General features: G+C 41.1%; 2 protein-coding genes and 2 long non-coding RNA genes across 9 annotated transcripts; 2 read left to right on the forward strand and 2 right to left on the reverse strand.

The window, feature by feature from the left end:
- The first annotated feature begins 18,705 nt into the window (after window positions 1-18,705).
- Window positions 18,706-25,492, forward strand: aktip (akt interacting protein). Its single transcript, XM_088992987.1, has 10 exons — window positions 18,706-18,840; window positions 19,752-19,926; window positions 21,354-21,553; window positions 21,643-21,707; window positions 21,805-21,905; window positions 22,693-22,781; window positions 22,844-22,942; window positions 23,058-23,165; window positions 23,238-23,298; window positions 24,545-25,492. Exons 2-10 carry the CDS (start codon window positions 19,879-19,881, stop codon window positions 24,650-24,652), a joined length of 879 nt encoding a protein of 292 aa, XP_088849113.1. The 5' UTR covers window positions 18,706-18,840; window positions 19,752-19,878; the 3' UTR covers window positions 24,653-25,492.
- A 1,968-nt stretch (window positions 25,493-27,460) lies between these two features.
- chd9 (chromodomain helicase DNA binding protein 9) lies at window positions 27,461-103,848 on the forward strand. Of its 6 annotated transcripts, none has more exons than XM_088992989.1 (39): window positions 27,461-27,873; window positions 31,888-33,475; window positions 51,939-52,369; window positions 63,459-63,561; window positions 64,981-65,127; window positions 67,077-67,145; window positions 67,254-67,309; window positions 69,232-69,349; window positions 69,560-69,646; window positions 70,180-70,317; window positions 71,057-71,178; window positions 73,179-73,422; window positions 74,597-74,773; window positions 75,791-75,934; window positions 77,580-77,835; window positions 77,900-78,110; window positions 78,440-78,635; window positions 79,435-79,638; window positions 81,686-81,871; window positions 81,958-82,068; window positions 83,349-83,548; window positions 84,054-84,253; window positions 84,334-84,493; window positions 86,764-86,853; window positions 87,414-87,517; window positions 87,666-87,783; window positions 87,891-87,948; window positions 88,676-88,724; window positions 88,826-89,093; window positions 90,306-90,511; window positions 90,590-91,435; window positions 92,022-92,191; window positions 92,259-92,483; window positions 94,576-94,753; window positions 94,813-94,952; window positions 96,855-97,082; window positions 97,873-98,022; window positions 99,046-99,150; window positions 100,323-103,848. In XM_088992989.1, the coding sequence occupies exons 2-39, from the start codon at window positions 31,988-31,990 to the stop codon at window positions 101,187-101,189; spliced, it is 8,850 nt and encodes a 2,949-aa protein (XP_088849115.1). In that variant the 5' UTR covers window positions 27,461-27,873; window positions 31,888-31,987; the 3' UTR covers window positions 101,190-103,848. The 6 variants fall into 6 exon arrangements, with proteins under 6 accessions (XP_088849115.1, XP_088849116.1, XP_088849117.1 ...); XM_088992990.1 differs by having other exon boundaries at window positions 92,259-92,432; window positions 94,573-94,753; XM_088992991.1 differs by having other exon boundaries at window positions 92,259-92,432.
- Window positions 33,333-40,589, reverse strand: LOC148900922 (uncharacterized). Its single transcript, XR_016114548.1, has 3 exons — window positions 40,520-40,589; window positions 38,056-38,168; window positions 33,333-33,452 (listed from the first exon to the last, which is right to left on the reverse strand). It is a non-coding gene; the product is annotated as an uncharacterized LOC148900922 (long non-coding RNA).
- Window positions 47,465-48,732, reverse strand: LOC148900923 (uncharacterized). The gene is made up of 2 exons (XR_016114547.1): window positions 48,343-48,732; window positions 47,465-47,852 (listed from the first exon to the last, which is right to left on the reverse strand). It is a non-coding gene; the product is annotated as an uncharacterized LOC148900923 (long non-coding RNA).
- Window positions 103,849-144,179: the final 40,331 nt, after the last annotated feature.

Here is a 144,179-nt window from a genome sequence, read left to right on the forward strand (position 1 = left end):
CATCCCCCAAAAGTAATCTAATTACAATAATAATGCCTTTTATTGCCGTCATGCAGTCAAGTCCACTTTTTGTTACTTTGCAAATATACTTAAATGATGTCAATGGGCGTGTTGTTAGTAATTTTAATAAGCTACTTTTGTTTCTTATTGCTCTGCACATGTTTTCAGTTGCTCTGATTTTTAATACTTGTCGATGTGCTTTGTTGTGTGAAGCTCATTGAGTTGACTTTTGTATGAAATGTGCTTTTGCGTTGAACTAAAAGCCTGCTAAAGCTGTTTTGGTGACACAGAAGTAAAAAGCAGATTATTGTCATCCAGACCCACATCCCATTTCTGTCAAATGATAAATGACAAGTAATATATAGTTGCCCAATTCTGTGCCTTGGGGGTCAGCCATGGAAGCCTCCAACCATGGCGCATCTGCAGCTCCTTGGAAAAATCATCCCAAATGAGTTGCATCTGGCAAAATGGTGAGTGCCTTGTACGTACTTTGATCACAAGGCATTGCGGTGTACCCCGCTAACATCATGTACTCACTTCCATTGTATGTATGGAGAGTACGTTCTGTAACCCAAGAAGCCTCTTTTTCGGAAAACCACATATGTTCAGCGTGGATGAAAAGTCAACTCCGTGATGTTCGTCCAACAATGTGCCCTTTTGATTATGGCTTTTCAGACACGAGCAATTTCACCATTGAAAAAAAAACAGAGTCTGTAAAAACGTGCCGCAACTTGTGTAAGACGTCATGTGAACGTCTCGCAAAGGAAAAGAGCCATCACGTAAAATTAAGCCCCTTAGTTTTGTCCCCCTCTGTCCTCACTCGAAAAACTAAAAAGTTTGGTGTTATCCAAAGAGGAGCACCATAACAGGAAGCCCAGTTAAGCCCTATTTAGGAGCCTTCGCGCTGCGACGATCTCATTGAAAGTGTTGGGTGAAAATTGCCCGGATTAATGTGTTAATCCACCTCTTTAAAATGCTAATGTCCATTTTATGCCCATTAAATCTAAGTGTGCGTTTTCTTTGATGCGTGCAATTTCTATCAATTAAACACAGAGGAATGAAACAGGCAGCAGGGAGATTAGTCGCTTTGCTTCAAGCGTGAATTTCTCCATTTGGTTTCATATTTATCTTGAATGGCAAGAGAGGGGTGTGTGAGATGTTTGGAATGGATTTAGGAAATACAGAAGGAGAAATGTGGCGATACCAAGAATTATGGAAGTCCCTCATGCCTTTCACAACAACAAACAGTAGCATTTGCTCATGTCTAATTTTACTTCCCAACATTTTGTTTCATGTCGGATTTTGCGAAGGACTCCATTTTCTTGGGATGATAATTATGCAGGCCTTCATTTCATGCAGACTTTCAATAACGTCCAAATGAACGCTGTAAATGTAACAATAGTGAATGGATACCATAAAAGCATCAATGCATTCCGCTCATATAGCTTAGCTCAAAACTAGTTTAAAGGTAAATTTTGCCACATGATTTTAATTATTTGCCAGCCATCTCCTCGAAATGAGAAAGCAATACCGTTATTGGAACAAAAACAGTGAATGGGTGAATTTTCCAGCTAAAATACGAAAATAGCTTTCAAAAAATATATGCAGTGTGAATATCTCAAAATGGACATGTGATCATTTCGACAGAAACTAATAAAAAAAAAGCAGGATGGGATTTTGCAGCCAGAGTACGACTTTTGGCGAACCACTTTAGTGATCATTGCAGATGCGGTTAAAAAATAGCATGATTAGATTGGATTGGAATAGCCTTTAGTAGGCTTGCAGTGGAGAAATTCACATTTCACAGCAGCCAAGTTATAAAATGAAGACAAAAAGGAAGGAAGAAGTAAAAAAAACAAAATACAGAGCTGCTGTAAAGGCAACCACTCTCGCGATGCCATCTTGAAGTCAAAAGAAAGAAAAAAATAAAATAATATGACAACAAAAAGACAGTCATTCAATCTTAAGCACTTTCTGCACCCTATTTGTTGTATGAAGCAGTTTGAGATGAAAGAGGAGAGGATCAAAGCGTCCTTTTCACCAGTGGATCAGGGACATCATGGTGGAACGTGCACGAAAAGAGATTGTCTCACATCTCCAGTCCCACGTAAATCCGCTTCAATTTCAAGCGGCGACAGTTCCACATTTTATTTCATTCAGGACCAGATCTCACAGTACCAAGTATTTGCTTTATCATGTCAAAAAATGTACAGCAGATCACTAACGGCAAATAACTGATTTGAATTATTCAGGATCAAACCTAAAAGTGTGGCTAAACCTGCATGGGGAAAATTTCTCACGCCATAAATTGTGCGATGACTTGCGATGCCCCTGCCATTGCGTGGAGGCTTTTTGCAGTAGGAATGGAGCTGGTCCAATCGCTGAGGGCTCTGCGGTTGACCAGAAAATGCTTCCAGATTTGTCACACACATGCATGCAGAAAATCATTGTTCGGCGCTAAAATGCTTCCAGTAAACTTGCATCTATCATGCAAGTGCTATTTTTGAGGTACGGCGCTCGCAACGATTTATGGAGGCCTTTCAACGCCACGCGCGACTAACCCTCCATCACGAGCAAAAATTCGGCCCGCCGTAAAAGTAAAATACACTCTTGCAAACCCAGCGAAAATGTATAAAGTCATATTTTATTCACGCCAGCTCCGTGTGACAACTTGCAGTTGTGCCACTGAGAAGGGTCGAGGAAATCTGGGAATCTATTACTATTGATTATTCAAAATCAAGGTGAAATGGCTTGAACCAAAGGACTCCTGGCTTGCCAAGAAACCATCATAAATTGGTAAACATTTATGATGCAACTAAAGACCGGCAAAGCAAACTCCTGTCCACCGTGAGCATATGGGAGAGATGATTTATGATGAACTGCACCTAATTTTCTGTGACATATTATATATTTGCCTCAGTAATCATGAGCCCCATTTCATTGAGTGAATTAGGTGCTCATGGCTTGGTGCGATCACAGACCTGGAAAATGAGTGTTCACAGGCTGCTAATGGCCGGCAGATGAGGCAGACAATCATCTTTAATGTTCAGGAGCAACACAGAGCAGCTTGATATAAAACCATGATCGGTTATTATCATACTATTATTCTACGAGTCTACTCACAGCTTACGGGGGCATTTTGCAAGGCAAACGGTTGATTATACTAGGAAACAATTTGAACCCTCCAAAAAAAGTCTCTGCAGTTTATTCTATTTGGACTCATCACCAGCTTTTTTGTGCAGTTACAATTAAATGTTGAGAGAAGTGTATATCTCCCAATGGGGTACTCCTATCAAGAGCTGTAAAACGGACAACGAACTTTAGAAGATTTGTCAGGGTAGCCATGACCAAGAGGTGAAGATTACGATCTTCAGCCTTCTCAAAAACTCAGACCACATGAGGTTTCTTCAGCATTGCAATATTCTTCTTGGTCAGGAACTGTCACATGCACAAGGGATTTGATGGCACGTTGTGATGGTGAAATCTTTCCCTAGATAGCATGGTGAAACTCATAGCTAGTACAATGTATTCCCACCTCTATATAGAGACAGACGGACCGACAGATGGACCGACAGACGGACCGACAGACGGACCGACAGACGGACCGACAGACGGATCGACAGACGGATCGACAGACGGACCGACAGTGTGACTGACGGTGCTACTGACGGACTGACTGACGGACTGACTGACGGACCGGTGGACGGACCGTCGGACCGTCGGAGCGACTGACGGACCGACTGACGGACCCACTGACGGACCGACGGATGGACCGATGAACGGACCGACGGACCGACGGACCAACTGACTGACTGACCGACCGACTGACTGACTGACCGACAGACAGATAGCTATACAGTATAGAACCTTCCACAATGACCGGGCAACCATTTGCCATTGTGCAATTTGTCATAGGGAAACGAAGAATAAAAGACAACCTGACAGAAGAATTTGGAGGGAGTCAAGTGGTGCTGTTGGTTTGGACCTTCCCAACACATTTTTTGGAAGGGAGCAGCAACTCAAACACATACTAAATCTATCACCAAAAAAGTAATTTGTGTTATGCTTGCTTTTGTTTAAACCACACACACATGCAACGTTGTATTTTTCCCTTCCAAGAGTCATTCAGCTGCTCTTCCCTGTCTTTCCAGCGGTCTAACCGGTGTTACAGATCATGATCCTTAGCGAAAGTGTTGTTCTGGAAGTTGGGTCTTTTCTGCACCATCTATTCTAACTCCAATTCAACAGCCTCCTTCCCCCCTCCCCCTCCATCCTTAACACCACAAGCTGTCAGCGGTGTCACAACATGACGGTCTGCGACACCACTGAAATCTGGCATCGCTTTGTCACCCTGATACACTTAAGCATTGGTTGCACTGTGCTCGGGCTCGGCAAAGACATGCTGTCAAGTGAGGAAAGGCCATTATCTGCAATAGACACAAAAGTACAGGGGATCCCTGCAGACAGTGAGATGATTAAGGGCTAAGTGTCATTCTACCCGTATTGCCGGCTTTTTTGAAGAAAAAAAATAACACTATATCTTACTGTCCTTTTTACTGCGGAGCCTGTGACTTATCAGCCTTGTCGACCACACCTGGCCTTTTAACCATCACCACTCCAAACAATGAAAGGATATGTGGACAGTCACAATGGAGCACCGGTGTCAAAGTCAAGGCCCGAGGGCCAAATCTCACCCACCGCATCATTTTATTCGTCCCGCGAAAGCAAATTAAGCAGATCAAGTGCCATGATGCTTGCTAAAGTCCGAACCAAAATTTCAAATTGTTTTATATACTGTTAATCACAATAACAGCCATTATTCTTGACTTCAGATTTGAAAACTTGTTATCCTTTAATTTTTTGAGCACTCTCTATGTAATATGTGGAGGCGATGAAACATTCTAATGGTTTCCCCAAATTCATAACGAGAGGAACGGCAATATGGCCTGCGGCAATTTTTTTTTGGGACATCCTTGCAATAGAGGATCAGAGATAGTGTGATAGACACCAGTCCAGTCCTTATTGTATGTCAGTGTGAAAGTTCAAGCAATTGATTGGAGACCAATCCAGGGTTTCTTTGGTGCCCAAAGTTACTCGTAATAGATGCCAGTGTCTCCTGTGGCCCTTAAAATGGAAGTATAGATGGGTGCTAGCGCACAGGTACTCAAGTATTTTGATTTCTGCTCAGTGAGTTCAGGTCAAAATGGATTTCGATATTTATGACCGACAAGACCAGGGCCTATTTCAGGGTGTATTTCACCCTCGACCAACTGGCAAACTGGTAGAAAATGGATGGATGGAAAAGCCAATCCCAGTTTGGTATATTATCAAAATTTCTTGTGATTTCAAATGGAGTCCATTTTCCCCCCGATCTACCGAATGTTTATCCAACTAAAAACGCTACAAGAGTTTCGCCTTGGGGACTTTCAGTGGCAGCTAAGCGAGAGTTTGGATTTGCATTCTGCCTGCCCCAGATTTTTTCACAGCCAGTGTTGCGCCCTCAGTGGGAATTCCATCAACAGCAATTCGCCTTCCAGAATTTCTAGGATAGCATGTGTCCCCCAAATGGCAGCCCAAAGACTGGCATCAGTATTCATATGGACAGACAGACAATCAGTCTACAGTTTTATCACTCAGCGTTTGTAAGAATCAGATCTGAGACACAACGGTGTCAACAAAAGATCTCATTTCCAGCCTCTCGACTACAAGTGGTTCTCTTACAAGTGACACTGTGGGTATCAATGGTGCTCCGAATAATGAAAAGCAATTATGTAGCTAAACAAAGCCGGGGCGGTAATGGGCTTTTGTTTTATTTTTACTTTCAAAATGGAAATAGATTTTGTGGTTGTGTGTGTGCGCACGTTGTTTTTTTTTCTTCCCTCGCCTCCTCATCTGTGGGTCACACGTAGGACAATCTCCTCATCACATCCGTCGACCTACAGTATTATTGGGTCGGAGGTTGCAAGTCGCATGAATTAGATGGCAAAGTCTGCATTGAAAGCTCAGCTGCAAGGCAATCTTGCCCAAACAGAAAAAATGGGAAACAGAAGCCAGCTCCTTAGATTGTCTCTATTAATTATTCAAGTGTTGGAATCTCTATCCAATGACCCCCATCAAATGAGCGCACATTATTTAGCAGGCAACCACACATGAGCACGATGACAACGACTGAGAGATCACAGACGCCACAGGAACCTCAGCACATAATGCGAATCCACGGACTCTGTGTATTAAAATTACATTTTTAAAATTTTATTAATTGTACCAATTTTCAGGTTAAGATGATTTTTTTAATAACAAAGGTTGAAGGGATTGATTTATTTAACATGTATTACCATGACAATTCTTAGTGTCATCCACTTTAAAAATGCTGCTTGTCAAAGGAAGATGTGTGCATTTCATTTTTGATTACATTTATATATCTGTCGGGAAAATACATATGCACTTAAATATATATTTTATGTAATGTATAAATTAATACAGTGTTTTATATAATTGCTACAGTGTCACATAATAATCTTCTGTCGTATGAATGAACTATATTTGTAAATATAAAAATTACCCTTGTGAAGAAATGTTTTTATTTGACTACAGAAAGTGACAAGCATCAGGCTTCTGAATGAATGAATCAGTGTAAAATGATGATTGTGAAGTTGACATGTATTTGCCTGGCATGTAATATCAGGTCATGGAATATTGAGGTATTCTTTTAATAACTGTACCGGCCTTTTGTGAGTATATTTTGGCATGAATAAAATGATTATGAACCAATGAGTCAAATTTTATGAATCAGAATTTTAAACTTCCCTTTTTAGAGACATTTAGAGTGACTGCTCAACTCTTTATTAGTTTGTTTTTTTACGATAATATCTGTACTTTACTTCACATAATAATAATAATAATAATAATAATAATAATAATAATAATAATAATAATAATAATTTAGATGTAAGAGTTTTTTTGTTGTTGTTGTTTTAAAGTCGCGGTGGCATTGCGTCCCAAGCAAACCGCGACGGAAAAGGTTGATAAAATCATGTTAATCGGCAACCGTATTCGTCTTTTTGCCGTTGTTTTGGTGATCAAATTTGCGAGCTCTTAACAATTTCCAAACAAAGCCATGAACTTGTTGACATGAGCAGGGACACGTGTGTGATTGACATGTTCGTTCGCTGGCCCTGTGATTTCAAACTTTAAACGCATCCGGCCGCTCACTCAGGACTGTGTGCTAATTTGCCCGAACGAGGGGAAAACGGAGGGTAAACTCACAGGTGTGTTGCATGCAGATCATCGGTCAAGACTGGGCACATCATTGGAGACCTCACGTGGCGGTTGCGGTTCTCATGGTGCCGTGTGGCCGCGTTTGTTGCCTGGTTTGGCCATGGAAGCAGGGAACTGAAAAAGACTTTAAATGCACTGCTCAGATAGGATTGTGAGTTCTGGTCGGAGAACGTCAGCGTCAAGAGTGGAAACACGCTGCCATCTGATGTAAGGTTGAAGAATTGCACTTCCACTGGATTTCCAAATGTGACAAAAAAATGTTTCTAAAACATTGGAAATGAAGGGGTCATATTTTGTTTGATGATGTAATATCACCACTAGGTGGAAGACATTTTGAATTTGCACTTAAACTGTGATCGGAGCATTCTCATCAAATGGTAAGTATAGTTTTTGCTTTTGTGAATGTTGCTGTGCCGTTGACCATTTTGTGTTTGGGAGTCTTCTGAAACTGAAACTTTCTGAGGTCATTTTAAAGTAGTTTTGGGACACTTTAAGTCATTTTTATTGGTGTTTTGCATTTGACTAAAAATATCAGCCTGCGTGTTTTGGGTATTTTAGATGCTATAAAATGTTTTTCTGATGTCAGTTAGGAAACAAAAAAATGATGTCGGTTGTCTTTTAAGTAAACTTAAGTTGGTGAAAAATGTACAAAATTATTACACTTAACAGTGGTTTCTCGTTTGACAGTTTTGTGCTGTCCTTGAAAGGTATCTCGTAGTATCAAGGCTCACCTGTGAGAGGCAGTGTAGTGCCACCCGGCACACTGAACCGCCAGAAAATACGAAGAGCAGTACAATTTGCAAATTCACGATTGTTTTATTTTATTTTGAATATATTTTTTAACCTGTCCTCACCGAAGACGTTGATTATTTTCTACATTTCTTTACTGGCCCAAAAATATTTCTTTGTTTGTGCATATGATATATTTATTTTAGTTCTAAGCTCAAATTTGGTGTCACTTGGAATTGGAGAAAGGAATCAATTCGCTCAACCTTTCCACTTATGTTACAGTTTTCCAAATGAATGAATTATTCAGTAGTGGTGGCTAGGCAACAAAAGGCATGGCCGCTTAATGTGCTGCCTAAATAGCAGTAAAGATCCGGGCCTCGCCTCTCGCCGCGGATAAGGTACCACTGTTCTGCTTGTGCTAAGTGTGTCTCGTTTAATTTAATTCAATAATCCTGATAAATGAAATAAATCCCTTCAGGGACACCCGGCAAGATAATATAAAATGAGTTTGGCAGCGGGAAAAAAATTAGGACATTACGGTTGATTGAGCGTTGACAAAAAGCTGGAATATTACAGCGATATTCTTTATGTTTGTAATTTTCGCAATAATGAAATGAAGGCATCCGGGCGGAAAGCAATCAGAGCCGAAAATGGATGACAGCGATTTGGTGGCTTAGTAAAGGAGGATACATTAGCATTTTTGTGCACTCCCAATGCAAATTGTTTCACTTAAACTTTTTAAATACCAGTTTGTGTCGTGACTTAATTTTAATAAGCGCCCGGGCGATAAGAAAGCGCCAACTTGACTGGCAGATCGGGGTTGTAACACTTTTATTCACAAATTGAAGTAGAGCGTGGTTTTCTCAGTTTACGCTGAATTGAGATTATTTGACTCTGTAATGAAAAATATCCGTATCAAAACATTCATTTGAATTTAATAGGGATGCGCTTGTAATTAAATGTGCTTCTCTGCATAAATGGAATTGGTCTTTACTCGAGGCTGCGGCTGCTTGATAATCTTTTACTTACAACCGAAGCCTTTCTGCTCAGAATGGGAGAGATTTAATTAACAAGCTATTAAATATGGTTCATACTTTCGGGGGCTACATTAAACACTGCTTGTGTTTGATGCTGATATGGATTTTTCAAGACGCTAAAACACATACAATGACAGAGGTGCATGTGTACTGTCAGTTTTGGAGTTGATAGATCAACTGATTCTATTGAGGCGCACTTGTTGTCCCCACAGATTTCGAATGAAAAATCGAAAATGATCGTCAAGCTAGCTAGACTCAACTAAATGTGTTAGGTGTACACAACACAATAAAATAAATTGAATATACAAAGCTTCCTGGTCCTTCTTAAGAAATGTTAATGCCTGCATTACGTTGAAATTTCAGTCCAAATCTGCATATGGTTAGGGTAACAATTGTTAATGTGAAACATAAGCGTCTTGTTTCGGCATGGTTAACACATCTTAGTTCTAGACATTGAGACATAAGCACTTTTCTAAAATAAATACATAAATAAATAAATAAATCAAAATCAATAGGCGAATAAATACATTGTTTCCTTTCGACTTTTCCCTTTAGGGGACGCCACAAATAAATAAATAAATAAATAAATAAATAAATAGATAAATAAATTGTTTCGTTTCGACTTTTCCCTTTAGGGGTCGCCACAAACAAATAAATAAATACATACATAAATAAATACATAAATACATGAATGAATGAAATAGACAAACACTTGAATAAATAAAAAATAGACAAGTCTTCATTCCTTCCGGCTTTTCCCTTAAGGCACAGGTGTCAAAGTCAAGGCCCGTGGGCCAAATCCAGCCCGCCACATCAATTTTTTTCGGCCCGCGAAAGCAAATCAAACGTATGAAATTCCATGATGCTTGCTAAATTCTCAACCAAAATTTCATATTTTTGTATATAAACCACAATAACAGTCATTATTCTTGACTTCAGATTTGATAACTAGTTATTCATTCATTTGTTGTGTGCTCTATATGTAATATGTGGATCGGATTAAACATTCTAATGGCTTCCCCAAAATCATAACGGCCCTCGGGAGGAAACCATACCTACAATGTGGCCCACGGCAAAAAATGACTTTGACACCCCTGCCTTAAGGGGTCGCCACAAATAAATAAATAAATATCGGGAAAAAAAATCATTAAATAAATAGGCAAATGAATGAATGAATGAATGAATGAATGAATGAATAGACAAAAACCACATAAATAAATAAATACCATTTTATTATTTGCCTTTTTATGACAATTTCATTGTTATAACAGGGCCATCCGTCTTGTTTGCAATTTCTTACTCAAAATAACTTTTTTTTTTCTTCAAACGAGTATAACTTTAACACCACATCCTTTTTCTCCGTAGATGACAACCTAAGTTTTTTGTCTGTTTAGATCCTGTCAAGCATAACTGAATAATGTCTTGGGAATTTCACACACCACGTTGAAGAGTCATAATTAACTTCAGCAATGTATATAGAACGAGACTTGAAATTAGTGAAAAATCATTTCACTGTCTGCACTCTCAAATGCTGAAGGCGTGTCCGTCTTGTGCGCTGAACCTCACTCCGCTTAACTGTTAACTATCAATTACATGTCTCCACTGCAGACAGCCATGTATACACGCAGGAGGAAAACTATGGCTAACATCTTGTAAAATCACCTTCATAATAATGATAATAATATATAATAATAATAATACATATGATTTAGGAGGCCTGCTTTCAAAATACAACAGCTATGGTGGCGTATGACCATGAAATAAGCACACAAGCCAACGTCAAGTCATTAGTGTGGCTATAATGTGTTAAGTCGACAGCTGCCACAAGTGTGTCATGGGGCGCGGTTCAAGCTATGCTTTTCGGGTGAAACCACCAAAGCCGGATACACTCTGAGCCCTTCATAGATACTGTATGTATGAAATTATAAATAAAGTTAAAGGACAACCGACACCTCCGGACAAGTTGCGTCAATAATTTGTAAAATCACTTCAAATAACTTCTACTGAGCGTATTTTACAAAGATTCCACCGCATGCAGCGATATTTTACGTTTTAAGACTCGCACAGAATATTCAGGAAGTCTTGTTTTCGAGTTTATGACGATGCCTGACGTGACGTCACGTCTGGAACGCCCCTGACCGAAAAAGCGACACACAATGCATTTTGGGTACTTTGTTTGGTCTGAAAACGTGTTGATCCTTGTTGATGGCGAAATTAGAAGGAAAACACATAAATAATGCGATGGTGAATATTTGTGTGTTGCACCAAGACTACTATTTGATACTAGTTGATACAAATTGGGCACCATCTTGTGCATTTTCCGAGACGCTACATTGGAGTCCAGACGCCTCAAAATGATCCGTAAGGACTTCTTTAATCGATTGCAAATATTTATGCTTTCCTCTTCAGACCTATTTGAATCATATTCATAACTGGATGAGTAACAAGAAAGCATCTTCTCCGAATCTGAAGCCATTGTTTTGATTCTAGAGCAAGGCACGACGTCTTGGCGTGACGTCACAAACAAGGGGGCGGGATCTTCTGAAATTCACCATCCCAAGGTCATTTTGAAGTAGTTTTGGGACACTTCAAGTCATTTTTATTGGTGTTTTGCATTGACTAAAAATATCAGCCTGCGTTTTTTGGGTATTTTAGATGCTATAAAACGTTTTTCTGATGTCAGTGAGGAAACAAAAAAATGGTGTCGGTTGTCCTTTAAGTATTACTGTAAAACAACAATACCATGTATATTTTTACATTTACACCGCTGTGACTCCTGCGATTCATATTTTGGATTGCGTTTCACTTATGAAAACAACCCGTGCACTGTATGACAGTTCATTGCCATTTTCTCAGTCTGTGGTGAGACTACGTTGATTCTTTCATTATGATCCCCCTTCATTTTGAGTTGTAGTTTAGGGATAGGCACCTAAATATCACTCTCTGACTAAATGTTATTGCGGTGCTCTTTTGCAAACACGAGTTTATATCCACCCTCACAGACGCTGCCTCAAATTGATTGAGCCGTCCTTGAACATCTGTTGTTCCGCCAAGTCTCAAAGGTAATCCCGCTAATGGCCCTCTAAGCTATCCACATAAACACATACATAAATAAAAATGTTTCCGAAGAGACCACCCCCGTCATTGACTCGCCGGTAATCAATCCTGTAGTCACATCTGTTGATGAAGGTTCATGAAGTAGAGAACAAGATATATATGACGATCAATGTTTGGCACTGGAGGGGCAGCGATTGACAGCCACAGCTAAAGTTGGAGTTTGAATTTACACAGCGAGTCTGTCGGTACGGAGGCTGGTTTAAAAAAAGTGAGCGTGGAATGCCGCAGACACAGGAGGGAAATTATGGGGCTTCGAAGTCGCTGGCGTGAAGGAAGGATATGGTATCATTTAACGTGAGAGAAGACAAAATATCACTGTGGTAGGATGAGTGACACCTCGAGGCAAGCGTTCGTTGCAGTGTTGTTGGAACTTGATTAAAAAAAAGCTGAACCACGTTTTTCGAGAGAAAAAAAAAGAATAATATACGGTCACAATGTATGCATATTATTTTATTGGTGTGGAAGATTGCTATTGATCACATAACATGCAGATATGAATGATGTGTGGATCAATACAGAAATATCAATGCCTTGGCCACCTGATTTGTATGCTGGACCCCCCCCCCAAAAAAAAAAATGTATACATAATAATAATACATTTCATTTATAAGCGCCTTTCAAAACTCTCAAGGACACATTACAGTCACAGGATAGGTTTTTCTGTGGGTGAGCAGCGGCAGCCACACACGCCAGCGTTCACTCACCCCGGAAGTAACTCAAATAGATCGAAAGCTAGCTAGCCAGCTAGCTAATAGATAGCTAATATAAACGAATTTGTATGTATTCCATTGTATTTGTTTGGACTGCTGCCCTCATTTCAAGCTCATATAACTCCAGAACCATATAATTTAGGAATCAATAAATAATAATAATAACAAATAATAATAATAATAATAATAATACATTTTATTTCTCTGTGCCTTTAAAAACACTCAAGGACAGAACATATATTAGATGCCCTTTGTATATACATATACAACATTTAGCTAATAGTAGATGTGCACATTCCGCCATGACGTCCCTCATCCACTGCTGAAAAGGATGCTTTGATCCTCTCCTCTTTCATCTAGAACTGCATCATGTCACAAAGAGGGTACAGCAAGTGCTGAAGAATGAATGACTGTCTGTGTCTTTGTTTTGTCATGTTATTGTTATGTAGTTTTTTTGTTTAATTGACTTCAAGATGGCGCCGCGAGAGTGGCTGCCTTTCCACGAGCTTTCTACTTCTTTCTTTCCTTTCCTCTTCCTTTCATAACTTTCCTGCTGTGAAATGTACATTTGTCCACTGCGAGACGAATAAAGGTGCATCCAATCCAATGTATATCTGAAAAAAATATCTATCTATCTATCTATCTATCTATCTATCTATCTATCTATCTATCTATCTATCTATCTATCTATCTATCTATCTATCTATCTATCTATCTATCTATCTATCTATCTATCTATCTATCTATCTATCTATCTATCTATCTATCTATCTATCTATCTATCTATCTATACACTGTATGTGTGCGGGCGTTGTATTGAACAAAAAACATGCATATAATTAATGAAGGAAACATTACCATTTAAAAAAAGGAACACCAACACACAAATTAGAGATGTGATTTAATGTGACATGTTTTCCCTCAAAAATAGGTGGATGTAAGAGACTGAGAGTGCTCTTTATATTGGATTGCTCCCGATGCCGCACAATATTCATAAATCTAAATTCAGATCTGCTCTTCTTTTATTAGTTTGGGTGTTATTTAAAAAAACTATTGCTTCATCTTAATAGAATATATTTCCACGGCCCCGCTGGATGTGTTTAGGAGCTGATATTCAAATTCAATAACATGGCCTATATACTTTGTGCATGGCACTAATACATGCCAATGTGTGATGCAAATGCAGACAGGGCTTAGTGCAGATGTTCTGGAAGGCAGTAATAATGCCATCAATGTCCTTCACGAGTACGGGGGCGCAGAGAGGGGACCGTGCTCGAACGAAGCCGAGGTGACCTACACTGTACCGCGAGAAGGATGAAAGGATGGAGCAAAACCGAAGAGAGGGAGCATATCTGATTTCTGTGTATTCATACTTTCACAAGAAAAAGCCCCGAGGAATGAACACACATGGGCTGTGGATCTCAGAGTAACTCATGAGAAATAAATGAACGTATTGTTGTTGTTTTTTTCTTTAGTGTATGTATTTTGTCAACTTTCCAGTCGGATGGCATATGAAACAGCTATGCCACCAAAGTCAAAATTATACAATATGTCAGGATGTCAAGTCAAAGTCAGCTTTATTGTCAAATATGCTAATATGCATGACATACAGCACAGATGAAATTACTGTCCTCTCGGACCCAGCATGCAAGGCACTTATAATGACTTTAACAAACATAATAAACATGAAAACGCCAATTTGCCGGGAGAGGGGAGCCGCTGCGTGTTCACGCGCCGCCATCTTGGGGGGAAAAAAAATAAAAAAATAACAAATATGACAACACAAAGACACAGAGTCATTCATTCTTCAGGACTTGCTGTACCCTCTTTGTGATGATATGAAGCAGTTCTAGTTGAAAGAGGAGAGGATCAAAGCATCCATGTCAGCAGTGGATCAGGGACGTCATGGATATATACATCCTGACATACAATACAATGTACAGTAAAGTCTCGTTATATCGATATCGGTTATATCGATAGTACCGCTTATTACGATACTATTTCTATGCACGCAAGGAGAAAATTACATGCGCACAGGGTCGGATATATCGATAGTCCCGGTTATATCGATATTTTTCGGACTCCCGAGAATATCGATATAACGAGACTTTACTGTATGTGTGTGTGCGTGTGTGTGCGGGTGTGCGTGTTTGTTTGTTTGTATACCTCAACACAAAGATGGGAAATTTAAATACTACTGGAGTGGGAGTCCGAACCAGAGGTATTGCTAACGTGATCTTAAAAATATAATACTAATACTATTACTACTACGACTACTACTAATAATAATGATAATAATAATAATAATAATAATATTTTTTTTTTTTATTATTATTATTATTAGTAGTAGTAGTATTACAATGATGATGATGACAACAAGAACAACAATAATAAGGAAATCCTAATAATAATAAGAAGAAGAAAAAGGAGAAGAAAAAGAGAAGAAGATAATAATTATTGCAAAATACTTGTTTCTTCCATTTTTTCAGTTTTTTTTCTTTCCCATTTCCCATAATTTTTCATTGAAAATGTCATTTGAATGTTCATCATTTTTTTCTTTTTTTTGTGAAAACTAATCAATAGGCCATTCAGAGTGGTGTCGCTCACACCTGCAATATGCTGAGAGACTATCTAACTACTTTATATTGCAATGTCGATATTTTGTTCCACCATTAGCACACAATGCAACAGATCATTTGAGGAAGATTGCCAGCGCCATCATGGATATCTGTGGGAGAACAATATGACATGTCAGGATATTGCTAGCTGTTCAATGCAGTAGCACTAAACAAGCGCTGATAGCCTATGCTAGCTCGAACGTCACAAAATCAAAATCTGATGCTTGTGTATCCATCAACGTCAATCAATATCTCGTCCTATTGCCAAGTGTTAACATGAGTTCAAGATATGAAGGATGCAAATGACAACAAAGGGTACGAGTCTTCGACGGATAACCGTGAAGCTAACGTTCCAATTCATCGCCCCGTGCCTCACCTCTTGGCCTTTTCGGGGTTAAAACTTGGTGTTCCCGCTGTTGTTCCAATTTTTATCAAGGAACCTGCTCCAGCAAAAGGTTGCAGCTTAGGAAGCTTAGCAGCGGCGATGAATGACCTTTACTTTTATGATGAATATTTCAATTTCATCATTATTATGATGAAATGAAATCTATGCATATGATCAGAACAATGGATTTCTTTTTCATTAGTTGTGTAAAATGCCATTCAGGTGAATGAATGGAAGGGAGGTCGCGAGTGCCTGACAGATTTCCCACCCTCTTCTGCCGTGATCTGAAAATAGGAATTAATATGCACTCCACATCCCGTTCTCCATTTGTTGGCATAGGTATTTCGCCGGCAACTTTATCAAAGGTAACATTATCGAGAGCTTTGCTGAGAGCATCTTCCATCTTGCTCGCACGCGAGTGTGCCCAACACTTGTCACTGTCAATCACAGGGTGATAAGATGCACATGATTCTCTCATTTGGTTTAATAAAATCCCTGGGTTTATTTGAAGTGCAGTCATTATAGCAAATAATTGCTGCATTGAGGTTTTAGCCTGGCCGTAGCCTCGGGGATCAGAGAAGACTATTGCTATATGAACGATCTGCCGGCTGGGTGGATTTTAACCCTTGCTCCCCAGTTGTTCATATTGCTAAAATGAATATTACATTTGAATGGAGACCTGGCTTTCTTTATTCAAACTAACATTGTTATTACGCATTATCCCAATATGGAGCCATCCGTTTTCCACTCATTGTCTGCGCTTAGGTGGCTTCCGTGGGGGACGACCAGCTGTCATTTAAACCAAATTGTGGATGTGAATGGGCGGCCTAAAACTCTCGGAGGAAAAAGGCAGACACGAATGAACATATTTCATCTCCAGTTTAAATATGCCGCTGGCCGTCCGGATTGAAGTAATGACTGAAAAATGCAGACAATTAGATAAAAGGGTGGCCGTTGTTGGCAGGGAGAGGGAAATGTTTGGGCGTTTCTCAGATCAATCGCTGGGATTCTCTCATACCAATGTTTTCAGCCTATATGGAAAAAAATAAAGGAAATGGCCTCATTGTTCCAAAATGTATGAAGAGGAGTGCACATTGTGTGCTTCTTTAGTTGTTCAACTTCAAACAAAGTTGATGGTTGAATAGTAGATGAAAAAAAGAATAAAAAAATAACTGCTGCGTCTCACACATTCAATTAGTTAATCCAATCTCTATGCAGTCATTACGTACATTAATATATTTGTTTGACCAAAACAAGGTCACAAGTTGATGAGCTAAAGGTACCTCATTAGAAAAGCAGCGGTGTGTGCATTTGTTAGCGTCGCACAGTTGATCCCAATGTCGAAGAGAGGCGCAGGCGTCATCAACTTATTTGTTTGGAGGTCGCCTTTGATTTGTATGTGTCAAAAAACAAAAAAAAACTCAAGTGACCTTGCCTCCTCCTCTATGCTGCTCAAATAAGCAAGCAGGACACTAATTAGCTTTGTCAGTCAAGTGTACATGGGACAATATACAATCAAATAACAAATAATGAGGTCAATAATTTCTATTTACTCTCAAACTCGGACAATGTCATTCCCCCTCTCGATTAATACAACCGGCCATGCGTTAAATTAGTTTTTTTTTTTCCTTCTCATCGAGAGAAATATAATTAGGCATGATTGTTGAAATCAATCCATCAACCAAGGAAGTGTGGTCAAAAACGAAAAGAAATGCAAGACGCAGATGGCGTGGATGCGCTTCAGCCCCGAGGGACAGTTGCAGTGCACTGCACCGAAACATTCATTTTAAAGCAAGAATGTTATGTGGGGTATCCTCGAGGTCTTAGAAAACTTTTGCTCTGTAATTTTGCTACCAAACTTCTATTTCTTTGGTGTGCCAAATCAAGCTGAGTGATTAATTGATGTTATTGATTGATTCAAATGTATTTGTTGAGACACATTTTTTAGCCTCTTTCACAGTTCATAGTGATGTTCACCGCTGACACACACAAACAAAATGTAAAAGGCGGGTGCCAGCTTACAAAAGTCATTTTGCCAACTTTGCTTTGCATATTTTGTGGATTTATTTAGTGATTCTTCAAGCAACTGTTTTAAAAAAAGGCTCGAGGAAGATGAATAAAAAGATACAATTTTCACATTGTATAGGGCAAGAAAGGAGCCTAGTCGGAGGCAATTATGTAGTCAATTGCGTTTGGATCTTGAATAAGTTCCCTGGTCCAAAATCAATATTCACTGAAATATAGACTTTGAGTTTTCTGATGTCCATCCAATAGTTGCCCCGTGTATTGAGCATCAGCAGTACATTAAAAAATATGGGGGGGGGGGGGTCAAATTGGTTGCCATCCTGCTGAAGAGCTTATTTATTTAATTCTCTGCACTTTTCACCATTGTGTCCAGCACAAGTCATTATTCTGTGTGCTGAACTGAATTGAATGCAACAGAAGTAAAATATCCACTTTGTTCGGTAATTTGATGCTTAGCACTGCAATCAGCTCTTGAAGCAGACACGTGGATGTATTTGTTTTACTTAATTTTTCCTGCCGCTTTACATATGCAAAACGAGCATGACAAAGGTTTTTTTTTTAATACTGTAATGTATCGATGGTAATTTTGTGCTTTTATGGGGCTTAAGTATAATTCACGTTTTAAAAACAACTGACAAATGTTATGGATTTTGTTGGGTTGCTTTTTCAGACTTTATCCACAAGTCGTCGCTGTGATCTCACAAAATTCCCTCTTCCGGTCCGCTTTTCCCACGTGACAAGACTTCAACCAATCAAATAACAAACTTTTTAATGACCAATGACAAAGCACACTCACGAATAGAAACGCCCACACCATCTCGTTAGCTTGAGCTACAGCTGTCAAGTATTTGGCTATAAACCCTTCTAGGCTAGCTAGTTTAGCCGTGTTTATACCAGTGGCAATGGCGATCAGCTGAGTATTTCAGCACACACGAGTCGAGGTAAACGTTGTTTATTTAGATTATTGCGCGTCTAAACGACAACCACAGCGAGTATTTGGGTCAAATTCGTGTAGTATACAAGTTGTCATCGACGCTGAATATACTTATGCTAATGCTAAAGGTTGGGTTAGTGGAGAACCGTGTGAGGTTGCATCAGATTGTTTTACTTTTAAGGGTCGTTTTGGGCAAGTATATATATTATATAGTCTCTTGGAAAATGCTAGAAAATGTGTAAACGAACAACGTCGGTAGCGTAAGTTAACCATTCAAACTAAGCTAATGACTGTATAAACTCGGCTTGTCGGCTAATAACTTGGACAACGTTACATACGGAGAAATATTTCTAATGTAGACAGCTCGCTGTTGTATCGGTGAAGTGGTACAGGTGTGCTGAAAGGAGCTAAACAGTCAGCATGTGAAGTTCATCAGTAAAGGGGCAGCTAGATTTTTCTCCGCGTTGAATTAAAACCGTTATACGTTTTAAGTGATAAATCGAATAGCACACCACTAAACTAAACAAAATTGTCATACAGCACTGTGGTAATGTTGATATCGTGTCACTCTACTCCAAAAATACTTGGTGTGAAATTTTGGCCTGTGCGAAAGCAAAACAAACTACTCTGTTGTACATGGAGAATGCTATACCTCGTACCTGTCATGATCAGGCTTCTGCAGAGGTGACTGATCATTTGAATCATGTTTCAAGGAGTAACAAATCCAAAACATGCATCACAGCAGCTCTCGATGAGCGGGGATTGAGTGTACTTGTACTTGTGCCTCTCACTGTCTCTCTGATACAAAAATCCAGGAGCATCAATATTTGATTTCTGAGCAATAACTATCACTATTCAGATCAAATACCTGAACTTCTATGATTTTACCAATGTACCCGTTTTCATTTTGTGTTTTAGGCACTATTTTCATCCTTTTCTCACCTACATAAATTGCTCTCTGATGACTTGGCCGGCGTCTGTCATGTGACCTACTTAAAGAAAACCAGGGGTGATATCAGTACCAATCTCAGCTTCTACATGAGTTATGAACCTAAACCCCTTCTGGAGCATGTCTGCCAATACGAGTCGTAAGGTAATGTAAAAGTGGTGGTGTACGTTTATGTGAAACTTGGGCTACAGTGAGCTAAAATTTATTATTCAGGATTATCAACCCTATTAAAGTGGAAATGTGTGGTTTTATGGTGTCACATGAACGCATTTTGCTGTACAAACAAGGGCAGGCTTAGCTTGTCATGGAGCTGTGACTTTGTCATCAAGCTGTCATTTTTGCAGTCAAAAGATTGTGCTCGCGACTCAAGTCACAGCCATAATTCTCACACAAGCATATACAGTGATACCTTGGTTTATGAACTTAATTGGTTCTCAGACAGTGTGTAAGGTCAAAAATTAATTTCCCATAGGAAACCATTACAATTTGAATAATCCGTTCCCAGGTCCCCATAAAACATAATTTTTTACTTTCTAATTTTCAAAGTCTTAAAACTACACAAAATATACCTTATTTTATGTATAATAAATGTGCTATGGTATTATAATTACATAATCGGTACTGTATAATTAAGTGGTTTTATTTACCTTTGTGATGGTTGTTGATGGCTTGATGGAATGGAGTGGCCGGTTTCCTCAGCATTAAACACTTGCTGAGGAACGTAACCTTCTTTCACCATCTTGAGGAAGGATCCCTTGTGGATGTTTTCTCTGTGATAATTGTATCTAGTTCCTCATCAATTGTGTTCTGTTTAGTTGGGTTGATAGCTTTTTGCATCAAGTGTACAGATGGCTTGTGCGGATTGTTTGTGGAGCCTGATTGATGGGATATTTTAACCTTGCAGTCTACACTCTGCCTTTGAACTATCAAAGTTATAACTCTCTCTGTCGTCTGCCTGTCTCTTTAGTGTTTAAACCACCTCCCCTCACTGCTGCGTTCTTGACCAATCACGTGGCTTTAACCGAAGAATGGGGGAGGGAATAGAGGACAAAAAAAAGTCGGCAGCCATTTTCTTTTTGGAGAACGGCTTCACTCTCTATCTGTAAACCCCACCCCACCTCACTGCTGCATTCTTGACCAATCACGTGGCTTTAACCGAAGACTGGGGGCGGGGAATAGAGGAGAAAAACAGTCGGCTGCCATTTGGTTGACAGAATGGGCTCGTTCGCGAACGACACATCGCTCATTGAGGCAGCTCTGTGTATGAAAAAAGTTTGTCTGCCAAGGTAAAGTTCGTATGCCAAGATAAAATTTTCATAAATTTAACGTTCGTAAACCGAAAGGTTCGTAAGCCAAGGGGTTCGTAAACCGAGGTATCACTGTATTTAGCTTTCAAATTAAATTTGAAATTTAAATTTAAGGCACGTATCACCTTCATAGGTGAACATTTGACTTATGACCTGTCATGGTTTAATACTGTACCATGATTCAGTGTTATTTGTTGCTATAATATTTGCACATTTTGTACAAAGTGTTTTATCTCATGTTAAGTCTGTCATGTTCTGTTCCAGAAACCTGAAAGCGAGGGACAAGGCGAGCAGAAAAGCAGCCCATCCCGTCTGCCCTTTGGCAAGAAACAGCTTCCAGCCATCCCCAAGAATGCGGCTGCCGCCACCAAGCCAATGGCTTTGGGAAGCCCCGCCCACTCCACAAATGGCCCCCACGCACCTTACGGCCCCTTTTATTTAGAATATTCCCTGTTGGCAGAATTGTAAGTTGCCATGGCAGCGCGTGAGGAATGATTTTTTATTTTTATTTTATGTGCGTTTTGAATTGATTTGCCTGTCATGTGACCTGCAGCACGCTTGTGATTAAGCAGAAACTCCCTGGAATTTATGTACAGCCCTCTTATAAGTCAGCACTAAGTAAGTGTGCACAAAAAGCATGGATTAAAAAAATGATGGGCACTTTAAATAAAATTGTTATTGCTGGTATATTTTAACAGTTGTGTTCTTTGTTCAGTGTGGTTTGGTGTCATATTCATCAGACATGGCTTATACCAAGATGGAGTCTTCAAATTCACTGTGTATATCCCAGATAACTATCCAGACGGCGATTGTCCGGTGAGTAATGTTTTTTTTTTTAATGGTCTGCAGCAATGAAGGCTGTTTTTATGATTCACCTCTCAGATTGTAACAAACTGTCAAACGAGTCGAGTTAGCAGAGCGTTAAAAAAAAAAAAACTACCTTTGATAAGTTTCTTCATCCATCATTATTACCCCTCAATGACGCTGATCCTCTTTTTGGTGCTATTAATAAGTCACACAAACGCACACCTTGTTCGTGTTTTTCGATGATCTCCTTCTGCTCAACCGTAATTTTCTTTTTTGTCCTCTTTGGCTGAACACTAACCTGTGGTGGGGTCTTTTTCGGTCCCAAGAAAGGAAACGTATCCACTCGATAACAAACCACGTCAGCACTGACTGCACTCAAAGAAAGTGGGTGTGGAAAACTAGTCCGCCAGCCATTATGGCGGTCCATGTGTTTCCCGAAAACTAGTTCGTATGCCAAGATTATATTCTCGCGAATTTAATGTACGTAAAGCGAAAAGTTCGTAAGCTAAAGCGTATATAAAGACATCACTGTATGTATATACACTGTATATATATTTTTTTATTTTTGTTTTAATGTCATCGTGAATCAAGTCAGACCAGTTCTTGCATAGCTGTGTTTGAGTATTAATAATTATTTAATAGCAGATGTATATCCTCGACCTAGATTTTCTGATCTATGGTGGTCTACTTCACACAATTTGAACCTTGGGCCACATTGCAGGAACTCCCTCTGCAATTGGCTCACTGTGAGTTCTGTATTTTTTGTGTGAAATCTTCGGTTGTTGTGTTTTTACAGAAATTAGTCTTTGACATGCCAGTCTTCCATCCACTTGTCGACCCAGTTTCTGGCGAGCTTGATGTCAAAAGAGCTTTCACCAAATGGAGGTGAACACATATGCAAATTAATGCATGAAAGGTCGGTGTATGTAACTTGCTTTGTTGTTTAGGCGGAATCACAACCACATCTGGCAAGTCCTCATGTATGCACGTACTGTTTTCTACAAGATAAACACCTCAGAACCCCTCAACCCAGAAGCTGCTGTACTGTGAGTGTCCACCCTTGAACCATCCATCCATTTTCATACAATGTCTTCCTAATTTGGACCAAGGGTGATCTGGAGCCTTTTTCAACAAAGTTTTCATAGCCATCTTCCACATCAGGTACGAAAAGGATGTGCAGTTGTTCAAGAGTAAAGTGGTGGACAGTGTGAAACTATGCAACAGTCGTCTGTTTGACCAGCCCAAGATAGATGATCCCTACGCAATAAGGTTGGTAGGTCATCTTCCTTCATTAGATGTTTTAACGTGAGAGAAATCATGTTGCCTGTCAATGTGTTTCAGCTTTTCTCCATGGAACCCAGCTGTTCACGAGGAAGCGAAAGAGCGAATGTTCACGTATAAAGTACGTTGCATATGCCGTCCTAGGATACCTTCACACCAGATGACTTAAAACAAATAAAGTGAACAGTCACACCACCACATTTAAACTTTTTTTTTTCCCATTCACTGCCGGACGATGTCCAAAAATGCGTCCGCTCCAGTGCCAGGGTTTTTGTCATTTTCACTCAAACTGCAGGACCCAAATAATACAGTGATACCTCGGTTTACGAACGCTTTAGCTAACGAACCTTTGGCCTTACGAACGTTAAATTCGCGATAATATAATCTTGGCATACGAACTATTTTTCGGGAAACACACAAAGCGCCACAATGAGTGATGTCGTTCGCGAACGAGCCGGTCCTTGGAGCTCCTAACAAGGCGCTTGAAATGGCAGCCGAATTTTTTTTGCCCGCTATTCCCCGCCCCCCAGTCTTCGGTTATAGCTGCACGTGATTGGTTAAGGTCCGTGGTAGAAGAGGGAGGGGACACAGACAGCAGTGAGCGGGTGGAGAGGTTACAGAAACACACACACACACGAAAGGGAGACGACAGAGCTTGAAACAAAAAACACAAACGTGAAAAAACGACCATCACAATGGTAAATAAACTACTTTATTATATAGTACAGATTATTTCTTTAGTTACAATACCATAGCACATTTATTATACATAAAATAAGATATATTATGTGTAGTTTTAAGGCTTATTTAGTTGAAAATTATGTTTTATGAGGACCTGGGAATGGATTATTCTCATTTTAATGGTTTCCAATGGAAAATTCATGTTTGGAATACACACTTTTCACCTTACACAAACTTACTAGGAACCAATTAAGTTCATAAGCCAATGTATCACTGTATTGAGTTTTAGGACTACATAAACATTCAATGCAGCGTAAGAAACCTTTGACTCTCTTCTTTCAAAATAAGAGTTAATTTCCAAGTTATATGGGTCTGGAGTTATCTGAGCTTGAAATGGGGCGGCTGTACAAAATACAATTCATGCATATTGATTTATATAGCTGAAGCTGTATCAAAGCGCTAACATGGACAAAAGGCAAATGGTACCCCCCTGTGGAAGTGAAAAACATTGCCAGAGGTCTAACCAGCGCTTTATCTGCGCCCCCGCAAGAAAAACCAAAATCTGAATAAATTCAAGAATGGCAGCAAATGTATTCATTTTTCTTAACATGTAGTATTTCAGTGTTTTCACATTAATGCGTCTTTCTGTTTTTGTGTGCTGCATTAATGCAATTCATTTGTCATAGAGACGACCTGAGGACCACTATAAAGGCACACAGGCCTCTGGCCTGTCCTGGGTCAAACCCGGGTCGACGCAGCCCTTCAGCAAAGACGACAGTCCTCCTCGGAGTTGAACCCACGCTTGTAACGCCACTCACCCGCAGCGGCCGGCCGCGCCATATTTGTAAGCCGGATCCTCGAATTAGGACATTATGAATATTGCTCAGCTTTAAAAGCATCGCCCACCAACAGCTTTAGCATACGCAAACCAAGTTTATAAGGCAAAGATGACAAATGGATGTCTCCAATGTAGAATATATTAATTCTTGCAGATGTTTTAGGATCCAGATGTATATGCTGGCAGTGCTCGATGATACCATAGCGTTCCAAAAGTCCAAAAAGAGTGGAGTGGCTGGCATGTCGGCTCAGGACTGCTTTTGTTTTTTTTTGATCATGCAAGGAATGTCAATCACAGCTGGGGAAAGAACAGACTTACTATCTGTCAATCATTGTTATTTTATTTTATTTCTGCAGATCGGTTTTTAAATGTTTTGATCAATCATGAGACGTGTCTTTTTTTGATCTGCTTTTTAAAGGTTTGTTGTGTAAATAAGAGGTTTGATTTAAAGACAAAAAAATAACTTGGGTTTGTTTTTTCTTTCCCATCCGAATGAATTATTACAGCTTCATGAAATACCTCCAAAGCTTCATGTTTGTTTTTCCTCTTCATTGTCTCTCCAACATGTTTCCAGGATGTTATCTAAAATTTATCGTTCTAATTTTATTTAATTAAACTTCAACATCTGAGTGTACATGCTTGGTGCTATACAAAAAATTAAGAGCGGAGAAAGTACTTTTTTTTTCCCCCCAATCGAAGACATTTTTTGTTCCTTTCGAACCCATTTGCTATACTGCATAATATGGCAAGCTTGGTCAATGCTTTTTTTGTAACAATAAAAATTGTTGGTTCGTTATGCATGTTTTGTTTTTTTTTTTTTCTCTTTTTATTGCTTTATCCAGCAATGTTACCAGATAATGTAAATTCACAAGAGAAGGTAAATCAATCCATCCATCCATCCATCTTTTTTTTGGTGCCATTAATTAGCATATGCCAACCAAAATGTTTGACAAATTATTTAAATACTTCTACCCATTCGAACGTTTTTAAACTGGCCATCTTCATCCGACAGAATGAAATGCAACCTTTTCATTATTTGAGGCCCAGCTATTTCACAAGAAATGATTTTTTTGGGGGGAGGTAATGGGAAGGTTTGGCATTGGGTACAATGGTAAGGTTTGTTTTACTTATACATCTTCAAATTAAAGTTTATTTTATTGGTCAAACTTGTTCCCAGCTTTGATAGCGGCCATTTAAACAGATTGATTTATAATTCTGAACATTTAGTAGAGCATTTTTTATGGGAACTTAATTTTTATGTTGAGATTTATTAAATAGTCTATGAACCGACAATAAAAGAACATTGTTTTGGTGATTTTACAATAGCTCACTTATTTTTCTCATTGTAAATACAGTATATGTCTGATATATTGACTTATTTCATAATTGCTACCCCCTTCGGGTCCCTTGCACCCACTCCAATTACAGTATTATTTTTGAAGTAATGTCACATAAGGGTGTGTAACGCACTTCGACGTAGTTCAGAAATTATGTTGTCGCTTAAAGGACAACCGACGCATCCGGACAAGTTGTGTCCATAATTTGTAAAATCACTTCTACTGAGCGTATTTTACAAAGATTCCACGGCATATAGCTATATTTTACGCTTTAAGACTCATGCTGAATATTCAGAAAGTCTTGTTTTGAGTTGATGACGATGCCTGACGTGACGTCACGTCTGGAACGCCCCTGGCCGAGAAAGCGACACACAATGCATTTTGGGTAGATTGTTTGGTCTGAAAACATCGTGTTGATGGCGAAATTAGAAGGAAAACATAAATAATGCGATGGTGAATCGTTGTGTGTTGCACCAAGACTACTATTTGATATTCGCTGACACAAATTCCCAGCAGACAAATCAGCCCATTTCCAACGGAGCTTGGGCGCCATCTTCTGCATTTTCTGGGTGCTACATTGCTGTCATTGACAAATTGATATGGGAGGACTCCTTTAACCGATTGCAAACATTTATGCTTTCCTCTTCAGAACTATTTGAATCATATTCTTCAAAGTACTCTTTCCATCACACTACTGGCACTTGTTAATACATTGCCCAGTAAAACTGTATTAAAAAGTTTTAGCACAGTACTGTAATCCCTTGATACTTTGCGGTTCGATTATTGCAGTTTTGACGCATCACAGTTTTCTAGGAAAAAAAAACAAATACAAATACCGAAATACTCAGAGGTTTTGTACATGGCTGGAGCTTGATTGGTTCCCAGCGCTGACATCACCCAATGACAGCTCGGGATCTACAGCCATGTCGATTGACTGTGCATCTTCTCAGCCCCGCCCAGCACCCCCTCCATCTTATCACGTGGTAAGTCTTTGATCAGTCTTATCAAGCGGTTGCTTAGATCAGTGTCATGTTTACGTGGCCATTTAGTGTGTGTGAATGCGTGTGTTTGTTTTTGTGTGTGTGTGTCTGTGTGTGTGTTAGAGAGAGAGAGAGAAACCTATCTCTACTTCGCGGAATTTTGTCTTTCCTGTGTTGTGCTGGTCCCCACTAACTACAACAAACAAGGAAAATAATGTAGTACATCGCCCTGGGTGTAGTTCACGGTCTGGCCACTCGATGTCCGTATCGTTCCACGTTGGTGGAACACTGGTGCGCCTGACATGTTCGCACGGGAGGACTGACTTGTCGTCCATGTGCCAAAGTAAAAGCTCTCCGGATTGGCTTATTTGGCTTCTAACGCGGCCATCTTATGCGGCGTGTCACGACACTAAAACACACGAGGACTTTGGCCCGGTGGTACCGTGGTCAAAACAACCGCTCTCCAAGTGTGGTTGACGCCGTGGCGACTCGTTCTCTCGCACCGGGTGAACGAGTTTGTTGTCTTATTATTTGTTTTACTTTATTATAATAATATATCTTTTACACGATACTTCTCCGGGGTGAAATTGCAGCGAACACCCGGACGTCCAATCAGGGAGGAGGTCACTAGTATGCAAATGTGCCCTTATCGGCAGTCACGTCAGCAGCGGCGGCAGCAACACAGAAGCAGCCAGCCAGCAACACCCGCGGAGGTGGTGGCCGGGCTTGGTTTCGGGCTTAGTTTGGCGGCGACGGAGCATCGGCTGTGCCGAGGTTGCCCGGAGAAGAACCAACTTCACCGAGAATACGCACGCATGTGTCCTCCGCAATTCGCGTCGCTTCTACCGGTTTCATTTCGGGTAAGTCACCGCCAACACTCCCAGACACTCGTTTCGCTTGATGCGCTTGTGTGGCTTCCCTTCGTAGAGGAAGCTGTCAAACGCCCCGTTTCTTCGCACTTGTTCCACGCACTTCTCGAAGAATATTAGCAGGACTTTTGGCGCAGTTTCCTACCCGAAGTGGATCTGGTTGCCCGGGTCCTGATCTGACAGCGACCGGTGCCGCTCGGTGGGTCGGTCGTGAGCTTAACAGTTCGCAATTAAAACTGAAACTCAGCCCCGGAAATAACACCCGGTGTGGTGGTCGTTATCTCGGACACCATCGACGTCGACCACCCCCCAACCTCTCCACCTCCATTGACACCCCCCACCTTTTGGCTCGTTGTTGGTGAAACTTACTGACTGTCGTTGCCATAGTTTGTGCATATTTTCCTTTGACGAAGTTTGCATACTTTGACAATTTTAGCATTGTATGACCCAACGGTGCCTTTGGGGTGAAGGGGCTGCTCCTACACGACATGAATTTACTTCAAGATATTTGCTCGAAGTGACACGAAGGAATGTGCAAATTAACTTTTCTTCGTTTAAGGAAAAGAGACGACTCAATTGGGGAGTTTATGTGTGCCTTCCTGTGTTTGTTGATATTATTGGCTCGCGCTGTTGGGGTGCTGCAAACAGCTGGAAGTCGACGCATGTGATGTTCCCTTCGCCCGAAGGCAAGAAGCAAGAGTGAGAGGGCGCATGTAATGGTCTAGGATGATGTGGATCCGCTGTTAATTGATTGAAGGAAAACGTGTTAGGTTTGGCTTGTTTTTGTGTGATTTCCCACGCCCCTACCTTAATTATCAATTCGTTTTTGACCCTACTTACAATGGTGCCATCAACAAGTATCAAGAAGGTGTTGATTGTTGTTGGCTCTTTTTCAGAGACATCCTACAAAATGTTCAATTCAGACTACCCTGCATTCACGTAGAACACAGCAAAGTGGGATATTAAAACACATGGAGTTTATCCACCAACGGTTATTTTTTTGCATGCAGAACCCAGCAAATCGGGCTATTACTCTGTGTATATGTTCATGTGTTACACATGACAAATGTGTTCATGTGTTTTCAAACAGTCATATCCTAAAATTAGATTTTTAACAAAAGATCTGGAACATATCCGACTGGTACAGTTTACACACAGCCCAGCATATCATAATATTTGCAGTTTTATTCAATGGGTCAGCGTCCGATGTGCAGGCAATTACATAAAATCAGATACATGAAATACTGAACAAAATTGGTACATCTGGGCCTGAACGTTTGATTTGGTATTCTACACAGAGCCCAGTGAAGAGGGATATTTGCACTTCCACATAGCAACACATCATCCCGTGATTAGTCACCTGGTGACATCCAGCCTCTTGTCATTTAATTCACATGCAAATCTTGCATTTTTTTCCCCCTGTGCCCTTTAAACCTAATCCGGAAACAGTGGGAAATAGGTGGAACACCCTAGTCTGCGGAATATAGCCTTGCGCACAGGTATGTTCCCTCCTCGAGAGCTTCTCTGATTCCCACGTCGGGTTTACTTCCAACCCTGCCTCTACCTGAACTTTTGTTTGAAAAAATAAACATAAATATCAGAATGGGCGGCCCGGTAGTCAAGTGCTTAGCACACCGGCTTCACAGTGCAGAGGTCACCGGTTCGCGTCCCGGTCCGGCCTCCCTGTGTGGAGTTTGCAATTATAGTTGACCTTCTTGCCACTGCGTCTTATTTATCCACCCATCCATTTTCAAATCAGCTTTATCCTCAACTGCGTTCAGGCAGAAAGCATGGGACACCCTGAACCTGCTGCCAGCCAATCCCAGGACACACATAAACAAACAACCATCCACACTCACACTCACACCTAGGGACAATTTAGAATGCCACATTAACCTGCCATGCTTGTTTTTGGAATGTGTGAGGAAGTGCCCAGAGAAAACCCACACTGGCACGGCGAAAACATGCAAACTCGACACATGGAGGCCGGAGCCAGAAGCGAACCCCGTACCTCTACATTGTGAGGTTGACATGCTAACCACTGGAACTATTGGGCCGCTGTATTTCATTAATTGACTTAAAATATCCAAGACCAGATATTGTTTTTCATAATTTATTATAGGATGGATTTTCTTTTAGTTTTTTTACATTGGACTGTAGAAGAGGATGCGTTTTGCTAGATTGACATTTATTGCTTGTATAATATTACTATAGCAGTATGTCTGCCCACCCACTCTAAATTCAGGTTCTCCAAACTGTTGAACTCTTGTGAGTTTTTGACCCGCACAGAGCGCTCAATTATTTTCTTTCATATCTTGCAAGTTGCAAAATTTTAAGTATTTTCTGGCAAAATAAAGGCACACTTTAAAGCATTGATTTTTTTTTTCATTTTATCAAGCCAATTGTAACAATCCCCCAGTTTGCAGGCAGTAGTCCGTCCGTTGCCTCAATTCACTGCAGCAAAGGGGAATTACATGGCAAATTACTAAATGGCACCAAAGTGAGTAACCAAAATTAATGATGCGATTTAAATGGCTAAGTATTGGAGGTATTGTTTAATAACTTGTGCCATGTGATACAGAGCTTTGAAGTCCAATCAATCATGCAGTTGAGGGTAAACATCTCCTCTTACCAAGAGCCAGTTGTTATAGGCTCCAGCTCACCTGCAACCTCTGGAAGACAAGCACAACAGAAAATAGATGAATCAATGGAAGGATGGATGGCTGCATGAGTCTCCGTGTTGTAGGTTTGGTTTTTGTTCCTGCAACTTTATTTATATACCGTACAGTATCTTGCATACTGTATAACTTTCGGTCTTACATCCAACTGAATTCCCACCAGAAATTCTTGAAAATACCTGAATTTCATCTTATGTTCCTGAGATCACCTCCTCGAATATGCCAAATAACCTGTCGGCACGACAACGGAGCATTCTCTGGCCTCTGTCATCTTCCGCTGGTCTGTGGTCGACAAGCACACGCCCTCAAAAGACCTTGTCTGCCTCTGTTCTTGGGCTGTTGAAATTCTGCTGTCAACGCCTCCTTGTGCATCCTGCCCTGTAGCTCTGTTGGCTGTCGAGTTTAGAAAAGGTTGTGGGGTAGGGGGCGGAGGCAGGATTGAGAGGAGGGAGAGTTGTGGTGAGGGGAGACTGGGAGGCGGGAGGCTGCATACAAGGGGGTTGCACGAAGAGGCACCTGCTGCCGGTGGCTGGCAGTTGGCTCCCGCCAGCTGCTTTCACTGCACACATGAAAAGCCTGATGATAGATAATTGACAGCACAGAGTTCCTGACCTAGCTATTACGTGGTTTTAGAGCGCTTCTTTTCAACGCCGCATGGAAGGCCATTATGAAAACCTACTAGTCTACTAGCGTGTTTCACTGGAGGACAGGAAGATCAAAATAGATGGAGTTGGTGGTGGAGGGCAGTCACATGAGAATGTCTGTGTGGCTCAATTCATAGTTTTTTGTTTCTGAATCCATCCATCCACAGACACACAGTTAAACCTCCCACAGGTGTGGCGTTCTTGTTCATCAGATTGCATACTTATGAAGACATATATTACAAAAATCTCTGCTGGTTCTTTCAAAGGGTTTAAGATTATGCAAACTGATCCCAGGATTAATTGATACAGACTTTCAATATCAAAAAAGTAAGACGTTCCAAAGTAGCTTTGGACATTTTTCATTGACTGCAACCCAAACTTTGGGGAAAAATGTATCCAAATTATACTTCAAGGGGTTAATAAAGGGTAAAATGTCACAATTGCTCGTAGGAAGCTCCATTGGAACATTTTGAAGTAGAGTTAACTGTAAATGGGAATGTGAGTTGTTATTTGCGGATGTGTGCCGTCTGACTGACTGCTGATGAATTCAGTACTGAGTGTATGATCCCTCTTGCCTAAAATCAAATAATTACACGCAAATCCAGCCTAGAAATGGCCATCCACAAAACACCTTTTTTTCCAACCTTTATTTTTGATCTAATGTGTCTTTCTTGTTTTCACAGACTCATGATGTGATGCCATAGCTCTTTGAACACTGGTGCATCGTAACCAATGTGGATCCACTGAACTCCAGGAGGTTCCGTCACCTGTCAGAGCTCTGACATGGATTTTTTTGATGACCCAAACCTTTTCGGTGGCGGTCTGGAAGGAGTGGATGTTGACGGCTTCCCCTCAGGTCCCTCGTTTGTGGATGAGCTCAATCTCAGCACGGACTTTGAGCCCATCCAAGTGGAGCCTCTCGCTCCTGGGAAAAATCAAGACATGATGCTACAGGTGTCTTCCACATCCAACCACCAAGCCATGCCCTCTTACAGTCAGCAGATGGGGCACTATGTTGGAATTAAGGCACAGAATTCTGCCGTGCAGCCATTTTCCAGTCCTGGGGCTACAGGTGGTGTTACGGCAGACCAACAGGGCCAGTACCACAATGGCCCTGTCACCCAAGTACCTCAATCCAATGGGTTGTTCTTCAACAGCAGCAGCCCGATGTGGGGGAATCAGGACCAGAATGGAAACATGTATCATCCTTTGTCTCAGCATCAGCAACTGTACAGCCAGCAAATGCATGTCGGACAGCAACGGATGCATCATCCGCAGCATTACCGAATGCGTCAGCAGCAACAGCAGCAAAGGCAAAGTCACCCGCAACAGCTGTTTAACCAGAGCCAGCATCAACAAATGAACATGCAGGGCATGCCTTTGGAGCAACGGCACCATCACGGCTTTCCCTTTAACCAGGGAAATCAACCTCGGAGCCAGCAACAGATTCCACAGAGTCCACAGCAGGCCCAGCACCAGCTAACTGCGGTGGGAGCAAGGTTTCATCCAGCGTCTGTGCCAAGTCAAAATGACCATCTGCAAAGATCTTGCTTGCAGCAGCAACCAAAACGCAGCTTCCCTTGCAGATTAGGAATGGCCGAAAATAACCCACCAATGGATTCGTCATCTTTGGTTCACTCTCTGCCCACGTACTCTGTTAGTTCTGTCACCACTTACCAACCGGCTGAATACCCTTCCTACCCTGGAGAGCCAGAAATGGACTGTCTAAGTCATCCATCTTTGTCCTCGGTGTCGGCGGCGGCTCGGCCCGCTGCCACTGCCACTCCCCTTGTGGGAACTCTACCCGACCTCCCTGGGGCAGCTTGTCAGTTTCCATCCGCATCCGTTATGGGTGAGCAGCATGCTCAGACCTCAGTTAACCAGGCAGGGGAATGTCAATTTCGAGCTTTACGCTGTCGCAGTGAAACGCAACGAGACAATAAGTTGTCCGAAATATTTGGGGAATCGATGAGCTGCTACGCGAGTGTGGACCACCAGTTGTCCTCTGAGCATCCTCCACGTTGCGGCGCTGAGACAGGGGCCATCCACGCGAACGGATACCCATCACTAGGGGACAGCCTTCTGGCATCGGAGCATCATGTTGGAGATTTGGCAGGGTTGGAGCCCCCCGATCTCTTGCCTGACTTTTTGCCCCAGCTAGAGGCAGCGCTCAGCCAACCTGATCAATCTAATGGTTCTTGGGCGGATTCCAACTCTGCTTGGGGGCACGAGCACAGGACACAAACACCTGTTGGACAAAAGGAAGAAGAGGTAATGTAATTTTTATTTATTTTTGATGTCATACATTTGAAAAGTTATTCAGGATGGTCTTGTTGTTTGTAGTTAACAGGTAATGGTCTCTTTGAATTAATTCTGTTTCAGCTCTGTGATTATCAGGTCAATATTGTCCATATTTGAGCCCACGGATGGGAAACGCTCGTCATTAAGGGTTGTGCATGTTTCCCTTCCCTCACCACACCTGATTTAAATGATCTGGATTATTCACAGGCTTCTACACATCTAACGAATGAGCAATCATTCTTTCATTCCTTTCATCACTTTGCTGCTGTGAAATGTAAATTTCTCCACTGTGAGACTAATAAAGGCATCCAATCCAATCCAATCAATGCAATCAGGTGTAGAGAAGGGGAAACATCTCAATCATTTTGGATAATGGAATGTCTGACTCCCTAATATTGGTCTGACGTCTGGGTTAATTTGCATTCGTCTGAGACCAGAACACACATACCATCTTTTCAATATGCTACCGTTTTGTATCACCTGCCCCACGGCAGCATGAATCGATATAGGCTCACTCCAACTGTGAACCCAGCAGTTAGTTGGATTATGTACAAAAGAGTTGCCTGTTATGTTTGGCTACGCTGATCTTTTGTGAACCGATTTCTATAAATGGACTGGGTAGTGGGCATTGGCACCAAGATAGTATAGACATCTTTCTGTACCAAAAGTAACTTTTGATGTCCTATACCTTGAATGGTACTCATTAACATTTTATGAACAATCCATTAAACTTCTGCGATGCTACTACTTGATGGTAGCATGTGACTATCACCTGCAAATGCTCATTTATGGCGTGGTTTGACGAACCTCGGTTTCAAAAGCAGTACACAGTATTACATAAAGTCCCCCCCTCTATTTTCTTGAGATGGCCTCTGAGAAGATAAATGTCATGAAATGGCATTTTCTCCACTTTGTTCAATTCGAAGGACATTCTTATATTTCGCAGGGTCGAGTGGATATCAGTCCGACTAGCTGTCTCATGTTTAACTCGCTTTGCTCAGATAAAATGCACTGATGTCTAGTGGGGAATTGTCTCGTTTTGGGTAGAAGAGAACGCCTGTAGCAGATGATGATGAAAACGACTGTCCGTCCAACCGGGCTTGTCTATCTTTCCTTTACACCGACAGCAGGTCAGACCTGATTAGGCTAAGAGTGGAGTGTCTTCAGGACTTAGCTGTAAGCATACTTAGGGCTATATCAAGATGTGGGTCAGGGCAAGCCAGGAGCACACTCGGGCGGAGTGTGGGGGGAGGTCGCATGCTGTTGTGGTAGCTGCGAGTGCAGGCACACGCATGAGTGAGGCAAGGCTGTCGGAGGAAGAAGAGGATGGTGGGGCAGGGGGGGGGGGGTGGTGGCTGAAGGAGAGCACTCCGGGGAGAGGGAATGGGGGGTGGTGAGGAGAGCAGTAGCTCATGGAAAAAGATGGACAGCTTAGGAAAGAAAAGGAGGGAATGAGACAGCAAAGAAGAGCATGAGTGGGAGAAAATAAATGAGAGGTGGGGTGGGAGAGTGATGGGTGATTGCCTGAGCTGGCTGTAACAGGCTTCAGGCAGATCCCGGATCTTTACTTGGCAAGTTACCAAGCAGCATCCACAGAGACTCTTGGCAGTGACACATGTAGATGCAAAATCAGGCGAAGTTTGAGCACACTTGTGAATTTTGACACACGGGTGTGATCTTTACAAAAAAAACTAAAAACCTAAACAAACCCAAAATGTCAATGAAAATGCTCAAAATATTTTCACTTAGGCTGGATTTACAGTATTGGGTGTCGAGCTTACAAACCGTATACAAACAACATTTTTGAACAGTGCTATAATATGAATTAGAGTAATTAATTATTGCCTTACTATTGTATTGGGCCTATAGGTTAGTGAAATTCTATGAAATATTCTGATGTCGTACACATTTGGGTTATACTGCAACTATAGGAACAAAACATCGTGGACGATTACCTGTAGTGTGAGAAACTACTTTCCCTGCACATATATTTTCAGAGTGTGTTAATGTCAAGATGGAAAATAGCACCCAAATAAAAGGCCTTCTTCGTGCTTTGCATGACAGTTTATCTTTACATGACCACATGTTGCAGGACCCCTCCCCCCTCCACTCCATTTGTAAACAAACACAATAGGGGTGAAATAGGCTTAGCTTGTTCACAAAATGACCCGTAAAGTCACTCTAATGCACTTAAAAGTAGTGAAAAACAATAAATAAATAAATAAATAAACAGAAGGGAAAAGTTTGGCACTGGTGACCATCAGAATCAGAAAACCTTTATTCGTCCCACAATCGGGAAATTTGCATATCATATTGTGTTTCGTTTTTATATGAAGTCTCCCAACAGGTGACAAAATTGAACATTCTAGTTATTTTGAATACTACATTTTTATAGTAGGAAAATCACAATTAAAGTTTGTTTTTAATCAGGACATATTTTATTTTATTATTTCCATTGTCCCCTTTAAGGTCAAGTTCGCATGGACACTGCTTAGCCTTAAAGTATTTGGCCCTTAGACCAGATAGGAATTGTGTATGTAGAACACACAATGAATTTGTCTACGGTATAACACGCTGCCCTAGTATCATCAAAAAATGGAGACAAATGGAGAAAATACAGTTGTATTTGGGTTACTGTTTAGAGAGTTAATGGCTTGGCATGGATCGGTAGCGCCTGCCAGAGGGGAGTGGCTGGAAAAGGTAGTGGGCAGGGTGCTGAGGGTCCAGTATGATTTTTCCACCCCCTTGTTTAGTTTCTTGCAGTGTGCAAGTTCTTGAGAGTGGGTAGGGCGGTGCCAATGATTTTTTCCGCCATCCTAACTGTCCGTTGAAGTCAGATTTTGTCCATTTTTGTAGCGGCTCCGAACAAAACAGTGATGGAAGAACACAGGATGGATTCCATGACAGAACACAAAGCAAGGTCAACGCCAGACATCAGCGGTGTAATGGCTCCATATTTCCTTCCATTTTGGATATTGTTTGTTCGGCCATGATGTATCTATGAGTCAATCACAATCTGTGGTCTTTGCTGTGAGTCCAAGTGTGACCTCTTTTCAACCACAACTAGCCAACGCCGGCGTCTTTGTCCTTTATCGAGACCGTTTTGACTGGACCCTTTGTCAGGCCCCCGTGTCGACGCTCGGCGGCTGACTGTGCTAAACATGTGCACTGATTTGTGAAGAGCCTGCTGATGGTGGCGTGTTTGCTGAGCAGGCGAGGTTTCGGGGGGTTAGCGGCCCATTCTCCACTCCCCCGCAGTGAATCTGCCTAATTAGGATTGATCACCAAATGCTGCAACAGTCAGCTCGCAGGTGTGACGACACCCTCGAGTTCAAGACAGTCATTGAACTGGGGCTCTGGAATGAGAGCGTACGTGATAAAAAAATGTTATCTCACTTGGAAAAAAATAAAGTTCTGTGCATTTTCCACTGAGATGAGATCAATTTGAAATAGGCTTGAAATGAGTCCCCAAGTAATTTAGGTACCTCGGTTCAAATAAATGCTCGAGGTATTTGTATTTTGTTTTTTTTACCGTCCCCGGCACTCGATTATTTACAAGCACACTGTTAACAAGAAATGAAGCTAATTGCAGCAAAACGCGTTCATGGTATGCATGACAATCACACGCCACCAAAACAGCGATAAGTAATGATTGACATGACCGGTGTTTTGGGCATTTATATTGGCGTTACAAACTGTTGTTAATTTCAATCAGAATCAGAATCATCTTTATTGCCAAGTATGTAGGACACACAAGGAATTTGTTTCCGGTAGAACACGCTGCACTAGTATCGTTGTCAAAAAAACTGCTAAGTGGCACTATACAGTTCCATTTCAAAAACACTCCGAGATTGATCAATAACCATTGGCCCAAAAGAATGACTTCCTATGTACAGTATATAAAGTAAAAAAAAAAGGTTGAAATGAAAACCCGTTTGTCGTTCATTATGAATTGGAAATGTATTCTGGATTTTTTTTTGTCTTCAGTTCTGTCCCCAAGCAAAAACTATTTTTATCCAAATATCTGATTATTCAATAGAATTATATGAGGCTATCCGAATTCCAAAATACTCGAAAGCTGCAGGCCTAATATCAAATAATTCGTTCTCTAGTCCTATGCTATTAATCCTGTTATCAATTCTACATGTTTTGGGTGACATTTTTACACTAATTTTTGCCATAAAAAGTAAAATTAAACACTATCGGTGTAACAAATCATCAGGTGTAGTAAATGTCATACTTTGGAGTAATTGTTGCACAGAAGTCAAAAGTTAAATCTCTCTCTCACACACACACACAGATGCAAAACACTCATCACAAGTGACAGGCATTTGGCGCTGAGCCAATTGGCAGAATTCATATTGAAGCTATAGCTGTCATTGCACTGCAATGTCATATTTATTACACAGTCAGTCAGCCTTTTTGTGTTTTTGTGATTTTTATTTAAAATGATTTGGATTAGTTATACAATTAGTCAAACCCAATGGATAGAAAACAGGAAAGTAAAAAATTGTAAACGAATAAATAATCTCTGAAGGCTCTGTGGTTACCTTGTTAGGATGTCCACCGCATGGTGCAAAAGTCTCGGATTCCTTCCTATTGTACAGTATGCATGTTCTTCCTGTGCCTGTGTGGGTTTTCTCCGGGTATTCATGTTTCCTCCCTAAATTCCAAAAACATGCATGGCAGGTTAAAGGAACACTATAAATTGCTTATAGGTGTGCATGCCCTGTGACTGGCTGGCAACTACTTCAAGGTGTGCCTCGTCTACTGCCTGAGCACACCTGCGATAGGCTCCAGCACGCCCGCGACCATTGCGAGGAGCGGTTTAGAAAATTGACGGATGAATAAACAATCCTCATCGCCTTCAGTTTAAAGAAATGTTTGAAGAATTTGAGCATAGGAGAGAAACTATAACAAAAGAATCAATCTCATTTTTCTCAATCAATATCAATACTAATTCATTATCAATATTAGGATCGAGCTGAATGCAGATGACTTATTTCTGGATAATTGGGTGCTGCCACTCGTCCTCCCCCACCATGCTTTTGCTGTGGGTGACTGAGGCCAAGCTCGTGGGCTCCTGTCTGCGTCACGCTAGCTTCGCCGCCTGCTGACCTCACAGAGGTTTATATAACTCCGAGGCAACGAATGATCGGAGCGGACGAGCATGGGGTGGGGGTTGGTGGGTGTGGGGGGGGGGGGGGTGATTGGCCCTGAAAGGCGACACCCAGCGCCGGCTTAATACAACACGACATGCAGATTCTACACACAGCTGCCGTGCAGCCCTGTGGAAACCTGCTGCTTCTGTAACAACCCCCACGTGATAAACCTTCCCCTCCCTCGTCGTGTCAAGTTGTCTGCCTATTTGCACTCGGCACATCAGCTCCTCTGGTGGAAGGCCCGACAGATAAGAAAAAGGGCAGGCGGCGGGGGTGGAGGGGATGGGAGATGAGCGAGGGACAGCAGTAAACAGGATGTTCGACAGTTGAGGCGGAAGAGGCGGGACGATTCGGGGAGGAGGGAAGGCTGTACTTGACAGAGTGCATGGAACATGTGAGAAGCCGCAACTACTGCACCGCAGGTTTGAATTTCAAGTTTTCTCCTTTTGTCACGTCTGTCCTGATGTTTGCTTTTATTCTGTGGGGAGTAAAGGCCAGTGAGCATCTATTTTGAGCTGAAGTGGTTGGAGCCCGGCATAAATATGGAATACTGTGTGGAGCAGGAATGCAATCACTGACGCAAGGCAATGTTCCTAAACTTGGTTTGACCTGTCGTTTGCCGGCGAAAGAATACCACAGTGTCCTTCTCCCTCTGGACATCTAATCATGTGTTTGAGGAAAACCCCTTTTACATAATGCAAAGTTGTATCACAAGAAAAGTTGGTGACTAGCAGTGAGTAGCTGCCCTCTGCCCTTGTGTTTACAGCAGAAATCTTTTTCCTATCAAGGACGATATCACACTCGGCCCACAGGTCATATATCCCACACTGAAAATGTATCGTACAGGAGTTCCACGTTTTTTGAAGAAATTCGGTACTGAGGCGAGCAAAGTAACCCAAATTTAGATGTAATTTGGAATGTTCCATAGCCTATCACTGAACTATGCTAATGTTGGAGTTAAGTCAAAATGACCTTTATGTAAAACTCTTTGAATGTACTCATGAATATTACCATATTTTCATGACTATACAGTTTACCGTATTAAGAGGTACGGGTGTCAGTTTTAGGTGCTATTCCTGTATTTAATACATGAAGAAGATAAACTGCATAGTAAAATACATGCTAGTTTAAACAAATATACAGTAGAATTTACACTATCATATGTGTTTTAAAATGCAACTGGAACAAAACAGAGTTGGGAGCTACTTTATTTAAATATTTAACAAAGTACTCAAGTTACTTCTGAATCAGCGGTTCTTAATCTTGTTGGAGGCACCAGACCCTGCCAGTTTCATATGCTCATTCATCAAACCCTTCTTTCAATGACTGTGCCCACTAACTGCAGACTTGACTGAGGGGTGGACCTCTGCGGCGGGGGATCCACCTAACGCCTCAGACCAACTCCCGAACCGTAGGGTTTCCCTAGGGTTCAATCGAACCCAGTTTAAGAACTACAGTTCTAGATCAATCATAAACCCCTCGTCAGAGTCACTCTTGTTGCTGTGTGGCGATTCAGAAATGATGATATTTGTCCCAGCATCCACAATCCGATCACAAATTGTGGCCTTGTCAATCTGTTTTTGTGATCGACCTATATCATCTCTTCCATGCTGCTCACCAATCTGTTTATGTCGATGTCCAGCAGTTGGAGTCAATCTTACCGGAATTATGGCGAAATACTAGTTAATTTGCTGGACGTGTTTTTTTTCACAGCGGCCATGAGATGGGCATGCATGGAGTCACAAATCAGCAGGGGTGATAAGACGTGAGGAAAAAAAATCATTCGGTCTCTTGATGTACACCTCACTTTCCTTTATATGTACGTGTCTGCATAAGGAAACATAGTGCTCACCTTAGTCACACAGTAACATTTAAGTATCTTCTCTGTTGAGCTGCTCAGGGCTGTGGAAAAACAAATGAAATACTCAGAAAAATTGACTACTGGGAATTATCTGCCTTCAAGCTACCCGGGTGACATATTCTTGACCGTTCGAGAAATTTTCCACTTGACATTTCCATTCCATATCCAACTGTGGACTGTAACTCTTAACAGTGCCTTGGTTCCATCAACCTCAGTTAAAGTGCTGTCTGACTTTTTGGATCCCTTCTTGCAGACTTTTTACGGTGCGGTGTTAAACAAGAAAGCTAACGATCGTCTTTTCCGGACTCCTTGCCATGTTCTTTTCAAAAAGCTAAGTCTGTTGACAAATGCTGTGACCTCTTGGCCCAACCATTCACCACAACGCCAGTGACCTTGGCTAGTCTGGTATATGAGTGGTGGAACAGCAAGCCTTAATTCTGTGGCAGGCCATTTTGGTTTTTTTTGGCATAAAATCAGACTCTGGCGGCCGCCTGAAGCCAGCACCCAATGTGTGGCACAAATTAGAATTTCACTTCTTACCCAACCAGCATGTAGGTGGGGCCCTAATGCAAGAGCCTATATGTTGTTTTTGTTAACAGTGGTTTTTGAACTCTGCGATGGGTGTCACCCAGTCTCTTATTGTTTTGTCATGATCACAAATTTTCACTAAGATGAGTAAGGTCTGCAATTCTCTAGCAGTTTTCTTAGACTCCTTTGTGACCTCCTGGGTAAGTCGTTGCTATGTGCCCTTTTGGGGTAATTTTTGTTGGCCAGCTGTTGACCACTTTTGTTTTCTCCTTTCATGGGTAATGGGTTTCACTGTGGGCTGTGAGAGTCCTAAAGCTTTCGGAATGGCTTTGTAACCCTTTCAAGACTGGTATGTCAATTACTTGAATATCTATGGATTGCAACATGTTTTTTTCCAATCGTTTGGATGACTTCACTTTGTCAGTTTGTATTGAAGTAATTTCTTGATTGAGCTGGTTTGGAGGAACCTGTCTGAGCTTTGTCCTATAATATTTTAGTGATGACCTTAAACTTTCAATTTGGGAAAGTATTTTAAAAACTACAAACAACCATTCACGCGCACATTCACACCTTGGGACAATTTGGAGTTGTCAATCAGCTTGCCGCAGGAAACCGGAGTACCCGGAGAAAACCCACACGAGCCCGGGGGAGAACATGCAAGCTCCATACAAGGAGGCCGGACCGGGTCTTGAACTCACCGCCTTTGCACTGTGAAGCTGGCGTGCTAACCACTCGACTCCCGGACCACCACTATTAAATTCATTCATTCATTCATTCATTCATTCATTCATTCATTTTAGAAATGTGTTTCCAGAATCTCTTAGCCACTTTGATGAAACAATACAATACATATTGATTTATATATCGTTTTAACAACAGCTGAAGCGGTAACAAAGTGCTTAAAATGGGCAGCTATCATACACAGGTACAAAGTAGTCACAAAGATAGTATTAAGCACCTGGGAGGCAGGACAGGAGCGTCGCCACAAACACTGGTGCGTTTTCCGCCATTTGAACTCTTTCTTGAGCTTCTGACACCAGCTATCTTGGACCAATCGCAAATATTTTAGAGAGAAGAAAGAATACCAGGCATACTTGCCACCTTTGCCTTTCACAAAGAAGGTAGTGACACAACCATGTGATGTATATAAAATTATCTAGATAGTAAAAATTACTTTGAACACAACGGGCTTTGTGAAAACGTCTTTGCCTCTGTTGGTGATAAAGGTTTTAATATTGATGATGATATTGACTAAATGGAAATATTTTCATCTTTTGATCATGTTTGTTGGTTCAAGTCTGTCTCCGATAGCTTCAGGGGAGTTGACACCTGCCTCAAATTTTTTTTGGGAAATGAGAGAGAATTTCCTGTTGGAACATGTAAATCTTCCTGGAACGTGTTCATTATGTCTGGCTGCCTCTTTATATGCGTCCCCCTCCACCCGTTTTAAAGTTACACTCCCCACTCCTTTGGCTGTGCTGTAATAAACAGAAGTGTTGTAAACTTGAATGAATAACTCCCAACCTCAATATCCACCGTCTCTGTCTGCTTTTGGCATCCTAATGCGATGTTTCCGCCAGAGAGTACAGTTATGTTTGCTTTTATGCGGAACCTTTCGGAACAGGCATGCGTTTTCGGCCTTGAGGAATAGTGGCTTAATTAAAGTCAACTCACAACCGGACTAACATTGTCTTTCGACACATGACGTCAAACAATGTACATTCAGCCAATGAAATGATATAGATTAACTCATTTACTGCCATTCACAAATTTAGTCGTGAATTTAAAATATGACGTAGAGCGACATCCTCGAATTTGTTCGGGTTTTGTTTTTTCATGCTTGAGTGCCAATAAAGCGCTGATCATTTCGTGCGATAGGCTGGCAACCAATTCAGGGTGTCCTCCGCCTCGTGAGGAATAAGCGGTATGGAAAATGGATGGATGGATGAAACCTGCAGCATCAAAGTTTTTTTTCTTTCTTTTTTGTGCTTTTAGTTTGCATTTTATGCTTAGGAGGTACATACTTCAATAGGTTTTTCTGAAAAGAGGAATGTGACAAAAAGATGCCCACCTTGAATTGGGCTCCGATACACACATTTATCTCACCCATTTTTTTTGCAATGTGAAATTCCTGACTATGCTTCTCACAGCCCACCCCTAGTGTTCAAATTGATGATGACACTGTGAGCAGTTCCAACCGGTTCTACCAAAACACTGAACACTGAGCACACACAGCTAATGTTGTGGTGGGGTGAACATTGTGTCATACATTCTGAAAATAAAACTTGAGGTATGGGCTTTAAAGTAGGTGTGAAGCTGAGGAGGATCAGCTCTATTGAAAACAAAAAGACCTCTGCAAACTTTGTCATCTCCCAACAGCTCTAAATGGCTGGTGGGTAGTCGGGCATTATGTAAATTTGCTTGCACAGAGAGGTTTATTGTGGTTGGCACAAGCGGCATCTGCACAAACTGGCACTGTACAAGTCTGGCTTTGGCATGAGGCCACCAGGCCAGTGTTCAAACTGAGCCCGTTGAATGTGACATTGCAAAGAGCATGTACTGCAAGCGTACACTCTTCTGCTTCACCCGTGCCGTGATTCCATCTGGGCGGTCACAACGGAGTAGGCGAGATAGCAGAGGGGGTCCAGTGCCTTGATAGTGCGGTGATGGGCTTTGAGCAGATTCTCCAGAGAGGGTAGGAGGGATGGGGGTGCATTGTTAGCCTCAGGTGTTACACTGTAGCTTGTGGATTGGGGTAAAAGATAATTAACTCATTTGCTGCCAGATGTGCAAAAAGTGTCCACTCTAGTGCATGGGATTTTGTCATTGTCACTGGAATTCCAGGACCCACAGACTATTGAGTTTTAGGACTTCATAAACATTCAGTACAGCGTTAAAAACCTTAGACTCCTTTGGTTCATCAGAAAAAGAAGTTAATTCCCAAATTATATGGGTCTGGAGTTATATGAGCTTGAAATGAAGGAAGCTGTCCAAAATACAATTCAATACGTACGTACATTGGTTTATATAGCGCTTTCACAACAGCTGAAGATGGGACAAAAAGCGCTAATATGGGAAAAAGGAAAATGCAGCCTCCTTGCGGAAGTGGAAAAAACATCGCCAGAGGTCTGGCCAAGAGCTTTATCGGCACCCAAGCAAAAAAAAATCCCCCATTTCGGAAATGGCACTCTATGTCATATTTTCAATCCCGAATTAATTTGTGAATGGTAGTGAATTAGTTCATTTGTGCTTTAATGAAAAAAATGCATATATTCGCATACAATGAAAAAAACAATGTGAAGTATTGCATTTTAATCCAATATAATTTTTTGGCTGCAGCAAAAGCAACCATTTAAAAAGTTTGAAGGGTTATTATAAAAACACAAATTGCATTTGTTATTGCTGTAGTTCTATCCAAAGAGCCTAAAAAAATTGTTTAAATGTACCAGGAGCACAGAAACGTGGCCACCCCTGCTGTGGTCGCTCATTTTCAGCTCCTCTGTTAATTTTTTTAATGGATCTGCTCACTGTGGAGGACAGAAAAGAAGGCAAAGAATGGAGTGTCAAGAGACTGTCACCTGTGCAGCCACCCACCCACTCGCCTGCTCTTCCTTAGAGAGCAAATAGTCCCCTCCCCTTCCTGTAACCCCCATCTGCGTTTCAAGTGAGTCGCTTTCCCTCTTGAACAGAGCTTACAGGCCTATTAACATTTGAGTTGCCGCATAGCCGGGACGCATGTGACTAGCAAATTAACAATGTTGTCGTTTTCAATACATGGTGGCAATGGGTAATTCCGTATGTCCACCAATACGCTTGTTTGCTGAATTTCATATTTTTGGATTAGGTTTGGGGCGGCCCGGTATTCAAGTGGTTAGTACGCTGTCGTCATAGTGTGGCGGTTTTGAGTTCATGACCCGGTCTGCCCCTTCTGTGTCGGGTTTGCATGTTCTCCCTGCCCCGCAGTGGTTTTTCTCCGGGTCCTCCGGTTTCCAGCCCCATTCCAAAAGCAGGTATGGCAGCCTGATTGAACACTAAATCCGTGGTCCCCAACCTTTTTTGCGCCACGGACCGGTTTAATGTCAGACAATATTTTCACGGACAGGCGGATGAATACAACAAAATAAAATGATACGACAGGCAAGGAAACTGTTTTTTTTTCTTTCTTTTAAATATAATAATAAACGTGAATCCATTGTGTATTTTTATACAACTTTATTAGCAGAGTCCTGGAAACATCGCGCCAACAACATCGTCTCTGCCCCTTAACGCTCTATGGTCACCATGGTAATGTTTAAAGGACAACCGACGTCTCTCGACAAGTTGTGTCCATAGTTTGTAAAATGGCTTCAAATTACTTCTACTGAGCGTATTTTACAAAGATTCCACCGCATATAGCTATATTTTACTTTTTAAGACTCGCGCTGAATATTCCGGAAGTCTTGTTTTTGTGGGTTGTGGATCCATTCCTTTGCAGTTGTGGGTCTTTTGTGGCTGGGAAGTACCACTTGAACTCTTTTAAAAGCAAAGACAGGTGCTCGTGCATCAGCTGAGGGAATCAAGGCTCGGACTTAGTCTCTTCCAAAAACCCCGCCAATGTTTGAAACATGTCAAAAACACTGCTATTCGCGCGCCGTCCCCACAAATCTAGTTTGGCTTTAAATGCAGCTACTTTATCAGCCAATTTGAAGACAGTTGTCGTTTTCCCCTGAAGTCACAGATTGAGTTTTACGTCGGATGTAATCTGGTAATTTTTCATTTTTCAAAATAAAACATAGTTCGGACTCAGATAATAAATAAAATGGAAATTATGGAAATTATTTATTCTCTATGCGCGGCCCAGTACCAAATGACCCACGGACCGGTACCGGTCAGCGATCCGAGGGTTGGGGACCTCTGCTCTAAATGGTCCCTAGTTGTGAGTTACTTTTTATCCATCCATCCAGTATAAATTTGTTTCTCGATAATAGTTAGCCATATGCCTGCTGTGTTTCCCCGCCTACTCATTAATTTACCTATTTGCATATTTTTTGGGTCCTGTGACATTATTTGCTGTTAAACTTGCCTATTTGCTGTTTTTGTGCTCTTTGTGATATGTTCCATGCTGCCACCAGATGGTAGTAAAGTTGTTTGAGTAACAGCTTAAGCTCCATCTAGTGGCCTTGTGATGCCTAAAGAACCAAAGGTTGTGTTAGGAAATTTCCAAATTCTGCTTCGAATATGATTGTGGTGGAATTGTTTATGCTTTGCGACCTGTGGCACTCTCAATGTGTGCACTAGGCAGGATGCTCTAACGGCTGACATGTGTTATCAGAGGGTACATTTGTGCTAGGACAAAACTTGGAGTCACAGCTGTCAGTAAGAATGCCAACCCAGTCCAAGTCTGAACTACAAAGCACAACCCAGTAGTTGAATCTGCCGCCCGCTGTAGCTCCTGTTGCAGTTACATACATTTCTGACCGCGCACATCCTCATAACAGTGGTCGTCTTTCACATAGTGTCTTTCCTTTTACATTTAGACAGAAAACACTTTAGGTTTGCTTTGCTGTCACATTTTGTTAAATATGGAATGTTTGGATGTTTTCACAATTTTAGTATCAAGCTGATCACTGTGAGTCTGGGACTTTAGGAATCCTAAATAACCTATATTGATTATTTATTTATTTATTTATTATTGTTATGTATAAATAGAATGTCACATGATCAACCCCAGCATACAGGTGGGCTGTGCTTAATCGGTAGCTGAGCACTTAAGCACTGTGAGGTCATTTTCAATAGACAGGATGTGGCAAAATGGCCTCCCCCAGAGATGGATAAAAAACTGTGGATTATGTTGCTTGATTCATATACAGTAAAGTCTGGTTATATCGATATCGGATATATCGATAGTCCCGGTTATATCGATACTATTTCTATGCACGCACGGAGAAAATTACATGCAAACAGGGTCGGATATATCGATAGTCCCGGTTATATCGATATTTTTTCGGACTCCCTTGAATATCGATATAACGAGACTTTACTGTATCTCAAAGGCAGAATGATTCAAAATGTTGTGTTTAGACTAGTAGATGCGCATAGAGCAGATACTGGAAAGGAACATTTCGATGTGACTTAGACTTTAAACCATACTGTATTGTCTGGTTTTGTTGTAGTTTGTTTATTTATGTATTTATTTTTTGGATGACATAAAGTTCATTCGAACTAGATACTGTATAATTGGCTCACTTGCATTGGGAATTGTAACTTGCACCAAAGCACTGGTAATCAAAGCTTGTTTTCTATTGGAAAGCATACAGAGACAATTTCTCACCCTTTCAAACTTCTCTTACAAAGAGGCTTGAAATCTATCAAGACGGAGTGTTGACAGAGAAATGGAAGTCTTTGTTTAAAAATAAGACGGCATTCCAGTTAGTCTCAAGTACTTTTATTGACTTTTCAGCATTCATCAAACACCAACATTTATTATTCAAACTCGGATGCTGTTCTGGCTAACATGACAATCAATGGCTGTTTTGTTCATAGCTACCAGTCCACTGCACTTACCACATGACTTGCGTTTGAGCCACCCATAACAGAGATTTAAATCCTCACTGTCTGTGGCTATAGCTAGACCGTGTCTCTGTATTGTACTGTACCTGGCTTTGGGCCAGCCATGTGTCATTCCTGGTGCCATGAGCCAGCTTTTGCACATGTTCGTCTGCGATGGGAGGGAGCTGTGTCAAGGCCAGTGCCTCAAGTCTCCCAAATTGTTTTCCTAATGTTTCCTGAAATAAATCAGCACATCATTGGCTGTATCCTACGGGAAAAAAAGGCCAAAAAATGATGAAGGAAGTTAATCCAGTACTGCAAGGGTTAAGTTGTGAAAGTTAATGTAATAACTGCTAGCACCATCTGCTGGCCTACTTCCTTTAGAAAGGGAGGGAGGTGAGCAAGAGCGGGGTGAGAGAGAGAGAGAGAGAGAGAGAGAGAGAGAGAGAGAGAGAGAGAGAGAGAGAGAGAGAGAGAGAGAGAGAGAGAGAGAGAGAGAGAGAGAGAGAGAGAGAGAGAGAGAGAGAGAGAGAGAGAGAGAGAGAGAGAGAGAGAGAGAGAGAGAGAGAGAGAGAGAGAGAGAGAGAGAATACGAGCCTAGGTTTTAACGACATCTCTAATATTCATGCTGATGCATTTTGCTGCTTTGTGCTTTCATTTTCCTGCCGGAGCTTGCCGTGTGCGGGCCACAGCCGACGCGGAGGCGCACAGAAAAATAATTAGCAAAAAAAAGCTCTTCTAAGAAGGAGTTCACCTACCTTATCCCAGGATGAAGAGGAAAAGAGGGAACGAGGAATCAATGACCCGGCGGTAGGGAAACTCTGAGAGGTGAGAGAAAGGGGCAGCCAGCGCTTCTTGGACTGCCACGCACCTCCTCTGCCTCGGCTCCCTCATCACCCCGTGAAGAGACCAACGTGGGTGAGGGAGGGAGTAAAGAGGGAAAGCGGAGGGGTGAGAGAGCTCCCATGCAGTCCTCTTGAGCCCTGCCCGCTGGGGGAGGAGGAGGAGACAAGCCACTCCGGCGTTCACGCACCGCCTGAGGAAGAAGACGAGTGGACTGCCGACGCCGTCGCCGGAGGAGGAGGTGGTGGAGGAGGGCAGGCAAACCAGTGGGGAGGGGGAAGGGGAAGGGGGAGGGGGTGTCAGACACTCACCAGTCCAGGAAGGAGACTGGAAAAAGTGTATTTATTCCGGAGAAGGATCGTCGGCGAGAAAACCCGGCGAAAGGGCAAAGGGGCTTTTGTTCGCCGGTCACACAGAAAGAGAGAGAGATTGAGAGATTGAGAGGGGGCGAGCAAGTGAGGGAGGGAGTTTGTAGGGGGGAGGTAAAGAGGAAGAGAAAAAAATGTCTACAGTGAAGAGGCCAAGAGGAAGGGTAAGTGAGCTCTGGGAGGGAGGGGTTGGCGTGAGGGGAGGGGCGGAGCCGGCAGGAACTGAACAACCTACTCGACTCATGCTGCACTGCCGCCATCTTGAACTCATTGCTGCCTTTTTTTTCTCTTCCCCTTCCTCACCCTCCCTTCCCTTTCCCTGCCATATTCTCATGCTTTGCTCATATAGGACCAATGACAATACATTTTTCTCTACCCCTTCTCCGCCCTAAACTGCTCGCCAAAATGTCTTCCTCATTTAATTCACGTGTTTGCTTCACCGGCGTGATGTAGCCACCCCACATCTGTCTCGCTACCTGTTTTACATTTCTACGGGGTAATCATAGCCTCCAGTACCTGAAACCTGTAATTTCAGTTATATATAGATCCATAGTTACAAACAGCACCGGTTTTTTTTTGCTTTTGCTGCATTTTACACATACTGTATGCGCTCACACACGGCCGTTTGTTTTTATATCTCAACCCCACTCACTCTGTGCTCTGGTGTTCTTCCACTCCGAGGCATTACTTTCAGCCCTTCCCCCCTTCTAACCATTCAATGAGAACATTCCAGCGTGATCCGGTAAAAATTCGACCTAATGGTCTCGGCGGCGTTGCACACGTGACTGGTCATAATGCAGCCTTTGTGTGTGCTTGTTTTTGTTGGCCTGTCTCCAGTGCACGTAGGTACACATGTTGCTGGTAAAGTTGTAGCAGGGGGTAGTTTTCGCAACAACCTAGTCAAACGGGACGGGCGTTTTTCTGGTTTAAGTGTCACGTACAGACCTGCTACGGCGACATGTAAAGGGCTTAACCGGCAACATAACCTGATTTTGTCAGTGCACGCAAACATCTTGTCGTTGTAATAATAAAGCCATAAATTCCGTATTTTTTTAGATGGAAAACATTTCTCGGACATATAAAACAATGTCAAAAACAGTGAGCACAGCGCCGAGTGAGTGTGCTTTCAGCCATGTGACAATGTGTTAATTTTTAACAGCTTCTAATATCACAAAGTCTTCTATTTGCTTTGCAGAAGAACACATTTTCAGTGCTTCAATATGTTTCGGATATCCAAAACATTTCACTGTTATCATCTCAATCCACAATCCCCAAAAATGCTTTTTAATTCTTATTTGAAAAAAATATATACCGTATATATATTTTAGTGTATGAATCGCTGTAAAGTACGATAAAGCAATTGAAGCAATGCTTGAAGATGACAGAAGTGATACTGTTTGGTCCCAGTGTCCCATGTACTGTACATCTCATCCTATAGACTTGGGTCCCCTGGCTCCTTATCTAAAGTCAACAGTCTTAAACTTGGGTCTTAAACTGGTCAGTGACTTGAAACTTGCCCGACATATCGGTGCTGTTGTCAAATCCAGCTTCTTCCATCTTCGGCAGCTGGCGAAAATAAAACTTTTCTGATGAGCACCATGAAGTAGTAATTCATTCCTTTGTCACATCTCGGCTTGATGACTGTAATGTACTTTACTTTGGAGTCAGCCAATCTTTCATGAAGCGTCTCCAGCTGGTCCAGAATGCTGCTGCTCGGCTCTTGACTGGTACTCGTAAGAGGGAGCAATTTAGGGTAAAAATGTGCACTATATACACTAGAGTATACTTCGCAATGTCAACTTTGTTTTGACTACTTTTTCATCAGGTTCGTACAAGGTGTAACTGGCCTATTGACCAAATTTAGTCAGGACAACGTATGTTTCCTTGCTTACTCGAGAAAATGGGTGAATGGCTGATTTTTGTTGCTCCTGAGTCACAAAGGAGTACAGTATAAATACCTTCTAAATTTGTCTTTAGTTTGCCGATGTGGAGTGGAAGAATAACAGAACTCATACATGGCCACTGGTCATGGCAGGTTGCCCTTTTGTGGATCTATCCTCTATGTCGTGACATTGTCACACAATCCATCATTTACATACGATCATGTATCGCCTGGCTATGATTATTTACGGCCTCAAAGCCCAATGCTACACTTAATTAGTCTACCTTTCTTCCCAGTCTGACTTCAATCTAGCTGACTTTTCACGTGGCACACGCTTTCAAGGTTCCTCCCCGTCCGTCTGCTCTAGATTAATTGGAGTAATGTTGGCTTTTCTCAAGCTGAAGGTCTTCCAGGGGCCATTTGAGCAAAAGAATTTAAGACTGTTTGGGGTGTTTGTTTATCTGAATGAATGGTTGGACTGTAGCTCTGTTTAATGGTATGTTCAACTGAAGATCATAAGTTTGATAACATTCTTCCTGCAAGATTGTATGTTTTCTGAACTACTGCCATGGATGTAAAATTAATGCTCAGAAACATCAAATATTAAACCTACATAGTTAATGATAATGAGAATTTGAAAATCCAGGCTTTGGGAAAAAGCATGGAAACTAGTAGTTGGTATATGTGTGTGTGTGTGTGTGTGTGTGTATATATATATATATATATATATATATATATATATATATATATATATATATATATATATATATATATATATATATATATATATATATATATATATATATATATATATATATATATATATATATATATATATATATATGTGTGTGTGTGTGTGTGTGTGTGTGTGTGTGTATATATATATATATATATATATATATATAGGGCCAGAGCTACCAGCAAATTTTAGTTAGCTGACGAAACCTCTTGGATAAGAAGCGAAACGTCCGACACCTTTAAAGAAGCCATATTACAAAGAATACTAAAGTATCTTCCGTGACTTCTGTTGGCCGGTTTGCGATGGGCACAGCCCCACTTACCCTTGAAACCTGTGGACTGAAATAAGGAAAATGTTCAATCTTCGCCTTCTGAAATTCATGAATGACAGTTTAAAAATAGGGTGATCCTGTGATTGCGTGTCAGCGAATGTTTCAGCGGCATACTTGTGAGCTGCAGGACATTTTGGAAATGGAGACATTAACTTTGGCTGATTTCTTTTTCCTATTTTGTTTATTTAAAGCCTCGAAAGAACACCAATGGTCCTGCGAGCCACGTTCGGGCCCTCAGTCCCGTGATGAAGAGCAGCTCATCGTCCTCCTCCTCTTCTTCATCGTCATCGTCCTCCTCATCGTCATCCTCCTCCTCGTCCTCGTCTAGCTCACCCTCGGAAAAGAGGACGCCGCGGCGGACGCACAACCAGCTGGATGTGACGCCTTTGGACAAACAGGAAAAGGCCAATCGGATCATATCGGAGGCGATTGCTAAAGCCCGACAGCGCGGCGAGAAGAACATCCCGAGGATCATGAGCCCCGGAAGCTTCCCTGGCTCGTCTTCTCAGCACAAGCGGCGCCAGGAGCATAAAGGAAATGGGAAAGCGCGGTCCAAATTTAAAGCCTCGAGGAAGGCCTGCATCGTCCCTTCTTCCACATCCAAGCAGAAACCCAAGATCGGGTATGTGCTCCTCATCTTTTACTTCCGTGTCTCTCTAGTCAGGTTGCAAAATCTTCTTTTTAGCTGCTGTTGTCAAGTTCGAAAGTTAAAACCATCACCATGACATAGCTTTGTGCGAGTGAGTGTGTGTTTGCGTGGTATGCAACGAAAAATGATTGGTCCAAAGTCAGCCTCTTCTATAATCTCTGGTTTCAAGTTTAGAAATTAGAATTACACATTTAATTAGATGCCTAAAATGGGCCCAAGGAAGCATTATTTTTCAGATCTTCAGTAGATGTAGATCAGTCTACATTCAATGCCTGCAGATACTCTCGCTGTAATACACAGTTTCTTTAGCTGGTATGTAGTGGTGACGGTTATGTCAATTTTGGACTTATCTGGTCCTCAAATGGATTTTGTAAAAGCTTCAGAGTGATCCAGATACTCTCTGGGCGAGGGATTCTTTGGAAACACCCTATCATTTTTTTCGTAATGTTTGGGTAGGCTTTTACCCGAATTATCATTTTTCTTCATGGCTCTGGCTGATATTTGAGAAGGTCGACCACTTCTCAGGGTTGTAGAGATTCTCTTTCCATTTATGTACAATCCGCCTCACGGTGGAACGATGAATCTTGATTTTTTTAGGTAACTTTCAAGCTTTCCCCAGACGAATGTCTTGACATGACCTTCTTCCTGAGGTCCTTTGAGATTCCGCTTCCTCTTGGGATGACTGAACTGTCTGGGGAAGACTAAAATGATTTGGTTTCATCGATGTTTAATTCAGTGATCCAGAATTTCTTTGGCTAAACTTCTCTCATTTCATTGATCCATTTCCATGGTTAATTTAACCCATTTGTTCCACCTGATTCTACTTCACTGCTTGTTTGTAACATTGCAGTTTAGGCTTCGCTTACTTTACACACATTACCCAACGACTCTTTGTTTAATGCCATTCACAAATTTATTCGGGAATTGAAAATATGACGTGGAGCGCCATTCCCGAATTTGTTTTGTTTTTTCTTGCGGGGGTGCTGATAAAGCGGTGGTAAGACCTGTGTTTTTTTGGGGGGCAGAATTTCCCTTTTTCCCCCGTTAGCGCTTTGTTCCAGCTTCAGCTGTTGCTAAAGCGCACTATAAACCATAAAGTATGTATTGCGTTGTATTTTGGACAGTCGCCCTCATTTAAATCTCATATAACAACAGGCCCATATAATTTAGGAATTAACTTTTTATTTCTGATGAAAGAAGAGAGTCTAAGGTTTCTTATGCTGCTTTGACTGTTTATGTAGTCTTAAAACTCAATATTTTGTGGGTCCTGAAATTCGAGTGACAGTGACAAAAACACTGGCGCTGGAGTAGACTAGTGGAGTAATGACTATGTTCATATCACAGATCAAATTCACAGCAATGAATACAAATGGCAGTGGTAGTTTTTTTTTGCTAAAAGGTAGCTCAATGCCGATAGATCGAACACAAACCTTCCCATTAATAATGGTACAGCTTGTACCATATACGGAGATTTACATTTGAGATGAGATTTTTTGCAGGTGCTCTTCCAGAGATGGTTTACGGCAGCTCAAAGTTCAGACTTTTATGGCGTGCCGTGACAATAAACTGGGAACGGGCTATCAGAAACGAGAAAGGTGCAAACAAAAGCCGCATTCACAAGTGACACAGCTCCGGCTTGCAGATACAAGTGTCATTCGCCTTCCCATTTCACCATAGCACAGTTATGGAGGTGCTGTCCACAGCCAGTGGTGATGTTCAGGCTGAGGCAGCACGTGAATGAATGAATGTGGTAATGATGCCAAATTTTCTCCTAGCACAAGCAATTTATGTCGCGCCCGCTTGGGTTGATTACTCAAAGCGTGAATGCATTTCAAGGGTCATCGAGTTTCATCTTGATCGCCCGCATACTAATTTGGTGGCACCACTGGAGCAACGTTTTCTTTGAAATTTCAACACAAGCATCGTTCGAAAAATATCGCAAGATGAGATGAGGCTTTACTGCTTTCCCTCCAACAACAACCTGCACTGGAGTCGACGAACAGACTTTTTAATGAAATGCATACCCAATGGGTCTAATATCTCTCTTTCAAAAGATATCACCATGAGCTGTCCTTGTTGCAGGGTAATGAGCTGCGTAACCTATTTTTTTTCTGTCAGTGTAACCATCCATGGCCTACATTAGGAAAGAATACAGCCTCCGAATGGAGCTCTCTGTTCCAGGGCAACTTGTGTAACAGTCATTATTACATCATAGGATTGTACCCATTTTTTTCCTTTTCTGTTTTAAGAATAATCAGAAAACCTTAATACATTTAATTTATAAGCGCCTTTCCAAACTGTCAAGGTCACTTTACAGTCTCAGGATAAGTTTTGCAGTGGGTGAGCAGCGGCAGCCACACGTGCCAGCGTTCACTCGACCCGGAATTAACTCAAATAGATAGAAACTGGCTAGCTAGCTAAAATATTACTCATACTACTACTACTACTACTACTACTACTACTACTAATAATAATAATAATACATTTCATTTATAAGTGCCTTTCAAAACTCAAGGTCACTTTACAGTCATGGGATGAGTTAGATAGCGAGCTTGATAGCTAGCTCGCGAGATAGCTATATAGCTATTAGATAGCTAGCTTGACAGCTATATAGCTAATAGATAGCAAATAAATAAATATAGAGGCAAATAAATCAATTCATATGTGCTTGACAATGCGGATGAAACACAAAAGGTGCCTTTTTTCCCCTCAAGCAAAGCTGGTCTTGCGAAGAACCACTGGATGTCAAAAGATGAAAGCTGGCCTCCATTGTCGTCTTTTTCTTTCTTTAATTTATTTTTATTCGTATCGCAATGGATACATTTACAATTTACAATAGCAAAGTGATGAAACAGAGAAAGTAGAAAAAAAAACGTGTAGAAGCTGCTGTAAAGACCACTACCCTCGTGGAGCCATCTTGAAATCATAGTCACATAATGACAAAATTATACAAAATAACATAACATGTACGATACAGACACTCATTCAATCTTGACCACTTTTCAGCATACTCTTCGTTTAAAGCAGCTGTTGATAAAAAAGGAGAGGATGAAGTGTCCTTCCACCAGTGGATCAGGGATGTCATGCTAAAAATGTGCACACGTCAGCTATGAGCTCAGTTATGAAAGCAAACAAGAAGCTGCATTTGTAGGAAGCGAGACCCTGTGTTGTGGTGACTTAAGCCATCGTGATGGTCTGGTTAAAATTTTATCGACTCGTGAATGCCTCACGCTGTGAGCTGATGGCAAGTTCAGATGTACAAGTTCCTGGTGGGAGTGTGTGAAATGTTGCATTCATGGCACACAGACTTTGTGTTGCTGATTGGTAACACACGCAACTGACTTACCTGGTAAAATCTGAACACTTAAAGTGTCCCTGCTTGGAAACAGCGCATTACACAGCAACCATTTTGTTGCCGGTTGATTTGAGAAGAGCTGCAATCGCATGTGAGATTTAATTTCAGATTTGCTTTGGATATGAGTCATTTGTGTTGAAATAAGACAACGGAAGGAAAGGCGCTTGAAGCATAATACATTTTCTAATGTTTTCTGAAAAGGTTAAGGTCTTGTTGTCGTTGCGAATGCTTTGAAGCTTTGATTGAGGGACGGCATCATGCTTGCCCGTCAAGACTCACTGCTCTTCCAGTTGGCTATCGGTAATGAAGAAAGCCGGCAAGAATCATGACAAGCAGCCCTTGAGGCAGAGTCCTGCTCATTGGCACGCGCCATCCAGGCTAGCCCCATAATGTATTAAAGGTTTTCAATGGAGGGTGTGCTCTGCCTCCCCTCCAGCTGGCAGCATCGGCCACTCTTGATAATTACGAAGGTCGCATGCGCTCACACTTGGCATTTCAAATGTTTTTCTTATCACAACCTTAATTCATTCACTGCTATGCTTGTGCAAAAATGTGTCCACTGCAGTGCCAGGGTTTTTGTCATTGTCACTCGAATTCCAGGACCCACAGAATATTGAGTTTTGGGACTACATAAACATTCAATGCAGCGTAAGAAACCCTAGACTCTCTTATTTCATCAGAAAAAAACAGTTAATTCCTAAATTAAATGGGTCTATAGTTATATGAGCTTTAAATGAGGGCGGCTATCCAAAATACAATGAAATATATTCATATTGATTTCTATAGCGATTTAACAACAGCTGACGCTGGAACAAAGCGCTAACATTGAAAAAAAAGGGAAATGCTGCCCCCTCGTGTAAGGGAAAAAACATTGCCAGAGGTCTGACCGCTGCTTCATCGAGACCCCTGCAAGAAAAACCAAAAACCGAAAAAAATTGGGAATGAGTTATATGTGCTTGAAATGAGGGAAACTGTCCAAAATAATTATAATAATGATAATCATGACAATCATGATAATAATGATCTTCTTCTTTTCCTTCCGGCTTTTCCCTTCAAGGGGTCGCCACAGCAAATCAATGTCCTCTATCTTTAGAGGTTTGATCCGCATGTTTGTCTTGGCCAAGCTTTTACGTCGGATGCCCTTCCTGACACAATCCTCTGTATTTATCCGGGCTTGGGACCGGCACAATAAGACTTATGTCCCTTTGTGGCTACAGAACAAGCAACTCACTCAGTAAAAGGCTCCCAAACACAAAATGGTCATCGGCACAGCAACGTTCAAAAAAGCAAAAACTATACTCACCATTTGATGACAATGATAATAATGATAATAATTCACATGCATATTGGTTTATATAGCGCTTAAACAACAGCTGAAGCTGGAACAAAGCGCTAACATGAAAAAAAAGGGAAATGCTGCCCCCTTGTGGAAGGGAAAACATTCCAGGAGGCCGTGGCCAGGGTTTTATCGGCATCCAAACAAGAGAAAAAAAAAAAAACAAAACCGAACAAATTCGGGAATTGCACTCGACGTCACATTTTGAATTGCCGAATAAATTTGTGAATGGCAGTGTAGATTGCATGCCACTTCCATGATAACATATTTATGTATGTATTTATTTATTTTTTTAAAGAAATGCCAAATCAGTTTTAATCTAACAAAGATTTCATGATTTACTCAAGACCACAATCTATTTATTTTGCGGCCATCGCCATCTCTGCTCTCTGCAGGCTGGAACTTGATTTTTCATGCACCCAACCGGCTGTAAAATAACTGCGTATAATTAGCAGATGAGAGCATTGTGCTCCCGCCTCTCTCCTTAATGTTATTATACTCCCACCCCCATCTCACCCCTCCCCGGATTATAAATATGCTTCTTCCATCATTCTCGGAGCCGTTGAAATGTTTCCTGAGTGCCGGTCTGTTTCCCTAATATGCTGATCCTTCAAAGCGCTCAGAGTAGTGGGAAAAAACACAAAATGGTGCATGTGAGTTCAATTACGTGATAGAAAATGGAGGTTCAAATATATCTTATATTCCACAGCATAGTGTACCACAGTATTGCTACCTCATCTTCCTGCACGGATGAATCTAACTCTGCTCCGGTAAATCAAATGCTTAAAAAATATTTTCTCTTATAATTCTTTGCAGGGTGTGTGCACGGCTGGGGTTTTTTTTTTTTTTTTTCATATTTGCGTGCATGTGACAGAGCGCCGTATCCATTTTTCATCTTGAAAGGCGGAGCCAACCTTATTGTTGTATGACAAAACAATGCATGGCTGTTTTTCTTGCTGTTTGAAGCGCTGTACGTTTGGCTTCTGTGGCTTCAAGACCTGCTTAATCAGTTCCATACGAATGATAATTCTTTATAATAAGCCTTTTAACAGCCTCTTGGAATAGATTGACTATCTACACACCCAACAAAAATGATTTTCCAGATGAAAACTAAAAAAAACAAGACTTCCTAAATATTTAGCGTGAGTCTTAAAACATAAAATATAGCTATATGCGGTGGAATCTTTGTAAAATACGCTCAGTCGAAGTCATTTGAAGCGATTTTACAAATTATGGACACAACTTGTCTGGAGGCGTCGGTTGTCCTGTAAGTCAATTAATGAATTCATTTGTTACTTGCTGTCTCATCGACAGCGCCTTATTTCAATAGGAGAGTTGCCACAACAATGGTCTGTGTGGAACAATGTTCCGTAGCTGACATCATGTTGTCAAATAAACAATGCTCCTGCTGGTAGCCGCTATGTTGCACACTCCATTTTCCCTCCCTAGTTTTCAAGACACAATTACAAGTGTCCTTTGGTTTGTAAGGCTACGTACGGACATGCAGAGATTGGAAGCTTGAGAATTAGTCGTCACATGGCACAAAAAGGTACGCTCGGTTGCGGCCGTATATACTGTTTGACTATTTTGCAAATATTGACAGTGAATCCTCATTTATCACAAGAGATTCATTCACACACAATACAATACATATTGATGTATATGGCGCTTTAACAACAGTTGAAGCCATAACAAAGCGCTTAACATGTCTTAACTATCAGAGGCAGAAAAATAAAGCAGTCACAAAGATAAGTAGAATGATCATCGGGTAACTGAAAAATGGTCACATTAATACGTCTGTGTAAGCAGGCACTGTGTCGCATTTTACACAGGAAGTGATGTCACTGCCGGGACTGCAAAACTGGCTCTCATTGTCAAAGAAGTACAGATGACGGCTTGAGAAACCTTTTCATCGAAGGTCACGTTAATAGTATGGTTTTTCTTTCTTTTTTGGCTCAGTGACCATGCGATTGGGTTGCTGATGTCAAAATAGCTGAAAATATGTGACGGGGAGTCCATATAAAAAATTATTCATTCATTCCTTTATTCACTCACTCACTCACTCACTCACTCACTCACTCACTCACTCACTCACTCACTCACTAATATATTTATGTACAGTAAAGTCTCGTTATATCGATATCGGTTATATCGATAGTACTGCTTATTACGATACTATTTCTATGAACGCAAGGAGAAAATTTACATGCCGCGGGATCAGATATATCGATAGTCCGGTTATATCGATATTTTTTCCGACTCCCGAGAATATCGATGTAACGAGACTTTACTGTATTTATCTTTGATTATTCCAAATCGATGAAAATCATGTTTTATTCATTAAATTCAATTGCTTCTTTAGATTTCTGCTCTTTTTAATTTTGGGGTGTATTCACACATATGGTGGTCCTCTTTAATAGGATCAGGCTTTATTTCCCACAGTGGCCAGGCCTTTTATGCAGGTGTGATAATACACCAAAAAATTGACACACTTCCTGGAATGGTCTTGATTTACTCGATGCAAATCGCCGCAGTTGTAAATAAATAACATTGCCAATCTGCATATACAACAGGATAAATGAGCCTTTTGGGGATGAACGAGTCACCATAGCCAGACATCGTGGAGGAAAAAAATGAGCCCATAATGAATATCTGATCCTACGTTTTCTGTTTCGCCATGCAGCTTCCAGCATGTTGTTGGTCAGAGCATGCAGCGCTCACACTCTTACGGGTTACAGCCCGCATTCACAGATACAGTTCCAAAACATTGCACTGCAAAACTAACAGTGAATGAGCTACAGTCAAAAATGATTTTGCTGCTCCGATACCACAAATATGCAGAGCTGCTTTATACATGTCATCGTGTTTATTCTGCTGAGCCAGTGCCCGGCGGCAACACTCTTATTCCACCAGAAACATTTTGATGAGTCGGATTCTCTATGTTTGTGGGTGTCAAAGCTGGGAGGCTTTATATCACCCTGACATGGCACATTTCTCAAGGCTTGCTGTTCGGGGCTCAAAGCCAGGCAGGCACTGTGTTACAGCATTTTACACAGGAAGTGATGTCACAGCCGGGACTGCAAAACTGTGGCTCTCAAGGGCATGTTGCATGGCAACCATAACGTGTCATTGTCAGAAGGTTGTGAAATGTAATATCATGATGAGGGGGAAGGGAATGGAATGGAAGGGGAGGGCCTAACAGAAGGAGGAGGCAGCTCTTTATAGCAGTGCACCGCTGCACAAATAGGCTTTTCCCTCACACTTTCTAAAACCCGATAATACTTCCAGCGTCCACATTCAAGAGCCACTACAATCTGAGTGAATCCCACGACCCTGGTTTGCCAGCTGACGCTGCAAAATCCGATAAAAAAGTCACGGTGTTCCTGCCCGCTCTCCCTCAACTGTCTGAAGAATTTAGGTTTTGCTTTGTTTTTAAAAACAGCATTATCAAGCAACAAAAAGAACAGGCTCCTGTTTTTTTTCTGGTCTATCGGTCTTTTGTTTTAGTTGAAGTGCAGTCACACAGTGCAATTCACCCACAACGTCCACCCCCACCACTCACATATGCGCATGCACACTGACACACCAGACTGGGGGATGCTTGCTATTGCAATGTTACTCAAGCCTATTTATTTATTTATCTGCCCATCTGTCCGTTCATGTATTGATTTATGTATTTATGTATTTATTTGTTTCTTTAAATCTCATCCTGTGACTGTAAAGTGACCTTGAGAGTTTTGAAATGCGCTTATAAATGAAATGTATTATTATTATTTGTCTGTCTGTCTGTCTGTCTCTCTGTCTGTCTGTCTGTCGAGCAACCTAGCTCTCTGGCTAGCTATTTGTGTTTAGTTGATATATGTATTCATTATACAGTAAAGTCTCGTTATATCGATATTCAAGGGAGGCCGAAAAAATATCGATATAACCGGGACTATCGATATATCCGACCCTGTTTGCATGTAATTTTCTCCGTGCGTGCATAGAAATAGTATCGATATAACCGGGACTATCGATATATCCGATATCGATATAACGAGACTTTACTGTATTATTATTATTATATTATTATTAGTATTAGTAGTAGTCTTAGTAATAGTAGTAGTTGTAGCAGTAGTAGTATTCTTATTATTAGTAGTAGTGTATTTTTTTAACCTTTCACTTCTCCTGCTTTGTTCCCACTGTCCAATGATTATGTTACTGGCCATACTTAATCCTTATGCTCACTTTTGCCCCAAGAATCTTTGTATATACAGTGTGAGGATGCTAATGACCTCACATTCATGCAGCTCACTATACGACGCACATTCTGTATTTATTGTTGTGATGTGCTTAGCAGTGAGGGCAGAGACACACATATTTGCTGCCAAGTCTTTATTGTTCCTTGGTCATCAACGAAAGCCAGTTATGGGTGTCATCCTTAAGATTTCGTGACAAATTAATGAGAGAAGCTACCAGCAAGCGTGGGAATCCTTTTGTCTCCCCCTTACAGCCTCCCCCCCCACCTCCTTCCTCTTTCGAGGAAGTCTACAGACATTGCAGTTTTCCTTCTCAATGAGCCCTCTGGGACAACACTGCATCAACACCTTCATTTTTGCTTACCTATTCCCAGCCTCACTTAGTGGGATCTTTCTGCCATTTATGTCACACACATGGACATACAATTAGCAGATGGGCGAGGTGGCATACGAAGTCCAATATATTGCGACCTATATTTGCATTTTAATGCCTTGCGCTTATTTTTATTTTCTGCTTGGGTGGCCGTACTTACAGTATGTATAGTATGAAGACACCTAATTATGCAGTGACTCCATTTTTATACAAAACTCTCATGTATGCTTATCATGTTGCTAATGTGTGGGAAGTCCTAAGCAGTCATTCCTTCGGTGGCTACGCAGTACAAACTTGGGAATTTTCTACCGTACCCATGCGCAATTACCGTAAAAAAACGCCACGCAGAGCATCCGATAGATCTGTCTTCCCTGCGCAGAACAGCTCCGCATCGTTATTTAAATCCCCATGTGTTTTGTCTTGTATGCAAATCTAGCTGCTGTTAAAAGTTGAAACGCAAATCAATGAGGGTTTTTGTTGACGAGCAGGAAGTACGTGCTTAGATGTATGTTAGATGTATGTCAGCTGTCAAAGTTGAGGGAATGTATTAATCCATCAGCATTATGAAACCAGATTTTATTTTAATTATTAATTCAAATTTGACAGGATTGCCAGCAACACCCTTCTCTATCGTGTTTTCAATACATTTTCGTTTTTAACTTACAAGCGCTTTCAGTTGAGCAAACATTTTCAAGGCAGGGCGATGTGGTTGTTTTTAAATACACTGTCTTCTAGTTCTTCTATGCTTTCACTGTAACATTCAACTGGGAGTGGCTAGACACAGTGTTTAGCCTCTTTTTTTGTGTGCTGCTTATCGTAAAAGTAGTAGAGTCCATGGCCACCATAATACGGTAGAGCCGGAGAATTATGGAAACAATGTTCATTAAAATGATTATTAATTTATTTTAAACATATATTTTATTCAACTAGCCAATGTAAACTATTTAAAAACGACAAACAAATCCTCATGCCCATTCTTTTCACGCACCTTGAACACTTTGTCAAGTACAGGTACAAAATGACCCGCTTTTTCATTCTGCTCCAGCCCATACATTTGCTGCATCCACATTTATTTATTTCTTTGCTGCATTGCATTGTTGCACACGTTCAAATCGCGTCTAATTTATTTTAGCTTCTTTTGTTGTTTTATTTTTACTTTCACAAGTTTTCGGACTTTCCGGGCTCACCTTGAATCTCATGTTTTGTATTTTTTTGCCACATGATGTGAAAAGGGATGGTGTCCTACCTGCATGCATCGAGCGACTTCAAATATACTTTTTTTCTTATTTTTACAAAAGCTAGATTGATGGCTTTTCAGTTATTTTCCAGTGTCTAAGGCGCACCAGAGTATAAGGTCCACACCCAAGGATAGGTGTCTTTTCAAACTTTGTCCATATATAAGATGCACCGGAGTATAAGGCGCTACAGTAGAGGCTGGGGTTACGCACGACTTCTTGTACAGGGTGAAATGGAGTCTGTGGCTGCTGACAGTAATTGCGAGACCTATTGTGGCTCAATATTACTTCACATATAAGGCGTACAAGGCGCAGAGTCATCTTTTGAAGAAAATGAAGACTTTTGGGTGCGCCTTATACACTGGGAAATTTAGTACAAACTACTGTCGTTTGCTACCAAGAGACGTTTCAGGTCGTTTGCTACCTCGTGAACAAAATATAACCAGTCCGCTTATCAGTCGTCACTCTGATCTTTTTCTGCCTCTGAACTCAATCAAGGATTGTTGTTTTTTTTCCCTCCTTCAGGAAAATCGTCATCAAGATTGGAAAGAAGAAGAAGCGAAAGCCAGACTCTTCCGAGGAAGAGTCAGATGAAGACCCTCCGCCTCGACACTCTTCAAGAGACTCGGTAAGAAAAAGGAGTGTAGACGGGTCATTTTTTTTCCCCCAAATCCATAGTGGACATACATACATGGCACAGATAGCAACTAAGTACTTTGAAGGTAAATGGAGTGGTAATAAAAGGGAGTGATTTGGCATTGTTTAATCCGGTCTCCTTTTAGTTTGCTTACCCATCATGCCTCCTGCTCTGGCTTTTAAAAAAATTGTGACAAAAATGTTGTCTGGTTGTTTGGGTTTAAACACCATTTTCGATTCCAGCTATGCAACATCTGAAATGTGTGTCTCATCCAAGCATTTCCATTGAGTGGTCTGTAAAACCAGAGAAACATCCACTTGCTTGATGCATTTCACAGCATAAACAACAATGCCTCGCACCCTCAACAGCATTTAAAAAATTGTAAACTGTCATTATTGCAAGACTTAATTCTGAAAATCCAGTTGGATTCAGTTCCCTTTACGTGTGTGGTTGCACATTCCGGTGGCTGAATACATTTTATACCAAATTAGCTCAAGAATAAAAATGATTCAAATTCATCTGTTGAGTTTTGAAACATGAGATGGTGTCATCTTCCTTTCATGACTTCCTCCTTAACAAAACACATATTATACACAATGCACGCAACACATTAAAAAAACACTGTTCACATAATTGTCCAAAATAATCAACTTTATGTATTTTATGAATGGACAACACTGCCATTTTGTCACAGTCTGTGAGATTATTGACTTCTGGTCAGTTTAGTTGGAGTTGTGAAGCATTATCCTTTCCAGGCAGGATTTTTATTGTTTCACCAACCTAATTAACTTTGTCTCAGTGGCATTTGTTTTTAATTAACAATATATCATTATGAGCAGGGTCTCGTGTGTTGATGCTGCGAGCAGTCACCCACGCGTATGTTACTAATAAATATCATGGCCAGGAAGAAAATGAACACAAATATATAATCTTTGCCACATTTATTGTTTAGTCATCGTGACTTCAGAATCGTTAGAAGTCACAACGACATATACTTAGAAGGGCCATTGTGATTAAAAAAAAACATGTGTTGTTACTCGGTCTATTTTTGATTACAGTGAACGGTTAAATCTCTAAACTCTGGGATGCTGTCGCCTTCTGAGTATAAAAAGCCAAAGCAAAAGTCCTATGAATGCTAACATGCTAACTGTTAGCATGTTAATTTATAGCAAGGTGGCAGCATGAGGAGAGAAAGTAGTAAGATCCAATTGGGTTTAACATCATTCCCAGGTATTACTCAGGTAGAATACTCAGGTATTCTTTCAAAATAAAGAAGAAAAAACATGGAGCTAACCAATGGAAAATTTTATCTCTTAATCTATTTATCTAGCTAGCTATCTAGCCAGGTAGCCAACTATCTATTTATTTATTTATTTATTTATTTGTTTATTCTTACATCTTGCTTTTCAGAAGAGACGCTCTAATCGTCAAGTGAAGAGGAAGAAGTATGCAGAGGAACTGGAGGCCAGGCTGTCAGATGAGGATGGCAAGGTGATCGTCAAAGCCAAGAAGGCCAACACGGTAGCATCTAAACAGCCTGCAGTGCAGCTCTTTGTGGTGAGTATTTGCCACTTGTGTCACTGTGTAGTCATTTTCACCTTTGGAACCGTTATACAAGGGTTAAAATAATTTACTCTCATGTATAAGGAGACGAAAATAAATTCCTAACTAGTTAATGTTGTGTACGTAAAGATTGCTGGTGTAAACTGTGCAAGCAGTGTTTTACAGTACGTTGACTTTCATAATAAAATTACACAATACGTAATAATACTCCAGTCTATAACATTGAAGTGTTTGGGGAAGTTCAGTCCAGAATTTTGTTGACAAGAAAATGTTCTATGCAATCCTGCTAGGCAAAAGAAGACATTGTTATTAATACTGCGATTGGGGAATAAGCAGTAAAATCCAGCTATTTTTGCACATCTTGGGGGGCGGCCATGTTGCCACCTGTTGTCGACTGAAAATGACATCACAGTTGCTCAGGGTTCAGGTCACAACCAATTGTTTTTCACCTTCAGAAAATAGCTGAGCCGTAATTGGTCATTATCTGACCCTGAATAATTGCAAGATTATCAGAGGAGAGACAAAATGGCCGCTCCATTCGATGCTTAAAAATAGCTGGATTTAGCTGCTTAATTCATATTCCACAATCATAATATTAATCAGAAGGTCATATATATATACATTATTATAAAGACAATTTAAAGGACAACAGACATCACTTTTTTGTTTCCTAACTGACATCAGAATCATCTTTATTGCCAAGTATGTAGAACACACAAGGAATTTGTTTCAGAAAATAAGAAAAACGTTTTATAGCATCTAAAATACCCAAAGTACGCAGTAGATTTGTAGTCTAATGCAAAACACAAATAAAAATGACTTAAAGTGTCCAAAACCTGCAAAAAAATTGAGCTGCGAATTGGGCATTTTCAGAAAGTCCCGCCCCCAGGTCGTGACGTCACGCCAAGTCGTTTTGCCTTGCTCGAGAATCAAAACGATGTCTTCAGATTCGGAGAATATGCTTTCTTGTTACACATCCAGTTATGAATATGATTCAAATAGTTCTGAAGAGGAAAGCATTGCATGTTTGCAATCGATTAAAGAATTTATTCTGTGTCATTTTGAGGCAATAGGGGGGGGGCAAATGTCGCACCCAACAAAACAGGCAGGAGATGGCGACAAAGCTCCGTGTGTAATAATAATACATGGGCTCCGTGTGTAATAATAATACATGGGCTCAATGGGCTCAAAATGTTTGTCACAACACACAAGGATTCACCATCGCATTATTTATGTGTTTTCCTTCTAATTTCGCCATCAACACGGATCAACACGAAGTTTTCAGACCAAACAAAGTACCGCAAAATGCATTGAGGTGATGCAAGGTATGTCCTTTCTCGCTCAGGGGCGTTCCTTCAGTGACGTAGGGTGAGGACTCGTCATCAACTCAAAAACAAGACTTCCGGAATATTCAGCGCGAGTCTTCAAACGTAAAATCAAGCTATATGTGGTGGAATCTTTGTAAAATACGCTCAGTAGAAGTCATTTGAAGCGATTTTACAAATTATAGACACAACTTGTCCGGAGACGTCGGTTGTCCTTTAAGGGTTGACTTCCCCTTTAACTATCGTGTGTGTCGTGTAAAAAATAAGTTACTCTCTGTAGAAGACTCGATGAAGCCCAAGTAAAACAATTCACACATTGATGGCATAAAGTTTATTAGGAAGGATCGAGGAGAGGGAATTGTTGAAAGTGAGTGAATGTGATAGTGAAATAAATTCTTTAGGGAGTAACTACTTTTAATAAGAGCTCAATTCCAAGGCAAAATGTTACAACCCCCATAAATTATTAATGGGCCCAAAATCACAATTTCACCCAAGGGGTTTTCTTTTAAACGACCTGTGTGAATTATGGTCACCACCAAGCGCAGATTTCGAATATTAAAATAACTCGTCTGAGCACTGACCGTTGTTGTTTTTTTTTTTCTTCTCATCTGCATGAAGGAAAATCCAAGTGAAGAAGACGCCGCTGTCGTTGACAAAATTATGTCCTCTCGCGTCAACAAGAAAGAGGTACCGCTCCGTTCTTTCCCTCTTGATCTGCGGTGATGTGTATGAAACCTGTCATCCGTGTGGTTAAATTGAGGCTTTATTTTTTTTCTTTCCTTATAACCCGTGTAGGTTTCTCCAGGTGTGCTGGTTGAAGTGGAAGAATTTTTTGTCAAGTACAAAAACTAGTAAGTTCTTCCAGTGATTATTTTTGTGTTCACTTTTTGTTCATTTTCAGAATCAGAATCATCTTTATTGCCAAGTATGTAGAACACACAAGGAATTTGTTTCCCGTAGAACACGCAGCACTAGTATCGTCGTCAAAAAAAAAACTGCTAAGTGGCACTATACAGTTCCATTTTGGCTACTGTTGAAAGAGTTCAAAGAATTAATGGCTTGGGGGAAGAAGCTGTTTAAATGTCTGCTGGATTTGGTGCGCATGGATCGGTAGCGCCTGCCTGAGGGGAGTAGCTGGAAAAGGTGGTGGGCAGGGTGCGGAGGGTCCAGTAGGATTTTCCGCGCCCTAGTTTGGATTCTTGCAGTGTGCAAGTCCTCGAGAGTGGGTAGGGCGGTACCAATGATTTTTTTCCGCCGTCCGAACTGTCCGTTTTGTGTTCATTTTTGAAAAAATGTCCATTTTATTTATGATTTATTTTTTGTTTCTTGCCAAATTTAGTTGAAAGTATGGAATGCACAGTATGTTGACTTTAAAACAGTATCAAGACAGCTCACAATGTACCCAAAAAATCCTCAACAAGAAAAGTCTGATTTGAAATTAGTTTTATTTCAAAATAAATGTTGTTCCTTTAAGTGTGGATGCTTAATTCATTCACTGCCATTCCCGAATGTATTCAGAAACTGAAACTATGCGGTGGAGCGCCATTCCCGAATTTGTTTGGGTTTTGATTTTTCTTGCTTGGATGACTATAAAGCGCTGGCCAGACCTCTGTCACTGTTTTCCCTTCCACGAGGGGGCACCATTTATGTTAGCGCTTTGTTCTAGCTTCCACTGTTGTTAAAGCGCTATCTAAAACATTATGCAAGTATCGCATTGTATTATGAACAGCCGCTCTCATTTCAAACTCATATAACTCCAGACCCATATAATTTAGGAATTCTGATGAATGAAGAGAGTCTATGGCCGGGGTCGGGAACCTTTTTGACTAAGAGAGCCATAAAAGTAAAACATTTAGAAATGCTTTCCAGTGAGAGGCACGCACACACGCACACACATGCACGCAAACACGCACGCACGTGATTTCAACAGAATGTCAGATTATTTAAAATAACTTTGTGATAATACTCACCATTAATATGAATATTTTTTTCCGTTCCTTATGATTGGTAAAAAAAATCGGGCCAAACGATCGGAATGAAAGTCAACTTGCGGAGTCCATAGGTGAAGCTACTGTTTGTTAGCCTGCACACTGCTCATTAGCTTGCACGCTTTCTTTCTGCGGTCTCTCATAGAAGTATTTTGATGCTAACATTAGCATGGGGCTTGTGAAAGTGCCACTGATATTCAACTGTTTCATTCATGGGATTGTTTCATTGCAAATTAGAATCACGGCAGAACTTTTTCTCTCCACAAAGGCGAATCCTTTCGTCCATTTAACCTGAAATGTGCGATACTCGTCTTTTTTTTTTTACTCGTCAGGCTTATTTAAAAGGTGGGGTTTACCTGTTTTGGCATTAACGGCCATAGGTCAGTATCATCCAATCAAAATTGCGCTTTGCGCCAACTGACGCCCAAGCAGGAAAGGAACAGCGAAAAAGCGAGAATATGTATTTAGTTTTATAGGTGAGCCAGATGCAAACATCAAAAGAGCCATATATGGCTCACGAGCCATAGATTCCCAACACCTAGTCTAAGGTTTCTTACATTCAATGCAGCATTGAATGTTTATGTAGTCCTAAAACTCAATATTTTGTGGTTATTGGAATTCGAGTGACAATGACAAAAACCCTGGCACTGAAGTAGACACATTTTTGCATGTCTGACAGTGAATGAGTTAATGTTATGAAACCAATAATCAGAATAATGTTGGTCATACTCTTTCGTTACTAATTAGGATTGCTGCCGTGTGTGTTTGTCTGTGTGTGTGCGTAGCTCCTATCTCCACTGCGAGTGGGCCACGGAGGGCCAACTGGAAAAGGACAAGAGGATCCAGCAGAAGATCAAACGTTTCAAGATTAAACAGGCGCAGCGGGCACTCTTCTTCGCCGACGTAAGGCCGACGTACACTTCAAACGCGGGTGTATGCATGTGTGTGTTATCTCTTGCGTGCTTACAAATATGCTGTGAAGCAAATGTGTGTAGGTTCAGAGGCATCTTCGCTTGCTTTGTGTGCGGACACATCTGTGTATGCCTGTTGACTCCAGATGGCGAGTAGGCGAGAGTTGATTCGCTCCCTTTGTCTCCCTCTTGTGATTCCCAGATGGAAGAAGAGCTTTACAACCCGGATTATGTCGAGGTGGACCGTGTGCTCGAAGTGTCTTATTGCGAGGAAAAGGACACGGGAGAGGTAAAGGGAGTCCTTTCATTTAATTCTTGTCATGTGGATTGTGGTGAAAGTGATTCTTTACATGTCACATTTCCTTGGAGAATGGACAGTTGTGACCAATCATTACTATCATATATTATTTATTATTATAATTATTATCATTATTTTTTTCCAAACTGAAGCTGATAAATATTTGAACTAGTGTATCAATCAATCTTTGTTACTTATGATAAAATGTCACTTTCATAAACACCAACGTCATCTTCTACTAAGCGGTACGGAAAATGATCTATTTAGCTGTATTTCCACATAGCCTCCCTGATTTGGTCATGCTAATCGTGAAAGGAAATAGTTATATAATTTACTCGTGTTTGGTAATCATATCTGCTAGTTCTGTCTTTGACATTTTTGTGACTTTTTTTTTTTACCCCTACTGAATGAAGCACACCGTCTTTTATGCCTGACAAGTAGCCCAAGGCCACGCTAACGGGCTCTCCGGCAGGCCTTTTGTTGGCGCTATGAAAGCACTCACTTACCCGCGTGTCCGCCGGCAGGAAGTGATCTACTACCTGGTGAAGTGGTGCTCGCTGCCGTACGAGGACAGCACCTGGGAGTTGAAGGACGATGTGGATCAGAGCAAAATAGAAGAGTTCGAACAACTGCAGACAGCTAAACCGGACTCGCGCAGAGTGGTGAGTGGAGTGCAATACACAGCTCATAGTATTTTTTTAATCAATTACAGGGGAAATAAATTTGGTCCTGGGCTTTTACTTGTATATCTTAAAATATTACTTTCCTTTTCAATATGATGATTGCACACATTTGTCAAATCCACTTATATTACCATATTTTCCGGTGTATAAGGCGCACCGGAGTATAAAGTGAACCCCCAATGAATATTGTATTTTCTTTTTCCATTACTTTTTCCATATATGAGGCACACTGGACTATTAGGAGCACCTTCAATGAATGAAAAAAAAAATCCAAATATATAAATTTACAGTTAATTTAAGTTTTCAGTTAAGTTAAGTTTAATTTAAGTTACAGTAACATTTAAGTTTTTCCCAATATAAGGCACACCACATTATAAGGTGCTACAGTAGAGGCTTGAGTTACGCACTACTTCTTCTACAGGGAGAAAAGGAGTCCATGGCTGCTCACAGTAGTTGCGAGACCTGTTGTAGCTTAATGTTACTTCACATATAAGGCGCACCTGCGTATAAGGCGCAGGGTCATCTTTTGAAGACAAAAAAGGTGTTTGCGTGCACCTTATACACCAGAAAATATGGTAATCACTAACAATCCATTTAGTACAGGTTTCAATAAATGTATATATATTTTTACATTTATTCCCCTCTGACATGATACTAAATCTACTGTCTTCAAGCTGCTTTATGCTGAACCATAATAATAACAATACGTCCCCTGTAGGAGCGACCCCCAGCCAACCTGTGGAAGAAGAGGGAGCAATCACGCCAATACAGAAATGGCAACAGCCTCAGGGATTACCAGCTGGAGGGGGTCAACTGGTTACTGTTCAACTGGTACAACAGGTCAGTTTCAAGCATCAGACTGTTTACGTGCTTTCAGATGCTGATTTTTTTGGTTCGCACTGAGGATTTTCACTACTGCAAAAAAAACAAAACATAATTGTGGTGCAAAGATTCTGTTCATCATCTTGTAGTTTTCTGCTACATAATCATTCTTGGACAATCTTTCAGCACAGCGTAATGGAACTCTTTTACAACGTGCACAAATTAAAATTTAGAAATCATCTTCAGAGGTGGTTTATGTGCTTTGTTGGGGACATTCCATTCAGTTTAAACTGCTGAAGAAAAATCTGGAAAAAATAAAGAATAATGATAATTAACAAGAATTTAATCTTATCAATTTACAAAGATTTAGCTACATGAAATACCCAATATTTTTTTTCCTACTCTGGAGTGTCCCAACCAATATCACACATCTGGACCAGGAACATTTGATTCAGCTTGCTTTTGCAAATTTTCAAACCAAATGAACCACAACAAACTGCTAAATAAACACGCCTATGAATATTGGAACAGACACAGTATATAATAAAAACATTTGGTTTAAACATCAGTCCATATTTTTTCCTTGAATTGAGTATTGCCTTCAGGCAGCTTCATGAAAATGTAAATGGCCCCTGACAGGAAAAAAGGTTGACGTACTTATGCCAGTGAGTATAGATTCAGACGTCTGATAATAAATATGAAATTACATTTTCTGTCAGCTGTTGTCCCTGCTCTCATTTAAGAGCTGTAGCATTTCCTCATTTCCGAAACGTACCATTTTCTGTTTTCACCCACCGTCGAAAAGCGAGGCCGGCCTAATACACCTGGAATACACACTCCATTATGCATGTGATACATTTGAGCGCGCAGGAGTATTGCATGCCCACGCGGAGCGATTTGTCAGCAGCGGAAGACTGCTTGAACAACCGGTGGGAATAACGGTGTGTTCGCCCCATCCTCTGGAGAGCTGTAGAAATGTTACACAAAGGAGCTTGTGATTATGCTTTTCTCTTTAGTCTTTTAATATCATTTTCTTTGTTGTTATTTTTAACTCTTGATGTGTTTTAATTTGTGTTTGAGGCAGTGCAATAATTCGACACTCACTTCTTTAAACAGAGCCGTTTTTATTCTTGGCATGAGCATGTTTCCTTTAACTGATTCACTGCCAGACATGTGCAAAAATGTGTCCACTCCAGTGCCAGGGTTTTTGTCATTGTCACTCAAATTCCAGGACCCAGAATATTGATTACATAAACATTCAATGCAGCGTGAGAATCCTTAGACTCTCTTCTTTCATCAGAACAAAAAGAGTTAATTGAGCTTGAAATGAGGGCGGCTGTCCAAAATGCAATGCAAAACACATATTGGTTTATATAGCATTTTAACAACAGCTGAAGCCGAACAAAGTGCCGACATGGAAAAAACGGAAACACTGCCCCAATGTGGAAGGGAAAAACATTGCCGGAGGCCATGGCCATCGCTTTATCGGCACCCAAACAACAATAAACAAAACCGATCAAATTTGGGAAAGGCGCTCTACATCATATTTTCAATTTCAGAATAAATTCAGGAATGGCAGTGAACGAGTTAATTATTCATAACTGGTGTTCAGTCAGTTTACTAATCTTGTGTTATTTTAAATAGGATCATCAGTGTGTTGACATACAGAAACCTGAGCAGGACAAATACAGGGCAAAATATTATAATATACTATTTAATTGGTTCATAATTCGAATGAGAATTGATAAAAAGGATAACATGCGAACAGTCGGTATGCTAACTTCTAGCCAGACAAAAAGTAAGATTGAAAAGGCATTTCAGATTTTGTATCATTCCATCCAGTGAAGTACTATTTTGAATGACAATTGAAATTATGCTCACAAAGCTAACTTTGAGCACAATAGCTCTAAGACAGAGCCATAAAAAGTTATGTGATCTAGTCAGTATTTGTAGCGACAGTTGGATAGTTGGTATCTTAACAAAATTGCAAGTCTTTAATTTCTCGTCATCATCTTTAGGCGTAACTGCATTTTAGCCGACGAGATGGGCCTGGGTAAGACCATCCAGTCCATCACCTTCCTGGAGGAGATCTACCGTGTGGGTATCAAGGCACCTTTCCTCATCATCGCCCCGCTGTCTACCATCGCCAACTGGGAGCGCGAGTTCCGCACGTGGACGCACATGAATGTCATTGTGTACCATGGCAGTGTTGTCAGCAGGCAAATGCTACAGCAGTACGAGATGTACTTTAGGGACTCGCAGGTAATCATGAACATTGTTTAAAACTGTTTCTTAGGTAGCCGTATGGTTATCTGGTTTTCCAGCACTTTTTCAGTGTAATGTAATACAAAAAAACATTTATGTTCAGTTCACGACTGTGATTTGAAGACTAAAGTGTCCAGCAATGCGAATGTTTCTTTACGTTTCGAATGTGGAACTGTCGCAGCTTGGAATTGAAGTGGATTTACGTGGGACAGGAGATGTGAGACAATCTCTTGGTCAATTGATGCTACAGCTTCGTCTTTGCTTTCTAAACTTAGCTTGTAGCAGACGTGCATGACATCCCTGATCCACTAGTGAAAATGAGGCTTTCATCTAAAACTGGTTTTGAAGAAAGTGCTAAATATATAAGACTGTGCCGTCGCATTGTTATTTTGTTTTGTTTTTGACTAAAATGGCGCCACAAGAGTATTTAGTTTTTGCTGCTGAAAAATGTACATTTCTCCAATGTGACACGAATAATACAATACAATACAATACAATACAATAAAATACAACACCTTCCCTTTGACTAGTCCAATGTTGAGAAATATATAAATGGGGCCGATACGACCAGTCAGACTTTAGTTCGCTGACGAAGCCTCTTGGATAGGAGGCGAAACGTCCGAAACCTTCACTTTTGTACAGATGACGGCTGAAGAAACCTTCTCATCGATGGACCACTCCTGTACGACTGAGAGCTTACACAGACGTAATGTTGAGAAAGGTGATTATGCCTCTCGTGTACCTCCGACTGACACTTATCCAGCATTTGAGCTGTGACATTGTCGGTCATGTGATGGCTTAGCATTCTGAAAAATCGACAAAGCTGTTGAGACGCAGAGCAAAGCCGCCACCTCACCATGATGTCAGCGCATGCTCTGAGGTGGGGGTAGCACTTTTTCAGCGCCTCTCGGTCTTGTCTGTTTTGCGAAAGAGGCTGATGTATAATCAAGTGGGCCTCCAGAGGTCCGTTGTCAAGGCGATGGTAACAAATGCAGAGGCGAAGCGAATCGATGCTTACTCGTACGTGCTGAAAAATAAGCAATCCTGTGGGTGGGAGTAGGATAGGTGCAGGGTTACGTCTCTCCTGTGGCGAAATACAATTGCAAACTGTCAAATTAGCTTTTAACTAAAAGGGTGGACCGCTCTTGTCTTCTTTTGTTGTTATTTAAAGGGCCGAGTGATACGAGGCGCCTACAAGTTCCAGGCGGTCATCACCACGTTTGAAATGATCCTGGGGGGCTGTCCTGAGCTCAACGCCATTGAGTGGCGTTGTGTCATCATTGATGAGGCGCACCGCCTCAAGAACAAGAACTGCAAGTTGCTGGAAGGCTTTAAGCTCATGAGCCTGGTAGGCCTTACTTTCAAAGTAACTTTCTTTGTTGCTAGCTACATGCTACAGTGGGCCCTCAAGGTGATCCAGATCCTCTCCTCAAGTACAAATTCTGGGAACGTAGTGTGACTCCGCCACCTCACTTCAACTTTCAAATACTTAGCGACAATAAAGAAAAACAGATAAAGATTTTATTTTTAAAAAAATCAGTCCGCCATTTTCACATGCCCGATAAAAAAGAATGACAATGGATGTTTACAAAATTGACAGTTTCCTGGACACTGTTACTGCTTTCCTATTAGCTAGGTCTCTGCACCATTTTGTGGCATCTTAAAGCGTTATTTAACTCGTTCGCTGCCAGACAATGTGCAAAAATGCGTCTACTCCAGTGCCAGGGTTTTTGTCATTTTCACTCAAATTGCAGGACCCACAGGCATATATTGAGCTCTAAGACAGAGCTCAATACCCATATTGAGTTTTCGGACTACATAAACATTCAATGCAACGTAAGAAATCTTAGACTCTTATTTCATTAGAAAAAAAGAGTTAATTCTTAAATTATATGAGTCTGGGATTATCCGAGTTTTAAACGGGGGCGACTGTACAAACGTAAAATGCTGCCCCGTCGTGGTAGGGAAAACCATTGCCAGAGGTCTGACCAGCGCTTTATCGGCACCCCATCCTGCAAGAAACACCAAAACTCGAACAAATTTGGGAATGGAGCTCCACCTCATGCTTTCAATTCCCGAATAAATACGGGAATGGCAGTGAATGAGTTAATATGGAGAAAAACAAAAATATGTTAGTTACATTAACTGTAATATAATAAACGAAGACCAAAAAGAGTGTTTATTGAAAGCCATCCAGGCTGCTTTTGGTACATTACACCCACGTCAACTATAATAAAGTTGTCAGGCCCTTGGATACAAATTAGCTCCAGGGGTCGTTCGCGCTGTTTAGTACAATCAAGCTCAGTCATTCGTATCGTATGTCATATGACGCTAACATGAGCGATTTTGCTTCCGTTTGTATCAGGAGCACAAGGTGCTACTGACGGGCACTCCTCTCCAAAACACAGTGGAGGAACTGTTCAGCCTGCTGCATTTCCTGGAGCCGGCACGTTTCCCGTCGGAGAACAACTTCATGCAGGAGTTTGGAGACCTCAAGACTGAAGAACAGGTGAGTTTGGAATCCCCGAGTCAAATGGCCAACATCCTGTTCAATTTCATCATCATACTGTATCAAACAAACCTGAGGCAAGAGAAACATCCTCCTTTTTTCCTTATCTAGTGTGCTTGTCCCCAAGTGTGCGAAATGAACCCACAAGCACACGATGGCTGCTGATTAGCTGTGTTAAGCAGGCTTAGTTGGAAATTCTTCAGTACTATAACATTCATAAAAGTTTTAGTGATGGTGACAGTTTGACCCCAGATCAGATTAATTTCGATTGGTAAGCAAGCGGATTCCATTTTATTTACATTACTCATTGTGTCATTATGGATCTCTGCACTGAGAAACGGGGATGAAGGGTAACACCGTGATGAAATTCGTAATTAGCATTCTTAAACGAATATTGATTTTGGTGTGTGAGTTAGCGTCTGTGGGCTGTCTCCTGCCTATTTTTTTTTCCATTTTTGATCACTTTATAAGACTTGTTTTTGTAGGCAAGCTCGTGACAATGTCTGTGTGTGTTTTGTTTTTCTTTGTCTGGAATGGTGCGCTTTGGAAAGTGGAAAAACAAGACTCATATGTTGTTCCGTTAGCAGCAAGCGCAGCAGTGAACATTTCGAGCCTGAGTGTTTTCCTGCCATCCTCCAGGCGTCTGTATGCCGTTTGTTTACAATCGAGACTGAGCGCCTGCACAATAACACAAGGGGATAACAATGCAATATACTGGAGAACTCACACTTTTATTTCAGTATTTACTTTTTAGCCTCACATAGACCTTTTTAAATTTAAATTTAAATTTAGTTTATATTTTAATTGTCCAGCACTTCATGTTATTTTGTTTAAATCCTTTACTTTTTATGGTGACATTTTTTTAATTAAGGGAATGTCAAGTCAAATAACAATAATGTTCATTGACATCACTAGTCCAAATCGGGTGTACAGTAGATTATTACTTTAGTGTTTAGTGGAATCGGAATGAAAACGAATGACATTTTAAGCAACACTGCCACCTACTGTCAACTGAAATAGATGTCAAAAATGCCCATGAGCTTACCTTGTGAGAAGTTTCCCTGTTAGAGATCATGTGACGTGTATTGTCTTTATTTTTTCATGAAAAAGTGATGTCGCTTTCTTAACAGCGCACTGTTTACTGTTAAAGGAGTAGTCATTACCCGACATTTCATTTGAAATTAAAATGATTTAATTGGTTGTGACCTGAACACTGAGCAACTGTGATGTCATATTCAGTTGACAGCGAGTGACAAAATGGTTGCCTATCAGGTGCATACAAACTGGTGGATTTTTTCACTGAATTCATATTCCACAAAGGCAAAAATAATCAATGTTTAGACTAGTGGCTGCGCAAAGAATGCGTTATTGTTATTATATTGTAGGTTTTTTCCACGGTTGATATATAGTTGACCAAGAATCTAAGGAAAATGAACATCTAACCAAATTTAAAGTAAAGTACAATATGTCCTGAAATATGTACTAACTGTAGTTTGACTAACAACGTATGTGCAATCCTAACAAAAATGTAAGCCATATCTTTTCTGTTCTGGTTGCCCCGGTGTTTTTTCAATGTCCAAATTCACTGGAAATTCTGTAAAAATAATTTCTCACAAGGTATCATTGTTCATTCATTGGTCAACAGGTACAAAAGCTGCAGGGAATTCTTAAGCCAATGATGCTGCGGCGTTTGAAGGAGGATGTGGAGAAGAAACTGGCACCCAAAGAGGAAACCATCATCGAAGTGGAGCTCACCAACATTCAGAAGAAGTACTATCGTGCCATCCTGGAGAAGAATTTCTCCTTCCTGGCCAAGGGAGCAGGCCAGGCCAACATGCCCAACTTGGTCAACACCATGATGGAATTGAGGAAGTGTTGCAACCACCCCTACCTCATCAAAGGTAAAACCGGATCCCCAAAATGAGACATGGATCATGAAGCAAATGGCATCTGTGTTCTTTTCAGGGGCAGAAGAGAAGATCCTTGAAGACTTCAGGGAGGTTTATAGCCCTGCTGCCCTGGACTTCCACTTGCAAGCCATGGTGCAGTCTGCCGGGAAGCTGGTTCTCATCGACAAACTGCTCCCCAAGATGAAAGCCGGCGGGCACAAGGTTCTTATCTTCTCCCAAATGGTGCGCTGCCTGGATATATTGGAAGACTACCTCATTCAGAGAAGGTATTTATCAGTGTCGAGGTCCGGAAGGGAATTTAACGTACGCGCTTGTTGTGCAAATGTACAGTAAAGTCTCGTTATATCGATATTCAAGGGAGTCCGAAAAAATATCGATATAACCGGGACTATCGCTATATCCGACCCTGTTTGCATGTAATTTTCTCCGTGCGTGCATAGAAATAGTATCGATATAACCGGGACTATCGATATATCTGATATCGATATAACGAGACTTTACTGTATTAGTTTATTTATTTATTGCCATGGAAACCATGGGCAGAGCAGTAGAACAAATAAATCAGGTTCTCATTGACCCCCCTCTATATTCTTAGGTACTTGTACGAGCGGATAGACGGTCGCGTTCGCGGGAACCTGCGCCAGGCGGCCATCGACCGCTTCAGCAAGCCCGACTCAGACCGCTTCGTTTTTCTGTTGTGCACACGAGCCGGTGGCCTGGGGATCAACTTGACAGCAGCGGACACCTGCATCATTTTTGATTCTGACTGGAACCCACAGAACGACCTCCAGGTAAGCCTGGTGTCAGTTGTCCAATCAAATTATTGCAACATGTTAGACTACTTTCATCCGAACAAAATCTTTTATTTGGTTCTGGAGTAATATGAGGTGCAAGGCAAATATAGCCCATTCGTGGAAGGCGAAAATATATTGATATATTGGTATAACCAGCACTTTATCGGCACCCCGCGCAAGAAAAACCAAAACCCAAAGAAATTCGTCATATTTTCAATTCCCAAATAAATTCCGGAATGGCAGTCTTCTTTTCCATTTGGCTCTTCCCTTCAAGGGGTTGCCACAGCGAATAAGTGTCATTCACCTTCAAAGGTTTGATTCACATGTTTGTTTTGGCCAAGCTTTTACATCGGATGCCCTTCCTGACACAACCATCTGTATTTATCCGGGCTTGGGACCGGCACAAGAAGACACTGGCTTGTGTCCCTTTGTGGCTACAGAACAAGCAACTCTATGCATTTAATAAAGATGAAGATGCTCAGTAATGGCAGCAAATGAGTCAATTTCTTGGAATCGTAAATACAATTGAAATTCAGCCAATTTTTTTATTCATGAACCCTGACAGAATAATTCAAATGTTATCATATGAATCATTCAGTTCACTACAACTTAGAAAATGTCTTTCTGCCTAATCGTGAGATTTGCATCCATCGAATAATGACATAAAAATGTAGTGTGCCATTTCCATCGACTAAATCGTATACTCCAAGAATATCACTTTCATTTCTCAATCATACGGCAGACAATATCGTTGCATGATTATTATTTTTTTTTTTGAACTTCTGTATTTGCACAGGCACAGGCTCGCTGCCATCGGATTGGTCAGAACAAGGCGGTGAAGGTGTACCGCTTGATTACCAGGAACTCGTACGAGAGAGAAATGTTTGACCGCGCCAGTCTCAAACTGGGTTTGGACAAAGCGGTTTTGCAGAGCATGAGCGGCCGCGACAACAGCTTGGGAGGAGGCGCCGCTGGTGGAGCAGGAGGCACTGGGGGTGGGGTGAGTCATGAGAATTGGATTTTTTTATAATAATAATCATCATCATAATCATAATCATCATAATCTGAATCAGAATCATGGTAATCATAATAATAATAATAATAATAATAATACATTTCATTTATAAGCGCCTTTCAAAACTCTCAAGGACACTTTACAGTCACAGGATATTTTTTTCTGCGGGTTTATGCATTGTTTATGAATTATTTAGAGTGACGGATGAGGATTGTAATGGATTGGATTTGCCTTTATTAGTTTCACAGTGGAGAAATTTACATTTCACAGTAGCAAAGTTTGTCTCCATTTTCTGCCTCTTTTTTAGTGCTACATCCCCCCCCCCCTATTGCCTCAAAATGGCACGGAATAAATTATTTCATCAATTGCAAACATGTATGCTTTCCTCTTCAGAACTATTTGAATCATATTCATAACTGGATGAGTAACAAGAAAGCATATTCTCCGAATCTGAAGCCATTGTTTTGATTCTCCAGCAAGGCAAGACGTCTTGGGGTGACGCCACGAACAAGGGGGCGGGACCTTCTGAAACTGGCCACTTCCGGGTTCATTTTTTTGCAGATTTTGGACACTTTAAGTCATTTTTATTGGTGTTTTGCATTTGACTAAAAATATCATACTTCGTGTTTTGGGCATTTTAGATTCTATAAAACATTTTTCTGATGTCGGTTACGAAACAAAAAAAGTGACATCGGTTGTCCTTTAATACTTTTTCGACAGGGGGAAATTGAGTCCGTAGCTACTCACAGTCGTTGCGAGACCTTTTGTGGCTCAGTGTTACTTCACATATAAGGCGAACCTGCGTATAAAGCGCACGGTCATCTTTTGAAGAAAATCAAGGTTTTTGGGTGCGCCTTATACACCGGAAAATAGGGTAATTTACCGGGTGTCATTTGAGTTACTTTGATCATTTTCTTTATTGGCTTCATATTATATTCATACAAAGAGAACACACTCACACACCATTTACATTATTTCTTCTATTAACCAATCATATTTTAGATTCACTCTGTCCCTTCATGAAGGCTCTGTGATGAGTGACTTTTTCCGTCCTCCGATTGGTTCAGCTACATTTGAGCTCTCTGATTGGCTGAGTTTCTTATGAAAGATTTTATTTATGGTGGAGAATGATGTCGGATGATTAAAAATTGATTTTCAAGGCGCATTTGTCAAGAAAATTGGACTTTATGATGCTAGGTCAACCTGGATTTTTTTTTTTTTTTTTGCGGGGAGCATAGTTAGCTTAGAAACACAGTAGCAAGTGAGCGAGAGTGGCTGTATCCGGATCTCTGGTGATTACGGAGGGGTAGTTATATGGAGATGATGTCTTAAAAACTAAACAAGAAGGGTGTTTATCCACAAACGTAAATACCATCCTTTCTTCTTTCTGGCAAGCTTCAGTTTGTTTATGATGTGATGATGTTATCCGGGGTTGGATTAGCTCATGTTAATACCTACTGAAACCGCGGCTCCAGAACTCTGCGCCCTTTCCTGTTCATCTACTTAGACATGCCTTGTTGTGTGTCATCATGCGGTTTGTATTTAGATGAATTGTTCATGAGAAATGCATATGTACAAAACAAGATTTAAATAAGAGAGAGAGATTGAGAAGAAAGAACAAAGCAAAAAATATCCAAACAACAAGAACATAACAACAGCCTATGACAGCATTACATTTAATAATAATAATAATAATAATAATAATAATAATAATAAATACATTTCATTTATTAGTGCCTTTCAAAACTTTCAAGGGAATTTAAGAAGGTGTTGGTTTTTATCCATAATTGTGTATACTGGGAGACAGTGCTACACACCCTGTGAGAGAAATAGCAAATAGGACAAAGGCAATAAAATAGTTTTCTGTTCAGTTCTACAAACTCTCAGTAAGTCAGGGTGATGCATATCAAATGTTTGACTACCATTTATTTTTCTTCATGATAAACCAAGGCAGTATCGATCCTTATTTTACGCACTTGTCACTTTGAGATTTCTACATTCAATGGATTAATGCTATCATTCATACTCCCAGGCGGTCCAGCAACAGTTATCCAAAAAGGAGATTGAAGATCTGCTGCGACGTGGAGCCTACGGCGCTATCATGGACGAAGAGGATGAGGGGGCTAAGTTTTGCGAGGAAGACATCGATCAGATCCTACAACGGCGCACCAAGACCATCACTATCGAGTCCGAGGGCCGTGGGTCCACTTTTGCCAAGGTGGCACAGCACACCAAGACATTTTATGTGAATAGACGGGGGGATACCAAGTAGGATTGCTAAGCTTGTCTTGTGTTATATTTCAGGCCAGTTTTGTAGCATCAGGGAACCGCACAGACATCTCGCTAGATGACCCCAACTTCTGGGACAAGTGGGCAAAAAAGGCAGACATTGATATGGAGATGGCCAATGGAAGAGTAAGTACACTTGAGTTACAGAATATCAAGATGGGGGCTGAGGGGAATCTTGTTTTGTTTCTGTGAAATGTGGGACTATTGTAGAACCTACAATAGCTCCATAAGTCTCCAGTGCTTGGATTTTTTTTGTGCCATTTTCTTTGCCTTTTTGGCCCATTTCCCATGGAATTATCATTTCCATATTTCAGCAACGTATCATTGGTTAAAAAAACGTTTCTTTTATGTTTCATGGGCAGTGTGGTTGAAAACTGTGTGTCTGTGGAGTTTTTAACATAAAATTAAAATGAAGGTTATTAACGCATTTGCTGCCATTCCCAAATTTATTCGGGAATTGAAAAAGTGTGACGTGGAGCGCCATTCCTGAATTTGTTCAGGTTTTGGTTTTCCTTAAGGGGGGTTGCCGATAAAGCGCTGGTCAGACCTCTGGCAGTGTTTTTGCCGTCCACGAGGGGGCAGCATTTGCCTTTTGTCCATGTTAGCGCTTTGTTACAGCTTCAGCGCTATATAAATCAATGTACTGTATTGTATCTTGTACAGCCGCTCTCATATCAATCTCATATAAATGCAGACCCATATAATTTAGGAATTAACTCTTTATTTTCTGATGAAAGAAGAGAGTCCAAGGTTTCTTACGATGAATGTAATAATTATAAAGCTCAATATTCTGTGGGTCCTGCAATTTGAGTGAAAATGACAAAAACCCTGGCACTGGAGTGGACACATCGTCTGGCAGTGAATGAGTTAAAAAAAATCTAATGGTATTCAACGAAATTCGTGCAATTTCCGACAACCGGTGACTCACAACAACACACAAAATGATTGAAGCTATAACAGAAGTAACAAGTTGTCTGAAAATTCCAAGCCTGGATGTTGTCGTAAGTGCCGTCCTGTCTGCAGCATGTGTACTATACACATGTACTACTACTACTAGCTGTCCATCTTCTACACATGTACAGACTTGCACACAAACTGAAACAAAATATAATTAGGTGGCTTTGTAGTTCAGTGCCACTTCTATGAATATAAATAGCATCTTTGCTTTCATGATCTTTATGGATTATATTCTTCACTATCTGGCCTTTTTAAATATATAGCATAAGAGATGATGTGTCCATGATTAAATAAGCAAAATATTTGCCTGTTTTAGGCATGGGTTGTTTTGATTGATTTTAATTGGACTCGACCTGAAAATAAAAATAAGTCAAAGAATGCCTCAAGGCTTTGCTGTTCAAAGTCGTGCCGTTTAAAACCAAACTCAGCAGTCTTGTTACGCCTTACAGAACAGCCTGGTTATCGACACACCTCGGGTCAGGAAGCAGACGAGGCCCTTCAGCTCCACCAAGGATGAACTGGCAGAACTGTCAGAGGGCGACAGTGACAGTGACGACACCAAGCCCAAAGTCAGACGAGCTCATGAGCGGCCCAGCAGCTACGGACGCACAGAATGCTTCAGAGTGGAAAAGAACCTGCTGGTATACGGGTATGCACATTATATATTATTTGCATTTAAAAGTACTATATTTTCTGGAATATAAGGCACACCTTCAAAGAATGACGTATTTAAAAACCTTTTCCATGAATAAGGTGCACCGCATTATAAGCGGCACCTTTAATGAATGACATATTTTTAAACATTTTCCATCCATAATTTGAAGACATATTTTCTTTAAGGTGCGCCTAATAGTGCAGAAAATATGGTATGTAAATTGCAAACCTGATCGTCATAATTGGTGATGTGTCAGCTGTATGTCAAACCGTATATTCACATTTGTGTATGCATTTAAAGTGTAATTTGGCAGATTGGTAATGAAATACTGCCTCCACAAGTGAAAATACAATCCGTGCTTTTACCTTCTTCCTTATATGATTATTGTTTTTTCCCATTACACTCTGGGCTACATCTTGTGCAATTATTTGCTGTGAGTAGAGTTAAGGTAAGGGACTGATCCGGGCCACAATGTTTTTTTTCTTTGATTGTCTTCCAGGTGGGGCCGCTGGAAGGACATCCTCAACCACGGTCGTTTTAAGAAGCAGCTGACCGACTGGGACGTAGAGTCCATCTGTAGGGCACTCCTGGCCTACTGCCTGGTACACTATCGTGGCGATGATAAAATCAAAGGCTTCATGTGGGACCTGATTGCACCAGCAGAAGATGGCCGCACCAAGGAGCTGCAGAATCACTTGGGTATGTGGACTTCCTAACGGATTTGAACCAAAAGGGACCAAGGATGGACTTTAAACCTTGCGTTCTTTTGCCACGTCAAGGTCTGTCTGCGCCTGTTCCCCGGGGCCGCAAAGGCAAAAAGATGAAGACCCAATCCAGCTCGTTCGACATCCACAAGGCCGAGTGGTTGCGGAAGCACAATCCGGAGCATATGCTCCAGGATGACGGATACAAAAAACACCTCAAGCACCACTGCAATAAGTAAGTTATTATTATTTTTGGAATCTTAAGTCTCTGTTGTATCTTAAAGGACAACCGACGTCTCCGGACAAGTTGTGTCCATAATTTGTAAAATGACTTCTACTGAGCGTATTTTAATAAGATTCCACCGCATATAGCTATATTTTACGTTTTAAGACTCGCGCTGAATATTCAGGAAGTCTTGTTTTTGAGTTGGTGAATCATATGCGTCTTTTTTTTTCGGTCAGGGGCATTCCTTTAGTGACGTCACGTACGGACTCGTCACCAACTCAAAAACAAGACTTCCTGAATATTCAGCGCGAGTCTTAAAATGTAAAATATAGCTATATGCGGTGGAATCTTATTAAAATACGCTCAGTAGAAGTCATTTGAAGCCATTTTACAAATTATGGACACAACTTGTCCGGAGACGTCGGTTGTCCTTTAAGGTTTATGTAAGTATGTTAAGGCTTGTTAAAGTAACCTATACCGGGTTGTACTGAAAAATAAATGTTTAATGAAATATATGCTCTATAAAGAGCTGGCCATGTACAACTAGAGTTAATACTACATATGTTAGAGGGAAAGCAAAAAATTTCGTATGTACCGTTGTTCGTAACTTGAATGTTCGTCAGTCGGGGAGCATCTGTATAGTCAAATGCACTTTTGACTCTCTTATTCTGCGTACCCCCTTGCTTGGGTAATAACGAGCCACTAAAAGATGCACTGTGATCTGACACTGTGCTGATTCATTATCAGACGCAGCGAGCGGTTGAGTGATGGAAATCTTAATGAGACTTCAGGCCCCGGCTAATGGCCGCCATGGATCAGCCTTACTTGCAGACAGAGGGAGAAAGCGGGGCGGTGCCATAGAGACAAAAGCCAAATAGATGATGGCGCCCTGTGTTGAAACAGACCTGCTTTTCCATCGAAAGTTCCCCTTTGTTCCCCCAGTGCAACCGGGTTGAATCCCACTATTGTGCAACACGCGTCGCTCAGGGTTTGCTGACGATGTTGTTTTCCCTCTGGAGGACAGACGCTCCCCGGCGTTTAATAGAAACCAAAGCGAGGAGTGACATGTCAGGCTTAAGCTCTCATGTTGTCACTTGCGACGTCACTTCCCGGTCGTATTGCTTTTTGGCTGGTCTGATGCCTCGGAACGGAGCCGAGAGGGATTCCGCGCATGCCAGCTGACTGTGTCACGCATCTCAGCTGGCTGGCTGCGTGGCGAGCAAGTGACAGCATGCAAATTTATGGCTGTGTGTGTGTGCATGCGTGCATGTGTGTCAATGAGTCACACCGCACGCACTTGCATGGAACCCGACGGGAGAGCGATGACAGGTGCGGTGGAGCGTCGCAGCATCTGCTTGAGTCACACAGGAGTGTCGAGGGTGGATAGGCGTAGCCTACTTAGCATACTTCATTTTTCCCAGGAAAGATGTCAATCTAAAAATGTATCAAATACAGACGCTCCCCACCTTACAAATGAGATACTTGTGAGCGGTCGTTCGTAAGGTAAATTTGTTCATAAGTTGCTTCACTGCTATATTTTGCATGGAGTCAAACACTGAACAGGGAAGTATAAAACACAGACGCTCTAACAGTCGTAAACTAAATACACACCTACTCTAGTACGACGACATATATCCTTAGGTCTTCAGTAAGCCATTACTGAATCTGCTGCAGCGTAATTACTGAATTACGTGCCAGCAGCCATTACTTTTTGTTATGCATCACCCACATACACTACACAGCCAATCATCAGCGAGCTCGGGTGATCGGGGCCTGAACTGATTGGTCAGCATTGGTGTCCGTCGCATAAACATCCGTGTGTGTGCATGTGTGTTCGTCGGCCGGAAAAAGGCGCGCAATACGAAATCTGACTTATAGCATCTCTGTTCGAACATTTTTCAACATACTGTACCCGCAAATATGTTCGTATGTACCGTTATTCGTAACTCGAATATTCCTAAGTTAGGGAGCGTCTATATTTGTATTTGTATGTCCGAACTTCCTGTTTCCGTCAACACTCTGTTCCTGTAGAATTGTCCACTGGGTTTGCTTGTTTTTTTCAGCAGCCCTGACAGTTTATCCATTATAATGTTATCCATGAGAAAACATTCCTGAGTATTGATGGTGTATATTTTTGTTGGGTATTGAACCAGATGGCATGTGTGAGCGAGTGCATACCCGTGCGAGCGCACCGCACGTGCAAGCACACCACACCCTCATTGGATTTTGTGTGGTCAGGGTTTTTTCTTTTCTAAGCGGCGGGCTTTTCTCTTGTGCAGGGTACTGTTGCGGGTTAGAATGCTGTACTACCTGAAACAAGAGGTAATCGGCGACGAGGCTAACAACGTTCTGAACAACGTGGACGCTAGGTGAGTACACTATTATTTCTGGAGACTTTTAAACAACAAAGCTAAGAAATTGATGGGATAAATATTTGATGAGGACAGATTAATTGCACAGTAACGGTAGATGACTAATTTCCAACCCGGAATCTGCTTTGAAAATTGCAATCATTATGCATTAAACACATTTTAATGTCATTAATGCTTGAACATTTGTCTGCAGTTGCACTTTCATAACATTACTCTATCAATTTATCTTAGAATAACACATACCTGAGATTAAACACCCGACATTTTTGGATAAACAAATAAATGAAGACAGACTGAAATATTTGCTCGGAACAGAAAAGAGTTGTTTTTAAATGTCAAATAATAAACCTGTTGAAAGCTCAGCAGTCAAATTTTTTAAGATAGCTATTGAGCTCCACCTGCCGGAAATTTTTATAACTGCAATGCTGTTATGAAAACAAGTGCGAATCGAGAACTATTGTGGTCTTTGGAAAAAACAAGGAAGGCATCAGTATTTATTGATTATTTTATGTCATACTTTTGTAACATGTGGCTTGTTCAATCGCTCTTCCTTCCAGTGAGATCAAAATCTGGGTGCCAGAGCCGGACCACTCGGAACTACCGGCCTTATGGTGGGATACCATCTCTGACAAGTGTCTGCTGCTAGGTGTCTACAAGCATGGTAAGCATATTTTTAATTTTATTTTTATTTTTATTTTTATTTTTATTTTTATTTGTGGCTTTTGGATTTTCGGCTTCAGTTGTTGTTGTTATTTTTATTTATTTAATTTTTGTATTGATTATTTATTTGTTTCTTCATTTATTTACAGGTTATGAGAAGTACAACACCATCCGAGCAGACTCCGCACTGTGCTTCCTAGAGCGCGTTGGCCGACCGGACGACAAGGCCATCGCTGCCGAACAGAGAAGTAACGATTTCATGGACGGGTGCGTAACAAACACTCCAAAACATGTGTAACATTTTTTTGGAAACAACCACATTTGGAAAAGTTTGACAATTTGGAAAGTTTGACAATTTGTGTGCATGTCTGCAGGGATGTGGATGATCCAGAGTACAAGCCTGCTCCAGCCCTGCTGAAGGACGACATGGAGGTAAACATCAGACCTCGGCCAAAGACCAACGTTGTCTCCTTTTGAAAAGGCCGATCAATGAGCACTGACACATCTGCTCTCATTAACTCATTCACTGCCAGACATGTGCAAAAATGTGTCCACTCCAGTGCCAGGGTTTTTGACAATGTCACTTGAATTGCAGGACCCACATAATATTGAGTTTTAGAACTACATAAACATTCAATGCAGCGTAAGAAACCTTAGACTATCTTCTTTCATCAGAACAAGTGAATTAATTCCTAAATTATATGGGTCTGGAGTTATATGAGCTTGAAATGAGGGCGGCTGTCCAAAATACAATGCAATACATACATATTGGTTTATATAGCGCTTGAACAACAGCTAAAGCTGGAACAAAGCTCTAACATGGAAAAAAGGAAAATACTGCCCCCTTGTAGAAGGCAAAAAACATTGCCATGGCCAGCGCTGTATCGGCATCGGAACAAATTCGAGAATGGCGCTCTACGTCATATTTTAAATTCCCGAATACATTTGTGAATGGCAGTGAATGAGTTAATTATTTGAGGTAGATGTTTTGGGTAGGTGTTAAATCCACAACAGTGGTTGGGAATCACTCATACAATTTCACAATTTGGGCATTCGCTGCAAACAAGTATTTGGATAAAAATAATAAATTAATTTTCCATAAGATGTCCCTTTAGAATGAGATTTCTTTCTTTCAAATAAGCATGAAATTTCCCCATAGGATGACGCCTCCTCTCCGGGTGACTTGGTTGTCACTGACAGCGCCGGAGGTGAGTATTTATCACGCCTAAATCCGACACGTTCTTACCATCTCTCTGAAATTCCGCAGACATTAATGAGCATAAATACTTTTCCTCACAACCAACCTCAGACACTGTTTCGGGAGTAGCGAGCGCCCACTGGCCTTCATCTTCCGTGCTCACTGCCCGGCTGAGGCGTCTGATCACGGCCTCGCAGCGTTACACCAAGAGCCGACAGATCATGCATATCCACCAAGTGCAGTCGCAATCGCAGATGCCCATCATGATGTCTGCGCCACTCGTCCCACCACCACCGTCGGACGCACTACTGCTGCCGCCAGCAGTTCTTGCTGATCCGTTTAACCCCAAGATGGCCGCCAAGATTGAACGTCAACAAAGGTGGGACATAGAGATTGGCGGAAAAGTAAATACAGTAAAGTCTCGTTATATCGATATCGGATATATCGATAGTCCCGGTTATATCGATACTATTTCTATGCACGCACTGAGAAAATTACATGCAAACAGGGTCGGATATATCGATAGTCCCGGTTATATCGATATTTTTTCGGACTCCCTTGAATATCGATATAACGAGACTTTACTGTATGCGTACTTAATAATGTTGTATGTGTGTCTGTGTATAAATGTTCACGCCTAGCAAAAGGTGCATTTCGCACATGTTGCATGATGACTCCGCTTTATTCCACGACATACTTATGAACATACGACAATAAATATGACAAAAATATGCATGTTAATGTTTATTCATTGAAATATTGCTGGAATATTTTGGAAATGTAAATTTCACAACGTTCTTTACCATTCTTTACCATTCTTTAATATACAAATAAATAAATACATGGATAGATGTGTTGATAGATAGATTAGACAGCTAGCTAGCGCGGTAGGTAGGTGGATGGACGGACGGACGACTAGATGGACGGATGGATGGCGAGATGAACGACTAGACGGACAGATGGACGGCTGGCTAGACGGACGGATAGACGGCTAGATGGGCGGATAGACGGACAGATGGACGGATAGATGGCTGGATGGATGGAGAGATAGATAGCTAGCTAGACGGATAGTTAGCTAGCTAGACAGATAGACGATTAGATAGCTAGCTAGCTAGATGGATAGCTAGCTAGCTAGACGGATAGACGATTAGATAGCTAGCTAGCTAGATTGATAGATAGCTAGCTAGCTAGACAGATAGACGATTAGCTAGCTAGCTAGCTAGATGGATAGATAGCTAGCTAGACGGATAGACAGTTAGATAGCTAGCTAGCTAGACAGATAGATAGATAGCTAGACGGATAGATAGCTAACTAGATAGACGGATAGACAGCTAGCTAGGTAGATAGGTAGATGGATGAATAGAAAGACAGCGAGCGAGATGGATGGATTGATATTGATAAATAAATAACCATGTAATTAATTCCCATTTTAGCAAAATGTTGATTTGTAATTTAAGAGGCATATAATGTGATAAATAATATATTTCAAAATAAAGTACAAAATGTCTGAATTGTCAATGATAAGGTTCAGAATGGCATTTTAGTTACTTATAGCATCAAAACTGTACCAAATGATTTCCATTGTTCGCAGATGGACCAGGAGGGAAGAAGCCGACTTCTACCGAGTGGTCTCCACGTTCGGCGTGGTCTTCAACCCCACGCTGGGATGCTTCGACTGGACAAAATTTCGAGCGATGGCACGTCTGCACAAGAAGACGGACGAAAGCCTGCAGAAGTACCTGTGCGCCTTCGCCGCCATGTGCAGACAAGTTTGTCGGCTTCCCCCCAAAGAAGGAGGTCAGAGGTTACGTCCACTTGCCTATATGGCGCTAACTCCTCTTTGGATTTAACGTGATTTCCCGTCTCTTTTCTCAGACTCTGCAGTGGACTCATCCCTCAATATCCAGCCCATCACGGAAGAACGGGCGTCACGTACCCTATACCGGGTGGAACTGCTGCGCCAGGTGAGGGAGCAGGTGCTTCGCCACCCGTTGCTCTACGAGCGCCTACCGCTGTGCCAGATCAGCTCCGACTTACCTGCATGGTGGGAAGTCGGAACCCATGACCGGGACTTGCTCATTGGCGCCGCCAAGCACGGGGTGAGCCGCACGGATTATCACATCCTACGGGATCCCGATTTGGGGTTCATGGCGGCCCAGCGCAACTACAGCCAGACAAAGGCCATGCCGCAACAGTCGCTAGGATTCGCGCCGCTCCTGCAATCTCAGTACCAGGCATCGGCATCTGCCGTGGCAGTTCCACCCGCTGTACCCAGGGACTTAGAGACCGGCGTGGTCAGCCCTAAAGTAGAGCCCCCATCAGTCGGGGAGGAAACCAAGGAGAAAGGGAAGGACAGTTGGAGTCCCATCCGAACACAGGAGACCCTCGCAGGGGTCGCGGCAGGCAAACCCGAAAGCGAAGTACAGATGGTGGCAGCAAGGACAAAGCCCCTCACCCCCAACTCGTCCGAGAGGAAGCCCAAGAAGGCCAGCAAGAGGAGCCGCAGGGAGAGGCGGACCTCAGGGACCGACTCGGACGGCTCGTCGTCCAGTTCTTCATCGCGCTCGTCCTCATCTTCCTCCTCATCCTCTACTTCCTCGTCCCACTCCGGATCCAGCTCTTCGTCGTCTTCATCGTCCTGTTCTTCTGGCTCTTCGTCGTCATCTTCCTCTTCTTCTTCGGATGGCAGTGACATTGAAGAAGAGGATGGGAAGAAGAAAGGTGAGAAGACAAAACTTGGTGCGGTAACAAAATACAATTTGGCGACATGTTGTCGGCAAATTGGAACGCCAAATTACTCAATCATATCATATCTACCAAATTGCCCTCACAATCTCAATAATTAGGAGACACATGAAAATTTAAAGACCAACACCCTAAATGCAAACATTTCTATTAAAACAGCTGTATTTCGGTGATTCGAACAGATTTCTTTTTGGTAATTGATAAGATTGGAAAAACTTTATTTGTCTCAAAATAGACAAAATTGGACTTTAGCAAGCATCATGGCACTTGACAAGCTTGATTTGCGTTTGCGGGCCGAATAAAAGGATGTGGCGGGCCAGATTTGGCCCACGGGCCTTGACTTTGACACCTGTGATTTAAAGTAAGCAGATCACGGTGTCAAATTTTGATCCATTATGATTATTCTGAGGAGAAAAAATTGCAAATTGCTAAAAGTGGAAAAACTATCCGGACACAGGAGCACAGGAACTAATTACTGTCATTTTTTTCACTTATTCACACAGAAAAGATACATGAGACTTTTACGAAAAAGCTCCTAACCTTATGTATGTGATGTTTCTAGTGCCTGCCGCTCCAATCGTGAAGGGCTTCGACGAGGACAGCGTGGCATCATTAGGCACCGCGCACCACGATGCGCAAGACCCCCACTCCACGCAGAACGGTGTCACCAACAGCGCGCCACATACGTTCCACGCAGGGGGCTACATGCTCGCTGCCTCCCACTGGCCGAAGGTAAGCCGACGTCCAGCTTGACAAGAGGAGCCATTTTGTGTCTGACGACTGCGTTTTTCACATTCAGGACCGGGTCATCATCAATCGTCTGGATAGCATATGCCAGGCGGTGCTCAAGGGCAAGTGGCCGGCCACGCGTCGCGTCTACGAGCCCGGCTGCCCCGTGGCATCCTTCTACACCACCAAGCTCTTGGACGGCAGCCTGTGCGAAGACCCCTCTGCTTCGCCACAGGGGTCTAAGGTGACCGAGCATGTTGCGGAAAGCAAGGAGTTCTCAGTAAAGATGAATGATGTATGTTGATATTTGCCGTCTTCGCCTCGTCTGCCCGCCCTCATCTCCGCCGGCCGCCACGTTGGGCATGTCGCTCTGATTTTCTCGCTTTGTCTTTCTTTTGGGAGTGAGCTTTAATTCTTCTCGCAACGGGAGAAATATGATAAAAGCCCTTTCTTCTAGTTTTCCTACGCGCTTACTTGGAATTAGGCCCAAAGGACACCATTACGCCCACGATGAAGGTTCCTTCGCACTCGTAACATTTGTACTTCTCCCTCTTTTGGCTTTCAATTACTGTTCGATTAATTCTGCATACTTGGCACTGTCTTGTGTGTCAAGGTGTCTCAGTTGCACTATTGCGCAAATAGCACAGGCACTCACAGTGGAACCTCAGACTGGTTTACAAATAGGTATAAATAAATATAAAAAAAAATATTTTGTATAATACATAAAATTGGAAAATAAGATTTGACCCCCCCAAAAAAAATTAATAAAAAGGTATTTCCTTTATTTTTCTTAATTTTTTAAAGAAAAAAAACATTGTTTTTAATTTTTGGCTCAAATCTTAAAATAAACCTTTTTTTTCTTGTGAACATGTTCCAAAAATGTTTTTTTATTTATTTTTCTAAAAAAAAAAAAAACGTTTTTTTTTCTACATTTTTATGTATTTATTTTTTGGGTCAAATCTTAAAATTTTTTTTTTGGTGAACATGTTAAAAAAATGTTTAACCCTCCTATTATGTTGAAAAAAAATCACATTGATTATATTGTCGGTCATTTTAACCCGTATGTAAAAATCCACACAAATACTACTACTACTACTACTAATAATAATAATAAATTTAATTTATAAGCGCCTCAAGGTCACTTTACAGTCACAGGATAAGTCTTTCTATCGGTGAGCAGCGGCAGCCACATGCGCCAGCGTTCACTCAACCCGGACGTTAATAGATAGAAAGCGAGCTAGCCAGCTAATAGAGAGCCATCAGCTAGCTAGCTAGATAGCTCTATAGCGAATAGCTAGCTAGATAGTTAGCTAGATATTTAGTTAGCTAATACACTGAATGTAATTATTAAATACACAGATAGTGTACTGACTTATTAGGTTATAGGTTTCTCTTTTTTTATAGCTGCCATACTATTGTTTTTTGTGATGAGGTTTGCCTCATATTATCTTTTACATTTCATTATGATAATAATGCAAACAATTGTAAATATATTGTGCAAATGTTCTTACTGTGACTTCATCATTTAGTTAAAATCTTCAAGTCAGCATTGTTACTTCCAGAACTACACGCATAGACAATTATTATTATTATTATTTTTTTTTTTTGCACTATATGCCCGACAATGACAAATTCCTTAATTTTCAAAACAGTCAAATAATAGGTAACATCAGCAACACCTGTTTCTGAGATGTTATAAACATACTTAAAAAGTGAAACAACATATTTTCTATCCCTTTGGGATATTTTGGAACTGTTTTGAAAAAAGGAAAAGAAAAGGATATCCAGTGCTTTAGTCAACACAAAAATAGAAACGGGTCAAATTGACCCCTTAACATAATATGAGGGTTAAAAGAATGATTCCCCAATTTAGTTCTCATAGGTATACAAAAAGAAACAAAAACACAGAAAATAAGAGAGGAAACATTCGCTAAAATGAACTAAAATATCTACGGTAGCTAGGAGAAAAAAAAATAACGGACCTTATGAAATGTATAAAAATTGTGTAACTTTGAATTCATGTCCAAAAATAAATTAAAAAATTAACATTTATTGGAATTTTTTTCAAAAAATGGCACTAGTAGACCAAAAATATTACATATGAAAAAAACACGTGAATACATTTCGCAGAATCAGTGCGGCATTGACAAACAAAAGTGTCATGGCATAAATTAATTCCAGGCTCACACCATCTGGATCACCAAACCTTTTACTGTGTACATATTGTCCAATTCAAGAGCTTTTGAAGTTCCACTGTGTGTTATTTGTGTTTTTCAAATATTGCATTGGCGCTATGAAATAACCTCTTTGTAATTAACCTGTAGGATGTCACATATTTATCCCATAAAAATAGTTCACCAACCTAAACGTGTGGCTCTTTGCAGCAGGAGGGAGGTCTCAAGTTGACCTTCCAGAAACAGGGGCTTCCTCTAAAAAGAGCCCTGGACTCGGAGGAGGCACCCCAGGCCCAACAGCAACAATATCTAGCTCGGCTGCATGATCTACAGAGTGCCTCTGACACCGGGCTGGCCGACATCACCAAGCCGCAATGCAGCTTCCAGACCGGTACGTACAATAACCGCCACAACCGCTCGTTGCAGGGATTTATTTCTTGGAACCTTCAGTACCTTCAGGTCTTGCTGGCACCATGAGATTGAATGGCGCTCTGGATAGCCAGCCAGTGGTGAAGAGGCGGCGTGGGAGGAGGAAGAATGTGGAGGGAATGGATCTGCTCTTCATGAATAGGACTCAAATTCCTGATCAGGTACCTCAAGGACCAAATGTGATTAAAAAACCAGCCAGACAAATACCGTATTTATTAGAGTATAACGCACAAAATTTTCTACCTAAAAAAAAAGAACTCAAAGTTTGGGTGCACGTTATAAACGATTTTAAAAATTAGCATATACAGTAAAGTCTCGTTATATCGATATCGGTTATATCGATAGTACTGCTTATTACGATACTATTTCTATGAACGCAAGGAGAAAATTTACATGCCGCAGGATCGGATATATCGATAGTCCGGTTATATCAATATTTTTTCCGACTCCCGAGAATATCGATATAACGAGACTTTACTGTATATTTAATGCTTTATTCCTTCCAGAAGGGGGCAACATTTCAGAATCAGAATCATCTGTATTGCCAAGAATGTTGAACACACAAGGAATTTGTTTCCAGTAGAACACGCTGCACTAGTATCATCATCAAAAAATTGCAAAGAGGCACTATACAGTTCTTTTTAGGTTACTGTTTAAAGAGTTAATAGCTTGGGGGAAGAAGCTGTTTAAATGTCTGCTGGATTTGGTGCGCATGGATCGGTAGGGCCTGCCTGAGGGGAGTCGCTGGAAAAGGTGGTGGGCAGGGTGCGGAGGTTCCAGTAGGATTTTCTGTGCCCTTGTTTGGATTCTTGCAGTGTGCAAGTCCTCGAGAGTGGGTAGGGCGGTGCCAATGATTTTTTCATTGGCTATTATCCCTTTTTTTTTTTTTTTTTGATTGTTGATTACCATTTCTTTAGCTATTCTTCATTTCCTTTCATCACCCACACTGAAACGTGAGTTAAGCATTGCTGTTTTGCACAATTACCAAGATCCAAAGTTTCGATTCAGTGTTCATATTTTAATTGATCTACTGATAGCAGAGAAAAAGTGAAACATGATTTTTATACCAATTTTTAATTGAAAATGAGGTGCACGTTATACACGTGTGCACATTCTACTTGAATAAATACGGGAGTTGCTATTCTTTTAATTGGATTGGATCAGCCTTTTTTAGTCTCACAGTGGAAACTTTTACATGACACAGCAGCAAAGCTATGAAAGAAAGACAAAAAGAAAGAAAGAAGTAGTAAAACACAATACCTAGCGGCTGTAAAGGCAGTTCTAGATGAAAGAGGAGAGGATCAAAGCGTCCTTTTCACTAATGGATCCAGGATGTCATGGTGGAATGTGCATGTCTGCTACAAGCTAAATGTTGAAAGCAAACACGAAGCTGTCGCATCCATTGACGAAAAGAGATTGTATCACATCTCCTATCCCATGTAAATCCACTTCAATCCCAAACCGCGAGAGACTCAGACTGTCCAACAGCACCGACCTTTCCGCTGAACAAAGCGGGGCTGTGAAGATGCTGTCCATTACAGGCGCAAAAAAGCACAATCGCCCCAGAGCTGTCCAGCGATGACAGTCAAATGGCACTGACATTGCTCCCAATCAAAAACAGTGCTGGCATATTCGTGCTGCCGAAAAGGCTGCTCCGCAGTCTCCTTCATAAATGTCGTGGCCAAAAATGCTGTAAAACAATCCGTATCCATTCCACACGACTCACAACAACTCAAAGTGACAAAAGAAAACACAAAAGCAACAAAAAAACGAAGGCTCGTGAGAGCACTTGCTACCGGCTGCCTACCTGGGCGCCATCTTGGACTTCTTTTTTCCTTCTTTTTGTTCACTTGGAGTCCAAATCCCTGTAAAATAAATAAATGACTTTTTAACGTTCATCCTTACATTCATGCAATCTAAAAATCTATAATTTTGGCTCATAGATAGGCATATGCAAACCGATTAATTTTCTCTGTGCGTGCGTGATGCGAACATTCTGTGCTTTCAGTACCGCCGTCTGAGGGCTCAGCGGTGATGTAACAGAACCTCACATATGCTTCCAGGGTGTTACCGGGTGGGGCGGCATCGGCCAAGTGGGCATGTCTCCGATGCCAGGGTACAACCACCAAACCTCTGGGCCGGGCCCGGAGGACATGGACAGCAGAGTCCCGGTCATCAATCTCAAAGACGGTACCCGGCTGGCTGGAGACGACGCTCCCAGGAGGAAAGATATGGACCAGTGGCTGATGGAGCACCCGAGCTTTGTGGCCGACACAGGCGCCTTCATCCCTGTGAGTTATTGGACACATTTATAACTCATTCACTGCCATTCCTGAATTTATTCGGGAATTGAAAAGCGTGACGTGGAGCGCCATTCCCGGTTTTCTTGCATGGGGTTGCGGATCAAGTTCCGGTCAGACCTCTGGCAATATTTATCCCTCCCACGAGGGGGCATTTGCCTTTGGTACAGCCTTCCACTGTAGATAACTTTAGAACCAAATACGCTTGACAGAAACTAAGCGCTTAACTCATTCACTGCCGTTCCCGAATCCCGAATTTAATCGGGAATAGTAAATATGACGTAGAGCGCCATTCCAGAATTTGTTCTGATTTTTATTTCTTGGGGGGAGGGGCGATAAAGCGCTGGCCAGACCTCTAGAAATGTTTTTTCTCTTCCATGAGGGGGGCAGCATTTCCCCTTTTTCCATGTTAGCGCTTTGCTCCAGCTTCAGCTCTTGATCAAGCGCTATGCATACTATACATATAAACCAATATGTATGTATTGCATTGCATTTTGGACAGCCGCCCTCATTTCAAGCTCATATCACACCAAACCCATATAATTTAGGAATTAACATTTTTTTCTGATGAAAGAAGACAGTCTAAGCTTTCTAACACTGTTTTGAATGTTCACGTATTCCTAAAACTCAATATTCTGTGGGTCCTGGAATTCCAGTGACAATGACAAAAACCCTGGCACTGGAGTGGACACATATTTGCACATTGTCAGGCAGTGAATGAGTTAATGTGCTTCGATGTTGTCCTTTTTTTGTTTTTTGACGTGTTTGTCTTGGTGCGCAGGGAGTGAACAAGATGCCTCTGCAGTTCCACGTTCAGGACGGGCGACCCAAGCAGAAAAGGCACCGCTGTAGGAACCCCAACAAGATCGATGTGAACAGTCTAACGGGTGAAGAGCGAGTGCAGATCATCAACAGGAGGAACGCCCGTAAGGTGGGTGGTACTTTATACATACAATGAGCCACAAAATAATGATGAATACTGCATTTTGTACATTGGTTTAATTTTGATTTGTTTAAAATGTTATTTTATGTGGATTTAAAATTTTAGCAATACAAAAAAAATGGATAATACAGTCAAACCTCGGTTTTCGAATGTCTCGGTTCTCGACCAATTCGGTTTTTGACCAAAAATGTTGTTTGTTTTTTATTTTATGCCTTGGTTTACAACCAAAAATCGGTTATCCACCAAACTGCGTACACCTGAATGCACCACTTGACTCCCCTCCGCTTGCTTATACGTCGCGTCACATTTTGTCCGACGCATTATCCTTATGTAGCGTTCCATTGTGAGCAGGCCTGTTTGTATTGTTCAATCACGATAAAAAATAAATACATAATATAAGCAGACATTGATTTTAATAGGAAGTGTTTCGATTTTCAACCAAATTGGATTTTGAACAGGTTTCTGAAACGGATTATGGTCAAAAACCCAGGTTTGACTGTATTCTGTGCTATATGAATCATAACGCAAATGTGTTTTCATTCAGTCTAAAAAGAGAAGAGTAGGATTTAATCTTGCTACAATAATCTTTTTTGGAATGGTTTTCTTTTTCGTTGCGAGAGGTGTCATGATTTGCTAGATGGTGGTGGTTGTTGACCCCATAAATCCAGGCAGGAGAGAGGAGCAGGTTGTATTTGACGAATTGTATTAAATAAAGTCAGTAGGAACAGAATCTCAAACAACAAAGTCATCAGGACAGAAATGTCCAAAGTAGCAAACAAAACCATGAATAAAACATGACAAGATGAAACAAACTTGACAGGGTGAAACAAACAATGACCCGACACTGAATTGTTGGACCGGGAGTCCTTTTAACTGCCGCTGATTAAAACACCTGTGCAGCTGCATAGGTGTTTTAATCACAGTGCCACTCGTTGTCCGCAAACCGAAACGTAACGAGGAATCGCAATTTCCTAGTATCCCCTTGACATCTGCTGTATTTTTGGCTTCAAGGTCGGTGGAGCTTTTGCGCCTCCTCTCAAGGATCTGTGCCGCTTCCTTCAGGAGAACCCAGAGTACGGCGTCCCACCCGAATGGGCCGACGTCGTCAAACAGTCGGTGAGTCAGCGGAAAAAAAGGGTCGACTGTGTTTTTTTTATGTATTTTTTCGTAGTTAGTAGTTACTTCGTTATAACTGTAGGCAACTTCAGGCAAGTCAGTGACAGAGATGTTCGGTCGGACACTGTGAACAAAGGCTCGAGGAAGATTTTCTTTTACTACCCGGCAGGGGATGCAGCCCTCTGCCATGCTATTTATTGAGAGTATATGCAAATTTAAGTGACACATTAGCAAAACATAGTCTTCTTAATTTGAATAGCACACCCATGGACGTCCCAAGCACCAACAACTATAATACAACAGAATGTAGACATTTGAAATGACAACCGACATCACTTTTTTGTTAACTGGCATCAGAAAAACATTTTATAGCACCTAAAATACCCAAAACACGCAGTAAGATATTTTTAGTCAAATGCAAAACACCAATAAAAATGACTTAAAGTGTCCAAAATCTGCAAAAAAAAATAACCCGGAAGTGGCCAGTTTCAGAAGGTCCCGCCCCCTTGTTCGTGATGTCACCCCAAGACGTCTTGCCTTGCTGGAGAATCAAAACAATGGCTTCAGATTCGGAGAATATGCTTTCTTGTTACTCATCCAGTTATGAATATGATTGAAATAGTTCTGAAGAAGAAAGCATACATGTTTGCAATCGATTAAAGAATTTATTCCGTGTCATTTTGAGGCATCAGGGTGGGAAATGTCGCACCCAAAAAAGGCAGAACATGGCGACAAAGCCGTGTGAGGAATTAATCAGCCCATTTCCACAGGCTGATTAATTCCTTACATGGAGCTTTGTCGCCCTCTTCTGCCTCTTTTTGGTCCTACACGATGTTTTCAGACCAAAGTACAGCAAAATGCATTGACGTGATGGGAGGACTGCTACAATGTGTCTTTTTTTTTCCGTCAGGGGCGTTCCTTCAGTGACGTCACGTACGGACTCGTCACCAACTCAAAAACTAGACTTCCGGAATATTCAGCGCGAGTCTTAAAACGTAAAATATAGTTACATGCGGTGGAATCTTTGTAAAATACGCTCAGTAGAAGTCATTTGAAGTGATTTTACAAATTATGTACACAACTTGTCCCGAGGCGTCGGTTGTCCTTTAAATGAAAGATACAAGAAGTAATGTTTTAACCGGAAAATGTTCCAAATACTTTCCCTCTTTCAGGGTTACCTCCCAGCGAGCATGTTTGACAGGATCCTGACTGGTCCCATCGTTCCCGAGGAGGTGAGCCGGCGAGGCCGACGTCCGAAGAATCCTCTGGTTAAGGCGGCGACGGCGGCGGCGATGATGCCTAACTCGACGGCGGCAGCAGCGGCGGCGGCGGCGTCTTCCGCCCTGGGCCTCAACCCCCTCCTGGCCAACGGGCTCCTGGCGGGCATGGACCTAAGCGGCCTCCAGGCCTTGCAGCAGAACCTACACCTCACCGCCGGCCTCATGGGCCTTCCCCCCTCGGACGCCGGAAACTTGGCGGCGAGCAACCTGGCCGCCATGTTTCCCATGATGCTCTCGGGCATGGCGGGGTTGCCCGACCTGCTGGGCGTGAGCGGCTTGCTCGGGAAGAATGAGGAAGGAGGCGCGGGCGGCGGAGGCTCCGAGGACAAGGAGATGGGACTCGGCGGCGGTGGCGCCGCAGGAGAACCGTGCGCCCTCAGCGGGGAGCGGACAAAAGGCGCCGACGTCGCCGCTTCCTCCCAAAGTGCCTCGTCCACTTCCACCCCTCCTCTTCCTCTCAACCCTTTGTTGCTGTCCAGCATACTGTACCCAGGGATGCTTCTCACTCCAGGCCTTAACGTCCCCGTGCACAATGCGCCGCCTGACCGCACGCCGCCTCCTCTTCCCACTCCTCCCCTTCCTTCTCCTCCTCAAGCACCCGCCGTCAAAGTGGAAACTTTGGAAGACGACGATGACGACGACGACGACGAGGAAGAATCGGGAGAACCCAAAGACAACAGCGGGAAAGCCGAATCGTCTTCATCCGAGTCAGGGTCCTCTTCCTCTTCCTCCGAAGACTCCGATTCCAGCAAGGACTGATGGAATATTCATTTATTTATGTACCGCCTTCATACAATTGTATTCATATATTCACATTTACGTGGATCCCCTCATCGACCGCCACCTCTCACCCTCCTCCCAGCACTTACGATTTCTTTACATGTAAATAACTAACCAAATCGTTGTGTCATTAAACCAACAACAAAAATCAAAAAAACCTACATCGACATTTATGGACAAGGTAGCGTCTTGTTTCCTGACATATTTGCATGTCGGATTTGAGTAGAAGTGTCACCTTGTACTTTTTAAAAAGAAGAAAAAAAGGACAAGAAAAGAAAAGGCATTATTCTAATTATGATGAAGTCTGGATTTTAAGTTTATTCTTAAAACAAATGCATCGAGCTGTACTATTGATATATTTTCAATGGCGACGTTAATGATGTAAATAAGGCACGCTTGCTTTGCAGATCATGCGGATGTGAGCAATAACTCGGGCAGCTAACGAATGTCACTCAAGCTGTAGAATCCGTCACGCCCCCACAAAGAAAAAATGCTTTTCACTTTGGTCCTGTCATTCATTTGCCACTGTATTCATTTTATTATTAATTTTTTGTACAGTGGGCTTATGTTTTATTTAGCACTCTGCCTCCCATTTGAAAGATCCCTTCCGGTGTCGAGTTTGCATGTTCTCCTCGTGCTTGCGTCTGCCATGACTCCGGCTTTCCTCCCTAAAACGAGAATTTTAGGTTCATTGAAGACTCAAAATTCCAAATCCATCGCCGCGAATATGAATGCATGTCCACTTGCACCTTGTGCATCAAGCGCCAGGGAAATTATACCCGGCCCATCGCACAAAAAAAAAAAAACCTCTGAAAGCCTTCTTGCGCATCTGCTCTGCCAAAATCCGATCTTCTTGAAGATTCCAAGAGCTTCCTGATCGGTAGCACCTCCTCTTCTTCCTATTTCCAAGCCCCACCCATCAGCCACTTTTTCGATCGCACAAGCACAAAATAAAATGGCTTTGATTATCGTAGGACACGGCCGTGCCACATTTAGATAGCATGTTAGCATGCTAGCTAGCTCGGGCAAGGGCTCGAGCAATCTTGCTACTCATGCTATTTTTTGGGGGTGTGGGTTCATTTGTTTTATTTTTAATTTATTATTATTTTTTTTGCTACAGCTTAGATTTAGAAGTGCCCTTATCTTGTACAGTGATACCTCGGTTTACGAACCCCTTGGCTTACGAACTTTACAAACGTTAAATTTATGAAAATTTTATCTTGGCATACGAACTTTTTTCGTACACGGAGCTACCTCAATGAGTGATGTGTCGTTCACGAACGAGCCGTTCTTCTCACAACAAAATGGCAGCCGATTTTTTTTGGTCCTCTATTCCCCGCCCTCAGTCTTCGGTTAAAGCCATGTGATTGGTCAAGAACGGAGCAGTGAGGGGAGGTGGTTTAAACATTAAAGAGACAGGCAGACAACAGTGAGAGAGTTTCAACTTTGATAGTTCAAAGGCAGAGTGTAGACTGCAAGGTTAAAATATCCCATCAATCAGGCTCCACAAACAACCCGCACAGGCCATCTGTACACTTGATGCAAAAAGTTATCAACCCAGCTAAACAGAACACAACTGATGATGAACTAGATCCAATTATCACAGAGAAAGCACCTACAAGGGATCATTCCTCAAGATCGTGAAAGAGGGTTACGTTCCTCAAGTGTTTAATGCTGATGAAACCGGCCACTCCATTCCATCAAGCCATCAACGACCATCACAAAGGTAAATAAAACGACTTGATTATACAGTACAGTTTATTTCTTTAATTATAATACCATAGCACATTTATTATACATAAAATAAGATATATTTTGTGGCTTAGAAAATTAGAAAGTAGAAAATTATGTTTTATGGGGACCTGGGAACGGATTATTCTCATTCTAATGGTTTCCATTGCGAAATTAATTTTTGGGATACACACTTTTCGCCTTACAAACTCTGGGAACCAATTAAGTTCGTAAGCCAAGGTATCACTGTACATCTGCTTTTCAATCCTGTTTTTAATGTTTTTGTTTTTTTGGGTCTACCTGTTTTTGTGAGGTAGTGGGGGCGCCAACACTGGAATTTCAACAAATCTGAAGTACCTTTGCCGACCTCTTGTGGACTGTTAGTTCATCAACACTCTTGATTGTGGCCGCCTCTCCGTTCTCCTATGGTCAGTGAACGCACCTAGACTGAAACGCTTGCTGTGATTGACACACAATATGCTTTTTTTTTTAAATTCCTATTGTAGTGCTCTTATACATATGTGACGATTATGGTACAATCTTACACGCACACACTACTGCTGTACAGGAAGGTATCATCCATGTCATCACTGAGACCACATTTTGATTTCCACAAGCTTTGCGCTTTGACGATATCCAGGTGTCACCATGGTCAGTTGTCTTATTTTTTGAGTCATATTTTGTGCGTTCTTTCGCGCTTTGTATAGTCAGACTAATTTCATGTATTTGAGAGGAGGAGGAAAAAAGGCAGGGAGGAGGGGGGACGTGTCTTAAAAACACACACACAGACACAAAAATAAGAGTCATTTGTAATTTATTGGATTACTTTCTATGAAGTTCTATAGAGGAAACTGAGGTTTAATTATTTTTATTAAACATATTCTTCTGATGATCCATCAGTTGTCAATTTGTATGGGCTCTGTTTGTTTTTTTTTTTTTTTTTTGTATTTGTGATTCTATTTCTGTGTTTATTTCCAGGCGGTTTATTTAGTAATGATTGGTTAAAAAAAAAACACTCCCTCATACCAATTTATCATATTTTCCAGTGTGTGAGGCACACCGGAGTATAAGGCGCACCCCCCCAGTGAATGGTCTATTTTCAAACTTTTGCCATATATGTATAATCCTGATATAATAACTGGATGAGTAACAAGAACGCATCTTCACCGAATCTGAAGCCATTGTTTTGATTCGAGAGCAAGGCAAGACGTCCAGTACTTTGTTTGGTCTGAAAACTTGTGTTGATCCGTGTTGATGGAGAAATTAGAAGGAAAACACATAAATAACGCAATGGTGAATCATTGTGTGTTGCACCGAGCATCTATTTGATATTCGCTGACAAAAATTCTAAGGAAAAAAATTAGCCCGTTTCCACGGAGCTTTCTCGCCATCTTCTGGCTTTTTTGGGTGCTACATTTCCCCCCCAGATATCTCAAAATGACGGAATAAATTCTTTAATCGGTTGCAAACATGTATGCTTTTCAGAACTATTAGAATCATATTCATAACTGGATAAGTAACAAGAAAGCATATTGTCCGAATCTGAAGCCATTGTTTTGATTCTCGAGGCGTGACAACACGAAGAAGGGGGCGCGACCTAATGAAACTGGCCACTTCCGGTTTCAAATTGAAGTACTTTTTAGACACTAAGTCATTTTTATTGGTGTTTTGCATTTGACTAAAAATATCAGCCTGTGTGTTTTGGGTATTTTCGCTATGCTATAAAACGTTTTTTCTGATGCCAGGAAACCAAAAAAATGGTGTCGGTTGTCCTTTAAACGAAAGGGTATTGCCTCGTGTTGTCACGGTAATTCCCACATAATATCCTTGGCAGTGTTTGCCATCACCAGGTGTGTGTTGCCTGGTAGATGAGCAAGCAAAACATTCCGATGTGGACGCAGGTGCAGGTCATGAAGTGATCAAGGTCACCATGGAAACGAATGATCCGTATAACACCACACTGAGGTTGAAGCAGCAATTTCAAATCCGGACTGGCGTGAGACGAAAAGAAGCAGCATTCAAGTTATGGGATGCAACACCAGCAGGGGCGCCACCGTCGCTACGGGCTTGGAAGCTTCGGAAAAGCCAACCGAAAGACCCGCGACGGCGGCGTCTGACTCGGCGCCGGTGGTGACGACGACGACGGCATCTTGGCCAAATCTAAAAGAGGACGAGCAGACGGGCAAAGATGAAGACGAACAAGGGGACGGCTGAGCGACGTTATTAAACTTCATCTCGTGGAGTAAGTCGCCATACTTCAGCTGCTTACAATAATATAGGAGAGACAGGTGGCTTGCTATCACACCGGTAATTTCTCACATTGCAATTAACTTTTCCACCAAAGGACGCTAAAATAAAAATTATTATTATTATATATAGTTTATATATTATATTATAATAATAGTTTTTTTCCACAATATGTGGTCAGGTGTCGTGTTTTGTCTAAGATAGCCATTAAAAAGAATGAAACGGTATTCATACAGTATTGAAATAAGCGTTTTGAAAAACAGTAGCCATGACACTTACAGGCTTGTTAAAGAGATTTTGTGATCTTTAAGTGATCAGTCATTATTTATTTTTCAACTAACTAAACTAGATATAGCATGTGAAAGAAAAGAGTAGTTTTGTCTGAATGTTGTCAGGTTTTGTTTGAATGCTGTGAGTGGCTGGATCAGAATTGGATTTTGAAAGCATGTATAAAGTGATACCTCTGTTTACGAATTTAAGTGGTTACCAGAAAGTGTATGCCAAGCAAAAAGTTCGTCTGCCGAACATTTATTTCCCAGAAGAAACCATTAAACATGTGAATAATCTGATCCCAGGTCCTCATAAAACCATAATTTTCGACTAAATAAACCTTAAAACTACACAAAATATACCTTATATTATCTATAATAAATGTGCCATTGTATTGTAATGAAAGAAATAATATGTACTGTATAATAGTCATTTTATTTACCTTTGTGATGGTTGATGCAGTTCACTCTTGATGATATCAGAGTGAAGTTGTCATGCTTTCTCGGCCACAATAGCTGCTTTTTGTTAATCCAAATCAATCGTCAGTTTTTCAACCTTTTCTATTGCTTGAGACCGTTGCTTAGACAACATAGAAACACCCTTAGCTCCACGTAGCAATGGTCGACTTAGTATACTGGTACAGGGATGCTAAATCACACAAATGCACACCTCGTTCGTGTTTTTCGATGATCTCCTTCTGCTCGACTGCAATTTTCTATTGTGTCCTCTTCGGCTTAACACTAACCTGTGGTGGGGTCTTTTTCGGTCCCATAACAGCAATAGTACTCCACTCGATGGCAAACCCCGTCTGCACTCAAAGGGGGTGTGGAATACTCGTCCGCCACCGTGGCGCTGTTCGACTGTGTGATTTGATGTTCATCCACCGAAAACTAGTCCGCCAGCCACCGTGGCCCTGTGTGGTTTGGTTCGTACACCAAAAACTGGTTCGTATGTCAAGATTATATTCTCGCGAATTTAATGTTCATAAGGCGCAAAGTTAGGGAGCTAAAGTGTTCGTAAGCCGAGGTATCACTGTATTTTGATTTAATTTAGTTAGATCTATCTCTTTATCTCTATCTTTCTATCTGTCTATCTAATTCTTTATTTTATTATTTACAGATTTGCATTTCTGAGAGTGAATGAGGAGAAGGAAATACAACCCCCACACTGGTGTACAATTCAGTAACAATGCTCCAGCTAATAAAGTATTTTGTTATGGTATTTATTTAGTTGTTTATTTATTTACTTAATTCGAAAATGTCACATTTCAAATTCTTTGTACCATTGCTGTACTTTCACTTGTCCGCCACTAGAGAGCGACATGGTGAAGGAAAAGCAAAAAAAAAAAAAAAAAAAAAAAAAAAACGAGCAGCAGTTTATCTTTTAGCCACTAGAGGGAAGCACCGGCCTTTATCAAAACTCGCCACGATGGACAAACCACTGGATGGCTCATGGCAAAACTACTTGAGTTTAATGTATTGCATTGTACCAAATTCACTTCAATTTATCCAAATGAGTTCTTGCACTACTATAGACAACGAACGGATGAATATGCTGAGCAACCTCGACACTCAGACCAGAAGGGAAATCATAGCTTTTGTTTTCCTCATTATTTGAAAAGGATATTTACCGTATTGAGGAAATAAATCTGTTTGACTTAATATGCTAAAGATTTAAGGTCAAATCCAGGAAAAGTGACAATTGTATGTTCTGTGTAGTCCTTTATGAAGTGACAAAAGTGTATGTTCTGTAAAGTGCTTTGTTACATCTGCAGCTATTGTGAAACTGCAATATAAATCAAGATGTATTGTATAAGCAAAGAATAAGTGGAGAAGAACCCATGGAAGTCCTGAAGGCAAATCCACTTCAAATGGACTTCAAAAGGTCAGCAGATACAACAAGACATGTAGACAATGGATGCTAGCACAAGCACTAACCTTCAGGGTAGAAAATACAACCGGACACATCAACTTCATTTTATTTGGGGGTTCCGGGGATTTCTTTTTGTACATTTATTTATTATAATAATTCCTTTTTTAAAATTTATTTACTCTTTTAATTGTCTCAACAAGCTCCAAAAATGTGTGGCGTCACGCAGAAGTGTGCCTTTCAACCCTTTCATGTCTTTCAATTCCTTGATCTCCTTGATGTGCGTCTCACCCTGATGCATATCACACGCTTGAAAATGGTATAAAAGGAGCTGTCGCAGGACAGAGAGATCTCAGACTCATCTCGGACTCACAGACTCAAAGAGACTTGCAAAGACCCGCTCAGACGCCCGGCTATTGCCGGGCGTCGGACGGACATCACAGCACGACTTGCTCGACTCCACGCCACGATCAAGCTCTGCGCGTCACCTGCCTGGGAGATCTGACAACGAACCTACTTACAAATAAAGAGAAACATCAAACTCTTTATTGGCGAGCCAGCCATGAGGATTTTTTTCCTCCTCCTCAGCCCAATCAACTCTCCAAATGGAAAGAACCAGATTTCCCAGCCGCCAGTGAACCCGGCATCTTCACAGCAAGACCCTTCGAGCTGAGCTCCCGATGGGCCGCCACCACGCCGACCCCTCCGTGAAATGTGCCGCACCCTGATGGCCAGCACCGTCCAATTCGCCTGGCGACTCTGTAACTATCTGCATCGTTTATGTCCACGATCGGACATCATATATGTCCACGATCGGACAACGTCGGACATCGCTTATGTCCACGATCGGACTTTGGGAAGACGCTTCATGGCCGACACGGCCGCCGACGTCAGCGTGCTTCGTCAGCGTCCTGCAGAGCGCCAGGGCAGCGCGATCAACGCCACCATCGCCGATGACCGGCCTGTCCGTGCCCGGCAGCATGACCAACCCCACGCGCCTTCGTCCTCACAATCCCTCATCGATTCCCCGACTTGATCGACCCCAGCCGAACAACTCACGGTGAGGAGACCTTCCGGCATCTGGGGTGAAAATGTACGTTTGAAAGGACAACAGACACCATTTTTTTGTTTCCTAACTGACATCAGAAAAACGTTTTATAGCATCTGAAATACCCAAAACATGCAGGCTGATATTTTTAGTCAAATGTAAAACACCAATAAAAATGACTCAAAGTATCCCGAAATTGCCCCAAAATGAGGTCGGAACTCGGCAGATTCATAAAATCCCGCCCCTTTGTTCGTGATGTTACTATTGGTCACACACTGCCTTGCTCCAGAATCAAAACAATGGCTTCATAGATCAGTTCAGAGTCATAGTTCAGATTCGGAGAAGATGCTTTCTTGTTACTCATCCAGTTATGAATATGATTCAAATAGTTCTGAAGTGGGAAGCATAAATGTTTGCAATCGATTAAAGAAGTCCTTCTGTATCAATTTGAGTCGTCTGGACTCCAATGTGGCGCACAGAAAATGCACAAGATGGCGCACAAGCTCCATTTGAAATAGGCTGATTTGTCTGCTGGAAATCTATGTAAACTTTACAGTTCTTTATACGTGGTACCGCAATTGGCTGAGACACACAACGATTCACCATTGCGTTACTTATGTAGTTTTACTTCTAATTTCGCAATCAACACGGTGTTTTCAGACGAAAAAAAGTACCCGGACGCAACTTGATCGGAGGTGTCGGTTGTCCTTTAAGGAAGCCTAACACGACCAACGTAAAACTGACTGAGTAGCATGACTTGGAAAATGACTTTTGACGAACCAACAGAAAAGTGTGTGAACTTTGAGAGAGACACATGTATATATTACATATATTTAGTGTGTGTGCGCATGTGTCATGTAGCCATCATCTTTGAGCTGAGAGGCATAATAATTATAAGGCTCTCATATCCTTTCCCAAGCCTTATTACATGCCTGACATTAAAATGCTAATTGGTGCTATAAAAGGAGGAATTAAAAAGGCTCATTAAAAAGGCTTTGTTCCAGCTGCCTACCTGCATGACCACTGGTGCTAAAGTCTAATAATCCCTTTTAAATGGGAGTTCAGATGAGGGTCATCGTCTTTTCATAGAGGGTTCTATGAGGCCTTTTATTCCCATCGTACATGTCAATCATTCCGACTCTTATGTTTGGCCTTTTTTCAATATTGTTATATAAACCCTCTTAGTGGTTCATTCTGGAATCATTGTAGAACTAGAACAAGTCACACAGATTTAACGAGGTGACAAGTTGGTGTTGACACCGAGGAAACAAATCTTGTCATGTTGACCCATGGTAGCCACATTAGCCTCGGGGGATCCAGGTTCTGAGCTGTCCCACTGGATCAGCTCACCTTCCTCCAAAAGGGGAGCATATGTTCAATATGACACACTGGATACACATGAGCGTGCTCTTGCTTGCGACAACCACACCCCACCCTCACCCCACACTCTTCTCCACCTTACCGCACTGCATATCGCCATAGAAACCAGCAGCATAACACAGATGAAATGTCATGGAGACAACGATACAGTTAATTCGAGAAAGTCATGACGAAATAGTCCATTCCAGTCATACGAATCAGATAAATGTAAGGGTCGTGTACAATTGAAAATGTTGTCTCAATGCTAATATTATTTTTGTTTATGAAAATCCCCTTTTACGAGATTAGCAGACTGCGAGTGATTTCAGTTTAAACTACCAGGAGCATGGTTGGTTCTGGGTGAGTAAGTCGTACATATGTTAGAGTTGGCATGGAGTCATTCTGTTGAACTGTAAAACGTCCACCAGGCTGGGATGTGATATGACAAGCAGACTGGAGCCTCACGGCGCTCTCCACTCAGTTTTGTTCCATGCGCGAAGATCCGTTTGGTGTAGAATACTCAGTCCAACCACATATAGTAAGTCCTTCTGTGTCAAGTCAGTTAGTGATGGAGAATAAGACGTTATCATATTTAAAAGTTTCATGCTGTTATATGCTTAGTCAACATGTGTGACTCGAATACACAATTGTAGCACAGACAACCTGGGGTCAATCTGAGATCAACAGACACAGCTTGTTAAACTGTTATCTTCATCGAGGAGATCTGGCCTTGGACAGAATTTAGGACTTGGAAAACTCCATCACCGGAGCAATTTACGACTTGAAACTCCTTCACAGGAAGACCTCATTAGCCAGGTTACACATTTATCAGTTCATGGAAAAGACAATGTTTTATTGCTTACAGCTGTTCGTGCTTAGAACTCAAGGGGTGCGGTATTCTAAATCAAGAAAACTATGTTTTACTAATGTATCACATTAATTTGCATATACTCTCAACATATAGCTTGGCAGAGGGCTGCGGAATTCAGGCGTCTGTTATGAATGGCTGCGTCTCCTGCCGGCAGTAAAAAGACACTCTTTCTGGTTTCGAGTCTTTGTCCACGGTGTCCGATCGAACATCGCTGACAGTTAGTCAGACTAACCTTACTTATTTTGGAAATCTGAAAAAAATACAACCTTCATCCCTGCAACGTTAAAAAAAAAACCGAAAACATGGCTGCAGTTTACAAGGCTTGTTACCACGAAAGGCTTGTATTTATTAGCCTGTCCACAGCCAGCATACATTTATTTTGTAACTATTAGCTAAACAAGCTAATCCAAACAGACAAACACAAAATGTAAAAAGTCATGATTTATTGTCAAATTATAACAAAGCAACATCTTATCTGTCTTGGTAACCACCATCAAATATTACTTAGAAAAACATTGTCACCAAATTAAGACAGAAACCTTTTGATGTCTGTATGAGACACTGCCCCCTACAGGATGGGAGTTTAAATTCAGTATTTTCATTTGCTATTTAATGCATCAAACCATCCACTTTTATTCTGTTCCATGTGACAGGTTACTGGAGCATATCCCAGCCTATTTTGGACAAAAAGCTGTCAACAACCATTCCTTATTTCACACCACTAAGTACCACGATGTAGGAACTGAATGTACTCTGCATAATTATTAGTTATACATCCATAAAAAAGACAAATACATGAGAACAAGAATCATTGTCACCTTGCTTATTGTTGCTTTCAGATTTGACACGTGTGTGTGTGTGTGTGTGTGTGTGTGTGTGTGTGTGTGTGTGTGTGTGTGTGTGTGTGTGTGTGTGTGTGTGTGTGTGTGTGTGTGTGTGTGTGTGTGTGTGTGTGTGTGTGTGTGTGTGTGTGTGTGTGTGTGTCTACGTGTATTCATATCCAATCTTTCACGCCTTAGAAAGCAGCTGCTCCACATTCTCTTCATATCAACAATAGCGGAGCAGCAATATTCTGCTCGGATGTTGTTTAAATCAAAAAGACACGGAAGCAAAAATAATAATAATAATAAAAACAAACAAGACATGGCAGAGATTGCTGGCTGTGTGCATCGCAGCTTGTATTGCCAGGGAGATGTACTGTATCTATTTATCCAGGCTGGATGACAACCAGATGAAGTGCAACAACGTGACATTTGCTACACTTTAATTAACTTTGCAGGGCTGGGTCAGGTGGGTTAAAAGCAAACAAGCCATAACTTTCACTGACATCTTCATCACCCCTTCCCATTTCTCCCTTACAGTGACCTCTGATGGATTCTCCCTGACAAAGCATTCCGTCCGACACAGAGGACACTGTCATCGCCATCATATGACCTGAGCCCCGTGTCAAGAACAAGCCAAAGATGTTCAAAGGTACCCTTAAAATATTTAAAGCCACAACCAACAAATGTTGGAATACATGGGAGGAACTATTACAAGGAGTTCAGTAACCATATTGCTTACTCAAAGTGTGTAATACCAGTAATATCCACTAGAGGCCATTGTATCTTTGAATTGCACACCCTTTCAAACCAGAAGTTGTTGGCATTCAGGCGCTTGTTTAATTTATGATACAGTGATACTTCGGTTTACGAACCCCTTGGCTTACGAACGTTTCGGTTTACGAACGTTAAATTCATGACATTTTTACCTTGGCATACAAACTATTTTTGGGATACACACGGAGCTGCCACAATGAGCGATGTGTCGTTCGTGAAGGAGCCCGTTCTAAAAGAAAATGGCAGCCGGCTTGTTTTTGTCCTCTATTCCCCGCCATTTGTCGGTTAAAGCCACGTGATTGGTCAAGAACGCAGCAGTGAGAGGAGGTGATTTAAAGAGACAGGCAGACGACAGAGAGAGTGTGACAAAATGGATAGAAAACAGTGAAATTTGGACTCGTTTCAACTTTGATAGTTCAAAGGCAGAGTGTAGACTGCAAGGTTAAAATTCCCATCAATCCGGCTCCACAAATAACCCGCACTAGCCATCAGTTTGAAATGAAAAGACAAGCAAGGGAACCAGTATTAATGATGTTTCTAGTGTGTCTGCTTGCATCTGTTGCTGTTGCAATATCACAACTTCCAAGATGTACAACCCAGAGCTCCTTGAGGCACTTTATGCAAAAAGCTATCCATTCTATCAAGCCATCAACGACCATCACTAAGGTAAATAAAACGACTTTATTATACCGTAGAGTTCATTTCTTTAATTATAATACCATAGCATGTTTATTATACATAAAATAAGGTATATTTTGTGTAGTTTTAAGGCTTAGAAAATTAGAAAGTAGAAAATTATGTTTTATGGTGACCTGGGAACGAATTATTCTCATTTTAATGGTTTCCCATGGGAAAGTATTTTTTGGGATACACACTTTTCGCCGTTCACACACAGTCTGAGAACCAATTAAGTTCGCAAACTAAGGTATCACTGTATTTTGAAATGTTTGAAAAATTTCGTGATGAAACATTTATTTCTTGAATTTGTTGAAACAAAGCTTTTTTTGCCATATAAAGAGGAGGGTTAAACTGATGGTCATAGAAACAGGAAGGGAAAAAAGCCCTCCTTAGTCATTACTGACAAAATGAATTGAACATATTATATTCAGGAAAGGTGTGCTGTTATTGTACAGTGTGTCACTTTTCTTCCACTTTTGTTACATTTTATAAGTCATACACAGTATTTACAAAACAGTTTTTGTTGTGTAACAATCCAATAGTTCCTATACTAAAGATCCATGATAATATGATTAGTCCAATGCGATTCTTCTTCGCAGATTGACGTCTTCCTTTTTTTTTTCATTTTCAAGTGTTTGTGAAATAGAGTTGTGCATATTTAATCCATAGTGTCCCTCCTTTGGGAAGTTGGTGTTTTTTTTACATAAAAGTTAGCCACTTTGAAATGTTAAACTTGAATGATGCACGACACATTTTTATCTGATCACATAGTAAATTTCCCAAAGGAAATAGAAGTGCATTATCTTTCAAAATCTTTCAAACCACTTCTCGGAGACGGACTTCCATTTGAAGTACAGTGATACCTCGGTTTTCGACCATAATCCGTTTCAGGAACCTGTTATAAAACCAATTTGTTCAAAAACCGAAACAGCACTTCCCATTAAAATCAATGTAAAAAATCGTAATCCGTTCAAAGTTTAGAAAACAACTTTTTAACTATTTCATCGCATAAACCGGATAAAAACTTAATAATAGAGCAGGTCATGTGTAAAAGTCTATAAAAACTAACTTTTATTTTCACCAATTTTCTTTCTGCCCCGGGGCGTGTTGGCACCTATCCCCGGTGTCTTTGGGCAACCACAGGGCACACTAACTTTTCAAACCATCCTCTGCTTGCTTTAAAATCATACTATTCAGGAGATCTTAACCAAATATGTTTGCATTATCGCAAAAATAAAACAACAACAATATTAATGCGTCGGTCACAATGAGGTAGACGTGACGTATAAGGAAGCGGAGGGTAGTCGAATGATGCATTCAGATGCAATCAGTTTGCTTGAGAACCAAATTTTGGTTGTATACCGGGGCATAAAAAATCTGACATTTTTGGTTGAAAACCGAATGGGATGAGAACCGAGACATTCGAAAACCAAGGTTTGACTGTATTTGACATTCCAGCTTCATTGAAACAGAAACCCCATCCAGCTTGAGTTGGGCAAGGTTACAAGGATATCGCCGTTGACCCACACCAGCAGAGAGACAACCACTCGAAACATTGCCAACCAAATTCAAGCAAACAACGGCTTGTCACATGCATTAGCGTCACACGCCCAATGATCATTTGATGAGTTTGGATTGCGGCTCGGAAAGGTTAGGAGGTGCAAAATGATTTGATTCAAATATTGTGATTGCTCGGGTAAAAAAAAAAAAATCCTCCTCTGCAATCTTCAGTAATTGTTTCCCAGAATGAAATTGATTCACGCCCAACCGAGCATGAAATAAGCTTGGCAGATGACACTCTTGTAACTGTGCCCGAGACCCGAGCCACGCCATTGGAATAGTAATAATCAGCACCTTTTTAGAGATGATTTGTTCTTGTAAAATACTTCAACAGGTACCATTTATACGGTCCTTCCACTGTGATCGTGGTATTATATGTTTTATACTATACTCATAGTATGCGGTACTTCGTCGGGATAACATAACTAAACTAAATAATAACTATTGATGCATATTGTTTCGGTAGTGGAGTGAAGATGGCAAGCAGACATGCACCATCTTAGAACTCCGATTGCCTGCTTTTTGCTCAGCTCTCTCTATTATTTTCCCATTTGACCCTACCAACAAGCCAGTCACCTTAGCGAAAAGACATACTGCAATTTAGCGTAAGCACACATCACGAGAGCACTTTAGTCCAAATCAATAGGATGCGTTGTCTTTGTCCACAGAAAAGGTAAACAAATAAAGCAGCGAGGCAGAATTGAACAGAACAGGAAATTACAATTACAACAGCGCTGTGACGTTTGGCAATCCTATACTGTAATAATGCTCATTCTGTTTTATTTTTAAACGGGAAAATGACCAGAACTGAATTGAAGGAAACATAATAACTGTATCTAAACATAGTTAACACATTGACTGCGCTAATTTTTGCTATTGCTAACATTTGCTAAAAACGATGAATTCAGCTCAACTCTATTTGTAAAAGTAAACTGCAATTTCGCAGGGTGTGGAGCGCATACCATGGAGTGCAAACGACTGCAGAGATACATAGCTAGCTGGATACATAGCTTTAGTGTTGGCACATGAAAATCGATCTTTTATTTTTGTTTCACAATATTATTTCTTTCGAAATGAATTCGTGTGTGTGGACACGTGTGCGTGTTTGACTTCCTCCATCAGCCAGTAGGGGACACTGACACAACACAGCGGCCTGCCAATCTGTTCTGCCTGAATGGCCCTCAGAGATGTTTGCAGTAATTTAGTTCCACTGCCAATATATAAATAGGAATTCTGCTGTTAGCACAAAAGAGGAAAGGGAGGGGAGGAGAGAGAAAGGGAGAAAGAGAGAGAGATCGAGAGAGCAGGATAGACAGAGATAGACAGAGAGGGGGAGGGCGGTGAGAGAGAAAAAGGGGGTTGTGAATGTGAATTGCTCCCTTCCTCCCATTTCAACATCAAAGTAATCAAGGAAACAAGCTTTTCTTTTAATGGGAAGTACGCAATTACAATAAAGCTACAAATGGATGAACCGGCAAGAGATGGTCCATTTCAATGATTTCTTCATATATTCATCATGTGCTGAAACAATCACTCATTTGTGTGCATTTGAAGGACACCTTTTTTTTGGTGTTGACATGCTCCATCTCTCGGAAAATAAGATAAAACATGTCACTGTGCAAGGACATGAGATCTTTTACCATTTTCACACACACACAAACACACGTACACACAGATGCATGTACACACACGGAGTGGGGTTGTGTCTATAGGGCGACCCCATGCTGTCCTGTCCTGTGCAATGTCACAACAATGCTAAACATTTGGTAGCTATAGGGGCCGCTAAGCTGAATGGACTGTTTTGTCCCACTGAACAATAGCAGGTCTAAAATAGTGCTTAGCAGCTGTGCACTGTGCACTGCAGCAGGCTCAGTAGTTTGTGCACTTGATGCGATCACAAGCTTTGACAGCATTGGGAGTGCAATTCAGATTGAGTTAAAAGAAAATTATGGGTATTGTTTATTTATTTATGGCTCTGTGTACTATTGTTGAGTTTTTTTTGGGGGGAGGGGGGTTAGTTTCCAATAAATGTTATGTTCAACGTTTTCAGTCAATTGGCTTGGAGGAATGAAGTCGTTGTACTGCCTCTTCTGACAAGGTTCCGTTTTGAACCAATCACATGATCACAACCACAATTAAATTATCGATCAAAAGTGAACATTATTATCTTTACTATATAACACAAACCTTAAAAAAACTATTTATCTATCTATCTAGCTCTCTATCTACTCTATCTTGCTATCTAGCCATCTAGCTAGCCACCTAGCTAGCTATCTAGATATTTGGCTATCTATCTTGCTAGCTATTTTGCTAGATAGCTAGATATTTATCGATTTATCTATATATCTAGCTCGCTAGCTATTTAGTGAGCTAGCTAGGTATTTATGTATTTTATTTTACATTTTTGGGTTTTATTCTGTATTTATGTTTTATCAGATTATCTATTTCTTTCTTTCTTTACAATACTTATTGATTTATATAACGCTTTAACAACGGCTGAAGCTGTAACAAAGCGCTTAGCAAAAATATTAAGATAATGTAAAACAATAAACACAAAACATAACTAACATGATAGGCTCTGAACTGCAGTAACCACTGTGCCTGGATTTGTTTGTTTTTTTGATTTTTTTTTAAATTTGTTTATTTAATGAGGGCACACATGCTCACATATTGACTCTCATGAGGCGGTGCGAGTACCCAATGTAGTGTCCGGTATAAAGTAAACCGCAGATACAAAGGCAGAAAGTAAATGACTCCCTTAGTGTCCGACTCGGTTTGGAAACAAGTGTGAGTATCAACACGACTCTCCGCAGGAGTCGAGGCAGCAGCTGTCATGTTTGATGCATTCAGTGCAGTCAACACCGAACGTCTGCTTCGGTGGTGTTTGTGAGTGTAATCAAGCTCCGTCACATGATTGACAAGCCATCGTCTGCACTCGACTCTTTGCCTCATCACAGCGTCCCCGTGGATTCCATCCATCTTGTCTGTCCACACGCGTGTCAAATGATTGCGAGGACACATTGAACGCTGGTGTTGATTTTATGAAGCGATGTAACTCACTCTTTGTTTGTCTGACATGTAATTGGTGTCAGCAACAAACATAATAAGGTTGGTGTTGATAAAGGTAGAGTCAATCTTGCATTTAGTTGGCCGACGTTCTTGAAAAACAAAATGTCTGTTTTATAGCTACTTGTGAGTGAAACACACTGTCACTGCTTTGCTTAGTTGTTGCTGTTTAAAAAAAAATATTTTACTGTGAACCGTATAACTGACTTAGAGACCGACTGACCAGTTGACGGACACCCTATCCAAATGACCACCTAAGATCAGATGGCTAACTTCCTGTCCAATTGACCGACGAAGTGACAAACCAATTGACTCTCGAACTAACCAGTACAATGACCGACTGACTACAAAATCGACTTCGTGACATACTCACTGACCGTTTAAAGGATAACCGACGCTTCCGGACAAGTTGTGTCCATAATTTGTAAATCACTTCAAATGACTTCTACTGAGCGTATTTTACAAAGATTCCACCACACATAGCTATATTCTATGTTTTAAGACTCGCACTGTTCAGGAATATTCAGGAATCCTTGAGTTGATGATGATGCCTGACGTCTGGAACGCCCCTGACCGACAAAGCGACACACAATGCATTTTGGGTACTTTGTTTGGTCTGAAAACTTCGTATTGATCCATGTTGATGGCGAAATTGGAAGGAAAAAACAAATAATGCGATGGTGAATCATTGTGTGTTGCACCAAGACTACTATTTGATACTAGTTCACAGCAGACAAATCAGCCCATTTCCAACGGAGCTTGGGCACCATTTTGTGCATTTTCTGGGCGCTACATTGGAGTCCAGACGCCTCAAAATGAGACGGAAGGACTTCTTTAATCGATTGCAAACATTTATGCTTTCCTCTTCAGAACTATTTGAATCATATTCAGAACTGTATGAGTAACAAGAAAGCATCTTCTTAGAATCTGAAGCCAAGTCAAAAGGTGTTTTGCATTTGATTAAAAATATTGTCCTGCGTGTTTTGGATTGGATTGGATATGCCTTTATTAGTCTCACAGTGGAGAAATGTACATTTCACAGCAGCAAAGTGATGAAAGGAATGAAAGTAGAAAAACAAAATACATGAGCTGCTGGAAAGGCACGCCGTCTTGAAGTCAAAAGAACAAAAAAAAAAAAAACTAAATAACAAATAATACGACAGCATAGAGACAATATGACAAAACAAAGACACAGAGAGATATTCATTCTTCAGGACTTGCTGTACCCTCTTTGTGATGACATGAAGCAGTTCTAGATGAAAGAGGAGAGGATCAAAGCGTCTTTCCACCAGTGGATCAGGGACATCATGGTGGAATATGTGTGGGAATTTTAGATGCTATTAAACGTTTTTCTGATGTCAGTTAGGAAAGAAACATGGTGTTGGTTGTCCTTTAAATGACTGGATTACTGAACCATTAATCAAAGGCATCAACCAACCAACCAACCTGATGTCCAAAGTAACCCAATAAAGTGAGTGATGAAGTGATTGTTGTTTAACAGTTGGTCAACGAGTGACTTAGACCAACTGAATCACTGACTGAACAGTTCACCAAAGATATTAATAATTATCTTACTGACTGACAAATGGACCAACCCACTAACTGACCAAGCAATTGGATGACTGATTGGCTGGCTAACTGAACTAACAAGCTAAACGATTAAACTGATCTTGGAAAGAACAAAACGGCATATTGACTAACTGGCTGCTCGACAAATATATTGATAACTGACAACAAAACAAATTGACGACATCACTAGCTGAACCACTCCAGCATTCCCACCAGAACATACTGTTTCACTCCAGGCCTGTAGGTGGCAGGAGTGTAATTCACCATACAAGTTCCAATCGCCACATTCAGCATGCTTGTTCTTTCCACCGCTCCATTGAACCGAGACCATCAAAATATACAGACTATGAACTCCAAAAAGCAGATACATAAATAAATGCAGTCCACGAGCAACAATGTGCCGCGGTTTCATCACCTACTTATCATCCAGCAAGGGAGTATATGAATACAGATGATATCAACACGACACTGTGTGTGTTCCCCGACCCGCTGCTCTGCTTTATCACAGAACCGATCATATCTTTGTCTCCTGAAAAAGGAACAGAGGGTGGGACATCATTGAACCTGATTAAAGATACACTTTTAATACCACCACATATTAAACGGACCAGTGTCATATGGCTTCTTTTTATGTTTTGTCGTTGTTGTTTTTTTTTAATTGGGATATGATAGCCAATAAGATTTCTCAAACTGGCTATTTCCGTCTTTCTTCAGGTTGACTAAAATGGTCCATCTTGAATGGAATCAGTAGTACTCAATTTTATTGAGCCACAACCTCCATGTTACTATTAAAATTATTATATTACAAATATATCATGGTTCAGCCCCCTCCCCAAAGTAAATAAATAATATTCTAAATGACCCATCGTCACATTCATTTGATGATAAGCACCTTTAATACTATTGAATAGACGCTCCCGAAAACCTGGGCGCACCCCCATTGACCAATTTTTAAATGGGTGTTTATATGATATAATATATATATTTATATTTATTTAGATAGCCTTATGCTTTATCCCTTCAGTGATTTTGCTACTATAAATACGAAATGCGTCCATTTTGAGTCAAATCAAGGTTTTCTAATCTTTCCAAACAGGTTTCTTGTGCCTTCTATCAACATTAGCTCAAATAGGTGTGAAATGCTATATTCCTACTTTGTTTTTTTAATAATGTACACTATATGACTATATATAGATTTCAATTATTCAATTATTACAGTATTTCTAAATCAAGAAATAGGTCTAAAGATGTTAACTAGAGGCAAACGCTGTGTTGGATGCGAAAATAAGTGCATTCAAATAACACAAGCGTGTCCTGATGATAAAAAAATATATATTAATAACTCTGTCAAATGCGCTAAAACAAAAACTTGTTTGCATGCAAGTCTGGTACATTGAGTGAATAAGACTCCGTGAACAATGTCTCATTAAAAGAAAACCCAACAAAAAAAAAACACTGCTGCCCAATTTATTTAAATGTATTCATCTTTGCCACGCAAAAAGAAACATATGGATGTTTTCAAATTATAATCTTCTGCCGGTGACTTGTGTGCAGGATAATTGATGTCGTGCTCGGTTATTTAGTGGCTTCATCGTTTTGCTGATAACAATTATGCGATATGCAAAATCATCACAAGGAAATTTGCAAAAAATGGAGAAATGTACTCGAGGGCGTGCACAATCAACATAATTTAAAGCGACCATGCGTAATAATTCGACCTTGAAGTAACAGCTAAAGAACGTTGGTGATGATCCGCTGACTTGGAAAAAGAGGAAAGTGTTATTGTTTTGCTCAGTTAGAAATTATGAAATTAAAGTTTTCGGGGTTAATTTCAACATTTGTGGTGGACAGTAAGGGATATAATATGTGGATGTGTGTGTTAGAAGAGTGTGAGGACATGCCAGCAGTCTAGACCTGTCTCCAAATGAAATTGTTTGGCACATTCTGAAGCACAAAAATCCAGAGACACTGGACCGTTACACAACTGAAGTTGTACATAAAGTAAGAAGGGGAAAGGAGTTGGGACATTTTCCATGGACACGCATGATTACAAAAATTGCTGACTTTTCCGTCAATGTCCCCAAAGGTGATAAAATCATCTGAATTTGAGGAAAACATTCATCTACTGATTGGCATTCAAATATGCCATCTAATCGCCTTTCCTACATCAACAGATGTGTACCTTTTGTACAAGCTATTATTCACATTACGAAAACCCCGTATTCACACAATTTGTCTGTATCATGCATTTAATTCATCCAATGAATCAGAAACGCCTGCACCGGCATCTCTCATTAGCCAATGCCAGTAAATAAATTGAGCTTGCATAAGTGACTGAAGGCAAAACCAAGCTGTGTGTATTATTCTTTTTTTGATGACGGCAGAGAATTCATCGTAATGAAATACAGTAGCCCAAACAAGGAGGTTGCATGGCTCGTAGTCATGAAACAATCTGTGTCACTCTAGGGGTCTGGCAGGAGACGGCAGTTATGTGGGCACCATTAAAAATTCATCACTGCACATGAATATTTTCATGAAAGACATTATTCAGATTATGCTAAGTCACATCAAGTTGTCTACTCATCGCAGCCAAAGAGATGCATTCGATCATACTAAAGTGTGCATGTCATCTAGCATCAGGCTATGTATCGTAATTGCGAAGCAGTTAGCTCTGTCAACGCAGCCGTCACATTGAAGACTGGAAAAAAAGAACTAAATAAATAACCAAATAAATAATAAATACACAAATAAGTACATACATACATACATACTTAAATAAAGAAACAGATAAGTAGGTATTATTTTTGTTTATATTATGATTATTTATCATTAGTATGAATGAATAAATGAATACATACATGGATAAAAAAAGAATTATGTAAATAAATGTATAAACGAATACTGTAATAAATAAATAAATTGTTGGTCTCCAAATTTCGTCACATCACACATTTTATTCAATGTTTTTTTTCTCAACGCACATCTGACCATTGCGTTAGGCCATATTGCACCAACAAGTTTTTCACAATTTAAGTTTTAAATCTGTTGACCACAACGTTAAATCTAGTTCCACATTAAAAACATAGAAAAAATATAATAAAAATAAAAAGATCACTTTGGTTTGTATTCATAAACCTTAAGGAAATCGAATTCTGTCACACCAGAACCCTCCAAAGAAATTATTAATTTGTCAGAAGAGTAATATTGATATGACAAAAATCAGATTGAATCCCAGTGTACCTCCTGCGAAACAAGGTGAGTTCCAGGGAGGAACGACATGTCGGGGAGAAGCTCCCGCGGCACACCAGAGTAGTGCTTGTTAGCTAAAATGGAAGGATTTCAGGGTTCCTTTTTCATCTAGTCTCTCTGCTGAGAGCACAAAGCCAAACCCTGAATAGCAGTGGGAAGCAGCCTGGTCCTCGGACAAAAAAAAACACAAAAAAAACGCAACTCGCTGCAGACAAACGTCGCCAATTAGCCGAGCGCCCCTTACTCATTAGCCGTGTGTTCACATCTGATTAACCAAACACATTTGTTGCAGCAGGTCCCGGCAAACAGGGAACCTTTCCCCCCCCCAGGCACTTGCTTTTCTCCTCATATCTTAATTTATGTCAATTAAAAAGCTTTATTATGAAGCTAACCGTGAGACCTCTCACGGGAGCGTCGTGGGAAATAAAGCTGTTACTGTATTACACCTTTGTTGGCTTCCATCAGAGATATGTTCCAAATCACAATTTGGCCTACTTGAACTATCTGAATAGGAAGCGTGAAGAAGAATCGACCACTTTTTAATGACCAAATACTTCTTCGAGTGTCTTGTGTGAAACTCCACGGTCGAAAAGGTGATGCATTGTCTTGCCGCAGCTTGCTCGGAGTTCAGCTGCCCTCACCTGGACAGCTGCATCTTGAAATGACTGATTCACACATACAAAAAAAAGGTGAATGAATAGAACATACATTGTGAGTTTGACAAAAAGGTAAAGGAACAAAAAAGAATAGAACCTTGTGGTCGACGTGCCCATTCCACCATGATGTCCCTGATCCACTGGTGAAGAGACGCTTTAATCCTCTCCTCTTTCATCTGGAACTGTTTCGTGTAACAAAGAGGGTACAGAACATGCTTAAGAATGAATGACTCTGTGTTGTCATGTTATTTGTTATTTAGTCTTTTTGTTCTTTTGACTTCAAGACGGCGCCGCGAGAGTGGTTGCCTTTCCAGCAGCTCCTGTATTTGTTTTTCTACTTTCATTCCTTTCATAACTTTGCTGCTGTGATATGTAAATTTCTTCACTGCGAGACTAATATAGGCAAATCCAAATCCAATCCAATGTGTCATTGATACTGGTGGTATGTTAACACACACACCGTTTACCAACCACAGCAGCATTTATGACAACTGTGCATGCGTGAGCTGAGCCTACATCGCCTTCCTCTGTTCCATTCACAGGCGCGTAGCGCCCTCTTCTGACTTGGTAGTCTAATTGAATAACATACAGTAACGGAGGTCGTTTCTAACCCCCTGCGAGGAGGAGCAGAAGGGTCCGGACCTCAAGCTGGCTTCCCGCAGGGACATGTACAGCATCTGCCAGAGCGTGGGCCTCGACGGGCTGGCCAAAAAGTTCGGCCTGACGCCCGAGCAGTTTGGCGAGAACCTGCGAGACAGCTACCAGCACCACGAGACGGAGCAGTTCCCCGCCGAGCCGGTGGCGCTGGCCAAGGACTACGTGTGCAGCCATTTCCCCAGCCCGGACGCCGTCCTGGAGGGCACGCGCTACATGGTGGCCATGCAGATCGCCCGTGAGCCGCTGGTCCGACGCGTTCTGCGCCAGACTTTCCAGGAGAGGGCCAAGATCAACATCAAGCCCACCAAGAAGGGCAAAAAGGAAATGGACGAGGCCCACTTAGCCTACTCCTTCAAGTACCTGAAAAACAAGGCAGTGAAGGAGCTGAGCGGCGATCAGTTCCTCAAGATGTGCTTGGCCAAGGACGAGGGCCTGCTGTCCTTAGACATCTGCATCGACCTGGTTGGCGTCAAAGGGTTCGCCGGCGACCAGACCTACATTGACGAAATCAAGCAGTTCTACTACCGAGACAAGTTTAGCCATCAGGTGCAGGAATGGAACCGTCAGCGCACCTTAGCCATCGAGAGGGCCCTCAACCACTTCCTCTACCCTCAGATGGCCAAAGAGCTCAAGAGCAAACTCATGGCTGAGGCCCGCGAGAGCATCGTTCGGGTCAATGAGGTCGGCGTGGATGTCAACCGGGCCATCGCTCACCCTCACACTCAAAGTCTGGCTTCACACAGCAGCATTTATGACAACTGCGCATGCGTGAGGGGCCAGCGAGCAAAGTCCATGAAGTTTGTAGACGGGCTCCGGATCCACAGCGGAGACACCGTCGACTACTACGTGGACGCGGCCATCCGCCACGTTCTGCTCAGGCAGGGCATGCTGGGCACCAAAGTGAAGATCATGCTGCCGTGGGACCACAGCGGCAAGATCGGCCCCAAGAAGCCCCTCCCCGACCACGTCGGCATTGTGGAGCCCAAAGACGAGCCGCTGCCCACCAATCTGCTGGTGGGGAATATTCAATTCTTGATCTCAGACAGGCTGCACACGCGAGACCAGGATCTTCGACGTGGTCTACAACGCCTCCAACAATGACTTGGTCCGAACCAAGACCTTGGTGAAGAACTGCATTGTGCTGGTTGACAAGCCTCCCTTACAGGCGGTAACTGAACAAAGTCGCCATATGGGAAATTAAGTCACTTCGGGCAACCGGACTAAATATATGATCTTTTCTTAGGTATCCCGAAGGTCCACTGGCACAAACACCTTAAAACCAGTGGAAAAAACTAAAGCCCTACCACAAAAAGAGGAAGTATGAACTCGGAAGGCCTCTCACAAACACAGAGGTAAATGTAAAATCTTGCGGTTAATCTCTTCATGTCTCGTGAGTGATGAAAACTGGAGCTTACGTAGGTCTTATTTGTGCTGTTTTAGTTTTTCTCTCTTGGCAGTCCATCGAAGTCGAAGATGACATAGCTTCCATTCTTATGTGGGGTATTGGACGGTGGTTATTGTTGATGGCGGCGATGCCACTGTAGGTGACTATGAAGCCCTGGAGCCACAAATCCTGCCACATTCGGGACATGTGAGGCCCGAACCAGGCTGCCGGGCGGTTCTGGAGCAGCAAGGTGTCTTTGCTGGTGCCGCACGATCATTCTCTGAGCGAGTTTGTCTTCAAGGTGTTTCACCCCTTTCTTTTTAAGCAATTTGCAGCTCGTTATAATGTATATACATTGACATCAGATCTGAACTACTCGACCAAGGAGGTTGGTCAATTCTTTCAAAACATGCCCTCTGAGCAAATAAGGAACCAGCTTACTGCGATCTCTGCCTCTTTGGCCAAGGCCCTGCAGGTCATCAAACCTGCCTCCACATTGAAAGAGTGTGAGGAACAGAGCCAGCAGGCCATAGCCGCTTATCTGAAACACGCCCGCAAAAATCATCAGCATATCACCAGTGAATGAATGGTGCGCTTGCCTTTGTGGATATCTCCTTTTGCACTTTCAGAATCATTTTTGATGAACATAGTAGAACACTACACCGTGAAGACTTGCCGTTTTGCACGGGGAGTCTCCCAGGATCAACGCCTCCTTCTACCATGTCAAAAACAACGGCAAGATCGATCTTATAAAGATGTTTGATGGTATTCGTCCTCTTTGGCAAGAGATGACCATCTTCACTGGAATCAGGCGGGGTGAAGATGACTTGTGTGTGAGTTTGATATAATTGAAGGTTAGTTGCGCAATGTCGTCTGCCTCACTCTCTCGTCCCAGCCCATCTGAATTCAGTGGCAAGACAGAGTCAAGACGACTGGGGATGGGTCAGGATGCAGTGGATAACCACAGTGTTCTAAGTGTCTCACTGTGCCCTACTTGCGCTCCACAAGGCTTTGCTGCGCCCACCTTCATGCCCGTTGAACCAGTCTAGTGGTTTCCTCCACGAAATCTGCTAGGTCCAGGCCTTACATGCATAGGTAGACAAACCCTACAATAACCTAGTGTCTATGTGGCATGCTCACTTAGACAGGTGGCTGGGACGTCTCACCCCTTCATAGATCAAACATACCTGCCCACTGCCTATAAAGATTGTAGGTCTTATTTGTGCTGTTGTAGTGCAAAGCTTGGGACCTCACCATGGTAGGCCTTGTCATAGTTACACTGACAGGATGTGTTTGATATTTGTTTAAATGAGATTGCTTTTCTTTAGATCGGCGCTCACCGTATCCACACCGTGAGAATCCGTGGTGGGAACAAGAAAGGCCGTGCCCTTAGATTTGGACGTTGGCAACTTTCGGGGGCTGTGAGTGTAAGTCTTCAAATTTATGGTAGTTCTTAAAGGACAACCGACGTCACTTTTTTGTTTCCTAACTGACATCAGAAAAACATTTTATAGCATCTAAAATACCCAAAACATGCAGTGTGATATTTTTAGTCAAATGCAAAACACCAATAAAAATGACTTAAAGTGTCTAAAATCTGCAAAAAGTTGAGCTGCGAATTGAGCATTTTCAGAAAGTCCCGCCCCCAGTTCGTGACGTCACGCCAAGACGTCTTGCATTGCCGGAGAATCCAAACAATGGCTTCAGATTCGGAGAATATGCTTTCTTGTTACACATCCAGTTATGAATTGGATTGGATTGGATATGCCTTTATTAGTGATATGATTTATTAGTTTATATGATTCAAATCGTTCTGAAGAGGAAAGCATTCATGTTTGCAATCGATTAAAGAATTTATTCCATGCCATTTTGAGGCAACATTGGGGAGAAATGGATCACCAGAAAATGGCGACCTCTTGAAGATATGACAGTGTATTGCGTTTCCACAGGCTGATAAATTCCTTATATGGAGCCTGGACGCCCTCTTCTGGCGGCTTTTTGGTGCAACATGAGGTTGTGTTCAGCCGAGGAGAAGAAGGAAATCATTGAGAAACACAAACAAGGTGTGCGTTTGTGGCATCACATGTGCACACTGCAGCTGTCATGTGACACATCTCTCACATGTGTGACTCGAATACACAATTGAAGCACAAGCCATCTCTATCAGGCATTCAGGGCCGGTCATAGACCATAATCAGTCAGGACAAAAGAAGTAATCAGTGGGATATATTATAGGGCCAGTACTACCAGCAAATTTTAGTTCGCTGACGAAGCTCCTCGGATGAGAAGTGAAACACATTCAAAGAAGTACAGATGACCTCTGAAGAAACCTTTTCATTTATTTAGTCACCTGATCAACCAACAACCGCCACCACATGAAACGAATGACAACAGACCGATCCTTGACGTTCAGGCTCACACAGGCGACACGATTACAAGTGGCGTCCTGTCTCGTATCTCCATTTTGAACAACGCTAATCTAATCTATCCACACACGCTCAACGTGACCCCATTGTGTTGTCTTAAAGGTGCCTCACTCCTACATGTCCTCTAATCCCATCAAAATACACTTAATAGTGTTTGTAGACTTCTCAAAGGCACTGGTTTTATTGTGGGTGAGGCACACAAACAACAGGAATATTAAGTGAGGCGGGCCGAGCAATATAGAATATAAATGGGCTTATTTTACACGACGGAGCAGCGCAAACCCATGCGCACACACTCTTCTCATCGTAATAAATCATTCCCATTTAGACAGCCTCTACTCTTCGGGCATTGTTTAATACTATCTACGGTAAAAAAAAAAAAGGGGGGGGGGGGGTGGCTGTGAAAATAAATGGGTTTACACTGAAAAAATAACAACAAATGAGAGGATGGGGGCGAGGCAGTTGGGGAACAACACGATATGCTGATGAAAGATAGAAAGTGCCTGACTTATTGATGATAATGAAGTTGCAGATAAAAGAATGCGGCACGGACAACGTCAGGGGGGACTCGTATTAAGATGAGGGAATGGAGAGAAATCTCAAGTAAGTTGTAAATAGAGCAGAGTCAGATTTTCTCTCTCTCTCTCACGCTCTCCCTTCCGAATAGCATTTTAGTGCCTAGCCAGCCGTGGATGGAGCTACATAAAAATGCAATCTATGTCTGGGTGACACACTGAGATAAATATTTTGTCAGACGTGCTGAAGCTTAGCAGCACTGGAGAAACACATCTTCCCACTTTGCTGTTTTTTTTTCTTGAGGGGGTATGAGTCAATCAGATTTAGGATGATTTGTAGAACTTGGTGGTTTTTATTGAGGGGTATATTATGATGAATCTGTACCACAATGGAGGAGACTCATACGGGACTATCATTGTTCTGGTTTACTCCTGTTCTCGCTCTTATCATCACGTTACATTTTTACAAGATGGCCACTTTGCAAAGAGGAGAATGTACGGTCGCAGAAGTACAACCATTCATTTTGGTTTGCTTTGATGTCTTAGTTCATGAATAAAAGCCCAGTGTGAGTGCGAGTAAAGTGATTTAAAAATGTAGACATGACCATCTTGCAATGACTTGACATTTAGACTGACTGATCCCAACCGGTGGACGTGACTAGGGACACAAAGACTTGATTCTGTTGAAATTATCATTTGGAAGGTAAAATATGACTCTGTTCATTTAATTAATGGTGGGATGAGAGCACACCCTTGGAATGACACGATCAAGACTGGAGGATTAGCCTGTCAGGCAGTTAAAACCCTCCCCGTGTGTCAATTCTGTTAACAATTCAGTAAATCAGGCATTAATGAAATAAAGTGAATCATGTGTCTATAGAATTTGAGTTTTTAAATAACCACCATGTCTGAGGAAAAAAAACAATTAAAGACAGAACATGTGGTTGAATTGCTGTCCATTAATTTACAGTTCATTAGTGGTAGTTCACTCTCTGTTGTATTATGATTGAGTAAGGTGATATTTATTTTTCAGTTTACTCTTTCTGGACAGGAAACAACAAAGTAATGTAGTTTATTCTATACAATGTAAACATGAAGATTGTAAAGAGCAAAACATTGGGGAAACTAAATTAATGCTAAAAAAAGACCATCAACATTGCAATGGCATTACTATTGGGTGTCAATCAGCAGTACATCTGCACCTAAAAGCTATCAACCACTCATTTGATGTTCAAAATCTTAGGTAAAGAAAAGTGATGGTCCGAAAGATGAGTAAAACAAGCAATGTTTGTAAAACAGCAAAACCCTTCACCAAATCGGTTTAAGGTTTAATTTAGAGGTAATAAGACTTCTTAGGCCGTTACAGGTAATCAGACCACTTATGCCGATACCACATAGCCTTAGTCATGCTAATGAGGTGACACCAGAGCCAGGGATAGACAATAGAGGTAATTAAGTTGACTTCAGGGAGTAGTCCACTGCTCGCCCAACCTTAGAGCAGCAGTATTAGGGTAGGGGTGCAGCACAGGGACCTATCAGAGTAGGTAATGGGCACAGGGACCTATCAAAGCAGTGGTCTGGCTTTGCCACCTCTGTCAATTAGGGATATTGGGCCAGGGTTACCAGAAAAACTTTAGTTCGCTGATGAAGCTCTTCGGATGAGGAGTGAAATGTCCGACTCATTCCAAGAAGTACAGATGACAGCTGAAGAAACCTTTTCCTCAAAGGACCACTCCTGTACGACTGAGATTCTACACAGACGTAGACCTCTTTCTGGACAGTTTCACAGTGCGGAAACAAAACACTATGAGTCAGTAGGAGTCTTTTGGTGGCTCATTATTGTTGTGGAGTCGCCTCTTTTTCTGCATACAGATATACTTGTGCATTGGTGCCCGACAGCACTTTGTTGACCGATAGTGAAGCTCGGCCTTCCTCTGTAATTACGCATGCAACCAAGAACTTCCCTTAAAGATGCCAGGCGACAATACAACTCCTCAATATTTGGTTGATTTTACGACTTATGCATCGTTATCTCACTGGCTACACCATTAGATGTACTTGCTCTTTTGAATTAGATCCAATGCAGGAGCTGTATGGAGCCGATGTAGTCTTTACTGAGCCTAGCATCTGTGATTTGGCAAACATCGACAAAAACAGTTTCTCCTAATGGTTCAAGCTAAGTTAATCATCAGCTAACTGAGGTCCCGTGAGGTCATCCCTGATATTTTTTTTCCTGAGGTCTTGCGTTTTGTAGGCGGAGGTGGGGGTCTGAAAGTGAAGTCAGTTTGAAATTGCTCATTCCTGTTCAAAATGCTAAATCACCCTTTCAAATTGAAAGAATCCACACGAGTGCGCTAAATAATGCTGGATGCTCTCTTCATTCAAAAGGCCTTCTAATAAATGCGTTAAGAATTGTATGTACAGTACATGTCATGCGTCTTGGAGATGTGCCATTAAACAAGTGCTTTTAAACATGTGTCGTAAAACTAGCAACACTCAGCGTTCAGAACAAATGAAGCACGAGATTGCAAAAGCTAACATTTAACTCTGTTTTACAAGGACCTTCTTTAAAATCATAATTTTTAAAATATCTTCCTTTGAGGACCTTTCTCGCAAATCAATGACAAATTACTCCATCTTACCAAATTACATAAAAAAAACACCTTTCTCACAAAGTAAAAGCCCTCATTTCGTCTGCAATAATAATACATAAAAAAAAAAACATTCGCGAAACTGATTCTTCCAAAGACATTAATCAACAAAATTCAACACTAATAATTAATGCACACCTTTGTATTGCGACAACTCTGACCAGATCGATGGTGTGCAAGAGAAAATCCATAATTAAAATGATGCAGGGAAGAAAGAGCGAATCATTAAGATTTCTCTTGACTGTCATGCTTAGGGAAAATGAAACATGCCTTTCACCTCTCTCGCTCGTGATGGATTGACCGCAAGCAAAGGTGGTCAAATTATTCACAATGTGTACTTAAGTAGAAATACAGATACGAGTGCATACTACTACTACTACTACTACTACTACTACTAATAATAATAATAGTGATCGTAACCGGAACTGTAAGCATAAAAGTGAGCGTAAACGTGAGCGTGAAAGTAAAAATAATCCTAAAAGTAAAAATAATCGTACAAATAAAAACCATCGTACAAATAAAAATCATCGTAAAAATAAAAGTAATCGTAAAAATAAAAATAATCGTAAAAATGAAAATAATCGTAAAAATAATCATAACCATAACAAATTTCATTTATAAACGTCTTTCAAAATTGTAAAAATAAATTATTTTGTAAAAATAAAAATTATTGTAAAAATAAAAATAATCGTAAAAATAAAAATAATTGTAAAAATGAAAATAATTGTAAAAATGAAAATAATCATAACCATAACAAATTTCATTTATAAACGTATTTTAAAACTCTCAAGGACATATATTCAATATTAATATTATATTATTATACTAATCCAGCCATCACCTCTGGTAAGCAAACTAATTTGAATAAAAGTGGAATAAAATGCTTTCTGGATGCATTCAACCATAATTATCTTGCAATATCAATAACAAGAAATTCAAACATAAAAAAAAAAAAATAAGCCAGGCATGGGACTTTAGGAAAATGTATGTGAAATATTTTGAAACGTGTTCAGTCTCTGTAACTCAGACAAAAAAATTAAATATGAAAAATGCTATGATTGATTAAAGACCATCGTATTAACTGCTCGCCAATAACCTGAACCTTTGTTATGCTCACATCAAGTATTGTGTTAATACGGGAATATCAATACTGTATGTGCATACAAGCTGAATTGTGTCCATCTAAATTATTCAGCCGCTCTGTATCAATACCTCATTTGCGGCATTTATGGTATTCGTAATGGATGCAGAATACAAGTATTATAAGAAAAAAAACACCCGAGGGAAAACAATGTTAAACAAAAAAAATGTGTTAAATGGCACAATGATGGATTCCCTTGAGTCAAGTGAGGAGGGGGAGAGTTACGTGTTTTTATAAGAGGGGTTTTAAATCAAAAGGGTGTTCACATTTTACATCACCTCATAAGACGTTTGGTGTTTGGTATGTGATGTACAAGATTAGAAATTATCTCGATCTGTGAACGTAAATTGCTAGCATGTTTGATGTTAGCATTAGACTGCACAGACTAAGTGTCAGCATAGCAACTGTTATGCTTAGCATGATGTTCAGCAAAAATCAACCACATTTATAAATTCAAAGAGAAACACACCCACTCACTCAACAAAGTGTTGTCATGATCTGGTTGGCGACCAACGGGGGGCGCTGTCGGCCCCGCCTGCACCTGCACAGGTGCTGGTCGTCCCGATCAGATTGGCGACCAACGGGTAGCGACGTCAGCCCTGCCTGCTGCCTCGCAGGTGCTGGTCGTTTTAATCAGTGAAACTTAAAAGGACACCCGGCACGACCATCCGGTGTTGGTTCATTGTTTGCTGCATGTTTGCTTTGTCTGCAATTGAATGCTGTGCATGTGTTTGTTTAACCTTGGCGGACTTTTACACTTGATTTTCTTTTGATACTTTGCATTTTTTCCATTTTGATGTTTTACGTTTTGTTCCTGCTGACCTTTATTTTAATACAATTTGTCAAACAACCTCCTGCTCACTCCTGCCTGCTTTTTGGGATCCGCACCCGCCATCACCACCTTGCAAACCGTGACAAGTGTGAGCCAGATTGAATTTCAAAATGCATTTCAGGTAAGATGCTAGCATTTGCTCATGCTAAAAGCTAGCAGGCGAGCAATTTTGCATTCTAGCATATGGTTGACTTAAAATTAACATTACAGTGATACCTTGGCTTACGAACTTAATTGGTTCCCAGACAGAGTGTGTCAGGCGAAAAGTGTGTAACCCAAAAATTAATTTCCCATAGGAAACGCTAAAAATGAGAAAAATCCGTGCCCAGGTCCCCATAAAACCTAATTTTCTACTTTCAAAAGCCTTAAAACGACACAAAATATACCTTATTTTATGTATAATAAATGTGTTATGGTATTATAATTAAAGAAATAAACTGTACTGTATAAAAAAGTCACTATTTACCTTTGTGATGGTCGTTGATGGCTTGATGGAATGGAGTGGCTCATCAATTGTGTTCTGTTTCGCTGGGTTGATAGCTTTTTGCATCAAGTGTACAGATGGCTTGTGCGGGTTATTTGTGGAGCCCGATTGATGGGATATTTTAACCTTCCAGTTGAAACGAGTCCAAATTTTACTGTTTTCTATCCATTTTCTCACCATTTCACTTTTTTTTCACTTGTTTTTTTGTTTCAAGCTCTGTCGTCTCTTTCGTTTGTGTGTGTGTGTGTTTTCTCACTCTCTGTCGTCTGCTTGTCTCTTTCATGTTTAACACCCCCCTCCCCTCACTGCTGCGTTCTTAACCAATCATGTGGCCTCACTCTCTCTCTGTCTGTAACCCCCACACCCCCCACTGCTGTGTTCTTGACCAATCACGTGGCTTTAATCGAAGACTGGGGGCGGGGAATAGAGGACAAAGCAGTCGGCCACCATTTTCTTGTTAGGAGAACGGGCTCGTTCGCAAACAACACATCACTCATTGTGGCAGCTCCGTGTGTATCCCAAAAAATAGTTCGTATGCCAAGGTAAAATTTTCATAAATGTAACGTTCGTAAACCGAAAAGCGCGTAAGCCAAGGGGTTCGCAAACCGAGGTATCACTGTATAGACTATTTTTTTTTTCCTTTCCTTTGGATGAGTCACGGCGCAAGTAAAGATAAATACTCCACATTTTTGCAAGTGCTGCACAACAATAAGAAAACCAGCCTATTTACGGGACTCATTTTGAAGAAACATATTTAAGACATTGATTCACCTTTTTGCTTGAAAAACACACAATATAATTATAGCCCTGGGACTCCAGTCAAGGCTGCGGTAGTTCTACAACATCTTGCGCTGCTCAATGTGAATCATATACACCCCTCCTTTCCCTTCGCCATCCCCCATGTGGATTTGACAGCCATTAGAAAGAAAAAGCGTGCCCTTTTCTCTTTCGTCTATTACATCCATAATGGTGGAAAGGTTAACTTTTTTTTAAACATCTAACCTGGCTAAGAAAAAGAAAAAGAGAGCGGGAAATAAAGAAAGAAGGGGAGAATGAGAAAGAAAATAGGGTCATAGCTTGGAATCTCTTCGAACAAGCTTTACAGTATTTGGATTTCGGATGGGTTGGAAAATGGTGTCATGTAAAGTAATCATCTTCTTGTCGCTGTGCTACTTGGCACCCGGCAAAAGTGTTGCTGATCAGCTGCATCAAAGAAAAAGAAGGAGGGGGGGGGGCAGCGGGGGTCTTTGTGAGAAAGAAGGAGGCAGGGAGTTATTCTGTGAAGCTCATTATTCAGTCGATACCACAGCCCATCCACTTTATTGTTCTGCGCATCAGCCTACGCAGTAACACAACACAGCTGCTTCATTTGTGTTGAACAGATTTCTCACAATGAGCCATCAAGCCCCGTTTTGGCTCTGTTACAAAAAAGCAAGTTAAAATGTTTAACTGCCAACAATATTTTTATGACTTTTGTGATCTGATTATGCACATATGGAAGCATCTCAAACCTCAATGGAGAGGCACACGAGATTATACAGTACATCTACCTTGCTAGCAACTTTCACGATATTTGTATTTAAGTAAAAATCTCGCGAGATTGCACTGCAAATATTCAATGCCGGGTTAATGTGTGGACTTGACTGTGATGTTTATGCGGTGTGGAAATTAAAACTACAGTGATACCTCAGTTTCCGAACTTAATTGGTTCCCAGAAAGTGCGTGTAAGGCAAAAAGTGTCTTCCAAACATTCATTTCTCATAGGAAACCATTAAAAATGAGAATAATCCGTTTCCAGGTCCCCATAAAACATTTTTCTACTACATAAAGCCTTAATACTACACAAAATAGACCTTATTTTCTGTATATTAAATGTGCTATTGAATTGTCATTAAAGAAATAAACTGTACTTTATAATAAAGTCGTATTATTTACTTTTGTGATGGTCATTGATGTCGTTGCCTTTTGATGATATCAGAGTAAACTTGCCATGCTTTCTCGGCAATAATACCCTCAGTCACTGTCCCCTGCTAGCTGTTTTTCGTTAATCCATATCAACAGAAGTTTTTCAACCTCTTCTCTTGCCTGAGACCGTTGCTTAGACAACACAGAAACACCCTTAGCCACACGTAGCAATGGTTGATTTAGCATACTGCTACAGGGACGCTAAGTCACACAAACGCACACCTCGTTCGTGCTTTTTGATGATCTCGTTCTTTTGCTCGACTGTAATTTTCTTTTTTGTCCTCTTCGCCTTAACACTAGCCTCTGGTGGGGTCTTTTTTTGGTCCACAAAGTGCAAAAGTACTCCACTCGAAAACACACCATGGATGGCACGTATGCACTCAGAGAAAGGGTGTGTGGAAAAGTAGTCCGGCAGCCACGGTGGCGCTGTTCAACCATGTGGTTTGGTGTTCTTCCGCCGAAAACTAGTCCGACGGCCATTGTGGCACTCCGCGTGTTTCTCGAAAACTAGTTTGTATGCCAAGTTTATATTCTCGCAAATTTAATGTTTTATGGCGAAAAGTTTGTTGGCTAAAGCGTTCGTAAGCCGAGGTATCACTGTATGTCACATCATATTCGAGCACTTTTTATAAAATCCGGTTTAAAATGCTAATATGCTAAAACCCAACAGGCTAATATTTTGTCTGTAAAAAAACAAAATAGGAAAACCCATTGTAAAGGGAGAGTGGCATACCACAATGTTACTCTTTATTTCTACTTCAATGAGGAAAAAAAAGAAACACTGGTCCATATTTTGACAATAACTTGTCCGACCACTAGCACGCACAAAAAAAAAAACAAATGGGGTCACATATGTGCTGCATTGTTATCTTCCCGCAAAAAGCAATCATTCTGTAAAATATATCTCCCCGCGAAACCGTTTATTCAACTAAATACTATCTGGAAGAATAAAAATAGAAAAACACGTCAGACGAGCATGAGCCACGTGCATGAGTTCCAGTAATATGCAGTGTTTATCCTTTTGTCAATATTTCAATCTGCTCATAGTGTGGAGTAAATCATTGCAGGGCCCGCATGACCCACATGACCTTGCAGGGATAATGGGGAGGCATTGTTGCTGATATAAAGAGCATGAGAGGGGAGAAAATTCAATTTTGATTCAGCAGAGTGGGTCCAAGTGATTTTGACCTAATGGATTGGCAGAGATGTTGCATACAGAGGTCATCCTAGATGATGGATCTAAATGAGATTTGTTGAAAAACACACAAGGAATGCTTTGTCTCAAGGTTACATCCCTTTTGGATGCTTTGCTACTTTAAATGGGAGTTGATTTTTTTTAGTGGTTGTGCCTCAAGGACTTTGACTAATTTTGGCTAAGCCTTATTTGAGTATGTTTTTGCAGAATACTCTCTTATTGCCTAAAGTGTGAGAGAATGCCATACAAATACAGCACACGTTGCAAACAGGCCAAATATTTTTCAAAGTGTCTTATTGTATGCCTTCAAGGACAAGCGAGGTCACTTTTTTGTTTCTTAACTGACACCAGAAAAACGTTTTATAGCATCTAAAATACCCAAAACACGCAGTATGATATTTTTATTCAAATACAAACCACCAATAAAAAAAACTAAAAATGTCCAAAATCTGCAAAAAAATTGAGCTGCAAATTGGGCATTTTCACAAAGTCCCGCCCCCAGTTCGTGACGTCACGCCAAGACGTCTTGGATTGCTAGTGAATCAAAACAATGGCTTCAGATTCGCAGAAGATGCTTTCTTGTTACACATTCAGTTATGAATATGATTCAAATACAGTAAAGTCCGAAAAAATATCGATATAACCGGGACTATCGATATATCCGACCCTGTTTGCATGTAATTTTCTCCGTGCGTGCATAGAAATAGTATCGATATAACCGGGACTATCGATATATCCGATATCGATATAACCAGACTTTACTGTAGTTCTGAAGAGGAAAGCATACATGTTTGCAATCGATTAAAAAATTTATTTGTGCCATTTTGAGGCAACATTGGGGGAAAGTCTCTCACCCAAAAAACGAGGCACACAATGACGACATCCTGTGGCCACCTCTGTTTCCACAGGCTGATAAATTCCTTATATGGCGCTTGGACGTCCTCTTCTGGCCTTCTGGCGGCTTTTGGGTGCAACACGAGGTCCCCAGACCAAACAAGTACAGCAAAATACATTGACGTGATAGAAGGACCGCTACAATGCGTCTTTTTTACGGTCAAGGGTCGTCCTTTAGTGACGTCACGTCCGGACTTGTCACCAACTGAAAAACAAGACCTCCTGAATATTCAGCGCGAGTCGTAAAATATCTTGTTTTCGTCTTGTTTTCGAGTTGATGACGATGCCTGACTTGACGTTACGTCTGGAATGCCCCTGACCGAGAAAGTGACACACAATGCATTTTGGGTAGTTTGTTTGGTCTGAAAACTTCGTGTTGATCCGTGTTGAAGGCGAAATTAGAAGGAAAACACATAAATAACATGATGGTGAATCATTGTGTGTTGCACCAAGACTACTATTTGATACAAGTTAACACAAATTCCCAGCAGACAAATCAGCCCATTTCCAACGGAGCTTGGGCGCCCTCTTGTGCATTTTCTGGGACGCTACATTGGAGTCCTGACGGCTTGAATTGATTCGGGAGGACTTCTTTAATCGATTGCAAACATTTATGCTTTCCTCTTTAGAACTATTTGAATAATATTCATAACTGGATGGGTAACAAGAAAGCATATTCTCCGAATCTGAAGCCATTGTTTTCATCCTAGAGCAAGGCAAGACGCCCTGGCGTGACGTCACGAATAAAGGGGGGGGGGGGGGCTTTTGAAACTCGCCGTTTTGGGGTCATTTTGAAGTAGTTTTGGGACACTAAGTCATTTTTATTGGTGTTTTGCATTTGACTAAAAATATCAGCCTGCATGTTTTGGGTATTTTAGATGTTATAAAACGTTTTTCTGATGTCAGTTAAGAAACAAAAAATGGTGTCGGATGTCCTTTAAACGTATTTCACCCACATTTCGCAACTCACTTCTGCCCCGACACCAACACGTAATTAAACATCCCTTTCATGGTGGTGGTGTGTGTGTGTTGTGTATTGTTTCTTTTGACACATTTGACATGATGCTGCTATGTTTCCAGCTGGAATGGAAAAGGGCAATACGAGCAGTGGAGCATCTAAGCTTAGTGAAAATCCAACTTGGACTCTCTTTTTCTCTTTCTCTCTTACCCGCCTTCAAAGCAGCCAGTGCAAATAAATCATTCAGTGAACAGTATACACCCGTTCAATTTATATATGCTCCCGCTATGTTTCTTCTCTCCTGACATGCCTCAAGTAATATAGAGGTGGTGGTGGTGGGGGTATGGGGGTTGTATAGCCTGCCATCTCCCTCATGTCTCCTCCAAGAATTGGTAAACAGATGTACACTTTGATAAGGTCGTGTTCAAGTAAATCCAAAGGTGAACGAGGTGCACTGCGAGGATTTTGTTGCTTGCACTGCGGCAACTTGTTTGCTGTTGTACAACTTCAGCTATTAATGTTGCGCCATGCGGCAAAATGTAGTATCTATTACTAAAGAAAGACATATAGTAGGCCAGTATTGCCTGGTTATTATATTTTTGTTTAGTAATTAAGTTAAATGGGTCATCAATTAATCATTTAATCAGATTTTTTTAATCATGAAAGTAAATTTTGTTTCTGATATGTTTATTTCATTTGGATGATTAATCAGACTGCACTGTAGCGCAACTTCACTGAGTACAATATACAATATATATATATATATATATATATATATATATATATATATATATACCATCTAGCACAGCGCAAACGATAATATCAAGTAACAATAACAGCGCGACGTAATGTACAGTAGCACATTGTAATGTGGTGTAATACAACACAACGCAACAAACTCCCTAGCAATGGACTGCAAAGCCAACATTCCGAAATATATTTTAATGTACCATAAAGCGACGTTAGGTAACAGAATGCAATCTATCAAAACAGCTGAAATTGTACATACAGTGATACCTTGGCTTACGAACTTAATTGGTTCCCAGAAAGTGTGTGTAAGGCGAAAGGTGTGTCTTCCAAACATTAATTTCCCATAGGAAACCATTAAAATGAGAATAATCCGTTCCCAGGTCCCCATAAAATATAATTTTCCATAAATAAGACTTAAAACTACTCAAAATCTACCTTATTTTATGTATAATAAATGTGCTATTGAATTGTAATTAAAGAAATAAACTGTACTGATGTACGAGTGAAGTTGCCATGTTTTCTCAGCGATAATACCCTCACTCACTGACTCCTGCTAGCTGCTTTTTGTTAATCATAATCAACCTCTTCTATTGCCTGAGACCGTTGCTTTGACAACACCGAAACCCCCTTAGCCACACGTAGCAATGGTCGATTTAGCATACTGGTACTGGGGCGCTAAGTCACACAAACGCACACCTCATTCGTGTTTTTCGATAATCTTCTTCTGCTCGGCCGTAATTTTCTTTAACGTCTTTTTAGGCTTAACACTAGCATATGGAGGGGTCTTTTTCGGTCCCATCATAGCAAAAATAACAAACCACATCTGCACTGAAATAGAATGGGTGTGGGAAAACTAGTCCGCCAGCCACCGTGGCGCTGTTCGACCGTGTAGTTTGGTGTTCATCCGCCAAAAACTAGTCCGCCAGCCACCGTGGCGCTATGTGGTTTGGTTCGTCTGCCGAAAAGTAGTTTGTATGCCAAGATTATATTCTCGCAAATTGAATGTTCGGAAGGTGAAAAGTTCGTTTACCAAAGCGTTCATAAGTCGAGGTATCACTGTATTTCATTTTGCTTTGATCAGCCAATGGTGTACTTAGAAGTTCCATTATCACTCGCAGCTGTGATTGGCGAGTGACAAGCCAATTATCTGACTAGCCAATCAGAATTCGCGAAAACTGAAGTTGCCAGCGCTTTCGAGCAGGCCTGGGGTTGCCAACTCAAACTCTGATTGGTTAAGGCAACTGATTTATTGCCAGTGATTGTTATGCTCCAGAGCCCGCAGAACTGATTGTAATGTTGTCCAGGTAGATTTCTGACCCTGGTAACATATTAAGACTGAAATGTGATTGGTTAAATGCTTAATTACAAAAACATCCATCTGGAAGCAGCGCAATCAGGGAAAAGCAATGACAGGAAGCTGATAGACAATTTTGAATTATTTCATTAAAAATAATGGACAAATTATAATTCACATTAGTCTGTGATTCAGATATTTTTAGGCCAGCAGAGAAGGCCTTTCCGGCCCTGACACCCCACCACCGCTGGGAATATAAATACTAAGTTGGAGAATGATTTTTTTTTTTTCCTGCGCCTCGAAGTCCTTCCTGTTTTGAATTCACTTGTCAATCAAAGCTCAAAGTTCCGTGGTAAAGTCATGCCACAAGGCAACAATCACGTTTGAGGTGTGACCGTGCGTTTACCGCACTGCTCGTTTGGTTTTACACCGTCACTCTCTGGTTTTATTGAGCATTACATTTGCTTTATGGAGTGATTTCCGCACATGCTGTCCTCGACGGTAGCAGTGGTCTTACTACACAACTGATTACAGGGCCCTAAACGAATGACTTAATAGCTCCCCTTATGGCAGTGATGTCTAAAGTTGTTCCACAAAAAAAATGGATGGGGTGTGGGACATTTCAACTTGTATTTATGAAACGTGCTAAAACCACTCTACACTCAGTAGGTCAACAGAGGCAAAGCGGTAAAACACAGTGACCTGCTATTTTATCGCGCGAAATATGTTCTCGACCCTTTTGCAATCATGGCAGAGACCATATTAAAAAAAATCAAAAATCCTGAGCCCCATCACAATCAATTTATTGGACACGTCAGGTGAAAGTGGCCAAGTCAGGGTACTCTTAAATGCCTGTGAGTAATCATGACGCAATTTATTTATTTATTTATTCGGGTTGTTTATACTTATAACAGTAGTAATAATAATAATAATAATAATAATAATAATAATAATAATACATTTCATTTCAAGGACACTTTATAGTCACAGTATGTATGTATGTATTTATTTGTTTGTTTGTTTATTTGTCAGCATATTTATTTATTTATTAGCTATTTATTTATGTCGTAATTAAATAATTAACTAACTAATGCCTTCATTTATTTATTTATTTATTTATTTATTTATTTATTCAGGTTGTTAATAATATTACTGTTATTATTATTATTATTATTATTATTATTATTATTATTTCATTTATAAGCAGCTTTCAAAACCCTCTAGGCCACTTTACAGTCACAGTATCTATTTGTTTATTTATTTGTCAGCATATTTATTAATTTATTAATGTCATAATTAAATAATTAATTAACTAAGTAACTAATGACTATTTATTTGTGTGTTTATTTATTCATTAGTTTTATATATATATATATATATATATATATATATATATATATATATATATATATATATATATATATAGTGGTACCTCGGTTCTCGAACGCCTCACAGTTCGAACAAATCGGACGCCAATACGACGCGTGACTGCGTATGCGAGGGTGGGGTGCTGAGCGGCGTACCGGTGTATTGCTCTCTCCGTGACCAACTGTTGTCGCTTGCGGACGTGCTGCGTTTTGCTCTAGCGTTTAATATAGGTGTACAAAGAGTTTTAGCCCCTAATCATGCCTCCAAAGAAAGTAAGTGCTGCTAAAAGTGACAAAAGAAAAGTAGTCCGTACAACTATTGCATTTAAGAAAGAAATAACCGCAAAATATGAAGGAGGTGTGCGAGTGTCTGATCTGGCGAGGGAATACAGCATGGCGAAATCTACGATCAGTACGATATTAAAGAATAAGGAGGCTGTGAAATCTAGTGATGTGGTTGTGGGAGTGAGAGCACGTGTAATTGGATAGATATTTTAAGAGAAAATAACATCCTGTAGCCGAGTCATCCGTAGCTGTCACATTCCGAGCGAGAGTGACGGCAGCTGACTCGTCGGAACGTAGTGGAATGTTTGTGAACCCAAAGCAGGCGGCAGAGACGGATACTACCCAAGCAGGATGTTTATTCACAAATAAAAGAAAACACAGCGAGTAAGAAGGCAGGGGGTGATCCAACCCGCTTACTACGGCAAAAAGCAAATGGCACAAATTACCCAATCCCGGAAGATGACATAAATTTACGGGACGCAGGGAAAATACCTCGGACCGGATACACTCGCGCATCGAACGAAGAGTCCAGGTACGGTGGCGAGTTGAGTCAATCATCCGGCATTGGCGAGGTGATCGCGAACCATATATATGCCCAGTGTCCGTGATTAGAGAATTGACAGCAGGTGGAGAGCGGCCGGGAGAGGCAGCCACGCCCCCCCCCCCCTCGCTGTCAAGTGACAGGAGCAAAGAGATGGTTTCGGCGTTCGAAAAAATCGCTTTTCGAACAGGGTCCTGGAACGTATTATGGTCGAGAACCGAGGTATCACTGTATATGGATGTGTGTATGGGTGGATGTGTATGTGTGTGTGTATGTGTGTGTTTGTTTATTTATTTTGTAGTTATTTAGTATCGACTCCCTCCCTATTTTCAAGGCTCACCTCAAAACCCACTTGTTTAAAATTGCTTTCAATGTATAGTTCCATCTGCTATTTTATTATGTATCATTTTACTTATGGTTTTATTGTTATGTGCTTTGTTTTATTGTTTTTATTGTAAAGTGTCCTTGGGTGTTTTGAAAGGCGCTTGAAATAAAATGTATTATTATTTGTCATAATTAAATTATTAATGAACTAAGTAAGTAATGTCTCTATTGATGTGTGTATTTTGTTAGTTAGTTAGTTTTCCGCTGTTTGGGGACAACCAATAGCTCGGAAGTTCACTGTTCCGGCAATGTAACATACCGTATGTTGTCCGCACCAGGAGGTCCTTATCCTTCGCTTAGTAGCTTTTCATTATTGATGTATCTGTGAAGTTGGGCCGAGTGTAGAGATGCAGCGACAATGTCGGGCGTGTCAACAATGACGCCGCAGAGCATTTGCTGCACTGAGCGCTACGTAAACATTGATGAATGATTTAGCTCTGCAGGATGCTGCTGATCACAGCCAAGAAAATCCTGTAGTTTCCTACTGACAGTTTTTTTTTTTTTTGAAGAACCTCTGGTATTATTCTTTCAATATATCTTGTGATTAAAAAGATATATATTTTTCAGTATTAGCGTATAATAACAGTAATTTTACAAAAGACTTGAAAATGTGTCAATTATTTTTATTCAATCAAATAGTCCACTGAGTAAAATTGTTCGCATCATTAATATGAACCGCACTATTTTATTCTTTTCGCTGACTTGAAAATAAATACAGTGATACCTCTGTTTACGAACCCCTTGGCTTACGAACTTGTCGGTTTACGAACGTTAAATTTATGACACTTTTACCTTGGCATACGAACTTTACCTTGGCATACAAACTTTCTTTCGTACACGGAGCTGCCTCAATGAGCGGTGTCTTTCGCGAACGAGCCCATTCTTCTAACAACAAAATGGCAGTCGACTGTTTTTGTCCTCTATTCCCCGCCCCCAGTCTTTGGTTAAAGCAACGTGATTGGTCAAGAAGGCAGCAGTGAGTGGAGGTGGTTTAAACATTAAAGAGAGACGCAGACAACAGTGAGAGTTTCAACTTTGATAGTTCAAAAGCAGAGTCTCGACTGCAAGGTTAAAATATCCCATCAATCAGGCTCCAAGGCAGAGTGTAGACTGCAAAGTTAAAATATCTCATCAATCAGGCTTCACAAACAACCCGCACAAGCCATCGGTACACTTGATGCAAAAAGCTATCAACCCAGCTAAACAGAACACAATTGATGAGAAACTTCTCATTGATATCCAGTACAATTTACTTAATTATAATACCATAGCACATTTATTATACATAAAATAAGGTCCGAAAACCTTCAAAATTGTACAGATGACGGCTGAAGAAACCTCCTCATCGATAAAATAAGGTATATTTTGTGTAGTTTTAAGGCTTAGAAAATTAGAAACTAGAAATGTATGTTCTATGGGGCCCTGGGAACGGATTATTCTCATTTTAATGGTTTCCTATGGGAAATTAATTTTTG

The sequence above is a fragment of the Hippocampus bargibanti genome, linkage group LG03 (assembly GCF_051943395.1).
Source record: "Hippocampus bargibanti isolate YZ-2025 linkage group LG03, ASM5194339v1, whole genome shotgun sequence".
NCBI lineage: Eukaryota > Metazoa > Chordata > Actinopteri > Syngnathiformes > Syngnathidae > Hippocampus > Hippocampus bargibanti.

What these genes read in the sequence shown, in the direction of transcription:
- chd9 (XM_088992988.1), top strand. Translation starts at nt 31,988, where the DNA reads ATGGATTTTTTTGATGACCCAAACCTTTTCGGTGGCGGTCTGGAAGGA. An exon ending in GGAGCTGCAGAATCACTTGG is followed by an intron (nt 84,254 to 84,333) that starts GTATGTGGACTT and finishes TGCCACGTCAAG; the next exon opens with GTCTGTCTGCGCCTGTTCCC. An exon ending in CCGACGTCGTCAAACAGTCG is followed by an intron (nt 99,151 to 100,322) that starts GTGAGTCAGCGG and finishes TCCCTCTTTCAG; the next exon opens with GGTTACCTCCCAGCGAGCAT.
- aktip (XM_088992987.1), top strand. Translation starts at nt 19,879, where the DNA reads ATGAACCTAAACCCCTTCTGGAGCATGTCTGCCAATACGAGTCGTAAG. An exon ending in AACCCAGAAGCTGCTGTACT is followed by an intron (nt 22,943 to 23,057) that starts GTGAGTGTCCAC and finishes CTTCCACATCAG; the next exon opens with GTACGAAAAGGATGTGCAGT. An exon ending in GATGATCCCTACGCAATAAG is followed by an intron (nt 23,166 to 23,237) that starts GTTGGTAGGTCA and finishes AATGTGTTTCAG; the next exon opens with CTTTTCTCCATGGAACCCAG.